Below are 144,179 nucleotides of genomic sequence, written 5' to 3' on the forward strand. Positions count from 1 at the left end.
TCACTTCAGTATCTCTGCCTTACAATCAAAATCATTCGGTTACATCTGAAGTATTTTTTTCACAATATTTTAGCTGAGCTAAGATGTGGCAAGATCATGCTGGTGCCATAGTCAAGTACAAGCATTCTGGGGTGGGGAGAACGGGCTTGTCTGTGTGAAAATAATGCTTTTAAGTAAAATTATTTTTTTCTAAATAAAATGAAAATAAATATTGATGACTTTAAATGTGGATGGAAAGCATTCTTCACCTGGCAAGAATCTATGATAAATTACCATCATTTAAGTGTATCTTTGTTTTAAATAAAAAAAAAAAAATAGAACAAGCACAGAGAAGCAGCTTTCTTCCCTGCAGCTGTGAGCACCCACGCACATAAAGGGCAGATGTGAGCTAAGCCTCGAAGGCTCACGTGGAAATTACCACCCTGGGGAGCACAGGGATAAGACTGAAGGCCTGGAACAACGCCCGCAGCAGGGATACATTGCACAAATGCATTCTCAGTCGTTCCTGCTCTGGTACTGCACACAGCAAAATAAAAGCCACGAGACACAGAAGAGCAGAAACAGCACAAAAAATGAGCACAGACTGAAAGATTTCATTACAGAGTGTGGGGATTTTGTTAACTTTGGAACTATTTTTCCAATTGCACATACTTGTAAACAAACTCAACGCAGGAAAATCTTTTAGTGCTGTAATTATTGTTCTACCAAGCAAGGAATTCAATCTCTTCACTGTGCAGCGTATGGGTGAGGCTGGGTGCTCGGTGGAGCCAGGCAGGAGAAGTCAGATAATCTATTTTGTTCTGTGAAAATATCCCATTGGAGATGCTTCCCTCTCCAACCTGAATCAATACCATTTTAAAAATTTCTTATTAGACAGAGATTAAATTTGAGTACTGCGTGGAATAAAGATGTGGATATTAAATATAACCACTCTCAAGGTTTTAATCAGAAAAATGTGATCTCTTTACAGAATGATTTTAAATTGGAAATAGCATTTGAGTTTCAAGCACCCAGAGCCATGTTCTGCGCTCAGTTATTGCCCACGGTGCCTTCCCCATGTAACTTAGCATACAACTTCAGCTATTATGTTGTTTTGCATCCAGCTTGCTCAGAGACAGGAAATTAAAATAAAATCGTAAACACTATTTATGCACAATCCATAGAAACAACGTTTTGCCTGCCGCGTTAATAAAGCAGCACTGTTCCTGGAACTGCTGAGACTACCAACATCTATCTGACCTTTTGCAAATACCTACTGAATTAAATTATTTAGGGATTTAATTCATAGCAATGAAATGAAAATTTTACTCCACCTCAGGCTGCAGGATGAGACCCTCTGCAAACCCATCCTTCTGCTGACACTGAGGGAACAAGCTCGGCTGCTTCTGGATTGATGTGGAAGAGTGAGGGCAGAAAATGAGACTTTTTGAATAGTCTACAGCATTTGAAAGCCTGGCTTTATTATAGCTATTGCTTATATATTGCAAACCACATTTTAATGATACATTGGATTTGAATATTGCTAACTACACACTGAAACATAAGTTTTAGAATAAGTTTTAACATAGGTTTTATTCTAAAACATGCATTTTATTCTAAAGCATAAGAAGAACATCAGCTGTTTGGCCTAGCTCCTAGAGGAATGAACCTTAAACCCAATTCCAGCACAGAGCAGGAATTACATTTTTAAGATGAAATATTGCAATTCAGTCATTTTCATAAAATTGTTTGAGTTGTGGGGACCTTTAAAAGGCCATCCAGTCCAACTCCCCTTGTAATGAACAGGGACACCTACAGCTGGATCAGGTGCTCAGTGCCCCATGCAGCCTGACCCTGAAAGTCTCCAGGGATGGGGCAGCCACTGCCTCTGTGCAACCTTGCCAGTGCCCTCCTCTTTATATCCAATCTAAACCTCTTTTAGTTTGAATCCATTTCCCCTTGTCCTATCACCACAGACCCTGTCCAAGAGTCCGTCCCCTTCTTTCATACAGAATCATTTTGTCGTCTCTATTCCATTTACCAGCACTGGAAACTTCAGCCTTTCTGCAATGCTTTCTGCACCTCAGTGGAAAGTTCCCTGCTTCAGTATGGTGCCTTCCCCTCACTAGAGCTCTGGAATCCTCCCAACACGTTTAATTCAGATACCGCTCCCAGTGGAAATTTGTGTTCAACAGTAAGTATGAGCAGAACAGCTTGGTGACAAACTTTAGGAAACCTAAAGTTGCCTTATTTGAACATCATTTCTTTATAGGTGATTGAGGGAGAAATCCTATCCCACAAGCCTACTTTGACAACCTGCAGCAGGGGTACCAATGGCAAGCTACTTCCTAGATGGGGCAGACAAACAGCAAAGGACTCAAACACCACATTTCAGATATAAAGTGCCCATAAATCTCTTAAACTTTTCTCTCCTTCTTTCTCCCCACCTCCTGCCCATTCCCAGTGGCCCCACAGCTGCACAACCCTGCTTGTGCTCACACACTGTCTCCCTTGAATGCTGACTGATCACAGCCCTCCTCCACAGCTTGGAGCAGATGACTTCAGGCAGAAGCAGGCAAACAGGTGAAGGATTGCACACCCTTTATTTTCTCAGATATCCATTTCTCTCAAGCAACAGCTGATGATTCTCTGTACAGATCAAGGTATATATGGAGCATCACTAGATTCAAAGGATGTACTTACCTCTCTTCCACTTCTTGGGTCTTTTTTCTCCGTCTGAATTGAATGGATGGAGAGCTACATGTACGGTTCCTAGTGGTGAAAGTTGTCAGTTCTCAGAGAAGAGAAAAGAAAGATCAAAATTACTGGCTCCAAGCAACGATTATATGAAGGAGAGTCTATCATTTTCTTATTGCAGCATCACATAACATAGATCAATTGAAGTCACACCCCTCCTGTGCCTATAGGACAACCATGTCTTCATCCTCTGACCATTTTCCTATCCAGTTTTCTTTGTGCATTATTCATCTCTGTTACACATCTCCAGCACAGCCATTCCTTGGCTCTTCTCTCATCAGCAGCCTCCATGTCATATTAGTGTGTGCCTAAAAAATCCCAGAATTTCTGCCTAAGTTGCCTATAAAAGCCCCATTTCTGGCACTATGGTTTTACCTTTTCTCTTGCAACGCTTGGTAGGTTTACAAGGCAGCCTAACACAGAAGGAAAATGCAAAGGAAACGTTCTTGAATGGTAATGCTTCTGCTTTCTTTGCCTAATGGCAAACTGTCCCTGCTTGGAGTCATTATCTACATCTTCAGAGATAATTATGGCACAAAGAGTTTTCTTTGGTGCCACTCCCAGTTGTGTAACAAAGGCACTCATTCCAAGCTAGCAAGATGCTGTTTATCCGCTGTGCTGCGAGATGAGAGAATGCCTTCATTACCACCAGCAGGAAGCAAGTGCCAAGTAGGAACATCTTCTGCAGGCAAACACTATTTAATTTTAATAGACTTCCTCCTATTTCGGCAGTTTCTTATTTTCTTTCTTACCCAATTGACATCCAAGAGAAGGATGACATCCTGAGCTGAAGCCACGGGGCTTATTGTTATCTGGGAGCCGACAGTATCTGGGGGATAACTGCTCTGCTGCTAGGAATGTGCTCTTAGAGCACAGAACCACAGCATGGCTGAGGTGGAAGGGCCCTCTGGATCCCCCTGGTCCCTCCCCTGCTCCAGCATGGACACCAGAGCAGGGGGCTCAGGCCCACACCTGCATGGCTTCTGAATGTCTTCAAGAAGGGGTCCCACAGCTTCTGGGCAGCCTGTGCCAACATCTGCACAGCACAGGAATGCAAACCTCCTGCATTCCAGCTTGCACCCAGTGCTGCTTGTCCTGGCCCTCTGCTCCCTGCACTCTCCCTTTAGGCATTCATAGACATTGATGGGGTCTCCCTGAACCTCCCCTTCTTCAGACAGATGATAGCATTGTAGAATACCCTGAGTTGGAAGGGACCCACATGGATCATCTACTCAACTCCCGGCTTCACACAAGTACCCAGAAATCAAACTGTATGTCTGAGAGTATTGTCCTGATGCTTCTTGAATTCCAGTAGCTCCGTGCCGTGCCCACCACCCTCTGATGAACCTTCCCTAACACCCACCTGACCCTCCCCAGACACCCTCCAGACGCAGCCTCACCAGTGCTGAGCAGAGTGGGAGGATCACCCCTGCTAATTTGCAGGCAATACCATGCCTAGTGCAGCCAAGAATACCACGAGCTTCTGAGCAGCTTATAAGCCCACCATGGGACTTTTTCCATACCTGATTTCTTCAGCATTTCATTGCTGAGCAGAGGGAGATTGGCAGTGTCTGGAGCTGCTTCCTTGCTCTGAACCTGACTCAAAACTCAGTCATTACAGCAGAAAGTGAGGATAGTGATGTCCTCCCAGCATTCCACTCTAGGTTTCACACATGCCACACCCAACTCAGCACATCTCTGGTCCCTCATTTTGGAAGGCCACTGGGGTGCGGGGACCTGCAGTGGGCACAGCCCTGTGGGGACAAGTCAGGTCTGAAAGGGCATACAAGGAAAGCAGAAGCAAGTTTTTAGCTATAAAGCAGGACCATGATGCTGGATTTGTTAGGAGAAGAAAGCTCTGCTAGTTTCTAAGCCCTGGCCACACTGAGGTTGCAGTTCTAGGAAAAGGATCCAGAAAACATATCTCAGTGCCCTTGTGTTTATTAAATAAGGAACCTGTTTAAATAGTGTCAACCAGCTGAAGCAAAACAATACAGACCAGGGGAGACTGTGAGGCAGAGCTCTGCATTCCCTCCTATTTTTTTAAGCTTTTTTTTTTTTCTTTCCCCTCTCTTTTGTATGCATTTCCTTGCTTTTTGCAAAGTAGTGAATGTTCTTAGAATTTCTACTGAAAGCAGGGTTTTTCCATAAGACATCAAATGTTTACTGACATTCAACATAACTTCCCTGCTGCATCAGTTTGTCAAATATTTATTGAAGCAGAGACAGACTTCTCTGCTGCACGCAGAGCTGAGGGAGACAGGGCTCCAGGTCCGGTATGGAAAGAGAGAGAGAAAGCCACAGTGCTGCAGCTTTGTCCTGTATTGCTTTTGTGAGATTTGTAAGGGATCGATGGGAGCAGTGAATATTCAGAGATGCAGTGAATGAAGGTAAAACTGAGGGTGATGTTCCTGCAGCTGGAAAGGTGGTTCTGCAAAAAAGTGAATACAGGGCTGGGAGAGAAGTTGGAGGGCTGGGTGCGAATGATGAGAAGTTCAGTCTTGTAAAGCAGGTGAAAATAAATAAAATCACAATTATAGGAAGAAAGGGCAACGTGAGATGATCATTGCACCACTTCTTGGTTGTGAGCTGTTGCAGCCATGTTGTGGAGATGAGAGAAAAGGCAGCTGGGTGCTGTGCGTTCCCTCATTTGAGGAATCTGAACTGCATTGTGCAGTACTGCTCTGTTCTAGTCTAGCTGATGGGCTCAGAATTACAGACCTCCGAAGATCATCGGGACCAACAATTAACCTAGCACTGTTAAATCCCTTCCATGCAGAGCTGAGTGCTCGTGTTGACCGACAGCCCACTACCTGCCCCCTTCCCACTAGCTGGTTTCACTAACAGCAATTTGCGAATGGAGATTTGGTTAGACCACAGTGCCATGTACATTAAATTACTCTGCTACTCCACCCAGAGCAGCATGGTTTTAAATTAAGATAAACTTAACAAAATGCAATTTTATAACCGATTCATGTTGCGTCTGCGCTCCCTCCAAATTTAGTTTGAGCAATGTTTCCTAATCTAGTGCTCCATAAAACAAACCAAGGAACTTTGATATTTTCCCCATCTGCCTGGGAGCCCAAATGCAGCCATCTGCGCAACTTCAGGCACTGTTTTGGAGCCAGGAGCTGTTATCTGCTGACGTTGTCCTTGGTCCTCTCAGAGGAACACGTTTGTGCTCTGAGTGCCTCTCTGTGGCTGTGGGATCTCTCCATCTGTGTGAACGTTATCTTAGATAGCAGTTGGAAGGGCTTTGAAAAGAAACCGGACTGGTAAACGTTACATTTCTTCACCTGCCTGCTTAGAAACCTTTTTCTTTTTTTTAACTGTTACATTTCCTAGGTGGCTTGAGGTCCCTTTGCCAATTTCTCAGTGCTAACTCTCTCTCTCCAAACCTCTTATCCCTCCTACAACCAGCCTCTTCTTTTGGCGATTTTCCTTTTCCACACGCAGTACAACACAACCAGTGCTCTCACATCCAGCTTGCTCCAACAAATCGTCAGTATTTTGCCTGAGTATTTCCAGAAAACAAAAGCAATTGCTCCTGTTGCACTTTGGTGAGCCTTGAAAAGGGATAAAAGATTCCAAGTAGAAGTGCAAGAAAGATTCCAAGTAGAAGTGCAGAACACCTGAGGTGGCATTGGCCACTTGAAGACCTTGCATGCTCCAAGAGCCAGTTCTGCTCCAGACCCAGCTTGGGATCCCATCCAGTCCAGCTTGTTCTGTAGGTTCTGTTGTTAGCAAGAGTTTTGTCCGGGTAAGGATGGCAGAATAAAGCAAAGCTTGCTTTTTCCTGGGCATTCATATTAATTTCCAACTGTTTGCTCCCACTGGTCAGAGATGCATCAGCCCAGAATCCTGCTCAAGCACTTCCAGCAGGGACTGTTGACCACCAGCTCATTTACAAAGGGGATGGGGCTTGGGAAGCTGCAGAAACTGAAGTCTCCTACCTAGCTGGTAGGAGTGCAGTAGCCCAGTTTCCCTCATATACAAATCCATTCTTAGGCATTTCTGTCTCCAGATCATCACAGTGGGCCAAAAGCACTGCAGATGATGGTTCCTTAATACCAAATTATTCATACTTCTCCAATGCAGGGCTATAATCCACTCCTAGAACAATACAGTTCAACTGCAAAGTGAAATGAAAGTTTATGAAGAACTTTCCTATTAAAATACCTAATTAACAAGATTTTGAAGGAAATGAACCAATGACAGTGAACCTTCTTTGCATGAAAAAACGTATCTAGTCCAAGACAGAATTTGCGGTTTCAGAAGAGAGAGAAATTGGTTTTAGTTCTACGTGATCCTGTTTCAGAAAAACAACTTAAATCTCAGTTTTTACCATTCCAGAAACTTCCACTGAAGGGTTACCTGGAAAACAGACTTTAAACCTCACTGATCTGAGGCTTTACCAATGCCCACGAACTGGAAAAAGGCAGGGATACAGATGATGAAACCCTACAGCAATGATTACTGTACTTCAGTGTGATACAGGAGTGGAGCTTATGTCCATCCTTGCATTCAAAGCAAGTATCTCAATCAGACTTGCTTCTTTTCCAACCCTCTTCCACATCATTTTACTTTCTGTACGGGACCCAGTAAAACACGAAATTGATTTAGATCAGATAAGTTCAAGAGAATCTCACCTTGGATCTGAGTTCCTCCAGTAAATACCTTGTACATCATTTGGTATTTTATACCTGATCTTCTTAGCTCTTTACCCATTGTCAGAGAACAAGGTTGTCAGTTCTGCTCGAGTCCAACAGCTTATTGTTTTTATTATGATTTCTCTATTAAATTATTTTAATTTTCCCCATTTTTCACAATTAGATTTCAGAATTAAGTGTTTCATAAGTTTGGCCCATCACAGTGACTCCTTAACTAATATTTGGCAGAAGGGTTTCATGAGCAATCATTCTTCATTTTGAACCAAGATCATCATGGGTGAGTGGAAAAAAGCCAAAGGACTGCTGCCTATATAAGAGGTAACATCCAGACTTGAATGGCTGCACCCAATACTTGACTCAATTATCCGCCCTGAAATTTCCATCAACCTGGCTTAAAAGCCAGCATTCCCACCCTGCTGTTACCTCTTTCCTCCTGCCCTATGCAATGATTTGGTGCTACTTACATTTAACTGAAGGTCTGAACTCACTGTTTCAGCCTCGGCCTGGGACCCAGACAAATGGCCTTCGCTTCAGGATATCACTGTGCTGGGATTGTGAATTTTCTGCAGGCCATTGGAAAACATCTGATTTGCACTGAACTCATCATACTTTGACTAAGAGCACTTCACCAACTGACTAGCACTGAAGCATTTTAAAAAGGGATATTTTCATAGATACATAAATATGATGCATCACTTGAAAACAACAAGACAAACATCAATGTGGTTGGTGTTCACTCCAGTAAGACCAGCTGCAAAGACTGTGCTCGTCACAACTGGACAAAAAGGGTGAGGGAAGGAAAGAAGTTAGACTGTAACACAAGGGAAAAAAGGTTCACAAACTTCTGAAATACCAAGAAATGAAAGGCAAAGTGCTACCCACATTTCAGACATCTTCTCAAGACAGCTGGAGGAACCAGCTGCAAAGAGAATTTTCACAATACAATTTTTGGTAGTTTTGGCTGCACGAAATGTCCTTGCTGCAAAGATAATCACACACAGGTACAAACTCCACCTTATCTATTGCATTGCCAGCCTAACTCCTGTGAGACAGGGATATTTTTGTTTTCTAATTTAACACATTTATACTGGTAACTCCTGTTCTGCATCATTCTACTTACCAGCTGAGAGAAAAAACTGTGCACAAGTGGAACTTTATCAAAATGTATAATCCCAAGCTCTGAATCTCATAGGGCACGTGTATTTGGAAGCCTAAACACTCACCTAACTGGATTTTTGCTCACAAAATAACAAAAGAATAATCTTTATCAGCATTACCTGCAGGCTAAATAAAAAACAGACCATTTTCCTGGACCACACAATTAGATTCATATATCTATTAAATTTCCAAGCTAAAACTGCTTGTCAAAAATTGATTTAAAAATCTAAAGCATCTGAATGTGCAAAATTGGCAAGCTGACATCAACTTCAGACTCACACACTGAGCTCATCCCTTTGGGCAGATCCCAAACACCAGATGTCCCCTCAAACCAGAGCACACTGCAAAGAGAGGGATGGAGCAGCACAAGGATGCTCAGAGCACTTGCACACACCCAACACAAAGGCCAGCCCACATCAGGCCCTTCAGAAATAATTTAATTGGCTTGAAACACTACAATTTGTGGTCACTCGTGCACAGCACAGACTTGAAGACATTTTCACTTGGCAAAGATAAACCAACCTCCTCCTTCACTGACAAGCTTGCTGCTTCCTTTGTCAATACCGGATTTAATTCTTTTTCAAGAACTATTATTTGTTTCTTTTTAATGGTTTTGTACAACATCCTGGTTTGTATTACAGCAGACTGCTGGACTGTAACACCTCAACACCTGTACTTAATCACAGTTCGCTTTGTCACTCTTGCAAAGAGATTCCACAGAATTATGTTCAACTGTGAGAAATCCTTCTTGAAAGCTCTTGCTTTCAAAGACAAAACACAGAAACACTTAATTAGAACCAAAAGAAGTACAGTAAAAAACAATATTGCTGAATCTCTCTCACGTTTTTTGTTTTGCTTTTTGTTTCTTTGTTTGCAATTCCCAATTACTTTCTATGAGGCACCAAATTCAGCCACCATAAATCCTGTCTGCCCTCCCTCAGTTTCCATAATCAGTTTCCACAGTCAAATTGCTGGCAATGAGAGCTGAAATGGAACTGGAAGCGCACACAACTAAGAACAAACTGAAAAAGTACAAACACCAGAAAAGACAACCTAAGAAAGTATAAAAAGAAATTACTGGGGATTAAAGGTAACAGCGGAAGTTAACAAAACCATCTGTCTTTTGGGATTTTTGTGTATCTACATGGTGCTGCATGGGCACCCTTCTGCAAGTCAAGAAAGTACACTGAACTAAAGGCTACAAACACACACACACACACACACACACACACACACACACACACACACACAGTATCACACAAATTTACCTTGAACAGAGACCAACAACAGGTTTGCTGTGAGCATGCCAATGGCATTGTTTTAGCATATGCCAATTGCTATGCCATTTCACAGCACAGATACCTTGGCTGGATTAGCTCTGTACAGATACAATTATATCAAAATTATCAAAGTTAAAACAAGCTCTCTTATTGGAATAAATAAACAAACAAACCTTTGGGCTCCAGACAGAATTAAGTAGAGATTTTAAGAATAAATTACACCTCTGTGGCAGTCAGCTATTAAAAGACAGTTTCCAGGCAAAAAATGTAGGCTGTACACATCTGTGCTTCTCTCCCTAACACAGCTGTTAAGATTTTTCAAGTACAACTATGAAGGCATGATGTCAAATTCAGAGGACAATATCACCACTTCTTCAGAAAGCACAGTTTTCATCTACAGAGAATGAAGACTTCTTTTTATCAAGCATAATGAATTGCACAATTAATATTCAGTACAAACATATTTTAAAATTAAGCAATACACCATGTAGCTTCTCGTGCTACACCCAGAAGCACGTGCTTATCATAAATAAATATTCTTTGTCAGCACGCTAAATAAGCACAGTGCATTGAGAAGAGTGAGAGTTATAACCTGATTATATTGTCTCTGTTTCAAACAGAAGTAGTTCTACCAGTGCTGAATTTCTGGCTGTTTGATAGCAAAGAATTGCATTTACCTTTATATATGTTTCAAAAATACATCTGAAATATTTCTTTATAGACAAAAGAATATGCTTATGCCAGCAAAACTCTCCCTTTCTTGCTTCTCTCCACATCTTAACAACCACTCCAGGGCCCACTGTAGTCTTACAATTAAGCAAGTTTTGTACCACACCGGTAGTTCTTCTGCAGTGGCACATTTCTGCCACTCCAAATTCTGCTGCTGCGTCCATTTCTCTTCTCTAAGTCCCAGAAACTTTTCTTTAAACTCTCCAAGCTAAAATAAGGTATCAATTCTAGTTATTCCTCATAACCATTCCAAAGTATTACCTCAAAAAGAAGGAATAAATAATACCTTCCTAAATTTCTATGGCTCTTATGAACAAGGGAATGTCTGAAAGCCTGTAGGTAAGAAAAGGATGAAAATAACTCAGGTCAGTACTAATTGTAATAATAAAGTTGCTAAAGTTAAACAATTAAACACAGTTCTTTTTTTCTTATTTAATAAATAATATAAAAAAGTGAACTTTTGTTACATTATTGGAAAAAAAAACAGTTTATCTAACTCCAGCAATTATACAAGCCATAACGAAACAGACTCAGATTTGGAAGCCAGCTTTTTGGGTGGACATTCCATATCCCGCTTAAGTGGAGTCCAGTGTGCATAGCCTCACAACTACTGATGACTTTTCCACTCCTGGGCTTGGTCTTCTTTACGTCGTTCTGGTTCCACAGATGACCTCACTGTTCATTTGCAACAAGAAACCCCGAAACAAAGACACTCCTTAGTTAAAATTAAAAAAAAAAAGCCCACAAAAACGTGGCAAAGGTTCAACAGGTGATCAATCATAACTACTTTGACGGAATCATCATACAGATGTTCAATTAGGTTTGTCACATCAATAGTAACATGGCATTTTATCTTTAGCCTTGTAGAAAAAATGCAGCCTGGTATTATATGCACATATACACACACAGTACACTTGACAAAAAACACTTACGTGGTTTACATTTCACTTTTATTTAATCCTCAAAACTGCCCATATTGCAGGGTTTTTTTCTTGATGAAATATGGAACTGAGCAGTTAACTCTACAAAATTATGGTAAAAACTTGCTCATTTTTTCTACCTTATTGCTAAGAAACTTTACAGGTGCACAGTTTGTAAAAATAACCCTTTTAAGACTGAATGTATATACACATGCTACAGGATTATTATTATTATTTTTTAAATGGCATAGCACCTCCATACGGGGCAAATGCAATGTTGAACATAGAACATTTACAAAGTTAAAACAGCTCCTTTATAACCTCTAAAGGAAAGAAATAGTTCAGTCTTAAAAGGGTTAAGTAGAAACCCTAATATAATTCTTCTAACAAAGCTGCCACTCAATCCCACAGTACAGTGCTTGAAAACAAAGTCAAAAGTCTGGCACAGGCAAGTACACACATTTGTTCAGTACTCATAAACACAGCTGCTTTTGAAATAAAGTAAATAATATGGTTAATAATTGAAGAGCATCTAGTTTCAGGATGGACACCTCTATGGAGTCATTTAATCTACAAGTGGGTAGTTTACTTCCCATAGATATTTTGTTTCACTTGGCATTAATATTTTGTATATGGGAATTCACAGATTTACAACTTGAGTTCATGTCTTTTCAGGTAACCATTCTGATCTCACAAGTCTGTGCAATGAAAAGAAGAATATAATTACTAACACAATTGTGGGATGCCCTCAGGGCAAATAATTAGGAAAGAAAAACAGCAGCAGCAGGTTATTAAAAACTATGCTAGTGTTGAATTCTGAAATGCAGTTCCAAACAAAAGAAAACAAGAAAAGGCAGAGCTAAATCTGAGCACATAATTTGCTTTTTCATCCTACAGTTGGAACTATAACAACATTCTGAACACAGACTCAGTTTCTATGTATACAGAATTAACAGCAGACTTAACAGCTAGACTTGAACAATTATAATTGTTTCATACTGAAACATTCTAAAAGTAGTTGTATCAAAATGTTGAGATATCGTTAATATCATGAAGATTGGTTAACAGCTCACAAGGCCAATAAATGTAACAGTAACACCCCACAGGAAAAAGTTCAGGAGGATAATATATCTGAACAACAGGACATCTGAACAACAGTAAGGACTTGGAAGACCATTTCTGTACTACAAAGTAACTACTGGCAAAAACGGTGCCACAAGCCCACAGGAAAAACAGGGTTTTAAATGGTCTTGTAAGCACAACTTAGTAATCTGTTTTTCACCCAGACAGCTGTAGTGTGTAGAACAGCAGAAATAAGGCTAGGTCGTTAGGTTCTTTACAAGTCAAGGAATATACCTATTGGGCAAAATTATTGCAAATAAACTGAATATAAAAAGTATTGCATTTACATGTAAAAATTTTAAGATAATGAGTATAAAAGCAGGTGTCAAGTTCTGAAACGCTATTTAAAGTATTCTCTGAAGGACAAAAGACTCGTTATGGTTTGTTTACTGTGTGTATATCATGGTTTGTTCTTGAATATCCTTCTAAATGCAATATATGCACCACTTCAATTCTCAGTCTAATTAGCGATGAAAATCTGCGGCTTCTGAATTAAACAGTACTGTAAGATACTTATGTGCTTCAAACAAAAACACTGTGAAATGATTCTTGCCACAACAAGACTAACATGAAGTTTTATAGCATATGCACAAGTAAACAGATCTGCAAGTAAATGCCAGTAAACAGTTTAAAACAGAGATAAGGCCACAATGAATTCTGCCCTTGGTCACTGAAACAGAGATGAGGTGAGGCAGTATCCACTAGTGCTAAGGACCAGCATTGTGACTATGTCATGGGAGTCTGTTTCATAATATAGCAGAGCAAATATGAAGGCCTGTGGTAGGATACAAGCACGTTTCAGGACAGTGGCACTGATTTAAACTATTAGCTAAATGTGTTTTATAACCAATTTTCTCTTTTAACCACATTGTTCTCACATGTACAGTGGAGCACTAAAACAAACAAGTAAAATGGAGCGTCAGAGTACACAAATATGGTGCAGTGAAAATGCTTTAAAATGTTGGTGGGTGTTGGAACTGGAGTAAGTGGTCAGAAATAAAAACCCTATGAAAATGGTCAACAGGTAAGCTTGAAAGCAACGCAGTGTAGGAAGCCACAGGTTCACATTTACACAGCAGTTGTGGCTCATGCTTCAGGGAATAAAAAAGGCTGAACACACCATAAAATTTATATTTTGGCATTTCAAGATCACGCTATCAGAACTTGTCCTACGATTCTATGCCTAGTTCTGTGACTATGAATGAACTAGTGGGATATATTTTCAATTACAGATGAAGCAGGCAGGTCTGCAAGGAGAGCTAAAACACAGCAAAGTCAAAAAGAAAAACAAACACAACAACCAACAAAGTCAAAGTGCAAATGAGCCTTAAATTTATGATGGAGAGAAGACTTGAATGTTGCACAAGCTGTTGGCAGGGAAAGAGAAACCCATAGGAAATAAGGATGGGAGGAGTTGACATCTTCATAGTGCTTTTATGATTTTCTACTTGCCCATTCCTAAGTAATAAAATTTACTTTAGTTATTATGGTATGATCACTTCACAATGAAAGCACGTTCTCAGTACAAGTGTTACACTTAAGTTTGGCCTAATTTACCAAACGCTATGAAGAAAAACATGCTTGTTGTGATTCTTAGCCATGAAGGGCATCACCTACCAATCCTATTTGTAGCATATACTTCTCATGATATTTTAGTTACATGCCAACAAGACAGAAGACATGCTGCCAAATGAAGTTATTGGGAACATTCCACTTTTGAAATAAAACATTTAACTTACACTTAATACAAATTATGTACAAGAATAGAAAAACCTGAACAGATTCTGAAACATTTTCAGATGCAATATGACTGTGAAAGGAAGGGGGAGAGTAACCCAGTAACAACCCTTCAAAAACACCAACGTATGCCTGTGACATGAACAATCATTAATATGACTGCTTGAGATGTCACCTTTAAAAAAAACGAAACTCATGTAATGTTAGAACCTCATGAATTATCACTATAAATATATATTTAAAAAAAAGGAAAACAGAAATAACTATTAACAATGACTGAAAAACAGAGCACTAAAGTTAACATACATTGCATGTATTGCAGGCAAGGCAGAGGCATTTTTTAAAGCTTTTGCACAGACTTCATATAATCTTAAAAAAAATATGCTGGCCTTTACAAGGTTCTACTTGCTGAAATAAAAACAATTTCAGTTCATAAAAAGTCACAAGACTTCAGTTTAAAAAAAGGAACAGTTCCAGCCACAGACCAAAAATATATATACTTTTTTTTTTAAAACTGGAAGAGTATGGTAATTAGATTATACAAGCATGGTCAGGCTTGGAACCTGAATATACTTCGGAGCAAAAGCTCAGAGAACAAAAAATATAAACTATTTGGTAACAAAAGTGTACTATATGTTGTGATACAAAAAAGGTATGGTGAAAATGTACCTTTTATACTAAAGCTTATACAAGTTCCTTGGTCCATAAAAACTATGTTGTGTTCATGTTTTCTAGTTTGCTCAACATGTATCCCAGCCACATTTTTATTTCTTGCCCATTAAAAAAAACAGCTGAAAAATAGATTTTCAATAAAGTTCTTATGTTTTGGATGTTTTTTTTTTTTTATTGTGGCTTCTATATTTAAGATTAGCACTTGCAGGTAACCAGGTTCGAAATAATATCACCTAAAATGGAAAGGTGTTTTCCCATGAAACCACAAAAATTGTTCAGTTCTCTTGAACGTAGCACTTAAAAGTCAGTTAAAGTCCAAACAAACAACGGTAGTTAGGAAACTACAGTTGCTGTAGATGATGTGACGTTGGTTGGATTTGTGCTGACATTTGTGTAACTTCCCTCGCTGTTTGCATTTGTCTCACTGGAAGCCATGAGGCTTGAGTTGGCTCTGAGGATTGCTCCAGCAGCACTGCAGTGTGGTCGTGGCCCTGGTTCTGGTGTGTATGTAAAGGTAAGGCTGGTGGAGTAAATTATGCCATCGTTACGGACCAAAGTTACTGGAACTTGGACTGGTTGACGGACCCACCTCCAGCCCTCTCGAAATGCAGAAATATCTGGAACAACACATAGCATGCTCTCTGCACATCTGAAAAAACAGGAGAGTCAAGTCAACTTAGTAAACAAAACTTAACCTTAAAGAATGAGCATACACTATGAAAAACATCCCGTAAACATAACCACCATAAAAGTAGTAGGAAACACCATACCTGTACATAGTTTCAGCTTCCACATCCCCAAACCAGACACGTAAATTTGGAGTGAAATTCTGTCCTGTAAGTTCCAACATTGCTACATCCCCACCGCCATTCAACTGGATGAGGTGAGTATAAAAGAAGAAAACCCACAAAAAAACATATTAAGAAAAATACCCTAGAAAAATTCCTTTTAGTGCACATATGAACTGTAAACAATGCTACTGGTATCAGTTGGATGAAATAAAAATAAACAGACCTACACAAGTGAACTGTAAAAAAGTAAACTCAATAAGATACTACCAAACAAAGAACAACATCTTCCAGAGAACACTAGGAGAGCTTTAAGTTATTCAACAGCAGATAGCACATTTTCTTAACACACTTTCAGCCCTGTACTGTTTGATGAGTAAATGGCTATTTAAAGAGTCAAAATGCTTTTCTAAATAACCAGAAGAGAATTGAAAGTCCTAAAGATATCACCACCATAGTATTTTAAAAAATAAAATTCTTAATGTACAGAACAATATTGTTATTCACGTGACCAATATTAGTAGTATTCATGTGATAGATACACATTCTGAAACACAGCTGAGAAAAATTATTGCAATGTAATTACCTTATATAAAGCTGGTAGGAATCTTCTCCTACAACAGCCCACAAAATTACTATAACATTTAAATCAGTATAATAAGAATAATCTCATGTGAAAGAGTTTATGAAAATAAATACGTCACTTACTTGAAGACTTTCTACAACAGGCACAGGTGTCACTGGAGCATGGACAGGTCCCATCCCCTCATAAAATGTGTACTCTGCTTTATCTGTGCTAATGATTGTCCAAGAAGCTCCATCATTAATCATTTCTTTATTTGGTTCTTTTGGGCATGGAGTGGCCTTAAAAAGAAAATAAGTTTGAAGTCTGATCTGTAGAAATGTTTGACAGTAAGAGAGCTAAAAAGCACCTCAGTCAATAACAATATCTATTATTTTCATCATATGTTTCTCCATCCTTCATCTCCAACAGAAAGCACTGAATATTTTTCATTTTATGAATTATATCTGGCCAAGCACCATGATTTACTTATTTAAAACTTGTTCTTTATCTAGAAAAAGATGAAAAAACCAAGCTAACATTCTAATGTTTGTTTAAAGACATGGGAGAAGCCGAAATGAAAACCCTGCAAATAAGCTAGAAACCTACGCTATCCCTTTGTAAATCACGTATCATTAGTTTTATATCTTTGTGTACTGTTTCTTTATGGCAGCAAAAGCCCTCTCTGAACAATTCCATTATTTTGCATTCAATAAGGAAATTGTGCACAAGTTAATTACAGACAAAAAACCAGACTAGAAAACTTTTAATAGCTAAATTCTGCTTGCTTACATAAAGTTTTAGGGGCATCTTGACATACAACCATCCATCCAACCTGTTATATTACTTTACTCTCAAAAAAACATTAGACAAACTTCACAAATCTAACACAAATGGCAGCTCTTCTTCCACAAAGTGAGCACAGACTGGCTAGACTCCTACTTCAGAAACTAGATTCAGCAGTCAATATTCAGTGAAAGATGGCACACATGCTTTCTTCCCCAGTCTTGGTCTTCTGGTCCAAGGGAAGAAACAGAGAAAATGAGATGTCTTTCCTGACACTGGCAGAAAGATTTTATATTTTGTCATGATTCCAGTTACCAAAAAGTGATTACAGACTGATGTGCACATTAACAGATTTTATTCAACAAGTAGAATAAAAATTCAGAAGAGTGGGGTGTCCTTTCACCCTCCCATGTGGAAAGTTTGGATCTCTTTTCAGACTGGGCTCCGCAAGTATCATGATACTAAAGAGCGTTAGTCTGTGGAACTGCAGGGACATACATTTCTAGCAGCTGTCAGAGCAGCAGGAGTTCCTAGTTCATTCAGCCCTTCCCACAAAGTAGTTAGAAAAACATCAAACAACAGCAAGGCTGACTCTGAGACACTGCAATTCCTGTTTCATTGTTTTCTTTTCTTCCTGGCAAAGATCCATTCTGCTTTACAAGAAAATACATTGATAGATCTCTCTGCTATCTCCTAGTGGAAGAAGCGACAGACCTTGTCCACTCCTGACCTTTAGGTCATGAATGTTTCCTGAAATATGAACAAAGCTTCTCATATTCTTTCCACTATCACAGTGTAGGACAGAAGTCACCTGAGACTTTACCAATCTTCCTTGCCCCCTCCCTTAAAAACGCTAGCTTTCTACTTCCCTGCTTCTACCTTTTAAGAAAGTTCCGAGTCTTTACCAAGTTCGTTGCTTTACCTGGAATACAGTATTCTCTCTCAATACCCTTCACTATTTGAGCAGCCCTGGATTTTTAAAGAGATCTCTCAGTTGAGATTAAATCTGATTACCACTCTTCTACTGTCTGGAATTACCACAGTAGAAGTCTGCTAAAAGCACACTAACACACACAAAACTGAAGCAGCTTGCTGGCATATTATGAGATGTCAAAGCAAAATGCAAGCTATAATTATTTTTTTAGGCAGCTATTCCTTCAGGTTGATTCCCATTAAAGTAACTCACTGGGGATAATTTTCTCCACCTGCTGGAGAAAAATTATTGAAGACAGATGAGTACATTTTTACTGACAAACCAAATTTCCATGGTTTTACTCTACTATATACCCTTAGCCAAGAGGAAGACAATTCAACACTGCTAAGTGCATCACGAAAGGCTATAATGAACTGTACTTGCTGATTTTTCAAAAGAAATATTCTCATTCAAAACCAACTGCAAAACTGGCAATCATACATATTTGTAAATATTTGGGAAAAGTCTGCAACCAAGCTTTTCATTTATCAAAATAAGTTAACTCACTTGAAATTGGATTATTCTCTCCTGGGAAAGGCACAAATACATTCTCTCAGTGTCTTTAAGGTAAAATGCACATTTATGGAGCTGCGATACTGGATCATCTGCATCCAATAATGCTGTTTGCTTATCTACTTTTCGAATTATCTGTGAATGAAAGTTGTATGCACATTTAGGACAATTTCTATACTTCGTTACATTGAAGATTACACTGCAGATTATGTATGTAATGTTAAGTACAGGAAGTGAACAATCATAATTTTCAAGTTTCCAAGCCTCCTGTTTTAATAACGTCAGATTAATAATTTCTAATAATTTTTCAAAGACACAATATTCCAGTTACAATCAGTACTACTCCTTCAAAATACTGTATGCAAATACAAAATATACATTGTACCTTTTTCCTCATTCCAACAGCAAGAAAAAAAGTCTGAGCTTCAGCAAAATCTACGTTTGGTTTGTTTCTTGACAATGAAAGAACAGTAGGTCAACTATCAGTAGTTTTCTACAGAAGTACATGCTTCCAACACTGATAGTATCAGTTACACTCTATGGCAGACTGGCTGCTGAACTAAATCAGTTGAGAAATGAGGATCTACTCTAAAGGTATCGAGATGGCCTTAAGCATAATATTGCAAATACAACAATCACTGGTTATCTTAACAGTTACCTTTAAGTAATATTTAATTACCAACTGAAAAGAACAATTGTTACTGACAAACTGACAGCACAAAAAAATACATTGACTTAATTCAGAGTATTATTTTATTTTTAAAAATTAAATTATTCCCCTACAGGTAGTGGAAATAAGTTGGAATACTGGAATTTTATCTCAACTTCTAGAAAAAAAGTTTAATATTTCATGTTATGCAATATCAGCAGAAGCAGCAGCCATAGTGCTCAAAGATTTCTTAGCTAACTATCTTCTAGCTTCAAATCAGTAGAATACTTTTAAATGTAGGCTGAAGTCAAAAAACAAAACTGTCCTACTGGTTGCAAAGCCTTTAAGTATTCATATTGAATAATGAATAAAGTATTTTGCTACAGTGGGACCTACATCACTGTTTTTAAAAAAGACCTTTTTTTTAATGACAGCTTGCAGACTAACCTACTTCGGTAGGTTTGAATTTTGAAAAGTTCCTTGTGCTTAATTTGTAAGTTGTTCTTTACTTATAGCATTAATCTGCAGATATAAAAACGAGTGTCATTTGCATATAAATTGTGTATTACTAAAACTAAACGTATAAAGCCAAAACTGTAAGGAGTGAAAATGCAATTATATAATTACACTAAGCAGCCACATACAATTTAACTATAACAGCGGAGAAATTAAACATTACCAGTCTTGGGAGTGCCATGCCAGTAACGGAGCACACAAGTTTGACAGTCTGCCCATAATGAATGTAGCCATCTCTCACTGTGAATTCTTCTCCTTCCGATTCATCATCATCCACTGCATGAAAAAGGAAATTCCACGTTATTTGTTTAAATAAGCGTTTTTCTCAGTATGAGGAACACTTAATACCACACTACTACATCAAATATACACTCGGTAACAAATCTGTGCTTGGGCAATTAATAAGGAAGAAAAACAAAGGACTTTTTTGTGGGGATGGAGGGAGGGAAGTTAAAAATATATATTCCTTCATTTTTTACTTACAGAGGTGAATGTAAAATGCTCCCCACTGTTGTGAACTGGCATGGAAATTACCGCCTTCTACGTGCAAATATCTGGTGCTAACTGTTTGGGATCGAAGTCTATTAAATAGTGCCACTTTTGTCCCTGATGCAATACATACTGCAAGGAATACATAAAGACTTCAGATTATAAAATTACTTCATTATTATTACAAAAAAAAGTAAGTCACAAATACAATAAAATAAGCCGATGAATATTGGAAATGAATAAATAATTCTCAATTATTTACTGGATTATATAATACTTATATTTGTGACAGACCAAAAATAGTTACAAAATTATAAGAGGAAAACATATAGAGGCTGTTCTCCAAAGGCATGCTACTTCACTAAATTCTGCCACTTGGCCAAATGGGCCAGTGCTTGCCAGCTGAAAATTCTCCATTTACAGCTTTCAAATAACTGATTATTTGAACAGAAGCATTAGCTTACCCTCGAGAAATATTTAAGATTACTCTCAGTGCTCACTGCATTTAAAGTATAAAGAAAAATTATCCTTACAAATCACAACCAATTGAAATGAAAACAGACAAATATATAAAACTGTAACCATGCAACTTGAAATTTTCTCCGATCTGAACTTTCTCATGACCTGAGTACGAAAGGCTAAGTCTGCTCCCCTAAAAAAATTCAGCTACTATCACTGTCATCAAAACAGGCATGTTTCTTCTACTGTTAATATTTACTAATGAAAACGCCTAGTTCATATTTGTTGTCCATCAAAACTATCTGTCTGAATACAAAGTCAACAGTGCATACTCTGAGCCCACGGGCGTAAACTGCACAGCAACAGACCGCCTTTATTCATGTGGCAAGCTAGCAGCCCCGAGATCCACATTCCATAGGTGAATGGGTTCCAGCCCAACACAGATGGAAGAGCCCTTTAAAGCACTAGTGAAGAGAGAAAAACAAACAAAAAAAAAATAACAGCATCTCTTGAGGTGCTCCAGTGGTAGCAGGCAAAAATTTTGGAGAAAAAGCAAAAATGCTCCCAATAGCACCAGAGATATCTTCAGTTAAAAAATAGGGCAAGCAAATAAATCTGGGTGAAATATCATCATACAGATTTCTTAGCAAATTATTTAAAAGTGACCATGCAAAATATATTAAAAATAAAAACACAAAAATGGCATGAGACAGAAAGAAGTTGACTGTGACGTGAAGAGGTACAGTCTGGGAAACATGGAAGTATTCCTACCACAGTCTGAAAGTTATCTCTTCACTACTGATCAAAACATGCTAAGCACCAGATCAAGGCAGCTTAAGGGATTCAACAGCTTAGAAAGCTGAGACAGAGCATTCTTTATGAATTTGTTTACAAGGATTTACTCCTCAGAATAAAGGTTTTGGGTGGATCTTTTGTATTCACTAAATAATTGTGACTGTATAAAACTAGACGGCATAATCAATATAGGAACATTTAAAAATATATTGCTGTGTGTAATTCTAAAATCATTTTTTTCATTGAAAACTTCATATTTTATACTGTAGTCACATCTTAATAGATTAAAAGCAAAATGGAGACAAAATTGCTTCAGAAAGAAAAGAATTGTAAAATACTTACAGTCTGCATTTTTCAGTGACTGCTTCTTTTTAGAAGGCTTGGAGATGACTTTGATTCGTTTACTGAGGAACACACCGATGTCATCACTATTGCCATAGAACATTTTTACTGATAGCATGAAGTGCTTTCTCTTGTCTGAATCTGATATGTATAACGTTTTGGCAGTGCAATAATTCTGTGGGTAAAAACATAATATTGTTCCCTTTTTCAAATTAGCTCAGTACAAGAAACTCCATATGTAACTGTGAATGAAAATGGTGTACCAGTTTTTCAAGCAGATCAAAAATTGCTTTCTCCTCTCTTCCCCACTAATAACAACACTTGACTTTTTTTTCCTAATATGTATGGAATCCTTCCACATGGAAATCATTTATAGACTACTTTTTAGCTTTGTGAAGTACAGCATCTTACTTCATTACTTCAACTCCTTACTAAGACTGGAAAGCAAGTGATTACAGACTATAGCTGTGTCAAAGCCACATTTGAGATGGTAAGAGCACCACTAAAAGTGGTGTACAGCTATAAAGTCAGTACAGCAGATATGCACAAGAAAGCTTGTGCAAAAAAAGAAAACCAACCAAAAAAACACAAATGAACCACCAGCAGCACCACCAAACATTAAACCAAGCTTTCCTTGAAAGCATTGGAGAGGATTTAGTTTTGAAATCAGTGGAAAGTTACGAAGAGCTAAATGCTTAAGCTAGGTGACAAGAAGAGATGAAAGACCTCCAGAAGAACTTCTTCTATCCTTCATTTTAAGAAACAAGTATATACAAGAGCAGTGTCCACCTTGGTATAATGAACATGTTTCTGAGAAGTTATACTAAAAAAATCTTTAAGCCTGCAGTAGGATTCTGTGAAACCACATGCTTAAGCTGTAAGGCACATACAGCATGTATTTTGTGAAAACTCCCGCAGTTAGTAATGGCTCATGGAAGTAAGAAGTCAGTTTTCAGAACCATTCAAAGAATCTGTTCAAATCCAAATAATCTGATCTGTGGTGACCTAGCTTGGTGACCTTGACCTTCCATGGCAGCAACATGAGGAGTAAACACAATATGGAATTTAGATGGATTCCATTGTATATTTGGAAGAAAAAAAACAACACACAAGCAGTAACACAAAACATTTCTAAGGGGATGGTGCTACAAATAAAATTGTAGTAATCAGCTGGATAACACTGCATAATTAGACAACCAAATAAGATGAGCTCTTACATGCCACCAGACTTACTCCAATTGTTTAAGTCACCACAAACGTGTTAAAAAAATCTGGTAGGAATTTATATTACTGTACAAAAAAACTGTACTACACATATAAAGAGGCACTTAAAATGTATTTTTGTGCAAAGGAATTTAATGACCACTTCAGCAGCAGATGTTGTTCAGATGCTTCCTTAATATTATCCATTTGCGCAAACCAGTGAGACAGACAAAGACTTTTGGCAAGCAACCTTACTTCAGTTAACCACCGAGGCCTACCAAATAATCTAACAGAACTGACCCTACAAATGAAAAGTTAGCACCATGCTGTAATTCCATGAATCACGTCCATTGACTCCACTGTCTTGTATATTTGAGGCTTTTTTTTTTTTAAACGACTCATGTAGTATCTGCTACAGAATAACTAAAATTACAATAAGCCAATGCATGCCCTGGAAGGCATTGCGTAGTTATAACATCCTTTGTGGAGATCTTAAGTGCATTATTACACTTCTACCTTTCCTTCCAAGTTCAACTGCTGCATTTCTTGGTCACTGTTTCCTATTCCAATGAAGGCGCAGGGTTGTGACTCTTGCTCAGTACAACCATCCCGTTCCATTTGCTCTTTTTTTTTCTTCCATCCACTGCCCATAAGATACACACACGGAGGGGGACAAAAGAACCTGAAAATGAAGAACATTATGAGATTACATCCAATTTTTAAGGAAAAAATAAAAACAAGCATTCAAAATGTTGTAGATCCAAAGCTTTCTCCATCAATTTGCATTTTCACTGCAGTTCATATATGTATGCTTTTCATTAGCCTTAGAGATTTTCTAAAACACAAATGGAAAAAAGAGAAAAAGCAAGGCAAAAAAGTATTAGATGCCCTGTCAACAAGCATGTCTCCATTGTAAATAGGAAACAAATTCCATCCCTATGAAATAAAAACATTTTCTTACCCTCACAAAAAGGAAATTCTCTTAAAGAAAGTAGAGAGGTCTTCCAAGTGATGACAATGTTTTGCTTTTGTAATCAACATGATTAAGACACATCAATACCAGCAAGTAATTTAATGAAAACCTAGCAACTGCAATTTTAAAATATTTAGGCTTTTATCATTAACAAAGGAAAAGGAGGGAGTCTATTCTGTTCAAACACAAATTTATTTTGTTTATAAATGAATCAGGTGCCTTCAGCAGTAATTGTAAGATGTGATTTATTCTTTAGCAGTCATTCTAGATGCTATTTTAAAGCAAAAACTTCAGAAGAAAAAGCCATGTATTGTAATGCCATGTATTGGTCTTAAAGTTTCTGCAAATTGTTAAAAGGACAGCCTTAAGTGCTTTTGGTTTTAGTTTAACCTAGAGGTGCAGTGTTTTTAACATCATTTAGTTAAAATCAAAGTTGAAAACGCAGAAGAACTATTAGCATACCATACTTATAAAAAAACTAAAGAGGCATGAAAGGAAAGGAGAACTGAAAAAGGTTCTTATTCCATTTATTTCACATTGAAGTGTAGTACTTAATTTGGCAATTCTGACATTCAGTAACATGTCCTGCTGTATTCCTGTAAGTAGGTACAACATTTTCAAAATGTGCTCTGGAACAACTGAATTCATAGACAAACTCTTTAAACGCTATGTAAGCTTTTATTAGCATACATCAGCTTTAGTTTGAAAATTAAATTTAATAAACTTCACCACTTCAGTCCATCAGCACAATTATCTTTCAAAGACATAAGATGCTTTTTTAAGTAACAAATTTCTAAAAAGAAGAAATCAAAATCCTGACTTAACAGTCATAATAAAAACACAAACAGTAAAAAACCATATAAGTAAATGCAAAGATTGGTAACCATTTCAGTTAGGGCACTAGTCAATATTTATTCCTTGTTCATAAAACAAAAATTAACTTTTAAAGATTTCACTGCAATTCAAAATTTCAGTGGTTATGATAACCAGCAAAAATAGACTCTTGCAGGCAAACGCCAAGCAATCTTGAAAAATTTTCACTGCTAATTTATTTGGCACTTCAACTTCTCACTCTTTTTAAAACGCATCCAAAATGATTATATAATAATATACCATATGGCTTAAATATCTAAGAAAAATCTTTCAAACCACAACACTTTCCATGGTTAAAAAAAAAAAGACTGCCTGCAAGTTGGAATTTGTAGAAAGTAGACCTCTATATGAGGTCAAAAAAATCTGCATGTTTGAAAAACCCATTAATTTCATTAGTGGAACTGCTCACACAGATTGCTTTTCAAACTTAATTCAGAACCAAATGCTGTATTTCCTCCATTATGATAATCCATTTCACCAGAGATGTACCATAACAATTATTTGTTCCTTTTATTGCCTTCACACTGTTGTCAAGGATATAAATGGAATATAAAATTAACTATGGAATTATGAGTTAATGGAAATCTGTTTGTAGAAGTGAACTACTCAAAGTTCACCAAACAATATTTTTTCATGTGCTTATTGCATCAGTGTTAACTATTTGCATTTGATTCTCTGGAGGTAACTATGGGCCAGATGAAGGCTCTGGGATTTTTTTTTCCTTCCAGTTGAACATGCAGAACACAGAACCAACACAACAGGTAGCAACTTGCCAATTTGCAAAACAGATGTTTCCTGACAACTCATGAACCTGAAAACCTACACAACAAAGTAGCTCAAAAATAAAATGTAACACTTCTCCAGCAGTCGCACAAGACAATAATTTCAGTAAACCAGTCGTGAAGTAAAATGCTGGAGTTTATAGTTATCTGACACCAGAATGCATTACTTTATTGCTGTAAGCACAGAAGTTGAAAACTACCTCAAACAGAAACAGTAAGTAATAAATACTTCCTATGAAACAGGATATAACATATACCACTTCCTTAGCTCATTTTATGTCTTTTCCTCATTTTTTGCTACCTGACATCTGTTCCAGCTTTCTTAGTGACAATGCTGACTGCTTCTGCAGGGCATACTTAATATCCTTATGGAAATCTCTTACACACTTAGCCAAGCATTTCCCTTCCTACTATAAAATTTTGATCACTGAATCGTAATGCATTCCCTACTTCTCACCTGCACTCACTTCATAAATTAGATCAGTACAGACTATGTAACCTAATTTCTCTCAAATGCTTATCTACCAAACAGAAAAGACAATCTTAAGATAATTTACATGTGCAAGGGAAAGTACACAATGACAATGGCTAAAGTAACAGTAAAGTATCATAGTGTGTTTACAGAAACATAATTTATATTACTTTTTTCAGCCCATACCTAGATGCAAATACCATAGCTGCTTCTAAAAACCTTTTCTGAAGATCAGCTACTGATGGCTGAAAGTTCTGGATTGTTGTAGGAAAACGGGGGAAAAAAAACAAAGCTAGCACAATGATTATGGCAATATTATTATACTCATCATGTCATGGGTAGGAGGCCTACTTTTTTCATTGAGAATCTGGAAGTAAGAGGTGCATCAGTTCAAGATAAAATCTTGTATTTATATTACTGGTTAGAAGACAAAAAAACCCCAAACTTTTTATCATACCGATTTTCATTTCGGCTATATTCTAAATCAAGACCTTTACATACTTACGACCACGAGGTGGCAGTAAAGACCCATAAGATACAAGTTTTTCCTCGTTATACATTAAAACAGAAAAACACTGGAAGACTCCATATTACCAAACAAAGACATAAACTCCCACTTAGACCATTTCATGACAGGCTAAACCTACAAAACAAGGAAAGAGCAAGTGATCACAGTCTGAACAAACTTTCTTCTCTGTCACTTCGTATTTACAACCACAAGCACTCATGTATGGAAAAGGTTAATTATACACTTTATTTCCAACAGTTTTCCAAGTTTGAATAAGAGCTGCAAGTATTTTATTTCTAATTATCAGAGGGTATTAAATAATGTGACTTACGTACATTTAAAATAACTACTAGAGAAAGTTTCTCATTAATAAAACACTTTCCATGTAAACAGGATTATAAACGTTCACATGAGAGGTTGGCTTTCAGATACCCATGAAGAGGGAAAAAAAAGAGAAAGAAAATCACCTCCCCAGAACACCCATGTAGGTTATTTCCAGCATTGGTGATGAGAAAAATGGTAGGACAATGTTTGGTGGAACAAATGAAACTATTCTTCCTTCAACTTTTGTTTTACAGAGCCTACCTCTTTTTTCTTTAACCACAAACTAAAATAAAACTGAGTGGGAGGCAAAAATTCTTCTGAAGTATTAATCTGACCTACAGTAAGAAGAAAATGATAGGTGCTATGGGAAAGGCAGCTGCCTCTGGTTGCTCTGAGTTTGGTCAGAATTTTTAGTACAAGTACTGATGGTGGAAAATCATTATGATTTATCAGGATTTATAACATCTTCTTACTAACTTTTCTCTATGCTACAAGTAGATTGATAAATATTTAATCAGCAGTAAAGCAAAAAAGTACATTTGTCCATGAGGTAAACGTTTAGCAACTTGATTTGAAAATCACAAATATCTATGAGAGATAAACTCTGTAAGCTCTTCCATTAATCAAGTATAGCAACCAGGAATATCTTTCATGGACAAAACTCGTTCTGTGTCTGTTAGTGTTTCTGGACAAGATGCCGAGTCAGTATCTCCTATTTGCTGATTTATAACACAATGGTTGACTGACTGAGCCAGGATAACACTTTGGGATACTGGGTCTCTGAGAATACTTCATGTATTTGGTGACAGCATGTACTTAGTGCTCTTGTGAACTCCTAGCTTACCTATGTATGATGCTTTCCCTATACAACTTCCAGTAATTTGTAACTGGTGTAATTAAAATGAAGAGTAGTTGATGTTGTCATCAATGGATAGTTGATGTTGTTATCAACTAAGCTAATGTTGTGACTGGCATTAGTCAGGAAGGATCAGGGGATCTACCTCGAAGGAGAAAAGGGCTTCCACAGAGTGCCCTCTTTCAAGGACCTAATTTCATAGATAACTTAGCAAAGAAAAGGCCACAGCTTTACCAACCTCATGTTAAGCCACTAAGCTTAGAAACTCAGTACAGGAAACAAAAGCAAGCTGGTACTCATTTTTTTCCTGACAGATCTGGTCCATCAGACCAGAAAGTGAATGTTTTTCCACGGCAAGAGCACCAAGCTGAGGTATCTAATGATGCTCTCTTTTATTCCAAATGACTTCAAGGGAAAAACAAAATAATCTCTAATGGTTTCCGAGCCTTAACTGTAACAAGCAAAAGTGGAATAGATTTGAGTCTTTGGCACCACCTGGAATATTGTTTTTAATTAGACAATCACCAAGGAGAGAAAAACATTCCCCCAGCCCCTTCAGTCAACTAAAGCCAATACAGAAAATATGATACATTAGTAGAGAAGCCACCCTTATTGAACTTATCAAGGCCTGAAGGGATAGCAAGAAAACGAAAATCAGCTCATGTCTTTGCTAACTACTTCTGATATATCCAGTTCTATTTTCAAACCACAGGATTCTGCTCATAAAGGTTAGCTTTTTCAAAATATCCAAGACCCTGCTAAGGGTCCAGAGGAAGGCCATGAAGATGACCAGAGGACTTGAGACCTCTCCTATGAAGACAAGCTGAAGAAGCTGGACTTGCTCAGCCTGGAAAAGAGAAGGTGGTAGGGAGACCTCACTGTGGACTTCCAATATTTACAAGGAAATTATAAACAGGAGGGAAATATATTTTATACAAGGGTAGGAACAGGGAATGGAGGTAGGACAGGGAATGGAGGGAATGGAGGAATGGTTTTAAACCCCCATCCCTGGAGGTGTTCAAAGCCAGGTTTGACAGGGGCAAGCTGATCTAATACTTGATCTAGTGGTTGGCAATCCTGCCCACAGTGAGGGGGTTGAAAACTTGATGATCCTTGAGGTCATCTTTCAGAAGACTGTGCCTACCACCTTGTCTCCTTTAACTTCACAGTGACAACAGCAGGGAAGATGGTTCTTTGTACCAGTCCATCAGCTTGGAGTCAGGCAAGGCAGAATTTGTTTTCCAATTACCCACATTATTTTGATCATGAAAACATTCAGTCTTCTTTCCTTTTTAGGAAAGCAAAATGAACTGACAACATCCATTAAAAAAAAAGAAACAAATGAAACATAACTAGGTGCTGGAATGCTAAGGATAAAGCAGTGGAGTCACAGGGTAAGCACTAGAAAAGGCTATGCTCTCAACAACACAGTGCAGGGAAGGAAAATATTTGAGCAGAAATTGCAGAAGCAGCTCCTTCACTAAGCAAGATGCAAATAGAACATTCTCAAGGCTAATCAGCACTGAGAATTTTTTTAATACTGAGTAGCACACAGCCCACAAGTACCAATCTGGCTCACAACCTTTCACAAACTACATCTTGGAATCCAAAACACTTCAGTCCTTCAAACTGTTGAATGTTCATGCTGTTCAAACTGTGACTCTTATACTAGTAGGATAACCACTGAGGAGAGAAATCTCAGCCAACAGTAAGTACACAAGTGAGAGAACATAAGCACACATCAAACACCTACACTCATTAGGACTAAAGGTGACCTGAGCGCCTCTATCAGTTGAATGCTGCTGAAAAATGACAGCCACCCCGCATGAAACATCAGACAAAAATTCTTAAATTCAGCTCAAGCCAGCACTGGGCTTTTTACCACTGAATTTCTTAATTCAACTGAACAACACTAACTTAGGAAAGAGCAAGGCTAACAAAGTGCACTCAAAGAAGAACCCTCCCTTCACTAGCACATCATTAATTAGGGACAAGTATCAGGAGCATTTTCAATCTAACACAGGAAGTCTTCACTTAAGTTTAAACCACACCATACTGTGCTAGATCTGTACAGGTTACAGAGAGTTTTCAGAGTAATTCATTTTATATTCATAAAAACAGAGGAAAACCATTACTGCGCTGGACTTTGAATTGTGCCATGCGAAGTTTAATACGATAAATATTTTTCATCATCTCCCAGTATGCAAAATTTAAAGAGTGGCACAGAAAGTGGATGGTAGTTTTAGACCCTGTATTTACTTAAAGGATACATTACTTGAGAAATAATGGCTTTTTTGACTTAATGCTTACTTACAAAGGTAGCGCAACGTAACTTACTCTTTATAGATCAAAACTTCACCAGATTATACACATGCAGTACTTTGGAAAACCTGGAATTCTGCTTGTTAAATGGGTAGGCTTGTCTATAGAGATGAATACAAAATAACTCACTTCAGAAAAGCCATTTTTAGCATAGAAAGGGTGAAAATCTGATGAATCAGTTGAATAAAGCAGCCTTAAAATTTTACTAATTCTTCTCAGTCCAGCAATTCAAAAAAAACAAAGGAACTTTCTGCTATGAATATAACAAGCAATAATAAAAAAAAAGCTAATCAATCAGTCGCACAAAGAGCATAATACCCTGGGGGCACACCAGGATGCAAACTGTAACTAGCATTCCTGTTTATGCTGAGCATCTCGACAACAACAGGATGCTAATACTCGTGCTAACAGTCAAGGAGCTATCAGAACTGTACCAGAGATAGTCTAAAAAGTGGTTTAGTAATATAGTGAAAATAAAAATGTTTTAATTGAAAAAAGAATTCTCAGCATGTATTCCAAACATCTATTCCATCTCTGTACCAGAATGGCATTCAGGTCATCATTATATTATAACAAACACCTGCTTTACTGACTTATTTTGCAAAGCTCTGAAAACCTCTAAATTTCACTGACGTGCTTCCTTTTCCAAGCAGTGAATCTGAGATACCTCTTGTGAACAAACACAGGGGTGCTCAGTTAGGCAACTGAACTGTGTTTCATGAAATTGGAGGCAATAAAAATACCTCATTTTAGTTTTCAAGCAATGAAAAGCTAGCTACTAATTTACAGTTACAATACCTGAAAATTTAGACAATATACATGTCAGAGTGACTACAGAAGCATCAAATGAGGTATATACATATATTCCAGGCAATGGGAATTTAAGGTAGCATTGACTATGAAATCTATATAGGAGTTTCCAGATAGCATTAGCAAATATTTTGAGGCTCTGCCCCATGTTCTTCAGAACATTTGAAGATTTTCAAACTCCAGTGAAACTTTCAATAACCAAAATTAAAAACGCGCTTTATGTTTTTATTTTATACCTTCTATTGATGCAATTTGATTTCTAGAATGATGAAAGACAGAGCAGGTTCGCAAAACATTCCTACTCTCATAAACTGCCCTGGACCCAGAAGAAACAGACTGAAGTTACAAACACATTGCTTGGAAATTTGTGCCAGCTGATAAAAAAAACACATCTCATTTTAGGTGAGTATATACTGAAATCATATACAGTGAGTCTTAACTATGCACATCTTTTTCATTCATTCATTCTCATGCCTTCCTGTAGTTTCTGATATTTACCTATTATGCAAATTGTAATGCAACAAAATTCAAACTCTGAAGTTACTTGGGGAAAAAAAATCCTCCACAAATAGCCACCAACACTCACCATATCTACTCCAGACTTAAAAAAGGAAATTTAAGAAATATACACATTAGGAGTTTCATTTTTTACTATAAAACAATGAGGAATGGTGAAATCATTTAGGCTTCCTTCTGCTTGTATTTCTTTTCCCTCCAATATTTGATTTAAAGTTAGACAAACTAGATCATCAAGCTAATCTGCAAAAAAAAAAAAAGCTCAATTATGCCTTCAATCATCACAACAGGTTCTTTCTGCTCTTCAAGATGATGCCTATAATTAAGAAAGCCAACCAGTGAAAGACTAGACAAGCAGCTGTACAGCATACAGTTCTACTACTGAGATGGGAGGTGGAGAAAGGACCCAGCTTAGGTCTTCAGTTATCCCTTCCGGTAAACAACAAAACAAGAAAGAACCTTCTTGAAAATCACATCACAGAATCAAAGAATTGCAGAGGGTGGAAGGGACCTCAAGAGACCAAGTCCAATCCCAATGCTAAGGCAATAGGTCACAAAGGTAGGCATCCAGACAGGTCTTGAATATCTCCATAGAAGGAGACTCCACAACCTCACTGGGCAACCTGTTCCAGTGCTCCATCACCCTTACCATAAAGAAGTTCTTCCACATGTTTGTATGGAATTTCCTGTGTTTAGGCCATTGCTCCTTGTCCTATTGCTACAGACTACCGAGAAGAGCCTGGCCTCATCCATTTGCCTCCCACCTCCCTTTAAGTATTTATAAACACTGATCAGATCCTGTGGTCTTTTCCCCAGACTGAAAAGACCCAGGTTACTCAGCCTTTCCTCACATGAGAGATAAATGAGAGATGCTCCAGGACCTTTACAATCTTTGCAGCCCTCTGCTGGACTCCTTCTAGGAATCTTTTTTTTCCTTTTTTTTTTTCTCCAACTGGAGAGGCAAGAACTGAAGACAGTATTCTAAATGTGGCCTTACAAGGGCAGAGTAGAGAGGGAGGATCACCTCCCTCGACCTGCTGGCCATGCTCTTTTCAATGCACCCAGATCCATCAAAGCACCATTAGAGCCATTTCAGTCCAATGGAAGAAAAAGCACCCACAGACAGAGAATCTGTAGGCAGAAACAGGCATAGCTAAGTTGAATGCCACAATTATGTACTGTGCTGCAAGCCTGTAGTATTTATCTGGACACCTTCCGTCTCATTTAATCTTCTTCTGACTACAGTACAGGCTGAGGAATTATGTAATGGACATCAGACCACACACTTCAGTTTCCCTAGCTTGGAATTGTGGATGGAAGTCAGAGAGGGACTTACCTTTTTTCATTTCCATATGATTTCTGAGCAACTTTTGCATGGAGTATTAGTACTGTTTGATCGCCTCGCTCCTTAAGGTAATTTCGCATTGCTTCCCTAAAAATTAAAAGACAAAATAAGCTTTGAAAGTTCTTTTGGTTTTATTTATAATTACAGTAACTCAAGGTCAGCTTTAGGACAAAACAAAAAAACAAAAAATTCACCTGGAATTTAAAAAAAAAGACAACTGTCAGTATATTAATAAGTTCAAGATAGATGTGGGGTTTTTTTTTTTCCTTTTGCTTCCTTTTGCTCTGCAATTATCATGTATCACGACAGCAGTGGTTTGTGGTCATTTATACTTACCAATACATTTTCCAGAAAGAAAAATTTGTGACATAAAATCATTTCAATGCCCTTCACTACACCAGTCTCAATGTCTGATTTTATAAAATGTCATGCTAGAAATACTTCATTATAATACACTTTCTATATTGGCTGAACAGAAAATATTGTGGGGTTTTTTGCCTTTTTTTTTTTTAAACATTATTAACTGAATTGTCATCCGTGTCAGTTCTTTCAGTTATGAAGATACTTAAGAGTTTAAACTCTTTGCTTGATCTAGATTTCTAGAGAAGGGTTTCAATTTCTTGCATACAATCAAGTAAAAAAAAAAAAGATTTTCTATCATTCATCATCACTGCAGTGACAGAAGTCATATAAAAGCTATAATTACATCAGACACACCAAAAGACATTCCTTGAGAGAAATAACAGAACAATACGCCCTATCATTCTTCCGTATATCAATCTAACTGTTCACAAAGTATCACGCCAAATTCAACACCCTGGGGTTTAGCTGTGTAAGAGTGCTGGCAGATTATTTTTAAGTCCCTGGAGGAGCTTTTTGCAGGTTGAATGCCCATCAGCGCGCTCATCTTCAAACTTACCAAACATAGAAACAAACTCTGAATTTAACAGGAAGTCATAAAGAGATTAAACCTAACAGAAGTGGAATTTTTTTTTAATAATTTTTTTTTTTTTTTCAAACTGCACCCAACTTTTGAATTCCCTTTAGACAGGTCAGAAACACCAAAATAAATTAATGTCTTGAAGTCTTTGTACCACTTTTCCAGTGAAAAAATTCAGTAGATAAAAACAAAATTTTTTTTCCTGAAGAAATCCCCCACATACAGTTTCACAGAGGAAAACAAGTAGATGTGCTCAATTTTGGGAGCCTCACTTCAAGAAAAACATCGATGTTCTGGAGCACGTCCAGAGAAGGGCAACTAAGCTGGTAAGGGGTCTGGAACACAAGCATTAAGAGGACTGAGGAAGCTGTGATCGTTCAGCCTGGAGAAGAGGAGGCTCAGGGGAGACCCTATTGCTCTCTATAACTACCTGAAGGGAGGTAGTAGTGAGCTGGGAGTCAGCCTCTTCTCTCATGTAACCAGTGATAGAGGGAATGGCCTCACATTGCAACAGGGTAGATTCAGGCTGGACATGAAGAAACACCACTTTTCCAAAAGAGTGGTCAGGCACTGGAATGGGCTGCCCAGGAAAGTGGTGGAGTCACCGACCCTGGAGGTGTTCAAGGAATGTTCAGGTGCTGTTAGTGGTTAGTGAGCCCTATTGATAATCAGTGGATGGTTGGACTGGATGATCTTGTAGGCCTTTTCCATCCTTGGTGGTTCTATGAGAGGACAATGGAGGAAATTACAGCTCAGGTTTGCTAATGATATTTTGTAAACTCTTGCATTGGCCATGTCTGCCTAAGACCTGGATCAGCTGCTAGATTCTTTGTGAGCAGGGGAATATAGGAGCAAAGATCCCAAAGTTGGATTAACTTGATCTATTTACACTTGAATTGGTAAAACTGATGTTTATCCATGACAGCGTAAATTACAACAACTGCCTTAAACTATACACACACTATTTACAATCATTGCATACAAATGTTCTAAGGCATAAAATGTATTTCATTGTGAAGTTATCCTTATTCAACATATTAGCTGCATTTAAGTAGGTTAGCAACTTTTCATCAGACAATTTGAAATTTTCTATGAATAACACAGTCATACTAAATTAATAACTGTCATATTAAAAACCTTTGGCTTGACTACCATTAAACAGCAGCTCAAAGCCAGCAATCCACTCACTAAAATGCTAGGTGCTACCTAATGTTTCTTTAGCACTACATTAGGAACAAATACTGCCTCTTCTACTAATGTGTTGCTACAGCATATCTGTACCATCTGAGCTCCTAGGAGAACCAGGAATGTTCCCCTCCAACTCCTCCCACTGATAAAAGAAAAACATCACAATTCTCACAAGGTTTCTTTTGTTATTAAATCACAAACCTCTCCACAAAGGTTCTACTATTGCAATTTACATCTTATTGCAAAAACAACTAGCTCAGTATGAACGGAAGTAGTATTTTTATTGTCAAGGAACTCGTACAACAAAACAAAAGTTTCAGCATTTTCTAAGAAGTACATGCCTGAAAATACATTCCATGTTACACTAGAGAGTTAGCATGAGGCTGAATACATTATTAGGCTAACAAGACTGCCTATACAAAGAAGCAGAATAATTTCACAATAAATGAACTAAATGCCTTTAAGGGTTTACACATTTTTTCAAAGCATTACAGAAAAATTGCACTCTTAAAAATGGGTGAGTCCTTCTATTTTTAGCATTTTTCTCTTCAAGAGAAAAAAAACTTAGGCTGCTTTTGCTTCTAGCTTCTCTTTATCAGTACAAATTTTAAAAAAAAGTTTTAAAAAAGTTTAAAAAATATTTTAAAAAGTTTATGTTACGGCTTTCAAGGATGGCACATAGCTCCTAGATGCACATCCTTTGACAGCAGGAAAATCTACCTGGCATATCTAATAGCTAAAGTCCTGCACGTAAAAGAGTCCCTACACTAACTAATCAAACTCATGACAATGTAAGTTAAATGATATGACTAGACAGTCGATTTTGTTATTGTTGTTAAATCATAGAAGGTAAATTTTATCATTAACTCTCAGGTAACACCAACAGCTGTTAATGCTCGAAATGAAAACTGATTCATGACTTAAACCAGTATGTTTAAATATCCCTGAAAATAGTTAGGTCAACAGGAAACAGTACTGTTTGTTCAATCGCTTTTAAGTCAGTACAGAACTGTTTTGTATTGAAATCAAGTTTAATAATCACACAAGCTAACCTGAAGCTTGAAAGGCAACGAGAAATATTCCCCACACAAGTGCATGCCACACTTTACATAAAATATCATAATTTGATAGGACAAGGAGAAATTGTTTCAAACTAAGAGAGAGTTGATTTAGAATTGATAAAAGGAAAAAGCTTTTTAGAATTAGGGTAATGTATTTCTGGTACAGGTTGCCCAGAGCAGTGGTGGATGTTCCATCCCCAGAGACATTGAAGATCAGGCTGGATGGGGCTCTGAGCAACCTGAAGACCAGGTTTTAGACCTGTAGGTGTCCCTGTTCGTTTGCAAGGACTTGAACCAGAAGACCTTTAAGGGTCCCTCGCAACTCAAATGACTCTGTGATTCTATAATTTCATTCAAAAAGACATAGGCCAGACAAACAATGGGCTTCCCTGTTTTTATACAGCAATACTATCACAAAAAACCTGCGAATCTTATACACTGCAGAGGATTTTAAACATAGTAGCTCCTTTTGATGGGCACAGTTCATGGCACAGAACAGTAAATGTTTGCACTGACTATATTATTACAGTTTGATAAATTCTGACAGCATGTAGTACAAATGCTTCTCAAACAGCTGAGGAGTGGTTGAGGCACACTACTCCACAGCCTCTTTGATCTGATGATGGTACTATTCAATGTTACTTCTATATAGACTTTATCAGAAACTGCTTAAGACAGCACTGAGTTAATTTTGCCCATACCTGGAGCATGACAGCACTGAGATAATAGCTGAATTTTGGCAGTAAAGAATGCCATTTTGTATGGCCCCACAGATTACTTTTATCCAGTAAAAGATATCCAGCTCATTCCTGGTTATTTAAAACTAAGCAGATTCACATCCAACAGAATAATCTACAATAACTGATTTCTGAAGTCAATACAATTTATAAAAAAGGCATTTTGATTATCATACAAAACTACTGACTGTTCAAGTTTTTAGTTCTGGCTGCTGACGATTACATTTTTTTTTTTTTAAAAGCTTTCACATTTTAAATTCTAGGTTAAACAATTCACTTTTTTTAAAAAAAAAAAAACTTGGAAATCTTCTGGGAGATAGAGAACTTGAGAATACTGTTCAAAAAATGAACTGCTTTAATGCTTACCTGGTGAGCCGTTTCGGTTGAGGTCGCTCTCCAAATTTCCTGAAAAAAGAAGAAGCTGTTAATTTAAAACCAAAATGTTTAGTCATAGTTTTTCAGTGAAATATTAGGCCAATTTTACAATCTCTGAAAATGTACTGGTGTATTTTCTCTGTAGTTTTCTAGCTAGACTATGCCTCCTTCCAACTGCTTTTCCCACAAAAGCAGAGGCACTTTTTAATTAGAACAGATAAATTTCCTTGCTGAATATCCACAAATAATAATAAAAAAAAGAATATTTCATTTACATTCGTTGTACACAAAGCAAGTCTTTCATTTATCTTAAAATTATTTTTAAAAATGTCTCCAGCATCTCACTCCTGACTTCTTATTACGCTTTCCGCAAGCTACTTTTTCTCTAAACTGCTTTCGCGAAGTTAAGATATCACAACTATGTAAATAACCAGAAGCTCTCTGCCACAGCATTGACCTGAACGGGCAAAAAGCAATTATCTACTAACAGAAATTAACAGGCCAAACTGACAAATCGTTGTGAATTCTCCTTATTAGGGTAAATTCTTAGAAATCTGCTGCTTCTTACGAAAAAGGATGGCAAAGTCTTTCATGCACGCTCATACAAAATTATACAGAAAAATCTCTCTTGTGAAACATAGCAAATTATAAGCAAGAAATATCCTGTTATATATTGAATGCTTTTTAGTCAAAAAATGTTTTCAGGCAGCTGTATTTCCTCTAGTGCTTTTATATTGCTCTTGAGAGAGGCTATATTCTTTATGCAAGCTTTCCAAAAGTTATCTTACGCTAGTTGAGACTGAGTTCCATCAGACAGACCCATTTTTACTAACAAAAACAGTTAGGTAGAAGACCTGCAAAAATAAAAAGTAAAGCTGTAGCAGCAATGTACATCTGCAATCTACATCTGCTCAACCTGCTAAGGAAGTACAACCACAAGCTAAAATGAGGACAAAGAAAAGGGGAAAAAAAAGGCACTTATCAGCTTTAAGACAAACATCTAACAGGCTTAGCTTAACACTTTTCTATCTAAAAATAAACCGGGGCATAAGAGAGTGCATCTGCTGCCAGTGCTCGTAAATATCGCCACAACTTGCCCAGCTTTTTGATATGCGGGCGTATCTTTCCCTTTGTGCTTCCTGGATAATGAAAAACCCACCTCTGATATTTCCCTACTCCAGCGCTGGAGGCTCCCCAGGACAACAGCGAGGATGGGGAACTTCTCCTTGCATCATTTAACCATTTGCACAGTCCATCTGCCCTGAATGACTCGATACATTCCAATTTCATTTCAGTAATTCTCCAGATGTGCAAAGTGTAAATACATAGCTCATGTAATTTACACTGGTAAGCAAAACAGTCTCTGCTAAAAGGCAGTGACAAGAACATTCAGTAGGGTGCAGGGTTCTAAATTATTTTTCACGTCTCAAGAAATCTGTATTGTGGTCTCTCTACACAGAGCTAAGTAGAGGATTAAGACAAATTAATGGTTTTTTTCTTTTCAGTTTAAACAACAAAATTAAATGCATCTGAACTGACTTAAGCTCCATTCACATTCTGTTGGTGTATTACTCACTTATTTACCTTATTTTAAGCTAAAAGAAAACAATGACAAATTCTTGCTGCACAACTTGTCCAGTAGATCTTGAAATTTAAAATACATAAAAACATGTAGTTCACATTTTTCTCTGTGGTATGCATCACTGCACTGTCACATTTGTTATGCAGAAAACTAACTAAAAATCCCTAACAGCTTTGGACTTTGGCAACATCATCAGTTACATACGCACACGCAGGTGCTACAATGAGAAAGTCAGGCTCCCAAACCTTAATCTCTCCTACCATCCATCTTCTGCAGGCACGCTGACCTCCACCTCCCAGGCACACCAAAGCCACTGACTCCTTCCCCTACCCCCCCCCAACTAACAGAAGGTGTGTGTCCCCACCCCTCCATGCCTCTGTGGTTCCGTCCCCTAATAATGTGGGAGCAGTACATATGGCAGAGGATTCATCTCTCTGTGACTCACCGACTAGACAACAGATTACCCTTAAGCTATTCTCTACAGACAAACAAAACCCCATAGATTAGCTGTCTCACTCTGAGTAGAATGACATTCAATCACTCTGCACCTTTTAATTCATAAAGAAAAAAGTTAAGAGGTGCCTACATGGAGCAAAGGAGGCAATATACACATGGTACTTGCACCACAGCCAACAGCTCCAATCCAATGAGGACACAGGGACACCTGAAACTGCGTGACACACAGAAACAACAGACAAGACTGCTCATTCTTTAAGAACATTTACTCATGCACAGCTCTGGGAGCAGTAGATCAATTCCCCTTGCAAGTACACTAATTGCAGCCTAAAAAAACTGTACAAACAACTAAACTACACAGAAACAGAACAGTTGCAATTATTGCAACATAATAAATCCCATCCTCTAAGTACCAACAGGCCCCTTCCTCAGAGACAGCATTGAGACATACCAGACATGCACAGGTCCCATTGCAGCCCACCAACAGGTCCAGAAACCGAGCTCCAGTCGCTGCATGCACCGCCATCAGCCATATGCCAGCTTCCCCCAGCCTGCTCATCCAAACTGAAGTTAATGGTTTCACTCTAATCACCTTGTGAACACAGGTGCTGCCTGTAGCAACATGAATCTTCTGAACAGATGCAAACAGTGAATCTTTTGCTACTCTTTCACTGTCCATATGGGGCAAGGTAGAACAGGAGGTAGTCACAAGTATTTACTGTGGTTCAATTTTTGACTGTGTAACTAAATTCAGCTTCTACCTCTTCAATAATGTCACCTTACAGAAAAACAGAATATCCCCAGTTGGAAGGAAACCACAAGGATTATTGAGTCCAACTCCTGACTACATGTAGAACCACACAAAATTCAAACTTTATGTCCAAGAGCAGTCCAAACACTTCTTGAACTCAGTCAGCTTGTTGCCCTGGGGAGTCTGTTTCAGTGGCAAACCACTTTGTGGTGAAGAATCTTTTCCCAATCCCGATCCTGACCCTCCCCTGACACAGCTCCACACCATTCCCTTGGGTCCTGTCACTGTCACCAGGGAGCAGAGATGTTGACCAATGACTGGTCATTGTGCATCCTACCCTTGATATTAATAACCAGCACATTCCTGTACCATCCCACATACTGACGTGAACACAATATATCCCATAGCAGACATTATATCCAGGATACCAACTTTTTAGTCACACTGCATAAGACAAGATAAATAAATAAGACATGAAACAAGACAGGAAGTAGCAGGTGAATTACACAGGTAGCTCTATAAGTAATGCCTCCTATTTATTTCCATGGAAATAACAACAGATATAATGTACATAGTAACACTACTTGATAGAACAAATTCTCAGGTATAGGATACTTTTTCAACACAGTCATCACCCTTAGCTATGTATTTTTGCCAGCAATGAACAAGAGCCAGCATGCCACGCTCAAAAATCCACACCAGGGGAGGTGACCCACTATTTCATAGCTGCTATGACAGCATTGTTACTAGGAGAACACTGCCCATGCAGTCTGTCTCTCATCAGCACAAAGAGACAGAATACTGAAGGAGTCAAATCCTGGACTGTACGGTGGGAGTGGTAGGGCAGTCCAGCCAAGACTGGCAATCTGCTCCATGGTCTTCTAACTGGTACACGGCCTGGCATTATCGTGTTGCAATAAAGGTTGTCTTTTCCTCTGCCCTTACTCTGGAAGTTCAAGTCTTCAGCTTAGTCAGCACTGTGATGCAGTCAAAGTTGACAGTTTGTTCAGCTACCAGGAAATACAAAAGAATCACCACTTTCCTATCCCAAAAGACAGTGCTTTACCTGATAGCTGAGGGCTGTCTTGAACTTTCTCTTCAATGGGGAATTCAAATGTCACACTCCGTGGACTGCTGTTTTGACTAAGGCTTGTAGTGGTAATAGTATGTCTCGTCACTCATAGTGACATGATCCAGGAAACTGGCTTAATAGGTCCAGACAAACTTGCATACGGTGTTTTCTCATTCCCGTCTAAGCATTCATGGGATCAGGAGCAAAGAGCTTGTGATATTTCAATGTTGCTACACTGTTTCAACAAACAGAAGCCAACACTCAGCTACATACACAGCTGCCTGGTCACACACCTCCTATACACATCCATGAGCTGACCAAGACACCCATCATTTTGCGGTGTGAATGACCATCAGGAACATGATTTGTTCTCTACATTGCTGTCACCACTGCTGAAACACACCACCCATCATCTCACTGTTCATCCGTTATTGGATCTGCACAAACATTCAGCAAGAACTGATGAATGTCAGTCGGTGCCAGTTTTTCCACACAGCAGAATTCAACGATACACCCTTGCTTCAAACACACCTCTGTGTCAGATGCCATAAGTCAGACTGCCCCCTGCTGCCATCTGTCACACAGCAACAAAATGTAATAGAATATTGGTGGGAAGGTTCAACCTCTAATGTCATAACACCAATGTCTGCCTCTGACATCATGAGCCAACATCACAAGATAGGAGGCATTATATTCAGACTGTCAGAGCAGCTCTCCTGCATTTAATTGTTCATCTAGTTTGTTCTTTCCATACATTTTCAATTTGCTATAGATATCTGTATTTACAATACAACCAGAAGTGAAAAGCACCACCATCAACTGCCATGCAGAAGGCTTTTTTGTTTTGTGATGCTAAGGATTTGCAAGCACAAGAAATACATTATCTGCAATTTGGTGCTACATGACAGACACTGTACAGCTATGAGTGCTGCTATTTCAACCTTTCATATGTGACTGGCATGTTAAAATACCAGTACAGTTACTTCAGTGGTACCTGACAAACTTGGCAGCGATTGCAATATTTTCCTCATTTCAGATTTTTCTTGGATTTCATTTTCTGGGGTTTCTTTTTAAATTCAGCATTACTCTTACTCCCCCTTGTCTACATCTTGAAAATATGCAGATTGATAGATAAAAAAACATGCAGGAAACTACAAACATATCTTTTTTTTCCTCTAGTGATCATTAAACAAGCAAAAAAATATGTAATGTGTAGATCTAAGTATAAGCTACATATAATGGAATGTTCACTTTTCTTTTCAACTTTCCTATCCATGACTGTTTCAGGTACAGTGTTCTGAAATGTCTGACATACAGTAAAGTTACCACTACAATTCACAGAACAAATTCAGTGCAAACTGTTTTCCCAACATACTGCATTGCAAACATGAGCACGAGCATTAGGCTCGCCATAATCTGCTGCTGCAGACAGCTGCACCTGTTCAAACTATTACTTTCCCAGTTCTGTATTTTCTCCAACCACCACTTTATATTCTATTACTTCATGTATTTTACTAATGATAGTTTACATGAATTTCATTTGTACATTCTGCACTACAAATAACTTTACTCATACATCAGGATACAAACCATTCCTCTTTTTAAATCTATCTTTTACATTTAGCAATTCCCAATTTCCCACTACTTAAACATCTCCATTGAGAAGTGCAAGCAATGGGAAACAAACTTACTCCCTTTACATGCTATATCTGCCTGCACCTCAAGTAACTGTGGAAATAAAGAAGTGCACTAATATTAACCTTGTTTTGTTCAAGCTTTAACATTCTCAGGTTAGGTAAAACAAGACAAAACACATGGTGCATTTCAAATGTTTTCAGAAAATATGAGAATGTCAACTCCTATTTGGAATCTCCCACTCAGATACACCAGATTATAGTTTTCTACCACTGAAAGAATGGGAAATCCTAGTGTTTCTAGCATCTACAAGAGCACAAACAAAGAAAATTTATCTGTTCCTCTATGACACAACTAACAGTACCCAACTTTCTTCTGTTGCAACCTTAAATATTCTGACCCCTCCCCCCACAACCAGTGACTGCATTTCAAGGCTTTGGAAGGAAAAATAATTTATTAAAATCAACTACTTTCTGCCATTTGGAAGAACAAAACTATGAAAAGATCCCATGCTGTTCCAATCTCAAGTGTGAAAACTGGTGGTCACTAAACTGCTAGAGCATCCTCATGCCTAGAATGTGAACTCTGCATTTTCCCATCACCAGCCTTTCACTAAGAACAAAGTTTTTACAAGCCTTGAGAAAGTCCATTCACCTTTATTCACTGAGCTGGTTAGCCTTCAAAAATATATACATATATATATATATACTTCCACAAGAACCAGACAGAGACAAACTTCAACAATTTGCCTTAAGAATTCTGTCTTCACTTAGCCTACAGTCTGACATGCTTTTTGGCATATAGCATGAATGTCATTGATCTTACAGTAAATAATGGTCTCCAGAGAGGGAAGAAGAAAAAGGGAGCTGTCATATTTGAATACAGTAGGAGTAACAGCTGAGCAAAGCGTGTTGGTGAGGCCAGTATGGGGGGAATACTGGGAAGAGAACTGAAATGGAAAGACGTGAGCAGCAAACTCAGACTTGCTAGGTGAGAATGGGCCTGAAAAGCACATTATGGAAAATTCTGATGCTTCCAAGGCACCCGAAAAGCCTTACTGAAAATAAAAGCAAAACACTTGACGTACCCTGAAGAACTCCATAACACATGATAGCAGATATCCCTGTGGTGACACTTGCATGAGCAACTCTATTTTTGCCTCATGCAAGAATCTTCACGGGTATTGTAAGTTAAGCCCAGCAGGGAGCTAAATGCCATACAGCTGCTTGCCCTCTTCTCCCAACTCCCAGTGGAACAAGGGAAGAGATAAAGAGGACTAAGAAGCAAGAAAACTCGTGGGCTGTGATAAATACTGTTTAATAAATGAAGGAAATGTAGAGGAAGATGAAAGAAAACAAGAGAAGCCATGCAAAGGCAATCACTTGCCACATCCCACAGGCTAATGGATGCCCAGCAAGCTCCAACACAAAAGATGTCTGAACTGCCTAAGTCCCCCTCTCCCTTCTACTGCTGAGCATGACATTAAGTAATAAGGAATATATCTTTGGTTAGTTCAAGTCATCTGCCTGCTCACATTCCCTCCCAGCCTCCTGCATACTCCCAGTCTGTGAGGTTGGGTAAGCAGCAGGAAGGCCTTGATGCTCTGCAAACACTGGTCAGCAACAGCTAAAGCACTGCTGCATTATCAGCATTGTCTTGGTCACAAATCCAAAACACAGCACCATACTAGCTGCTAGGATTAGGAAGAAAATTAACTCCAGCCAAGTCAGACCCAGTATAATGGGAAAACTAAAGGAAAACCACATGTTCTCTGCACAGGAACCAAGTGTGAGATTTCGAACAAGCACAAAGTGCCCTTTCTATTGGTGAAGTTTCATTCCCAAGTGTCCAGCTGCCAAACCATTTCCAACTGGACCTTCAAACTTGCTGGTGTTTTAGACTGGTAGAGCAAAGGTCTATCATTTTTCCTGAATAGCAAAACTGATTTTTTATTTTTCTGGCTCCATGACAGCATGTATCACAGCACTTGCAGAACATTTCATAGGAACTCTTTAATAAACTGTAGTAGATGGCTGTAATCCCTCAGTATGGATTCTGGCAACAATCCACAGACAAGGGTTCAGAAAGAAACCTACCCAAAGAGTTATCATCCCATGGCTGTTTAATACAACAGTTCCAGCTCCTGCTCCTGAAGCACAAACCTCTCATCACTGTAAGACATGTAATACAACAATCACTAATCCAGGACAGCATAAGGCCCAGAAACTGATTAAGTGGCAAGTCTCACTTGCCTTAAACAAAGCCATTAAATAATTGGCTTTGAGACATGTATAAGATACTTATTAGGGGATAGTGATGATTAAGAATACCAAATTAAATACATAAAGTTTTACTTCCTCAGAGGAGGTCTGGGGGAAAACAGGGCTTGAAATAGAAGGAACCTAATGAAAAGATCTTCAGATTTTTATAACATCTCTAGAGACGTTTCAGAATACACCAGGCTAGCCAGAAAGAACAAACGTAAGAAATTCCAACCTCTGCTCTCCAACAATGTGAAGTGACAATGAAGTCTGATGAGAGGTTAAAGTTAAGCACCAGCAACTCTAATTTCTATGGAACAGTTGGTACTCCAAAAGCCATTAAATGCAACAAGAGGGGGTAAGAAACCTTTCATAAAGGTTAAGCAGTATACTGCAATCCACATAGCAAGAGTCAACTATTCTGGGTCAGCCTCATTTTGTCTTTATATATTTCTAGCTTCTACACGTGCAAATTTCTACATTTACTACTAACAACTTAAGCTGCATCAACAATATAAGAAAAAAACACGGGTTTAAAAACACAGGATCTTTTTTTTCTTAGTGTAAATCTATTTTCCTGTGAACTTATTTCTGTGAAGACAATATGCAAATACTGAAAATATTTCTTTGCACTCACCTACACAACCATATTTTCTCACAGACGTTAGAATACAATTCCCTAGAGAAAAGATCATCTATCACTAGACAGCAATATTCCATCTGTTGGTTTCACAGACACAAAGAGAATTCCTGGTATTAAAGAAGGCCATTTGTGATCCTGCATAAGCTGGCATAGAGAAAAGAATACAACATTTCATACAGTGGTTTCTTCTATGATTGGTCTGTTAATTACACATTAAATATATCTATTGATTCACATCATTTTCCATGTTTGCTATTGGTGGTACTTGATACATATGATTTCTTAAGTCCACTTCATTTCTACTGATGATTATTATTGAGGTTGAAAATGCAGCATTGTTACAAATTGCCAACTCAAAGTGATGTTTTGGAGGATTGACACCAAAAAAAACCAACTACTCAATCACATTGAAGGACAGAGTTTAAGTGACTAACACAAAAGAAATCGGATATATAACACAGTTAAGCTGGGAAAAAACACAAACAGTTAATAATATTCATGTTCAAGAAGAACATTTCACACTTTTACATGGATGCAAACAGCAAATAAATGAACAATAAAAACACTCAAAAGAAAGATGTACAGAAGGAAAATCTCCAAAACAAAAACATGTTCACTATCCACAGGTCAGATCACAAAGTGATCTGGCTGTACTACCAGTAACATCCAGTGCTAAACAAACAACACACAAGAAGCATCAACTAAAAAGAAAGAATCAAAACAAAATTAGACTGGTAACAAATAGGACAGAAATAATTATTTTCTCAGTCACTCTATTCACTCAGCCCATGATTCCACACATCCTTATGATTCACACAGCTCCACACAGAGTCACTTTCCTCACTCCTCAATATCTCACATGCATTTTTCTTCTGTTCTCCACTGATCTTTGCAGTTTGTCATCACATAAAGCCATATAGCCTAGCACGACCTAACCTACACCATGGCTTTATCTACACAGCATTTTAGAGAAAGGAGTTTTTCATTCCTTAGAATACTCATATCTTAAACATGATATGGTCTTCTATTCTTATGGTCTTCTATTATTTCCTTCCATTTTGCAGGACCACAGATGATGTTGCTGTGCTACTTCCTCAACGAAAATATTGCCTTGGCCATTATTCAGTTCCATGAAAGATACACATTACTCTGCAGTAATGCATGCACCTAAAGAGCATACATTTCTTTCTTTTGCTAAGAACATACAGAGATTTATGTTAGAAGACATAAATACCTAAAACCAAAGATATATGATGCATTTCAGAAGCTCTAATTTCTTCAATCCGATCACACATATGAGGTACAGTAGCTACTGAAAAAGTGAAGTGTCTTCCCTGTTGCTCCCACCAAGTGCAACACTGTTCAGAAGCCCCATGCCTCAGAGCCACTGCAGCCATCAGCAGCAGGCTTCCCTCAGCCACGCAGCAGGCCCCAGGCCGGCACACCATTCAGGACAAACACAAGAACCAGCAGCATGGCACAGTCATCAGCAGGCTCACACTACCACCAGCAGCAGTACTTAAGCCCTGAACCCAGAGTGTCTCCTATAATAAATGCTGCTATAAAGACTTTGTTCTGAAGATCAGGAGTTTGATCTACTTTTAAAATCAGCCATGGTTTTCACATGCATACATAACATACAAACAGCCAACCTCAAAAAACTTGCTTTGAAATACTACTCATCCAATCTACTCTCTTTTCCTATCCACTTTACAAAAGGAGATAAAATTAATCAAAACCTCACCACTTGACAAAGTTTAAGGGCTGTGTACAACACTAGCGTTTCAGCTTCTCCTGAAATCCTCCCTTGCAAAGAGCACCCGAGGGATGGTTGAGCTGTGCTCTGGCACTCTGGCAGCAAGAAGCACAGCAGCCCTGAAGTCACAAAACCAGAAGGATTTTTGACTGATACACTAAGCATTCACTCTCTTGAAGGAAATGAAAAAAAACCCACCTGTTCCAGGGTGAATGCCACCAACCACACACTCTCACATCTCTGTACTGCATGATCCTCTACTGCTCTGTATCCTTACCAAGTCCTCAAGCACAGGGAACATGTTATATGCATGTAACAAATCCACTGTACACCACTATATACACTTCTGGCACTATATCAAATAATAGGACATAAATACAATAGAAAAAAAATGGTTCGTTTAGTCACGCCCTCTCACTGGAGGTCACTGGTTCAATTAGAAACTCCCTCTCCCTTTTCTGACCTCTTTCATCCTCCCACATTGCTTTCATTATTGTCCTCTCTCATTTCCAGTCCCCATAAAAAGAAAATCACAGAACTACAACTGCAACTTAAATACAGCTTGCACTGGCATCAGTGAAAAGGCTGACTTCTGAACAACTTAGAATAGTAAGCAAATTCACCAGTTTATACTAGTCTAGCTGCATTTGGAAAAACTTCATCTAGTAAATATCGTGATTTCATGATTCTAAAAATCAAAGTCAAGTCCAATTGAGAGAGAACTCACACAACTGTGCCACAATAAGGCAAGAAAACCTATAATGACAGCTTATTCAGGAGTAAGAAAGTGACTAAACCTATTTCAGTAGATATGTTTTCCCTGCTTTGACTTTTCCTGTAGGTACCTGTTGCAAGAACCTACAAGACCTCAAAAATCTCAAGTATACTAAAAAAGTTAGAAATAATCAACTTAAAGCATGTCATTAAAATGGTAGGATGGGGCAAAGTGTAAGAAACACCATCAAAAATGACTCCATTTATACAGATTCCATTAAATACACATGCTATTTCTTTTCAAGCATTTGAGCTAACATTCCCTGATGTTGGCTCAAATGCTCATGAAAAACAGCAATTTGCATAGGTTTAATTTAGCAGCTGAAATAGTTAACATGTTGAAAAAATCAGCAGAACAACAGAATCTCAGTCTCTAAAATACAATTTGGCTCAGCTACTGCAACTGTGTGAGGAATGTGCAATATAAGGCTAATTACTCCTATCTTCATCCACTCAAAAAAAAAAGACTTAAAAAAATAAAATTAGTGCATGTTGTTCACACAATTAGCCACTAAAATAATGGTAAACTGCTAATACAAAAATAGTCTGAAGCAGAGCTTCACATTCACAGCTTTCAGTGACAACTACTTTGCTGAGTGTACAGTGCTTAGGATTCCTCTTTTCCCTCCAGTCCTGTAAATTTCCCACTGTAACTCACCTTGCACATTATCTGCAAACAGATATTTCAACTGAGAGGTTGATTTTTATTTCTTAAGAAAGTGATTCTATGTCCCCTACTAAACCATAATTCAAGTTACCAGCTGGCCTTTAATAACAACAACAAAACCTATCAGCTCTCTTGTCTTTTTAATAAAGTAACTTTCTAAATACAGTCAGAACACAGCTATTGAGTAACAGAACAATGTTTTTTACTGCTACTAACTGACCATGATTACAAACAAATAAGATTTAGTCTGAAGCAGAACAGTTTTAGCTGCATGAGGAATCCATTTTTAAGAGCCTAATGACTGTTGCTTCTGATGCCTAACATTTGACAAAAGTCATAAATTAGAGTAAGAACAATACTTTTTAAAACCAGGCTCCTGACAATATAAGAACCTTTCTCTACATTATAGTACCCGAGGCTTTGCTCAACCTTGATTCAGACAGGGAGAGAAAGCAATGTCTGCAGCATCTAGAGAACAGCTTCCTTCCTCTAAAGAGACCTTCCAGCCCATTCCTAGCTGAGTGAGCAGCATTCATCATCTGTGCAGAAGGCAACTTATAAAAAAAATAAGAAACAAAAAGCGCAAAATAGGTTTATGGTTTTCTTTGAATTGCCACTTCAGAGTAATGCCAAAAGTACCTCGCAGAAGCAGAAATTGTGAATGACTTTACAAGGAAGTGGTAAAGAACCATACCAAACTTAAAAAGGAGGAAGATCCTCAAAAAGCCAGTCTAACCTCACTAACCATAAAGGCATGTACGTATTTCTTTTGAACAGTTCTTGATGAAATGAGTGGTTCTTGACAGGGAGAGTCATTGGTCAGCTCAACATTTCTAATTACTGTTCTATAAAATAATAGGTTAATAACCCTTCTGTGTGCTTTTTCTTACCCTTTACTACATAAGCTAAGGAGCTTCATTATTTCAGCAACTGCTTCCTATCAGTACAGGGCCAAGGAGAACACACTAATCTGTCCCTAAGGGGCTTACGGTGTCCCTGGCTGCCAGGACCACTCCAATCTCCTCAACCAGCTTCCATCACACTGCATGCAGAGCTCAGCTCTGCCCAGGGAGCCAGCTCAGCCCATCCATCTGTCACACCCTAATGCACTGGAAAGCAGAAGACAGAAGGCAAAACAGGAGTTTTGGTTGCATAAAGTTGTTTGCTCATCTCAACAAACTCGACTTTAACAGAAGCCAAAGATGACACTGCAAATCTCATAGAGAGGAACTGTGTGCAAAAAAATACATCACAGAATAATTAAGTTTCCCAGAAGTTACAAAAGTGAATAACCCGCAGTATTTTAATTCTTGAGTGACTCAAATCTGTTGTTAAAAATCAAAAAAGAAAGTTAACCCTTTTGAAAATGACTTCAAGAAGACAAGTCTTAAACATAATTAAGAGATTAGTGGACTAACACCCTTAGCTGAAGTTTAGCTTTGCACAGCGTGGGACTGTCACCCAACTGCAGCCAAACTGAATGCAAAGCAACAGTGAAGTGCACTAATACCTTTACAGTCTCAACAGGCCCATCAACAAGTTCTCCTGTGACAGCTGAGTCACTACCTATCAACTACCTCTGTCTGTATTAGGTCAGGACAAGCAGACATCTACACACATCTCAGCTGCCCCAAATCTCAGCTGGACCACAGCTTCGCAACAGCTGCGCTGCTCTGTCACCACCAAGCACAGGTCTCACCAGCCAGCTTCCTTGCAGCTACCCTTACCTTCCCACACACACCCAACACAGCACCTGGCAAAGCTTCCCACCCATCAATTCAAATCCAGCCCAAAAACTTTTGGTTGGGGGTTGGGGGAAAAGACAAGTGAGCTTTGTTGATTCAGCAAGAATGCACTAAGCAGTAGCACCAACCACAGTGCAGCCAACAGGAACAGTGAGAGGAGAACGTGACCTCCCATGAGAAAGTACAGACCATTTTATATGCAATTATATAATAGAAAAAAGAATTTGTATGTTGCATTTACTGATCTCACTTTAGGAACTGATACAATTCTCAGCCCACCAAAGCGAAAGTTTCAAAAGCCATTTATAAAAGTCTTTACTGTAATTTCATACTTCTGAAGAATACCTTTGAATATGCCCTATCACCCCCCTGCTCCAGCAATCAGTCAGCTACATCAACCTTCTATGTTTTAGAAGCTTCTATAAAAACTAAACAAACAAAGAACAAAAGAACACAACGTCATCATTTCTCTTTCCTCTCTTTTCATTTCTTTTCCTCCTCCAACTTCCATACTGCAATAATGCTTCCAAATGTAAAATGGAAGCAGCTCCTCCTAGTCATTAAAAGAAAATTACTGCAGTTATGTAAGCTTACATCTATGCAACTATCTCTCATCCACTGCTTCTAGATTTGTAGAACAATTCATAAATAATTATCAGTGTTAAATCAGAGGACAGGTATCAGCTCATAAGCAGGCTTTCATCACACAGTGTTCCAAACTGTCAAATAAAATTAGTCACTTCAATAGATGTGATGACACAAAACCTGTGAACACGCATACTTTTTAACAAAGCTGTATTTGGCACCAACCTGTTTTACAAAATTACAGGTTTTCCTAGATTTCAGACATTTTCTTCTTGCATCACTCAGGAATTATGTGGTTACGTTAACATTAACTGGGCGCAGTTGCAAAATGTGCTGTCAGTATCCTAGAATTAATCAATCTCAAGTATATTGTTTCGTAATTAAGCTTATGAATACTTCATCCCATGAATATAAAAACAGCAGCAATAAACACACATTCCAGAAAAGAGGAAGAATTAGAGGTTCTTTTTCACTTTCTAGGACAGCTAAGTCATGCAGAGGCCGTTCTTCGTCAATCCCTCTGTGCTTGTGCTAGCAGCCTACAGCCAGGGAGCATTTTATATAAACAGAGTATTCTTAAACCTTTAAAGTCACACAAGATGGCAAAATTAGGTGCTAGTCTGCCTGCAATTTATAAAACTGCATTTTAATAACAAACATGCAAAAAACATCTAAAAGCTTTGGTGGATTTTTTTTTGTTTGTTCAATTGACTCATGGGTAAATTAAGTCATCAATTTAGACTTCAACTACTGCCACAGCAATAATAAAGGAGTGTTCCCACACAGGAAAGAGACAGAAACTCATATTCCCATTATACAAATACTTGACTTTTAAAAGAAAAAAGAAAGTGGCTTTTATTTAAAAAAAAAAAAACAACAAAAAAATGCATTTCTGATCAAATAAGCTAGAAGTGACTTTCAATTACTGCTATTCTTAATTACATAACTCATTTTTTAAAACAAATTGCTAGAGAAATTTAACTTCCACAATGCCTGACATCAAATACAACAATATTTTTTATAACTGTTATTGTAAAATGGGTCAGGGATTACTGAACAGGGCAATTAAACTGACACTCCAAAGACCCAACTTCACTCCTTATCACAGCACATTTATAACAATCAAATGAAAAGTTTAGGTCATACGTCTGAGATATCAGCAGACTAACACCTTCTATTCCTTTGGTATTACAGTACTGCAGTTCTCTTACACAATTACACATTTCTCTTGTGCCAGAATAGCTTTCATAGGCTATTTTTCATAAGAAAAAGAATCTGCAGAGCACAGAATGCAGAACAGTTATTATTGTCCATTTTTTTTAATGGAAATTGCGTGAATCATACTTAATTCAAGTAGGCTTGCTTTTCAGGTTTGTCGAGTTTAAACTCCACACAGATGCAAATTACTGGTAAAACTTCTCCCTGAATCTTAATGAGGTACATTATAAACTATGAAGCCAACTTGAAAACAAGAATGTTTTTAACATGAACTTTACCAGACCGAGGTATTCTAAGCCATTTGTAGGACATTAGAAGGAAGCTTTCCCAACAATACTTAGGTTCTACACGATCTTGTGCCCCGGTCTGCCACAACACAGATTTCCCAGAAAAATGCTTGTGCTGGCACAGATTTGTGTGTGAGGATTTTACTGCATGATAAGCGTGCCTAAGCAGTACTGCGAAGGCTCCCAACTGCTGAGCTCTGAACCCAACCTCTTTTCAAAACATTGTCTCATCCTTTCAAGTACATTCAGGCCAGAAGGGAAAGTAAATTGTCAAAGCTGTTTTGAAGTACAAAACCATCAAATTTAAGAAGGCATTTTAGTTAGCAACTACCACTGCCTTACTTGTACCTTGACTGGTTCAAAAAATGACAGCCAGCAAGGGAATGCCAAGAGTGTAGTACATGGAACACACTGCTCGATGGCGAGATTTCCCTTCTGCCATTCCCACTTACTGCTGTTCCAAACAGGGCAGATTGAGCTCTTCAAGAAAATTGGGAATCATGGACAAACGCAATAATTAAGGGCCAGAAATCAGGCAGGGAAGCTGAATTCCTGGGTTAAAATGTACAGATGCCCACACAACCAAGATAAATGAACAGAAAAAGTTTCATTCTAAGCAAATTCTGGGCGTGACCTATATTAGAAACTGTGGCTTAAGAGTTCAGCACTACAGAGAGGCAGGCAGTGTCTTCTTCCAAGCCACTAATGCATTCTGGAAAATACAGACATGCTTATTAGCCTACTAACTGCAAAGAGTCCTTCATTGCTTTTGCTTCCCAGTTTATTAAAAAATTAATCTCATGTTAGAGAACTGATTATCCATCCTTGCTATAATTTTGGAACCCATAATTCAGCTCTGAGTTCTACAAAAATTAGGGTCTGGGCAGACATTTCCAAAATACTGATGTCAATGAAAAAGGCAGGCAGAACTTGAAAAGTGACCAGCTACGAAACAATTTGTCATTTCCACGTGCCATCCGGACAGAGTAAGCACATGTCTCTGTCATCTCACACCTAGACGTTGACTGTTAGGGATGAAGAAGCTCATGATATTGACCCATCAACTCTCCTCATCATACAGGAGGAAAGTTATGTTCGTTAGTCCCGCTGTTTGCATAACAACACGACAAAAAACTATTACTTGGCAATAAATATGCACAAAATACAATCTGAACAAAATTCAGGTCAGTTCTGAAGACTTTGCAAGAAACTGTACATACTATCAGAAAAGCTTTCATATGTACAGAATACTCTGTTTCATCATCTAAGTCCTAAATGTGTTATCTACATGCTGTTCACTCAGGCGTAAGAAACATAAAACCCTACTGTTAGCTCCACAGTAGGTTACAACAAGAGGGTCTCTAGAACACTAACAACAATAAACTCTGAAACATTACTTAAGTATTGAGTTGCACACAATTTTAGGGAACCAGCCTCAAGTGAATTTTTAAATTAAAAAAAAACACAACAACATGAGTTGAATACTAAATCTACTTATGACTGTAAACCTCCTGTAATAGGGATCAAATTATGTTATATTTACTAGCCCAAAGAAAGTCTAAATTCTGGCAATTTAAACACCAGAAAATTAATTCACTACGTAATTTTTTATTTTAATTTTTTAATTTCCCTAGTGGCTAACAGGTTGCTGCAATAATTTTGTGCATGTGTCGAGTTACCTGCCATATTAGCTATGGTGGTGAGTAACTCTTTACAGAGTTGGTATTACTGTGGAGACAGAGGAAGAACTGCAGAGCTGTTTCTAGGAGGAGGGTAGTGGGAGAAGTGAAATGCGAGCGGCAGGTTTGGAAGCCTGAGGTATCTTTCACTTCTGCTTTGTACTTTTTCCATATACACAGGAAACTCCCTTGGGGGAAGAGAAAGACCAACTTCCCTACAGCTAAATACATGAACACGTGTAAAAACAGTAAGGCCATAAGCCTTAAGTGTTTCCATAACTTTATTTTAAGTGAAAAATTAGACAAAAACTTAAAAACTGAGGTAGCAAAATGTATTTTTCCCACCTCCAAAATACCATCAGACAACAAAAGCCAGCTTTACAGAAGTAGGAAACTGAAGAGAAGCAAAAGGAAAGATCAGTACGCCTCCACACATAAGTATGCACATCAGGATCTACTTCGGTATTTACACATCTCAGCCCCCTCTCCAGCTCCAGTCCGTCCCTTCATTTTCAGCAGCCCTCTTTCTGATGTTGTAGAGCAAAAGCAGCACTAAGGAAGAAGAAGGGCAGAGCTTACAAAGTACACCTGAGACTCAAGGCCCTCTGCTCCCGCTGCTATGGAACATGTGGGTCATGTTGAGTCCAGCAGACCACTTGCTCATCTCCAACAGCAGGATTAATGGACAGCAGAAGAGTAAGAACCAGACAAGCCTAGTTGGTATTTCCTCTGAAACTCTCTCCTTGTCTATGACTATTTTCAGTTCAGGGGATTTCTGAGCCTAATGCTGATGCCAGGAATGAACACAGCCTTTATTAATAACTGTACCCTCACATGATCTAAGCACGCTGTAGACAGCAAATGACGTATACTATATGCTTCGGGGTGCAAAGGGCAGAGAAGAGACCAGGGGAGCACTCAACTATAACACAAGACTACCTTGAATGTACAGGAGAATCCCAATGCAACAAGGCACCATCAGCATGATCAGAGTTTAAAGATCATCCTGTCTCAGAACTTTTAACATGCCAGCAAAGGCAGTTCCACATTGAAGCAACACTTGAAAAGCCTGCAAATCACATGGCTCAGCAACTGCAGGCATTGACCTGAAGGCTGCAGCAGGATGCTACAGCGGATGGGAGGCAAGGCCCGACATCAGGTACAGGATGAGAATACAAAGCTTTCAATAACTGCAAGGAGCAACTAAAGAGTAAAGCACAACCAGGCTCAACTAGTCACATATTTGTTTTTCAAAAAATCAATTTGATGGAACTTCTGATGGTTCCATACAGTTCTGCTTTGTTTCCATGAAGACAGTTCCTTTACCAGATATGTCTAAGTTTTATGAACATAGTAAGACTTTTTTCCTTCAGTCTTCACAATACACAAGGAGCAGTGAGAGGGCCTGTGAGCTCCAGTTATCCCAACTGCTCTTGTAATGAAAACTGAACGTAGACCGTCAGCTCAGGTAAGTGAGCACCACTGCTCTGAACCTCTATGCCACCCAACAGATGAAGTTTTGAAGTTTGCAAATGAGTACAAGCTACTCACAGATATGATACCATGCCAGGACTGGGGGCACTTGAAACTCTCAGTCCTCAAGATGTTTTTAACAGCTACAATTAACTGTAGACACTGTACAACACATTTAGAATAAGGAATCATGAGGAATGAGACAAAGGCAAAAGCAGGTGGACAATGCAATAAACAGCCTCAGGCAGAAGAAAATTTAGTGGATTTCATTACATATATTTGGCAAAGGAGAAGTCAATAAATGACTCAACTCTTAGGAGAAAAGCATGAAGCTACTTTTGGCTTCCAAGACCGAAATTAAGAAAGCAGCTGAAAAAGGAAGAGATCAGAGTCACAAGGAGCAATGAAGATTTGGGACAAAGCTTTAAGTGCTTGCTTCCTGTTTCTACAAATGTAACCCAGTGTTGCAAGTTTGAATTTTCGAAGGTTCCTTTTATCAAAGGAGAAAGATTGCAGACATCAAGATTGGCTGACCAGAACCATTATTCAATTCTGAGATCTGCAGGCCATGCCTACTTAAGTTTTCTTGCAAAATGAAGAGGGAAGGAGTGCTTCAGCCAAAGAGCCACATTAGCTGCTTCATCAGAGAGTAAACTGAGGCAGCAGTTTTGTTGCTGGAAAAAAAAAACAAAAACCCAACAGCATCATTGCTGCACATCAACTTGAGCAACACCTTGATGTTAACCTTCAAAATGAGTGATGCAACAACAGCAGGAAAGTTCATGACAAGTGCATCACAAAATCTACAAACTAGTAAGGATTCCTTCTCTGACGAGAAAGACAGATGTTGGAGAGAAATAACACAATTGAACTTCAAGTTTTTAACCTACATCAAATCACCCCTGCATGAATATGTTTCTGAAAGGTGTTAGGAAAAGCACAACTAATGCTTGTATTCAACCACTGATCCAGGCAAAAAAGAAAAGCTACAGTTTTACTGATACTTACCCCTTTTAACCCATTCTATGGGTTAGGAGAAACTTTCTGTAGAGTAAATATCAATTCAAGCTGCGAAACAAAGCTGTACAACAAAGTATCTGAAGTTGATTCACACATTCGCACAAACATTTTGGACATTGCTTAGTTACAGAATTTAGCTCTCAAGAACTGCTCTCAGTTTTACTGTTTACTTTCAGCATTTCAAAAACAATCCTTTCTTCCATTTCTATTGCTTCTGAAATACATCAGAATACTAACACAGTTCTTACTAATACATCAGTAGGAACAAAATGTTCCCTTTCTTTCCTACTTTCAGTGCATTCCCTACAAAAGCACTAGCAACAGATTGCTAGACCACTCTCAGTCCATTTGAAGTTCTATTTTATCCATCCCTCTTGGAGTAGTAAAAAGATAACAAAACAGTAACAGCTTCCCAAACACTTCTAAAATCATGAGCAGGACTGCAACAAGACAAGAAAGAGAAGGGTAGAGAAAAGAAATAACAGAACTCCTCCAAAATAAAGTGATCCTCTACTGTTTCTATCTCTCCCAAAGTTCCTCCCTTCACATCATTAAAGATCATGATTTTTTTTTTTTTTCTTTTTGGCTTTCTCCATATAACTTAATTCTCTGCACCTCTCTGCATACATGTTTTGCTACAACAGATACTTGGGGTTCTTGAATCTATTTTCTCCCCAATCCTCACAAGTTCTTTAAGTTACGGCAGCGAGGCCTTCAGCTGGGAGACAACAGCACAGCAGTGAGAAATACTCTCTCAGGATCAAAGACACCAATCTGGCCAAGCTCTAAGTTCAAAAAGAAAGAAAAAGGGTTTGGACTTAACGAAACACGTAGCTGATACTTATTGTATTGGCTGAGTCATAACAGTGACTTCCTCGTTCCACAGATAGTGGTGGTGATGCTATAAGCACACCATGAGCCTCACAGCAATAGCAACAACTGACACAACAGATGAACTTGATGGATTTGGAGTAAGAAACAGCAGGGTTGGGAAGTCCTCTTGAAGTTCTGCTCTGAACAAATGCAACTGAATACAGAATGTCCAGAAACAGACTTCATAGAATAAAAAAGGGAGAGAAAAGAGATGTAAAAGCAAAATGAATTGACATCTGGCCACAAAAGTAAGGAAATAACTAAAACCAACAAATAACACATTATTTCAATACACTTTATACATATAACAAAAAAGCAGATTGGGTCTGAACTGGAGTTAGAGAAAAGGAATGTCAAGCAGTGGCTGTAAATGTCCTTCAACTAATTTTAAACAAAAGGATAGAGTATAAAGAAAATAATTTGGACACTGCAAGGATCACAGAATCGCTCAGGTTGGAAACGACCTTAATGGTGATCAAGTCCAACCACAACCTAACCATACTACCTTAACTCTAACAGCCCTCTGCTAAATCATGTCCCTGAGCACCACATCCAAGCGGTTTTAAAACACATCCAGGGATGTGGGGACTCCACCACCTCTCTGGGGAGCCTACTGCAGTGCTTAACAAAATAGTATAGTATAGAATAGTATCTTACATCTAAAGAAAAAAACAAGACTGATCATTTCTGAAAACACCTGAAGTCTGGATATTACATAGTAAAATACTGAAGGTAACAGAAATAGTGACCAAAATTGCAACCAGTAAAAACCTATGTTCAAAAAGTACCTTAGACAACAATATTCATAACTTGAATGCCATGCACCAGAAGCACCTAGGACAACTTCTGGTTGTCTTATCTCTGCAGATGTAATACTAATCACTGCCTAATAACTTCCGGCAAATGTTGGCCTGTTGCTTTTTTTTTTTTTTTAAAGAACTGTTCTAACTGAAAAAGATGAACTTCTAGATTTGAACTGATGCAATACAACCTTCATGACTACGCAAACTGACAAGCTGAGCGTTGAGTAGTCTGATAACTTCAAGTGACATACAGCAATAAGGTAAAGCAGTCGAGAAACAATCAGCTTTTCTGATTGTACACTAAGTAAACAGTATAAAAATGAATTTGTCCAAAAAATATCTGTATAAATTATTGGATATGTCCAGCATTTTCTTATACATCTTATTTCCATACACAAATCCAGCCTGGATTCAGTGAACACTCACACTGACTTCAGTTATCTTCCAGATCACCTTTCATCTACTGCTGTCTCAAAAGCTCCATGTAGATGCTGCAGCTTGTCAGAAAGAAAAGTGGTTTTACTCACAGCTCAAGGAATAATAATAATAAAAAAAGAGTTGCCTTAAACGTCCTCAGAAATGGCTGTAAGAACCTGGACTGTTCTTCCTTTGCTACCATTTGAAGTATGACTTATCACTTCAGCAAGTCAATTACGAGCAGAACTCCTCAATAAACCTTTCTCTAAACACTGTTTCATAACTGCCCTTTTGTTTTGCCCGTTAACTATTGTGAAACACAGGTATTCTGCCCACTGCAAATAAAAACACGAAAAGTTCTGACGTTTGTTTTAACACAGCTCAGTATTTCCAGTGCTACTATGCATAAGCGCTGCAAGCAATTTGTTGTATTATCAAAACCGAACACTAACTCGGCCAACATCTGTATTATTAAAACAGATATTTTAATAAGGTTTTATGCATTAAGATTCCTATTTCTGATGTCCTTAACAGTCAAAATATACTTCAGATCTGGAGAACTCATTATCTCCTTTATCTATACAACATATTTACCAATTATACAGACAAACGAGGAACCACATTCACCCCCATACTCGGCAGCCAAACAGTGCTAGAAGTGATGGCAACACTTGCAAGTACAACACTTAGGCAAAGATCTCACAAATACTTAAATTCTATACCATTAGGATTCACTTGGTATCACCTGTGCAGACTGAAACAGACTGTCACAATACACAGTGTGCCATAAGCCACTTTCAAAGAGGAAGCCTGGTCTTAATACTTCTTTTTCTTAACTGCTCAGCAAAGTTCATTACTGAGAGACTTGTAATGCATGTGTAAACAAAACAAAAATAACATCAATCATACAATATTAAATAAAATTTTGGAATGCAGAAAGGAAAACAAAAACAGTAAAAACAACACTCCAGGAATCAGTGCTAGCAAAGAAGTGTTGAACAGCAGAAGAAAAAAGTTTGGCCAGAAAAATACTTGGACAGAAAAGACACATCCAAAATAGTTTTTGCTATATCCCCCCACACTTCTGGAAGATATTACATTATGAAGGATTTTACTAGTCGTCACTGTGTATCTACTACAAAACCAAGAGAGCGTGAAAAGAAACACACACATGCAGAAGAATACCAGTCCTTCAATAAAACTTTTTTTTTCTGACTTCTTACTACTGAAGCCAGTGTTGGCTGGTTGAATCGGAAAGTAGTAAAGTATCCTGAATTTAAAAATAAATACTTACATAGAATGATTTCTTTTGTACTATAAAGACACGGCTCCAGCACACCATGGCACGCACCACTTTATCTTTTTTCAGGCCCCATTTATCCACCAGCCATGCTCTATCCATCCCTTATGCCTCAGTTACAGAAGAGTAGCATTTTTCTAGTGCTTACACTAACACCCTTCACCAAAACACATTAATTACAAATATAGTCACACTTCATCATGTTTTTTTCATCATGCAAACTAAACACCTCAGGAAGCTTGACACCTTCCGCCCATCTCTCACCCTGTAACACAACTGCAGCAGGGACAGAAGGTACGACACCACCTGGTGAAACCCCACAAGCACTGACCAAAGTCTGGCCTCCAACCACACAGAGCAACAAGAGCCAGGCAGGAGACAGCAGTTCTACTTGCACCTCTCCACGGACTCTACATCTGATCTTGGCAAGTCACTGTTTTTTTTCAACTTGTTTTCTCATGTTCAGGACATGAAGGACTTTTACACAGAAGGCGAGAACAACAACAACACAACCAACTTTAATTATTATTTATTTGATTATGCCAGCCTTAGAACCCCCCCGCTGTGGGATAAGCTCTGAGCGAGTGCCAAGCCCCCTCTGGTTGTCCAGACCTTCAGTCTGAAGGTCCCTTTATGCCACAACACTGGTGAAAGCAGTAAACAATTAATAGAGACTCCTCTTACTGCATCAAAATCTGATGAAAGCTTATTTTCGCTAATTGCTCTACTAAGCAAACAAGTTTAACCTTATTTTCTACACTGGCCATTCCTAATCTATGGCTTGCAAAACAAGCTCTGCCTGCAAGATTCACTGCTCCTAGCCAAAATTAAATTACTGAGTTAAAATAAGAGCTGCCAGGAAAAGAAACGCAGGATATTGCCTAGAGTGTATTTTTCACTCTTTTGCCAGACCGTAGTAACAGCACAATTAGGCACCAGTATTTTGCAACATTCGATTCCTTCTCTCAGGCTTCGAAAATTCTAAATTTCATGGCTGCCTGATCAAGTTTCCTTCTGATACCAGGTTTGCTGGTAATCTCCCAAAGCACCACACATTGGAAATATGCCACCAGTATAAATGAGGAAAAAAAAGCGCAGATTAAATGTTCTACAGACTAAGCAATCTTATCACAAATACCAGTAGAAAGATCGTTTTCTGGCACGTACAGAAAAATGTCTACACTTCTCTGTACTCACAATGGAAAAATTAAAAATATTTGTGTAGCTACTCACATAACTATAAATAATTAGATTAACACTGCCTAGGACCTGCTGCAATACAACTCTTGAATCTCACTAGAAAAATTAAATGAAGTAACAGGTGTAATCTCACACTGAGCAGTCAGAAACGACCACTTGCCAATGCCACTTGTTGCCTTTTACCACAAAAGCTGTGGCTTTTGAGCATGCTGATTAAATGTCACTTCATACAAATTAGTCATACCATTATAACAAAAAGGAGAAAAGATTTACTTCTGTACAAACACCTTCGTCTTCATGTTTTCCTAATGAGCAGCCTTTAATCACGAGATTACACTGTACACGGTGAAATCCTGCATTCTTTCTTTTCTTGGTGAAAGAGTTTATCACTGCAAATACACCATTTACACACTGACAAGCACAAGAGCATCAACGTCTATATCTCTATCTGGTTAATCACTCATCAAGTATTTTTTCAGCACAGAAGATTATTTTAAATTGTGTTCCACAAGCTGCCTCTGAGAAATGGTCTGTGACATCGCAAAGAAATAAGCAACGAAAAAGTCTCTTTAGGCTGGAAAGAGCACTTAACATTTCAAAAAATAGCAGCAACCACAAAATACAACAGGTAACTTACAAGTAAAGCACACCACAACCTAAGCAGAACCCCAGGAAATGAGATAATGTCAAAGTCTGAATTTAGGGCTTACTTTTCCACAACTCGATAAGAATATCATGATATGGAAATTACTGCTTCTACTAATAATTTTTGCTTAAATTCATCAGCTGTTTCTGAGGTTTTTATTCTAGAAAGGAATGACCATAAGTTCAGTCTGGAGAAAAGGCCACAGGGTGACCTGATTGCAGCCTTTCAGTACCTAAAGGGAGCCTACAAAAAGGAGGGGAATCAACTCTTTGAAAGGGTAGATAACAGCAGGACAAGGGGAAATGGTTTTAAGTTGAGGGAGAGGAGATTTAGGTTGGATGTCAGGGGGAAGTTCTTTACAGAGAGAGTGGTGAGGTGCTGGAACAGGCTGCCCAGAGAGGTTGTGGATGCCCCGTCCCTGTTGGTGTTCAAGGCCAGATTGGATGGGGCCCTGGGCAGCCTGGTCTAGTATGAAATGTGGAGGTTGGTGGCCCTGCATGTGGCGGGAGGTTGGAGATTCATGATCCTTGAGGTCCCTTCCAACCCTGGCCATTCTGTGACTCTGTGAAGACCATACTGTCTCCTCATCTCACACAATCCTAATCATTAATTTCTGCTATTACATTTGAGATGAATATGAAAAATGTGCAACACTGGATTACAAACATGTCACAAAGTGAAGTTCAGTAAGTTCAATAATACAATTTTACATCTACAATTGTAAGCTTAAAAAAAAACTAAATAGAGCAATAATAGGTTAAAAATAAAATACACTTAGAAGTACATCTCTGTTAACACGCTCGGGAGGCACTGATTCAACACACTGAGTGCCATACAGGTTAGTTAATGTGCTTGCAATTAACATCCAAAGCACTTCAGGTGATGAGTACTGCAGATACAGAAAACATGTCCCAAAACTTTTAAATCCCGCTGATGTGATTTCTCCAAACGTGAAGCTAATACACAGAATAAACTACATTCTTGATTCTTAATAGACAGTCACGTATTGCATAAAACACAATACTTCTTTGTGCTCAGTATGTATTTTATTGGTCTGAAATTACTCTGTTCAATTAAAATTTCTCTGTTCAATTTTATATAAAAACAGAACAAATGTAATACAGAGTAGCTACTTAATGCAACCTAACTGTACCCTCTACTAACAATGAGTTACCAACTACTAAGCTGGTTTTGCAGGCATTTACCCATGAAGACACTAGCAGGTCTTCCAGGAAGCCTTTCTAAGTCACTGCTGCTGCGGGCTACTGTAGCTTCTTTCTGTATTTTTTTTAAACATAGAAATTACTTCAGCTCATAATAATGATAAAAAAGATAGAATGAATTGCTACTGGAAAGTAGAATTTAGCAATTCAGAAGGAAGGAAGAGTATCCACCCCCACACACAAACCCGAGGCTCATTTATGTAATTCATGGCACGGAATCACAGCTTTCTCAACGCAAAAAGATACTGGTAATGGACACTGCCTTTTACATAGAAGACAAAAAACAAACCAAGCACATTCCCCAGATTATTTTTACAGAAATCTATCTTTTGAGCTCTGTATCAACCATAGTTAAGAAATGATAAAGAGCAACTTCAAACAACGAGTAAACAAGGAAAGCAAATAAAATCCAAATCAAGAGCTTAACTTCATAAAACTACTACTACTGAAACTGAGCTTCAAAAGACACTTGAAAACATGCTGCTCACAAATATTTCCCAATACCCAGAATTAAGACACTGACACGCTCCTTGATAATGATTTAAACGTTAGTCACACAAAACCATCTACCCATTTGGTTGTAAACGAGTTTTTCCCAACAACCTTTAACACTCATCATGTGTGCAGACACAGTATAATAGCTGCAGTCAGGCTATTACTCAAATCTTAATAAGCACTACGTGTAAACCTCCAGTGAGAGTAAAAACTGTAGCCTGAAGATCATATCCCTGAAGTGTCCTTCTGCAGGCTGTCTAACCCAATTTCCATTCCTTGATCTCCACCAACACCATTCTCAGTGAGAACCTGTGCAGCCAAACACTGTGACGAGGCTCAGAACTAAAGTGCAATTAACATCCTAGACATGCCAATCAGCCAGGACTATCAGCAGAGCTTCTTTTCCAGAAATGTTACCCCATTTCCTTGCCACCATTTCTGCTGATTCACCCTTTCCCATTCTCAATCTTTTCTGTGCACCTTTCTGAAGAAGCATTGTCATACACTTCTACTATTTTACTATACATTTAATAAGTTTGTCTTGCATTCCTTTCCATTCCCCTTCACTTGGCTTAGTACCAGGATTCACATGAAACTATTATCTTCCTGCTACCAAGTCAGAAACATACATTCAACTTCATATCTGCTGTGTTTCACCAAGTTAACACCTCAGCTTACATCTCCATTTTTTCATACAAACACCTTGCTATCACAGCCTGGTCTCAGCACAGACAAAACACAGGTCTCTACTTTCTATTACTGCTTCAGTCTCCTTTCTACCACTGCAAGTCATTACCTTTCAGGACTCTTACCTAAGCATCAGCTCTAAAACGAAAGTTCTCTGTAGAAGTTAAAAATAGCCAGCTTAGGGGATCCTGGCAGTATCTACCACGTCATGATTTTAATAGCTTGGATTTTATCTCGTGACCACATCAGCTCACATCAGAACTACTGAAGAACCTCTCTCCATCCTCCAAAATCCAGAATTGACCCTATTCCATTCCTTGTGAACATTCTTCTCTGGACAGTTTTTGCAAACTAACACCAGATCACAGAAACCTTCCTTCACATTGCTTTAGCAGCATCTGCCCCGCTCTCTGCTCCAAGCCCCTTACTGATCAATTTCACCCTAAAATTTCTAATCACATTGTCAAACGTGCAGGTTTAATGAGTTGCCAGTGACATTTGCATCTCTGAACTCCTATTCCGTTGCCCTTGTGGCTGGGAGGGCTGCATATAAACATCCACAAATCAGCACATTTTTATTCTAAAAGCTTGCTGTAAGTTTTTTCCACCATTCCCACCGAAAACAAAGCAGCTAGATGCTTGGCATGCCCAGACCACTGCCACTGCACTAAAATTCACCCCATTGGTGCAGATGTCTCTCCTGTGTCATCACCAATCTGATTCATCTTCCCTTCCCCTGAAGCTGGGTCAGGAAACACCTCTTAACCACACAACTTTGCAGTGACTAAATCAGGTGCACAACTTGGCCTGCTACTTTGAAAAGTGGTACTAAAACACTTTCCTATTTTATGGAGCCTCTGGTAAACATCATAGTGATAAGCTTGTTCCGTTATCGGCTTTTTCAGGGCTTCTCCAAAAGCTGTTTGAAAAATAATCCAAGTACTATCTTGCTTACTGCTATTATAAAGTTTTCACTGCTAATCAAGTACACAAAGTTATGTCTAGTATTCGGCACTTTTACCTACCCTTTCTAAACGTTTTTAGTTATTTGCTGCTACAGAAATCTCTGCAAAGGTTTTAGGCAATGACTTCTCGCGTTATTGTCTATTTAACAGATCACCTTATCCCAGACTCAAGAGAGAGACACAGAAAAGACAATTCCACATTTTAAGCCATTTTAAAGTGACAGGAAAATAAACTATTAAAAGCAGAAATTCTGCCATGCTTCTGTAGCACAGCAATTCTCAAAATAATACAAAGCAGTATCGCTACTTAAAACAAAACATTTTGAACTCAAAATGCCCATCTCTGGTTAAATAACATTTTTGTCTTTAATTGATGAGTTGTCTTTAAATGATGAGTTCACAAAGTATTCACAAGTAAAATAAAAAATACCTGACAAAAGCCCAAAAGACAATTCTCATATTGCGGTCACAAATTACCCATATCATTGGAAATTACAGTACAAATACAATTTCAGTTCTGTTCACGATTCACACTTTGTATACCTTATTACATCAAGCTCCGATACAGGGCAATTTAGGTTCAGCCATATTGTCCATACAAGTAGTTTTGATCAAAACATTCCTCATGCTACAAGTATACAACATACTGCAAATAATAAAACCATGATGTACCGACTCCCTCCAAAAATCACTATAGTAAATTCTTACTGTTCCATCCAGCGCTAAAGAAACCACAATTCAGGCTCAGGCATCCCGTTTTCACAGGAAGAACTGTGTTTTTACACTCAGCCTACACTAGCTACAGCAAAGCCATATGCTTTATCTCAAGTTCAGGCACCCGTAAGAATGGCAAGCCGCTCATTAAATTACAATGTGGTATTTGGGTACTACATTCTTCAGTTACAACTTCTTAATTTCAAGCACTTCTTTTTCCTGTTCAATAACACAGCTTTTACAGAACAATCTAGAAAGAAAATGTAGGTTATTTTGAAATAAAATTTGTTATTGGAGAATTATCAAATCTCAATGCTAATATAAACAAACATCTTGGCACCAGAGCTGTAAGCCAAAAACAGTTCATACATAAAAACCACATGCTCCTTAATGCAATCTAGCTATAATAATCATCGGTGTTAATATGCTTCTTTTTATCAGAGCTAAAAATACTTAACAATAAGAAGATGACAATACTTGTTCAGAGAATCACTTCACTTACAGTTTTTAAGCGATAACTTTGGGATTAAAATCCAAAGCCGTACACAACTGTTTGTGCTCCTGCTAAAGTGCCGGTATTCCTTCCTACCGTTTAAATTATTTGATCATTCATTTGAAAAAAAAAACCCACGTAGTTTGTTATTCTCAACATTTTAATGTATATCCAAGAAGGGTAATGTAACATCATGAACATGAGAGCGTCTGACAAACCTGTAATAATCAACAAACAAAAGGAAGCAAAGCCCAAATATTAGGATGAGTAAACTAATATAAATATGGAAAATTGCTAACTAGAGCACAGACTACTCCTCAAAGCAAACTTTAAAAGCATTTATTTCATTCTTTCAACTCTAACCTCTAAAATAGCACACTCCAAGAACCATAACAAATAAGACCAGTTTCCCCATAGAACACTTAATTGGGAAAACGTGTATGAGCCACAAGATGCCTTTATCAGGAGAAATCAAGCAAAAGCTACAATTTAGTTTTCAACAAACAAGAATGAGGAATTGGAAACACTGCTTCAGCCAAATAAAATACCTAAGTACCATAATGCTACCTTCTTCACAAGAACAAAAGCACCAACCACCAGCTCCACCCCACCCCCAAGCAGGCTGTTGCTCTCTCTAACCACATAGCCAATGCTGCAGACAATGTAATCCCCACAGGGAAGACAGAAGGTCAGGGACACACTGTGAAATCATAAAATAAGGTCCACGTTTCAGAAAGACACAGCAGTGTTTTCTCCAGTCAGGATTTCATTTGGAACAAGCAGGTGGAGCGTGGACACGGCCTGCTCTTCTCTGGACTGTCCCTTCCCTCAACACACAGAGGGAGGTTGCAAGTGTTCAGTACAGTCCAAAACTAAGGGCACAGCACTTAGAGCAAGCAGAGGTAGTAAGGGTGGCAATATTTAGCGTAACGCTGCAGGTGAGACTCTGTGCTGTACGGCAGCAGTGGGGCTGTTATTATTCACCAGCTGTAGGTGGCTACGAGGGTGTCACTTATTACAGTGACACACCACAGCAGGCTAGCCATGATTAAGTATTACCCAGTGCGGTTGGAAGAGACGGCAGCTATCATTCCTTGTGATCCACTGTGGCTTAGTGGGGTGGGAAGGCTACTGCCCTTCACTGCAACACCACGCAACACGAGCAGGAAGGCAACTAAGCAAGCTCCGCAAAGCCCAGAGAACGGGGAGCGGCACACGGTGCGGAGAACGGGGAGCACGGCGCCCTGCCCCGGGACAAGGGAGTCCGACCCGCAGCCTGCCAGCTCCGGCGGCCCGGGAGCGCTCCGCAGCGGCGCCCAACGAGGCTGGAGCCGGGGACCCGCAGCGGCTCCGGCAGGCGCTGAGGCAGAGTCGGAGCCCAGCGCTCAACTTCTCTCAGCCACGAGAGTCTTTGTCCGAGCGCTCCCGGCCAGGGCCGAGGGAACCCGGGGGTCCTCTCCCGCGACGGGGCGGGCCGGGCAGGCCGAGCAGGGATAACGGCCGTAGCGGCCGCGGTGCCTCTCCCCGCAGGGAGCGAGCCCTCCGACAGGCGCTGCCCCGGGCCGGCGGGGACGAGCACCGACCCGGCGCGGGGTCCCGACCGCTCCGGCAGCGCCGGCAGAAGGGGAGCGAAGGGAAAGCGCCCGTCCCGCGGGCACCCCGCGCCCGGACCCGGCCGAGCAGCCCGACCGCCGGCAGCCGCTGCCCCGGCCCAGGGGGGCCTCCTGCCGTGCGCCCACCCGGGGGGATGCCAGCCCCCCGGGGTTTGCGCCTCAGGGCCCGCCCGCGGGCCGTCCGGAGACGCGCTCTGAGTCCCCCAGGGCGGCGACGGGGAGGCCGAGGGGCGGGAGCCGGGCAGCCGGCGGCCCGGCGGCCCCCGAAGCCGAGCGCTCCCGGCGCGGCGCCGCGAACCCCCCACACTTACCCTGTCACAACAGGCGCCATCTTCCACAAACTCTCGCTAAAACTCCTACTCTCGCGAGAGCGCCCCCCTCCCCGCACCTGGAGCGCGCGTGCGCGAGCCCGTGAGACACGCGCGGGTCGGGGGGGCGGGGGGTGGCGCGCCCCGCCCACTCAGCGCCCGGGTTCTCCCCTCAGACACAACAGCCCGGGCGTGGGAACCGCGCTGCGCTCGCGAGAACAAGGCACGGCCAGACGGCGGGCAGAGGAGAGAGCGGGGAATTCTCGCGAGAGCTGAGAGTGGTGGGTGGGGCGGGGGATTCCCTCTGCCCGCTCGTACGTCTGGCTCCTGCGCGTCCCCCGGCCGGCGGGGCGGCCGGACCGACGGGGGGCGGGGGTGGGAAAGCAGCGTCGCCTGCCCGCAGGGAAGAAACCATCCCGGGCGAGGAGGGGAGGAGGTGGCCGGCAGCAGGCAAGCAAGGGGCGCCAGGTAGCGATGGCAGCTCGGCACCGTGCAGGAGAACCAGGGGCCGCCTTCTCCTCACCCCCCTCCCCCGCCCCTGGGCGGGAGGCGCGGGTTGGCCCGCCCACGTTGTGCTCCGGGCTGCGCCGCCACGTGCGAGGCGTCGGCGGGGGGAGCGGGCGGCTGAGCCTCGAGCTGCGCGTGCGGTGAGGAGCCGGCCCGGCTCGTGGGCCTCCTGCTGCTCCGCGCGGGCCTGGCCAGCAAGGACGGCGGGCTGCGTGCGAGGGCGGGTGGGGGAGCAGTGCGGTGTGCTGGGATGGCAAACGCTGCGCTCGGATAAGAAGGCATTCTCTGGAGTTCTGCTGGTAATGCCATACGGGTCTTCTCTGCTCGAGTGTGAAACCTGGGTTGGAAACAGTTGGGCAGCGTGGGCTTCCTGCTAAAGCTTACAGTGTTGTTATTCCCAGTAGCGCTGCCTGGGAGTGTGGGCCAAATACTCTGTCATTCCTGTTTGTTTCATACCAAGCACGCAAAACAGCTATGAAAACCAAAAGAAATCTTTTTGCAAACTGGGCATAAAAGCTGACTGCAGGAGCCTGGGGCCTCGAGGCACAGTTACTGGAAAAATCTGTCAGGTTTCCTACATCGTCGTGTTTGAAAAATCAGTTTTAAATGCCTGGTTTAATGATTCTGGTGTTTTCTACAATCAAAAACATAAGCTACAGTTTTGGTCCCTGCTTGCACTGACCAATAAATTGAGCCTTGTAATGATGACTCAGAAGTCTCAGCAGAGATGCTGTATCTGTACAAAGAAGCTGGCCTGGCTGCTCAAAAGTCTTGACTTAACAGGAGCCTGAATTTGGTCCATGTAACAATATGACCATTGCAAGGTGAGGGTCTGATTGTCCATGGGAGGACTGTGTGTGAAAATTAATCAAAGATTGTGTCCTGTGTCTTCCTTCACAGAATCACAGAAATCACAGAATCACCAAGGTTGGAAAAGACCTACTGGATCACCCAGTCCAACCATCCACTGATTACCACTCTCACTAAAACATGTCCCTCAACACAACATCCAAATATTACTTGAATGCTTCCAGGGTTGGTGACTCCACCACCTCCCTGGGCAGCCCATTCCAGTGCCTCACCACTCATTCAGAAAACTAGTATTCAAGCTCTTTATACGTTTAGTTTAACATATGTAACTTCAAAAGCAGATGCAACTTTAAAGATTCCCCAGGCTCCAAAAAGTGGGTCATTTTTATTACTTCACCTCCACACCTCTGCTGTCTCCCAAATTAGGAAAAAGTAATGTATTTTCAGTAACACCATTAACATGGTGCTTCTATATGTCTTCATGAAGTATACTGTCTTCTGCTAACACTAATCCAATGAATGTCTCAGATGGGTAAAACTGTGCTTTAAGAGGTTGCTTGGCCACATAGTTTGCTGTAATTCTATTAACTGTACAAACAGCTGTTGTCTGCTATCATTAAAACTGTTTTTTCCATTCTGATTTCTCTCTCCTCATTAATTATCAAAGGACATTGATTGGCTCTGTGAAGGAGCCACGAAGGCACAATTCTTGTTGAAAGCACGATACATACTGAAAATCCTCTGTGTTGTTTGTGAAGAGCAACTAATAATCCCTTTAGAAATCTCTTCCTAACATCTTTTTTTTTTTCTTTTTTTCCAAGGCTAAAGAATGATCTCAGTTCATGTTAGCTCCATTCCTTCAAGAATGGTTCCTGGACATGTGCCATGGCCTGTCTCTAGATGGTCATTTTCTGAGGCCCCTCTTTTAGTGTGTTTTAAATCAAAATGGAAAATCTAAAAATACTGCACACAATAACATGCCGTGTCTAGACTCTTTTGATATTTTACAAAGAAGGCATTTGTATTAATAATCAAATTAATTGGATACTGATGCAGATACATTATTTTGAAGAATTAATAATTAAAGAAACGGTCATAATTCTTTCCATTTCTGACAGCTATGATATAAAACAAATGACCATTGAAATTTTTTTTCCTTTCTTTTCAGTTATAAACAATCTACAGTGCGAAAGGCCAGGAATACTATTCATGTCAAAAACAATAGCCTCGAGTATCTCGAGGTGGAAAGACAGATAATAAAACCACAGAGGGTTTCTTAGGTATTGTTCATACATTGAATTTTACTCCTCATTGCTTAAAATTCTTATTTCACATAGCAGTACAAGCAATATCTATTGACGTGAGTGCAAACTGAAAGCATCTCATGCCTCAGGGTACTGGGCCCCACTCGCTTTCTGGTCTTTAATGAATTGTAAATACTTCCAGACCTGAGGCAGAGGGGCAAATGTGAAGACAAAGTTTTCACAATTAAAATTTTTGTATGTGCTATGCAATCAGCAGTTGAACCTTTCAATACTAGGTGATTTTAGCCCTGCTGAGGTCAGTGGAATAGTTTTGAGCCAGACACGGGGCTTCAGAAATGGAGAAACATGGCTCAGAAGTGCCACTGAAGGATGGGATTCATAAGGCATGGGGCCACACTCCTTCAGCTGGGTACCAGAACCACCAGCTGCCTTTAGAAAGGAAAGGAAATCTCTTCTGCTGACATTTTGTAAATTGTGGGGCAGGAATCCCTCCTGCTTTCTGGGCTCTCAGGCTCATACAGGTGTGGACAGAGCCAGGTCTATGGGTCTGTCTGTCTGCAGTCTGTTCAGATGCCTGCAGCTCCATCTGGGAAGTTATGGTTCCCTCATCTTCATGGCTATCATGAGGCTGAAGGAGCTGTCTGCTGGGCTGAGCACAGCCTGGCTCTGGCCTGGCAGGATTGGGGAGCACTGGCTGCTAGCAGTAATAAAAAGGCTTGAGATTGCAACAGCCTGCTTGACCAGTCCAGGCCAAACTTTATCCAGCTCGGCTGTAGCTCTGGCCTTCCCAGGCTCGTTCCTTTGGGCCTGACACAGTTCTGCCTGCCTGCTCATTTTGGCTACAGCTTCGAGTCTGGATGACTTGGAGAATGTTAGAAGACAAAAGATCTGCATCCGTGCCTGTAGGAGCACTCTGTGTCTCTGAACATCTGTTGCATGTTTAGAACAGTGAGTCCTCTTTCCCACCTGAATCTTGCTTCTGAGAAAAAGTAACTCATAGCACAACTTGTAAAATCCAAGCTATTTATAAAATATAGTGACCTTAAAAACCATCGTAGGTAGTAGAATCACACACTTATCTGAATCTTCAGTTCAGCGCAAGTAACAGGTTTCTCTAGATGCTGCTGTTTATATCTGGTGATGGAAATCACACATTCTAGTAGTACATACTATGATATAACTCTTCTGGAATTTTATAAGCACAGGATGTACAATGTGGTTTAACCGCGTGTCTAGGAAAGAAAATAAACAGGCAATTGCCCACAGACCATATCTTACATCTAAGCTTCTGTGCATATGCCAGCTAAAGTTACTGCCTTAACTTCTGGCCGGACAACTAGATGTTAGAAATGCCTCTGCTGCTCGAAATGGAAGATACTGTTCAGTGTAGCTCTGAGGATTTGTTACACTGTCCTGAGATGATAACAGTAATGGATAGTTAGCAGTTTTAAACAAGTGGTGCTGAATAGTTTTCACTTGTGTGTCATAATCTCCGTAGCACAAAAAAAAATCTGAAACTGCAACTTTATGCCAGTTAGGGCATAAGTGTGCCTTAGCACAGTATATCCCAAAAGCCACAGTCAGGCTTGTGCTTCACTCAAGAATGCTTTGCAAGCAAGCACAGCATCAAGCATTTTTAGAATCTAAAGGCAAAATGCAAGAAGTGAGAATAACAAACAATAGGAAGGAAGAGGGGGAGGGAAGATGAGGTTAACAGTAATAACATCATGTGGTTATGTAGGTTAACAGTGTGAACAGCTTGATGACTGACTTCTATACCCTTTTATTTTTAAACACTTTTCTAAAACATTCTGTTAAGAAACATTTAGTATTGAACTTTGCCCCTCACCCTATCCCTTCAGTTATTTTCCATTAGATGAAGTATATAGATGAATAGAATTCTCTATTTGCACTGTGTATATCTGTACTCCTTAGGTTCTTCAAAGAAACAGCCATCCATCTCTTAACTTCCTCTGCATAGTGCTTCTTTCCACTGCTGCATATATGGGGTGCCCAGCCCAGAGATTTTGTGGCACCTAGTGGTCCTCCTGCAGTGGTACTGCCTGCAGTGGTGCCTGGTGCCCTCAGCCTCCTGCTGTCGGTGTGCCCTGTACAGACTTGCTGCAAGTCTACTGCAGTGAATCCCTGAACCAGAGAGCATCCTGGCAGCACCTGCCCATCCTTCAGTGACCTCCAGCTCCTGTAGCCACAACCCCAAACTCCGGCCAAGGCAAGATTCACAGGGCCACACCTTGATGCTGCTGGGGCCTCGTGCCACAGGTAGCGTGTGAACCCACTGAACCAGTTCTTGGATTAAACCACATACATGGGATTACTCAAGGATTACTGAAGGGGAGTATGGCAGGATAAACTGTAAAAAATCTCTTCTGCTTTTCCAAGATATACGGGAAAACATGCTGTTCCTTTTTTTATATGGTCATTTAATGTTGCAGTAGAATGCAACAAAGGTGAATTAATTCCATCCCACTGAAATAGAGAGGACAGGGAAGACAGAATTTGTCAGTTGGACTATGAATTATTACAGATAAAGCAGAAAGGAAGATTTATAGGTTATGATACAGCTCCAGATGTTTTATCAACCTTATTTGTATATAAATTGAGTTTGCAATGTTATGCAATGTTATGGTTTTGAACCAGTGTGAAAACAGATATCTTGCAGAAAAAGTACTTAACCAGAGACACTGTCTCGTTTCTTTCGTTTTCATGATGTGTTGCTATACTTTCTATGCTAGCAGAGATGCTCACACTTAAACCTGCAATTCAGTGTCTGAGTGGATTTTTTCAGATAGTCTGCTCCCTCAGAGAAAGCCTATTCTGACATACTTCTTCTTTACCTGCAAGTAAAATGTGGTTTTGGGAAAGCCACCAAAGAATGAGAACTCATTTGACTCAACAAAACAAGAAGGAAACTCAGACTCTTGATTATATGTGTTTTTCTCTTGTATTTAGTGCTTAAGGGCATTTCAGACTAACTATAAAAAGGTATAAAAAAAGAGCTCAGCAGCCTACTCTAAAAGAAAACCACAAACTGCACATAACCCCTTGATAAAATTACCACTGAAAACCTATTTGAAATTATAATCCAACCCATTTTACTATAAATTAGGCAAGTCTAGGTCCCAGACGTAGCCACATGCTCTGCAGAATGGGAAAAAACTTAGACAGAAATCCTTAGCCTGTAATCCTCAATACAAATATGTGCACACACATTTACCTTGTAACGACTAGAGAGAGGAGCTAAGAAATTAATTGTTTCACAGAGAGCATAAAGCTAGGTTCCGCTATTTCGATTAGGCCTTATGCTAGTCTGGATGAAGAAGTTAAACTGATTTTGCATGTTTGGTGGCTTATAGAGATTGTAAGTGACCTCAAGCCAGGAATATAACACTAGTTTTCTTTGTCTGTTTCTTTATTTAAAACATTGAGGAAGTTATATAGTCCCGAAACATAAGATTTTTTTGAAGTATTCTAAACACATGGTCAAAGAACATGTAATCTTAAAAACTACTTATCTTACAGTACTGCCATCTTGATATCTGTTTGGGTTATTTTGGTTTTTTTTCAAGAACAGTCACAGATTTTAGTAGCTGTGGGCTTTATTTAATCTTCATACTCTCCCTCAGAATATCAGTTAGAACCTCTGTTGTGCTGTAGCCCTTTTTCCAAAATCCTCATCCCACCTCGCTCCCAAAGAAGGACCGACCATTTCTGGTAGCACTTGATGAAAATAAATTCCATACAAATTGCCTGAAAATATTTCATCGCTCAGTTCCAGGGTGGCTGACACTTTTGAATAAAATAACCATTTGATTTTTTTCCCTTGTAGTGGATTACAAGTGACCTTTTAATGCTAAAGTTCATTAGTGCTTGGATATCATATTGATGAGCTTTGCATAAATGATTAGATGAACAGATAAGGCATAACCAAGGTAATGAGCTTATAGCTGTTATGGAGGTAACTGAAGATATGTCACTGATGCTAATTAAAGAATTTCTGTATAACTTTATTTATTGTCAGTGTTGATTCAGAAGTCTCTATCACTGTCACTTCTTTTATCACAACCAATGGTGTTTCATGTTGTAGACAGCTGTATCTATTTCTAGAAATCTAGAAATAGCTAACCATTCTTATTATGTATGGCTTTGTCATTTGTTTGTTTTTCTGATCATTACTGGCACTGACCTTGCCAAGAGCTAAGCACATGCATAATTTTATTCATGCGATTAGACTCATTAAAGCTAATGGGATTAGTCAAGAAAGTAAAGCTACTTCTGCTTAAGTGTTTGCCATTTGGAGCTGTTTGACTAGAAACAAAATCAAGAATCTGGAAGGAATTTAGACTAAACAAGAATTTTCATTAAATGTCACATAAAGAGAAATTCAAACAATTTTTCCTTGACCCAAGCTTGGTAGATGATGAGCAATGGCTGCCACTGTTCCCAAGCAGCTTTCCAGGTACTTAGCGTTCAAGATTGTAGCTACAGATTCCCACAGAGGGGTTCTCACTTCTGAATTTCCTTCATCTTGTTTGCCTTCCATCTGTGTATTCCCCTTTCCCAGTTTTGACATGTGAAAAAGATTTTTTCTACTTAATTTGTCAGGCACTGCACAATTTGTCAATTAACACGAAGGTGGTTTCACATGGCAAGTAAACAAGGATTTTCTAACATTGATTTCCCTTCAGAAAAGGCTAGCTTGCCCAAACTGGAGCTAGTTTCAGCGAACTTTACCAGGTCTTTTAGGATGACATTTCTAACGAGAGATAATGAGAAATACAAATTCTGGCCAGGAGCCCAGCAAAGAAGGCTGCCTTTAACTGGAGAGATATGGCACAACGCTGCAAACCAGGAAAACCCAGAACAGGTTTTGCTCACACAGGATTAAGCAAAGTAAAAGTGCTTGTTATTTTAGAGGACTGGCCTGACAGCTAGGACAGGGGCTTGTAGGTTTAGTAGATCTTTTGTGTGAAATTAAGAGATGTCTATTTCAGTAGAGAGGGACCTGTAAAAGCCAGCTAGTCCAACTCCCCTGCAAAGAACACAGACATCTACAGCTAGCTCAGGCTGCTCAGAGCCCAGTCCAGCCCAACTTTGAATGTCTCCAGGGTCAAGAGACTGTCCTGCCTTTGTACTTCATTTCAGGCACTGTGAGGCTGCCTGTGTCCTGCCTGCTGAAAGCCTCACAAAAGCATTATAGCAGCCAGAAATACTGCATTTAGAGAGCAGATGTGTTTCAGCCCCTTTCTCTGATAGCTATCTTGGCTTGGGCTGAGAGAGGAGTGGCTGGGAGCAGTTACTCTACCTCCGTTCACTACCCCAAGGAAATTCCCTACTGGATCATCAGGACAGTTTTATGGCCATTAGTACCACAGATCAAATGTACAGTGAGTGATTAACTTCAATTTTGAATAAGCTGTTATTTGTTATTTTTGATCTCCGGTGAGATGTTGTGTATATAATAAATTATAAAAAATCTGGCCTCTCACTTATAAAAACAAATACCAACTGTCCTGCTATCATTGTGGAGCAATAAATCTCCCCTGGCCTTGGAAAAATACATCATTTGTGGACTTTCACCCACTTTATACCTTATTTGCGAAACAAACACTTATTTTGATTCCTCATAAGTACAAATGATGACAAAAACTGAATAAAGCTACAGTGGTGGCTATTTGTAGTCCAAAAGTTAAAAAAATGTATTGAAGATAGACTGCCTTCCTTTGGCTTTTTCTGGGTAGAGGTTAAAAAAACAGCAAATCCACCACTACCAAGTCTAGTGCTAGGGGTGGTGGATATTATTAACTCCTTTTTTTTTTTTTTTTTTCTAGGAAAGCCGCTGAACTATGCCCCAATGCACATGATTTTATGAACGTTAGAAAGAGCCATGTGGTGTTCATACAGTGTTTAATCTTGATGAAGTCTCAGCGCCCAAGGTTTTATGATTAATAGCAGAGGAGGAACATTCGAGTGACAGTTAGGGCTCTGCCAGTTTGTACTGTATATACAGCTGTTGCTGCACAGGGGAGGGAAATGTAGGGTCTGGCTGTCTGTTCCAAACAAAAAGAAATGGCACATGCTATTACTTCCAGATCATTGCAGTCCCTGCACCACCATCTGCTGGGGGTCAGAGCAGTTGTCCGGGTCGGCGTCAGTCATGCACAAACTCAATGCCTTCCACTGAGCTGCGCCCAGCAGTACATATTTACAAGAACAATAAAGCGAACCTGCTCCCTGGACACAGGCACCACAATGCTCCATCACATTTCCAACAAAGGGGCACAACGAAAGTTGATATGCATTACAAAAGGGGTTCTCAGAGATCACAGCTTTGTGATTTCAGGCCCTAACACAAATTGAAGGGAAGAAAAACTGTCACCAATAAGCTCAAACCTAGGGATCACTGTATTTGTAATTGATGTAGCATCTCTAGAAGGGTGCCTGGCTTTCCACATTTCCCCTATGTAAAGGATAGCTAAATGGGGAAAGCTCTGACAATAAATGCTAAACATTTTGATATATTATTCTGTAGTGGCGGCCAGCTGGGCTTCCACCAAGCCCAACTTGCCTCTGTCTGCATCTTCTTAGCAAACTATGCCGTGAGCTGGGGAGAGGGACAGAGAGCCCTGAGCTGATGTAAGCCAAACAGTTCCTGGAAACAGGACTGGCATGGCTGTGTCAGCATGATGTTGAAACTGAATGAGCAGTTTTAGCATCTCTTCAGCCCAAAGAACTAGTGAGTAATTCATTTCCTCTGCTAAGAATGGCTGCTTTGACAGTGATGGTGTGACAACCCCACGCAAGGGTGTGGGGTACAGCTAGCTGCTCATAGTGCTTTCCTGAACCCATGACTGACCACAGACAGGAGACCTTTGGTTTATGCAGTTGGAAGTGGGTCTGCTTGCTGTGCACTAGGGCACAGTGCAGAGGCATAGAGATAAAGCACAACTTCTCTCATCAACTTAGGCTAGCTTGCTGCTGGGCTAAGTCCCACGTTCTTGTATTTTATCCAAGGGGAAGCAGTGCAGCAGTGGAGCTCAGAGCAAAGACATCAACATGGCTTGTGACAAATTCAGCAGTATTCAGGTGAGCTTGTTCTTAGCCTCCATGCTGCTAAAGCAGGCAACGGTGCGAACACAGGGTAAGAAAAGTGGGCAGCAGCCCTGGAAACTGTGAAGAGAGCTAGTGGAGCTGGACCCAGAGCATTTTTAAGTGAGGCTCATGGCCAAATAACTGCAAACCGTGCTGTACAAGCAAAATCACAGTAAGGACTGCTGTACTCTCTGCCTCACATAGCTGCAGTGTCTGTCACAGCACTACCACATACATAATTTTTGATATTTCATCTGATAATTAGTGGCTTTAGCATGAGCAAACCCAATCTTCTTAGGTCCTATCCTTGGTTGTTTTCATATTTACAAAGCTCCACTCCAGGTATTTTTGCATTAAGCCTCTTGAGCCCATGCAGCATTTGATAGCATCTTGGATGCACACGCTTTACCTGAAACATAACATGGAGCAGGAGACCTCCAGGTAGCTGCACCTACACGCTTCCAAACTCCACCTCCTCAGCCTTCCTGGCACCAGGACACCCTGCTGCCAGAGCAGCAGAGCTGGTTCTGGAGCCTGCAAGGAATGTGGAACAGCACTGCTGTGCTCCTCTGCAAGATGTCATGGGACTAAACTGTGTATTTGTACTTGCAGAGCACTTACTCTGAGCTGTTCAGCACTGAGCTGAACTGCTCTGGTTCGTACTGCAATGAGGTAGTTTTTCAGTGTGGGATCAGAACCAAAGAAAGGATTGTTTTTAATGATCTAGTGCCACAGCCTGAGAATGAAGCAATAAGATGCAGAACAGCAGTCAAGGTACATTTTAGGTGTCATAGTGAATGCAAAGGGTAAATGACTTGATGCCTGTAGTTCTGAAGAGAGATTCTCTGAACAGTCTTTTAACCTGTAAAAATGGATATAAATCTGTCCTAAATGTGTAGGGACTGAAAAGTCATTCCCATCAGTAATCCCAGAGAAATATCTTTTTTTCTGTGCTTAGTCCACAATAGACAGGTGCTGCATGGTGGAAGTCATGTGTTTCAGCTCTTGCTTGCACCTCTGCTGGCAGCTTTATTCCAGCATCCACTGTCTACATTAGCACAGGCAGCAGCCTGGGTTTCTCAGCCTGCAAGTGATATTTCTGGACAGAGGTCAAACATATCCTTCTGACAATCCTGGAATAATTTAGAACTGGTTTTGTGTATTTTGCACATAAATAAAGGGCTTCAGCATTCAGAAGATATCTTACAACTCCTATGTTTAGTAGCAAATGAAAAACACAAGAACAGATATGTTCTGGCCTAGTGAAATACTTTTTTTCTTATAAAAACAAAGCTTTTACCAAATGAACAATGAAACTGGTACTCTTATGGCATGTTCCTGCTAAACCATGCTCTTTGATGAAGCTGGTGCAATAATCCTCCCTCCAGCATATTGTGGCATACTTAAAAAGAAATGGTGCTCTGGATGAACCCTATTCTCAACTTCTATTTCATAAATCTGTCATTCTGTGAACTAGAGAGCTGCCTAGATGAAAGGAACTAATGTCATGCCTGATCCTGAGGGTACCCACTTAGACACTACAGATTAAGAGGCAAATGCTGAAATCACACAGCATCCATTGGCTGCACTGGAAATTTTTTGTTTAGATACTTAGGAAATGAGCTGTTGAGAAAATCTTTGCTAAAATAACAGTGGGGTTTTTATGCTGTTTTTTTAAATTATTATTATTTATTATATTGCCTCTCTCATATATTGCCTCATCAACATCACCCTTCATCTCTGAGGCTGTACATAGTGTTTTTATAGAGAGTGGTTCTGTGAGTTACCAGACTGCAAGGCAATACAACTTCAGTCCAGATCAGGAAAATGAGATATCTGTTGAATTGGCCAGAACATAAAATACAGTGCTTATGCCAGCTTCATTCTGTCTCAATGACAGCTGTGGGAGAAATGGTAATATTTGATCAAACCAGAATTGCACAGGTGCAATTTTTTCCTTTTTGAACAAAAATAATCCAGTATCGCAATCTGTACCAGTTGAGGACATTGCACCAAGAGGTGGTGACATCTCTGGTCTGGGATTAACTGCTTTACTGCCTGGTAGAGCCTTGGCCTGACTTTTTACCCCCAAACCACTTAGATACCATTACTTACATATCTGTCTTGAACTCATTTATAAATTTAATAACCTATCTTCTTCCAAATCTTTTCTCTGAATTGTTTCCGCAATACTGTCTGCAAGAAGCTTCTAATGCCTAATGGCTAGATAAATGGCCATTAGGAAATAATGGATTCATTAAATATAATTATGTAGCTTTATGAAGCAATAGTTTAGTGATTTGCAGCAAGCCTAGGGGATACATGAGATTATTGTGGACTTCTGGTGCTTTTGTCCTGAGGCCCTTCTCACTGCCTGCTCTACCCACTTCCAGCATTGTATTTCAGCCCCTTGAATTTCCCTGATTGCAAATTGAGCAATAATTCCAAAGCACAGAATACAGGGAATTCCCCAAATATATTGAAGATGTTTAAAATTTCAGATGGGAGAAAAATATATTCAAAGTTTTTAATATTTAAGTACATTTCTCTCCATTGTTTGTAGTTATAGAAATCTTCTGAAAAAAATCGCTGAAAGGATTGTCCTGTTTTAATCAATTTAGTAAACTTTTGTTTTGCCCTTTATGTTAATTACAAAAGATGTTATTACATTTCCTTTGCACCTTTTAAGCCACTGTTAATGGTCATGTATGCCCTCACAAAGCTGCAGAGCTCTTCCTGCTCATCCGCTGCTTAAACAGGGCTAGTAAAGTAGCACAACAGAAAAACGTTGTCTTAAAGGTCCTGAAGCTGGAGTAGTGAACTGGAAAGAGACAGGGCAGAGAGAAATTGTAGATGGAATAAAGGGGGGGAAAAAGGGGGGGAGAGGAGGGTAGAAGGGGGGGAAGTGGAAAAGCAAAGGGAGTGATTGTTTGCTTCAATAAATAGAGAGGGATAGCTGAGCAGGCAGCATGGAACTGCTCCCGATCTCTGTTCTGGCACTTGTGGATCTTTTGAAAACAGGCCAGAAGGACATGCTGAATTTGTTGCTCCCGTGTGCCAGCCTTTTCTGCAGCAGCGAGAGAAACCAATCAGTGCTGCTTCTAAAGCAGCTGGAGACTGAGAGAACTGCGGTCCCCCGCTGCCTGGCAGGCTGCAGCACAGGGTCTTCTCGCTTTCCAGCCACTACAGAGGCTCCATTGACAAAATGTGTGCTGCATTTGAAGGAGCACAATGTGACGATGAAAGAACCTTAGAGAGACAAAACAAGGAAGGGGGAGAAAAGAGGGGAGGAGGGAGAATTAAATGGCTCTGTGGGAGCAAGCTAAAGGCAGGGCAACAGACTCAAAAGGAGAATGTGCTAATCTGCAGAAGTGGTGGTAAAAATAAATCATAATCGTCACATTCAACACCTCTTGACATGCTTTGTCAAAGCAGATGGTTGAGATAACAAGATCTGAGAAAACAAATACTTCATTAATGTTCACTCTCACTTATTTTCCAGGACACAGACAGGCTTGTTTTTGTCCCCCAGTTTCACAAATCATAGAATCATAGAATGGCATCATCTAGTTTCAACCCCCCTGGGGCATCCACAACCTCCATGGGCAACCTGTTCCAATGTGTCACCACCCTCTGTATGAAAGCCTTTCTCGAAGTCCCCAACAGATTTCTACAGGCATTGCAAACAGGAGAGCTCACATTCTCATCCTTAGTTTCAGAGAGGAGGAGGAAGAGTTTAGATCTCTGCAAGCCAGGAGCTTGTGTGCGTAACTGACAATCAGAATAACAAACTCAGAATGAGAACAAATGCTACCTGAAACAAAGCCATTTCCCCTTTCCTCTTTACTTCATTAAATCAGCAAACAGAAGGTATGGCAGAGTAAAAACTGGGGTACTGCTGACAGCTCAAATCACCATGGTGTGCCTGGCTGTGTTGTGGGGCATCTGAGAGGGGCACCCAAGAGCTCATAGGATGTGTCTCTAGTAGTGTTTTTGCAATCTCCCAGCTGCCTTTGTTTGCTGTTCTTATCCAGAAGGAAGGGCAGGCTGGGAGCACAGGAACTGAAATTTATAACCAAGCAACTGGACTGGAAGGAGCTCCCCTATATCCCCTCCTTACTCCTGGCCTTTCAGCCCATGGGTCCCGCTCTAGCTACGTCAAAGTATAATTTGTGAATCACAAACTGAGCACAGGGTCTTCAGCACCAGCAGTTCCACTCTAGATAGCTGCAGTAAGTTGGGAATAACTTGGTAATATAGACTTGCAAAAGAGAATATTGCTTGGGAGAGATCACTAACGTCTACATATTTTCTGGGAATTCTTGGTACTTTCTGAGATGAAGTACACCACAAAAATTGAGATGAAGAAATATGAATGTCATTGCTAATTTCAGCAGGCATGTCAAAAACCCAGTATAGGGAGAATCCTGTATTGCTTACAATGAAAGTGGCTAAGTTTGATTTATCTGCATGTTTGCCTGGTAAACATGCTTTGATCACCTTAAATGAATTTTTCTTTCTAACCCAAGGAAGTCTCCTGCCCTGAAGACAGGAGTTTCAGAGTTAATAAAACAGCTTTTAAAAATTCTCAGTTATCATTCAGGTTCAAAATAAATGGTTTCCCTTTGCTCTGTTAAGTTGGCATTTATTTTCAGTTTTGGGAAATTACTCCTGTAAAGTAGGTTACTGCACTGGCCAGTACAATAGTCTGTTTTTCCAAAGGAAATTTGATTTGAGCATTATTCATGGCATCTATACAATCTCCAGTTTTCAGATCAATGATCAAGTTGTCTTTGTAGGAATGATACATAGTATGGGATGAAACTGATTTTTTTTGGAGAAGCTTTTACTAGCAAGTTACAGTGCGTCATAATTTTGAAAGAACCTCCAGCTTCTTCAGCAGTTGTAAAATTAGACCACTAGCATGTGTCTATCCTCAGAAATCCCCCATTGCATACTAGTTTAAGAATGGGATAGTGTTTACAGCATTACTTCATCAGCTCAGTTCATGTATAGTAGATCTTTTTGAATTCAGCATTTCAGGATATTTCTAACTGAACTGTAAGTTTATTTAAAGATATCTTGCTTCAGCTGGAAAAACTTAGCCCTACCTTTTATACTGTAAGGGGAGGTGATAGCTGTGGCTGCAGAAGAACTATCAGCACAACAAAGAAATATAAACATAACTCTCAAAATACTGTGCAAAAGCCTGTTTTGTTATTCTCTGGATTTGTTTTCTCTTTTGCGTATGTCTCGTAGGCTTGCTATGTCTACGTTAATGAGTGATTTATCATAACAGAAATAGATCACCATATTGAAGTAGTCTGCACTAAGAATTCACATGTTCAGTACAAGTCCATTGGGGGTTTGAACTTCAGGCTGCCTTTGACTTGATCCCTTCAACTGACTGTTCTCACCACATGAGTGGTTTAAACCTCTCCAAAGGCCCACCTGCTGGTTTGGACTCTTACATCTCTTGGAGTTTGGAGTGCATTTTCTGTTCATTGGACGTTGCTGCTGGCCTGGCTTCCCTTGGAGAGAAGCTGAAACTGTTGTGCACCTAAGCTGCTCTCTGAACTGAACAAATGCCCTACAGATGGGGACTGTGAGGGTTTTCTTAGAAAACCACACCACTGCTCTGAACCAAAACATTAATGTATAAACCATATAAAACATAATGTATAAAACCATATATATTTTTGTGACTTTGGGAAGGTACTTATTATTTTTCTAATTAACCCAATAATTTTGCACAGCAATGCTTGTATACCTGCTTGTTATGATTTCCTAACCAACAAGCTTGAGTATGTTCTCTGTGTTTAATTGTGCAAAGACCAACAACAGCTACATTGAATCTCTATGTAAGCAGAGAAATCCTTACATATATACCTCACACACAACTTAACAAGCATAAGCAATATGAAAAATTGTTTTCCAAGCTGCATGATGAGATAACTGCAATGAAAGTTGAGAAACTGTTATTCCAAACCTTCTAAAAAGAGAAAGTTATGGGTTTGCCAGATCAGGAAAAGAGGCATACTGTATTGCCTGTGATCAAAGGCAGGACTTCATGAAGCTTGAAGAAAAAAAGATAGGAATCATGTAAACTTTGTTTAAAGCAACGTGCTTGAAAATTCATTCACTCAAATACTGGGTATCAAAATAGGTCAGTTCATTCTATGTTCTTAAATCAAAAATAACCACAGTACTCACTGCTTCCATCAGCAAACCACCTTTCACTGTTGGTGTACCTCAGGCAGGAGAAAAGACACAGATCCAGTAACAAGATGATGGTACTTGGAATATTTAAGCAGCTGATATTTTACACTTGATCCACATGAAAAGTTTGGTTTTGCCACGAATATCAACATTTCTGTTCCATCTTAGATTTTATCATAGACTTCTGTTTTTGCCTAAATTCTGAACAATAAGTACAGCACATAAGTATATTTCAGGGTCTGAACAAAAAACAGCATTTTCCTTTTGACTCACTTATTTTGATGTTTAACCTTGTAAAGCAAGCTGCACACCAGACTTTCATTAAAAGCAAAGTCTGCGATCTCCTTCCAAATTTGTCAAGGAAAAAGTTATCCCAAAGCATCAGTCAAAACCTGGAATGCATCTGATCTGAAGTCAGAAAAATTAGTTAACTTTTGTCTGTTCTTTCTTCTCTCTACCAGAGCTGATTACAGGTAATGTCAGAAATGCAGACACTATATACAACATCAATGTATTGATTGTGAGATCAGAAGTCCAAACTCCCAAATAGCGATTTTAATTTTGTCAATGATTTTTGGCTCTCAGCTCACACCTGAGAAAAGGAATATTAACGCTTCAAAAATCAGAAGGTAAAGTTTAACACAATAGTTTACCATTTGATTTTTAGTTTATTTGAAAATAAGCATTATTATAGCCACATTCATCTGTGTAATTTCTCTTCCCTATTTGGGTTGCCACAGCTCTGGCAATTTTCTAGTGCAGCTGCTTGTACAAGCACAAAATCCAGTCTCTGTTAATTCTTGCGTATGTGATCTTTGCATTTGCTCTCAACAAATGATCAGGTGCATGTTGAGTGAATACATTTCCAAAAAGCCAAGAAAGAGGAATGTGAAGTGAAGAGTGATTTGACTGAACTCCTAGAGTAATGTGCTGTGTTGGCTTAGCTCTAATATTCTTGAATTTCTTCCACAAGGGTCTGATCCGTAAACAGATTTGGCCACTTAAAACAGCAATTTGTCCTCACGTTCGAAGTAGGCATTGCTAGAACTCCATCTCAGCTTCTATTAATAGACAGCATCTACATTTACGCCACCAATTATACTCCCATCTTCTTATCTGCCTCCAAGGTTGCTTTGCTGACTGCAAAAGGGAACACCAGCACTTAGAATCACAGGCATTGGGGGAATTTCAGGCAAACACACTGAGCTGCCATGGAGGTGTCTAAGCTCACTGAGAGCTGCATCATTTTGACCTGGAAGCTCTTTTAGGACCTCTGTGAGTTTGCATTTGCTTTTCTTCAGCTGCACCTGTCAGCTTGCCACTCACTGCTGTTGAGGCCCAGCTGATGCCAGTTTCAGCACAGCCACACAGTTCATGAAGAGCTGGATTTGGCATGAGTGCCAGCAGCAGTAAATATATTTTTCTCTCTAAAAAGCAGAAGTTGGAATGTCTGCTATCCACTTCATACACTGGAATTTCCCTGTCCCCAGACCAGAGGCAAAATTTGGCTGGAGAGATGATAGATGTTGCTTCCTAGGGAGCAGGACATTGTTAGGCAGCTGTGGCTTCAAACTCCCAGCAGACCTCATGCTAATTAAAACCTGCTTCTGGCATGTTACTTTGTGTTTTGCCTTGAAATGTCATTGTGGTTTAGGAAACTTACAGAGACTGCCATGCTCATCTTCTGTCCAAGTCTAAGAGGACTTAAATTTACATTTTCCATCTCCTATACTTCCTCTGCCTCAATACTCCTCTCTCTTTTTCATTCTGGTCCTAGGAGAACAAAAGTATATTTGTTTATTGATTAGAAGAAATAATTGTATTCAGCACTTGATTTTTGCTGAACTAGAAGTTTCCTCATAGCCAGACACTACTGATAGCTTCAAGTTTGGTTTCAATCTGGACTGGCAACATCCAGATTTTGAATATTGAGTGTTTTCTGATTTTCTTCCTTCCTAAATCTTCTCTTCCATCTCTGGCCTGCAACAAATTTAAAGCTGCAGGACTTACAACAACTCTGTGTCTCAAACAGATGTCAGTCTTTTTTATTTCAGTCTCCATAGAACGCTTGCAGAATCCCTGAGCAATTGTTAATAGGTAACCTGATAAGTCATTGAAATCAATACTTCTTATCCTCAACCATTACATTCTCTACTACAAGTGAGTACACAGAGACAGATGGGGCAGGCTTTTACTGTAGCGTAGTCCATATAGATTAATTAGAAAACAAGCCCAGTGCAGCTGATGCCAAAATAAAAAGTCCAAAGCATGAAAAAAAAAACAGAATTACATCATTTCCTTGCATCTTCCCTGAGGACAAGGGATTGGAGCATATGAGTCAGTCTGAAAAAATGAAATGAAAACAGCCCAGCTTTTAGTGACTTTTCCTTGTTCTTACCTTATTGAGGAGAATAGGCCAGTGAAAACAAACAGCACAAGTCTTACCACATGCTAGGCTTTATAGTAAGAGTGAAGGTGTGTATGTGGATAGTTTGGCTATACCACTTGCAACAAAGGTAGAGTGGACAGGAAAAAGAGGAGTTGAATATGGGGAAGCATGAACTTGTGAGCATAGCATTTATATGGGCATATGCTGCCTGCTTCCAACTACAAAATAGGTAGGCTTTACAGCCATTGGGTGAAATATTTTCAAAGCTCTTCAGAAAGAATAACACATTCCACAGACCTTTCAGGTTCTCAAGCCTCTTCTTTATGCCCCTGCTTTCTGTGTACAGTACAGAAGTGTTGGGAGGATGAGGTAGTGGAGGACTTACACGCAACTTTCTTTGCATAGGGACAGTACCTTTTGTCCACTTGTTTTTAACTTTGCCATTTACTCACCTTACTGTCTGATTGACATCACAGTATCAAATATGCTGACAAATGACATTTAATAATGAAACCTATTTTTCTGAGAGTGAGAATTATCTGGATGTTAATTGTCAAAAATTAAGTGTCAGATAGCATCGTTCACTTCTCTTATAACAATGTCAAAGATAATGAAGCTTAGCTGCTTGAGTCAAGGGTTCATTTGATGGTTTCCCTATAATTCCTTTAATATCGAAGATATTCACTGGGTCAGTGTCTCTAAGAAAGTAGTTACATGTATGTCTTTTTTATTTTTATATGAATTCATTCTGAGTTGGAAGGGACCCACATGGTTCATCGACTCCAACTCCTGGCTCCACACATAACCACTCAAAAATCAGACGCTATGTGAAAGTGTTGTCCAAACACTTCTTCAACTCTGGCAACTTTGGACTATGGCACCCAAAACTGCACACAGCATTCTAGGTGTAGCCACATCAGCACAAAAAAAAACCTGTAATTTACTATTTTATTCCTTGTAAATTCCTAAGCTTATTTTGCCTATACTCTGCTTGTTCATGTCTTAATGTGATACATCTTTACTTTGTATCATTACTTTGCATGGTTTAGGGTAAAAACATCCTGAGGTTTATTTGATTGTATCACAGTCTTGGTTTTCATTTGAAAATAAATCTCTCTGTAGAAATATTTATGCCCATACTGATGACTGAGTGTGCAGTCTGGAGCAGTAGCTGTGAGTAATCATGATCTGCATCAAGAAGTGGAAGTAGAGATGTTGGAGCTCATTGACAGCTTTATGGAATGACTCTGTGCGCCAGGAGGAGAAAAATTGAGAAGACTCTATTAAATCACTAAAATATTGACTTCTGGAGTAATTTCTTGGGCCTCCTTGCCTCCACTAGCCTATGAGGGACAAATGGGAATGAACTGTAGGATGGCCATGAGAAACCAGAACCACGCAAGCTTCGTGTCATGCTGTGCCTCGGGCAGAGGTTTGCAGTAATCTGACCCTGTCCTCAGCATCTCTTTCCCCGAACTGCAAATCATTCCATTATTATCATGCTGTTTTACCATCATACAAATGCAAATTTGCCCTATAACACAGCAAGTCATATCTCTGATGGAATAGATTTCGCCATCCCATATCGTGTGTGTGCTTTATACTGCAGGTTCTACGTAAGCCCAAGAAAAACCCTCTGATGTGTACTACTGATTGTTTACATACGTTATCAGAGGAAAAAGAAAACACAACAGGAAAGGAAAGCTGGCAGCTCACGCTGCCAAGAAAGCTGGCAGAGGCTAGATTCACAGTCAGATCATTTCCAGTCAATAGGCTTTGTTTTCTTTTTAAAAACAAAACAAAACAGAACAGAACAGAACACCCATCCTAGAAAGTTTCTGCACTATTATTTTTTCTCCATTCGAGTCAGTCCAGAAGAATACTTGCAGTGACAACTATGTTTGGTACCAAGGGATGAAATGTTGGGAGATACTTCCAGGTGGAGTGTAGTGCGTGGCTTGCCAGTAGGCACAGTAAGATACTGTGGATTATACAAGTTCAACACAAGTAATGCTGCTTGGAGCTACGATCACATTTTCCTGTGATAAAGGCCTCTTAATGATAATGAAATAATGGATTTGCAATGCAAATAGAAATCAATGCCAAAATAAGAAGCTTAGGACCTAAGCGCATTTCTTGCCTCCAGGTCCGGTTCCACAATGGGATGAGAAGAGATGCATGCTGGAGGCCTACAACTCCAGCAGCCTCAGAATTGTAGCAAGGGGAGCATTCCCCTGGTCAGCAAAGGCAGCTCTCACAGCTCTTCTGAAACCAAAATGTTAGATGGAATAGAAAGTAACGCAAGCTTAATGACAGTCTAACTTGAACTGTGTCAGACAACACAAATGTTTAAATCTGTGCTGTATCAGCTCATCTTCTTATATCAGCCCCATTGTATGTATGGACAATACAGGAACCTTTTCCAGGATGAAATAAAAGTTGCAAGCTCATATTAGCACCTCAGGTACTACAATCCCTGCTAATCCATGCTCAATCTTCATAAATTCTTGGATTTTTGTTATAAAATTTTTCTATAAGGAACATTTTTGGACTCAAGACTGCTTTTTTTTTTTTTTTAAATGCTGACTCATTTTTGAAGAGAAAATATTAACTGTACTTGAAGAGATGCTACATAAGAAAAAATCAAATTCAAATTTTTGTATCAGCATAAGACATTTGTATTAGCAGCAGCCAGAGATGAAGAAAATAGAGACAGAAAAGAAGCCAAAATGCAATCACAGCTCTAACATGAATTCTGTGTGAGAAGATGCAGTATTATTAGCATCAGCATTTCTTTTGATCTGTTAGTCATCAGGAGCATGAGGATCATGCAGTGGAAGTAGAGCACTGATAAATTCACTTCATGTTCTGCTGTGGTGTCAGAAAACCAAAACAGAAGGATTATCTCCTGGCACTGTAATGTGTAAACAGTGACTTTCTATTCCATTTCCAGTTATGAGACATTTAAGGACAGGAGCACTTCAGGTTTTCTGTTAAATTCTACTCAGTCCTATCAAGTATAGATATTTTACTGAAAAAAAAAAAAAATTCTTTTGAAAAGACTACTTATTTTAAGGATATTTTCTAATTAGAAAAGGAAAAGAAAAATAGCAATAATCTTAGTTTTCTCAGAAATTGACGTGGAGGAGATCATGCTGTCTGCTTCTGACATTTAAATGAGATACATCCAGGAGACTAAATTTGGAATTCTTGTTTTACTGTGTCATCCCTGTATAAAGGAAGACCACAGATCACCTATTATACACTGAAGTTGCTCACAGGTTACAGCATATGCAACTTCCCTCTGCTCTCCAAGGTGACTGGAGGTGTGGTCATTTCAGAGGCACTAGCTGGTAGATCACTTGCTCAAATGTACCAAGACAAGACAGAAAGAGCTGTCAATGATACAGACAAAACAAAGTCATGCTTATAGGCCAAAATATCAAGGACATTATAAAAACTGTAGCTGAAAAGGGAACAAAGAAATGATGTTATTTGGTCAGAACTTGGTAGTAAACTGCCAGCTTCTGCCATATTTTTCTTGTGTTTTCTTGCCTTTCTCCTAAAGGCTGATGATTCTAGGACATTGTCATGCAGAAATGTCGTACCTGGAGGTACTCCTTACTAATGAAAGCGGAAAAGAAATAACCTTCAAATAAATAGATGTATATGCCCAAATCTTCATGAAGACCCAATCCCAATGTGAGCTACTTCAGATGACAACAATCATCTGTGCCTAACTCCCAAACTTACCCATGTCTATGAATTTCTTGTGTGCTCAGGAATAGGTGGAAAAGATTGGATGAGCTAACTTTGGCTGAGGAGATCCTGGTTCCCTATTGCAGGCTGACTAGGAATATTTTTGAATTTTGCTCTTATACAAGAACTGTCTGACTCCATTCCATGAGAAGAGCAGAAGTGGACCAACAGTAAATCATTTTACTGAAGAACCTTTGCCCACCTTCATTTCATGCTCATGACTCCTGCAGATGCTGGCTCATAGCCAGCACGTGGTAATGGCAACAGAACTCGTTTGCATTAGTTCCTTTAATTCACTGTTTCCCTTACAGACCTGAAAAGAAATGAATCTAAAATAATTGCTTGCTTATAGAGTAATACTGACTTGTTCATTAAACCTTGCTGGGGCACTGGATGCAGGCACTTGAATGATTTGGAAAATATGAGAAGAACTTGGCTAGGGAACAAAAGCAGAGCTGATATGTGATAATGGCAAAAACAGAAGTCAAAGCTATATAATACAGGCAAATTCCTATTGAATGCCTCTTTGTCTTGCTTTAAAGAAACACAGAGAAGCACTCAGGATGTGCAGATAAGTAGGCAGTGTTCCTTACAGCAAAGCTGAAGGAAAGAAGGAAATGCTTCAAGGGCCGGTGCCTGGTTGTATGGAATATTTCTGGGCTGAAAGCAGTCAGCTGGAGTTCATCGTGATAGTCCCTCAAACTACTTTATCGCATCAATATGCAGTAATCAGTAAGAAGCAGCCACAGTACTTTCCCATTGCTTTGTGCATGGTGAGATAGGAAGAGGGACTAATGTGGAGTTTGGATCAGTAAAGAGCACCGCATCGAATAGTAAGCTCAGCCCACATTTGAAAAATGTGGAAGGGGAACAAAAAAAGGGAACTATGATGGCATGTAAAATTCAGCTCTTCCTCTTGCCTACCAATTAGTCGTTCCAATAAGTAAAAGGGAAACGTTTTTCGAGTATTTGTTCACGTACGGGGTGAAAGAAATAAAGACAAGTCAATAAACTTATTAGTGTTACATTCTGAAATTTCTTTGCATCTGCCACCACTGCTTCAATACCAAGGGGGGAGGGCTTCCAACCTACTTCATAGGCTTATCAGCTAAGTTGGTGAAGGCAAAATGTCTCCCTCTCACAGAAAGAAGTAGCCAAGTACTTTACCTTAAGAGAAAATTATATTGGTTGCTTTCAGAGACAATAATATTGGATTAGCCTTCAACCAAGATCCACAAGAGTGCAGTTTCAGCATCTGATTTCTGTTTTTACGAATCTGTGTATCTGTGTCTTGAACTGAATCACTTTATTTCACTGTGATGTTTCATAATGTTTTTGATAGACAGCTTTTACCCTTTACAGTGTAAGGGAACTGCTATATCATCTTAAAAATGTGTCGTATGCCAACATAGTCTGCAGTTCAGATTCAATAGTGTGGTCTTTCTTCAGAATATACTCCACCCCCAGCTCAAGATAGTCCTTTGAACAGTGGAAACAAAATAAGGACTAGAGTGGTAGTACCATTAGTGGCAAAATGACACAGTGACATTTCTGATTCTGGCAAGTTCTTATACTAGTTCACTTCTATTAGTTCACTTTCAGGTGGCACAGGACACTTCATTAGCTGTTAACATGTTGTGACCCAGATATTAGAAAAAAAATCCCAGTATTGGCCTCAGTGAGATAATTAGGATCATTAGAAAAAATTCTCAGCCTATTTTGCTGAGTTAAAACCCATAGGATTATATCTCCTGCGCTTTACTTTCCTTTTACACTTCATGTCCTTATAGCCAGGATGGAAGCACTGCTTCAGAAGTCAGCTAGTTAAGTTCCAAAAAAAAGTTACAAAATTTTTCTACAGATTTGTCAAACCTGAAGAGTTCCCTCCTGTGATGCAGCCACATCACCATATAGTTTCTGTCTGGGAGACTGCAGCTCCAGAACATCCAGAGCTGGACTCCAGAGCAGTCCAGGTGCTTTGTATTATTTGGAATCCTACTTAAGACAAGAGCAAGGAAGCCATGAAAGCCCTGGCTTTAACTTCATTTTGGCCTACACCTCTATCGCAGTCAGCTTGCAATCCCAGTTTAAGCCAAAACCTGCCTGCCTGCCTGCCAGGCGCCCTGCCGTGGAGGAGGCTGCAGAGGTTTGCTGCTGATTCAGGCCAACTTGGGCTGAGGGTCGCAGGGCTTCCAGGATCTCAGTCCAGCTGGCTTGCTGGACCCCACAACCTGCCTGCAGACCAGAAGCCATGGCAGATGCTAATGTGAATCCTGTTGATTGAACTACTGCTTACCCCCAACTGGCAGAGACTTTCTTAAAACTGCTGCTGTGATCCCTGCAGATCACCTTTCAATTTGGAAATTTTGTATACATGCGTTTCCTTTTTTTCCCCACTCAACAATTTTCTGTTTCTCAACAGAAAATCTCATAGGATTTTCCTCCCACTCTTATTTGCACATAAACAAATTTTAAACTGCCAACATCTCACCTCTTCAGATATTCTGGTGTTTGTCCATTGTAGCATAAGTGTGGGTATTTAAACCCCAACAAAGATAAAATACATTCAGATGGAGAAATTCTTCCAAAATTCAGCAGACTGCTCGGGGTTACCCTAAGAGATGGAATGGTAGAGTTCTGCTGACATATTCCACCTTTTTCATACCAAAACTGTAGAAAGATCATCCTGTGAAGGGATTGTAGTCAGTTTCCTCCTCTTTTTTTTTTCCTTTCTTTCTCTTTTCCACAGTCTTTAATCTAAACAAAAACAGCAAACAATGCTGAACAAGAATTGGGAATTTACTGAGGTAATTTTTTTCTCCCTGTAACTCTGGTAATGTCACTGTAGGATTATCAATAATTTGGTAAGATGTAATTTTTAATGCTCTATGTGGGTTGTTTTGTAAAATATTTCCTTCTAAAGCAGGCAGGTAAGTGCCCAAAGCACATAAAAGAAAAGTCACAGTTGATGCATAAGGAAAAGTGTATGGTTTCCTAAGTTTCAAACTTCCTGTGCTCATGCAGCTAAACAATATGGAATTGTGTTGAGAAGGAAAGCGGGTTCCCAGTGGTACCTGGCTGAGTTTGGGATTACAACTGTCACTTAAGGATGTAACTAAATGTCACTGCAGAAAGCTCCAAAGCTGCCATTTGCCTGAGCATCTTGTACTGCATTAGCACTACTTTTATCTGCAGTTAAATATTTATATTTTTAGAAGCTTTACTTCTTGAGTACTGGGTTTTCCAAACTAGGAAGACCTTGTGGTCACTGTGTGGGGTCAGACAGATAGAAGAAAAGGAGCAAAGCATCACTGCTTTGTAACTACCCTACCTCTGTGCAGTGCTTCTGAAAAAAATTAAAAATAGTTTCCTGTTTTAGTAGAAAACTTCCTGTTATTCATATATCCTCTCTGTCACTTAATGTGAGGTGTCAAGTTTATAAACAAAATGCAATGCAACACACCAAGTTTTATACCTCCAAGAAGATGAATCAATTCCAATTTACATTGCTTCATTTGTAGGGGCTATGCAAGGAGTGGCCTGAAGAGAAAAGCAAAATGAGGAAGTTTCTGGATTACTATTTTCCACTAGAAGTTCTCATTATTTTTATATTAAAAGGCTTTTTGTGAGAGGTGAGAAGATTCTATCCTGTAATACAGCTTCAACATGCTGTATGCACTTTCAGTGTTGTTTTGCCCACAGCTGAGCATTCGAAGAGGGTCTTTAGTGCTGCAGGTATTTAAGGCTAAAGGCTACAAATAAGACCTGGTAGAATAGGATTTCTTTTGTGTTTGTTAAGGAGGGTAGTGATAGGAGAAGGGGGAGACAGGTTTAGGGAAGTTTAGGTTAGATATTAGGAGGAAGTTTTTCACACAGAGGTGGTGACGCACTGGAACAGGCTGCCCAAGGAGGCTGTGGATGCCCCATCCCTACAGGCATTGAAGGCCAGGCTGGATGTGGCTCTGGGCAGCCTGGTCTGCTGGTTGGCGACCCTGCACACAGCAGGGGGGTTGAAACTTGATGATTATTGTGGTCCTTTTCAACCCAGGCCATTCTATGATTCTATGAAGGTGGAACAGAGCAGTGTGCTACAGCAGAGTGCTGTGTGGCACTGTGAGATCACGGTGCTAAAAATTAGGAGACTGCATTATTTTTCTGCCTCTTTAATATTTTAATTTTCTTAGCAAGTGTGTCCTCATTACATACCGCTCTTTCCAATCCTGTATCATAGATGAGAAGCTTTTACAGGGTGTTTGTAGTCAGAGGGCAGAAAATATAATGTTGAATCCTCTTAACTGCACAGTTCTTTGTTACAGACTGCAGCTGAATTTCCAAAACAGAAAGCATGGAAACGGGGATCTGGCTCCACAGCACTGTGCTGTGTTACATACAGGTGCTGATCCCAGGAATCCAGAATCCTGAGTCAGCAGGTGTCTGCGTTGTGGCTTTTCTGTAGGGAATAAAGTTATAAACCCCAAAGAAGGTGTTTATCCTCAGTCTTCACTACAACTGTAAGAGGTTTTCTTCCGTCAGCAGCAGCTATGCACAGGTTAATAGCATTTTAAAGCATAAACAAGAGGGGCATAAAAAAGCCATGTAAGAAGCACACGCTTCCTGCAAAACTCTCTGTCCTCTTTCCCCTCTCCCGTGGCAGCAAAGTGGAACAAATCCTTCCTGCTTACAGAGGTACACAGGCTTCTCTGCAGGTCGTTTTCATTGCCTCTTCCCAAAGTCTTGGCTCTTGCAGTTACAGTAGTTTAATTTTTCAGATCTGCTAGGATTTGGGCTGCAGATATTCTTTTGCCTTTTCTATTTTATTGCAGACTTGTTGCATAGTTACTGATTAGCAGCCACTTTATGGTACTTTATTGATTTTTGTCATGGGTTTCTAGTTTTCTTAGGATTTTATTTTCATAGCTGTAAAAGGCATTGAAATGCCATTATTGAAACGAGTTTAAAAGTTTAGCATTCACAAGCATTGGTTTTGTTCACAATAACTTTCAATTTTCTCACTTTAAAACACAAACAACCAGAACTGTTGCAACAACAAGAGTGTCATAACAAGTCCCAGATCTCTTCATTGTTTTCCAGCCTGCTTTTAATTGTCTGAGTGTTATAAAAGTAAATTCAAAAGTTTTGAATTAGCAGCATTTAAAAATCTCAGAGTATCCGGAACTAATAAGGCTTCTACTGAATAGTAGTAATTCTACAAAGAAAGACTATTACAGAATATGTTAGTTTGTGACCATTGCATTATACATTAAGTTTTGGCCTGAGCTGACTGTGTTCAGAATTAAAGAAAATAAGGCATGACATTAAGAGAGAAAAAAAGAGTATGCTAGATGGGATCAGTGAAATAGAGGAGCCTGACAATGTAAGAGTGGCAAAGAAAGAAATTGCAATCGTATTGCTGTAGAGCAGAACATAAACAAAGGCACCAAACTGATGGAGTATGTACACTTCCAATAATGCGTATGAATGAAAGAATCAGTAATTCAAGATTGAAAAAGAGGTGAAAAAACCTCAATTTGAATTTGGGTAGCCACCTGGCATTAAATAACTTAAAATCAAGTGAAAGTTATTGTGTGGCTGGGCAGAGAGAAGGGAAGATTACAGCAAACGTTAAAATGAAACAGCTGAGCTTTCTTACTACAGCTACAGAATTAAGGCATAAAACGAAAGAATACTCAGGGAGAATTTGAACCTAGTAATCATTAGATCAATAAAAAAGAATTCATTTAGGACAACTGGGAACTTAAGAATGTGAAAGCAAGCACAAAAGTGATGTTTTGGCCAAGGACTTCTGGACAGGGAAAATCATTTTTTTTCTAATGTCAGCAGAAAGCTTTGTCTAAATGTCAGCAACAAGAAGAAAATGTGAAATCATCAGCAAAAAGAAACATTTATCATTCCTGAACTTCCATGTCACCTATGGCAACTTCTGGGAACAAGATTTTCCACAGGGAATATTATGAATAGTTACTGGCAATAGATTTCAAATATTTTTAAACATCTCCCTGAAAACAAAATATGTCATTGAACGTCCACTCCAGAATGGCTTTCTTTATCAGAGGAGGAAAATAAAAAAGAATAGTACACCTACTTTTGAGCAAGATCCAGGAAGATTAAAAAAAAAAAAATGGGTGACCAGGTAGGCTTGTCAGATTTTGCTATACAGAAGCAGTTCATCCTAAAATGCTGAACAAATGAACCCAACGTAGTCTTATAAATGATTGCTCATCACAGCAAAGCAGTTATTTAAGAGCCCCTTAGAGAATCCTGAATCAAATAAAAACAGGTAGACAGCTGAGGACAGGTTAACAGCAGTGACATAAGGAACTCCTCCCTTTGGTGTGTGTCCAATCCATCGCTGCTTCACGGGTCTTACAGGGTCCAACGGGATCATAGCACCTTGCTACCATAGGGGCTTAAAATGCTACCAATGTCTCCTCAGAGCTGCCCATGGGTGAAACTTTTAAGAAGAGGGCAACAGAATGAAAAACACTTCATCTACAGTGAAGCATTTTCCACCCTAGTGGAAGGCCAGGGTTGCCTCCTGCCAGCCAGGCCAGGCAAGGAGCAGCTCACCTGCTATTAAACACCCATCCTGACTCCTCAGGGTCTCATCCTTCTGGCTAATATTTCTTCATTTTATGGGATTGGTCAGAGTTCTGACATGGTATTGACTAAAAGTACCTGTGCTCTTGTTTGGAGAGCTGGCTATGGTGGAGTGGAGGAGAAGGCAACACTGACAAGTGCCCTTATCTACATTTGCCATCAAACCAGTGCAAGTTACTCTTAATAAGGAAAAGACATTTCACCTGCAGATCAGGGGTAAGTATCTTTCTGCCAATGAGTATCCAAGAAGGATGCATTTTTGAGCTAAAGTTAAAATGATCCTCATTATCAGATACTGGTTATTATACATACATACATACATACATACATACATACATATATATCTCACATTTATATAGCATCACATCTTTGAAGGGGAAGAAAACAAAAAGCTAACTTAAATTAATGCAATTGTATTCATTTCACTGTAATTGGAGACATTCCTGTTTACAGAAAAATACCTCTGAGTATTTATATATATATAAGAAGCATATATATATAAGAAGTATTTATATATATAAGACGACATTTAAAAAATGGCAGTCCCCTATCATATCCTGGGCTACGGATGTAACACTCTCAGAATTCAAGCCACTGCTGTGTGCTGTGTCACTGGACAGAAACTTTAAGTCCTGTGCATGTAGAGGCACAAAAGAGGATGTGCTATGTCTCTTTGGAGGCTCTCATGGGCCACTGAAACAGCAAAAGAGAGAAGGAAGTACTGTTGCTACTCAGCTCAGTAAATAACCAGGATTCTTAACAAATAGGCACACTGGGGCTTTCGTCAGAGTTAACATCCAATCACCTCACCCTCAAGATAGGAAAGCCAAAATCTTAAATCTAAGCAAAAAGCAGGAGTACCTCAAACAGTGTTCCACAGAAGTCTGTTGACCCACGTTAGGGTTCCAGGAATTTAAAGGTTATGAAAATAAACCCAATTTTACCATTCAGTGTCTAAACAGGACACTTCATCATTACCTAAATGGCCTGTTAAACTAGATGTAAAACTAATATTTGAAGAACGCCCTGATGGTGCTATCTAGAACACAGACTATCACTCCAACTTTTCAAAAGCTCATCTCCCACTTGTTGAGGATACTGAAGATTAGTTGAAAAGTTGGCTTTCTGCAGTACAGCCTACCTGAATACATGAATTTAAAGCTCCTGTAGTGTCTTTCATAAACGAAGCCCAGATTCACCCTAGACAGGAACTGTGAAAACCTCTTACAAAAAGATAAATGTTTGCTCTACTTATTCTGGGTTTGTTTAGTTCTGGACCTATTACTGCCATGGAAAATTCAGGAACATTTGACTGATTCTACTAAAAAGCATCTTAAGGAAAAGGTAAATAAATCTCATGTCTATGCAATGATTCAATGGATTTATGATTTTAAAACCTAAGCTCACGGAATTTTGAACGCAACACTCTTTTTATTTTGCTGGATTAGAAGGGCAGACATTTTATCAACACACAGGAGATTCTGCAAACTTCATTTGATCGTACTGCATAATTCTCTTTTCTTTGTGTCAGACTGAATTTCAGTGATTCAGAAAATCTGAAGTGCCATTTTTGGATTCAAAATTTGTAAAATACTTTTTTTATGTACACATCTATCTTACACATACCTATGTGCCTGCACCCATGTTCCTTTTGCTGTCATTTCACTGTTAGATTCCATATAAAAACCAAGGAGGTTTTTTTGGATACTTTTCTAATGGCTTAGAATACTCACTGAGGCTGAAAACAGTCCAGAGTTTCTGGAAATCTAAATCCTCTTATTTTAATAGTTTTTTAAATCCTTGGCATTTAGCTTTGAACTTTTACCAAGAAAAGTTATATCTTATAAACAATGGCATTTGTTGATTGGATGGAGGACTAGATCAATATTGGTTTTGGCAACTCTTTTTGGCTGTGTTTTTCTGAAGAAATATGCTGGTTGTGGTGTTAAAAAGTTATGTCAGTTCCTTAACATGTGCCTCTTTTTCTTGGAGCATTGCCTGAAATTTAGTTTCCAAAGTTACTTCCAGAAGTTAACCTAGAGGCTGGCCTCCTCTGCAAAGGAAGCTACACAAAGAAGTACTGGAATATAATCTACTGTTGCGAGCTATCACCATACATGAAGTAAAACGATTCAAGATTAAAGACATATCATAAAACAATGTATTTTTGTTTCACAGAAGCACTGAACCGTAGGCCCCAACTCTCATTTACACTGATTAAGTCTGATTTACGCTGTTCTTGCATTTTAAAAGGAGGTTGAATGTAAATAAGTAGAATGATAGCAATGAGGTTTTAGGCACTATGGGAGTAATCTGTCTGACACACAGCAAAATACAAGCCACATGATTTCCATGAATCTGTTCCTGATTCAAGCCCAGTACTGTGAATGAACAAAAAACCTATCTTTTAGGGAAAACATGCCATTTTGATTTCAAAGTTTCCACTGAGAGGAAATGCAAACTGACAAATTGCTACGATTACATTCAGAATTAACATTTTCATCTTATTTTGATTTGAATTTGTTTAGTTTCAGCTTCTGACTGTTTCAGCCTCTGATACAGCTGCTACAAGAAGGAGTCGCTTTGATTTAAAATGCCTGTCCTCAGAGCCAATGGCTCTTCTCAGTATGGGTTGAAGGATGAGCTAGCTGAACTCCAGAGCCAGGTAAAATAGTCCTGCAACTGGTACAAAGGTACCAGCATCAGCATAATCTCTCGTGTTTTTATCCTTCCCCTAGGTCTTGCTAAAATAGTTGCACTGATTTAAAACGGTTGCCTAATTACCAGTTTAAATTTAATAGTGGTCCCATATCTATCTATCAGTCTCCCATACGTGCCCTTAGTTCACCTGTCTTGGTGCTTAGCCCTCAGTTGTATTCCCAGAAAGCAATCACATTACATTCCAGACTTTCTTTTACTGTGATAAATAAGACAAGCTCCTTCATTACTCTCAAAAAGCAGTTTTCATAATTCACTCAGGTGCCTGTTGTACATGTATAAGTCTGAATTCTCAAATGTGAGCAAACAGATTTTCCACAGAGCATCTTACTAAGATTCTCAGTGAAGAACGTTAATATTTTCCGATTTTAAAAAAGAAATTCTCTCACCTGATTCAAGTTGAAATTACTAATGCCTACATTCAGCTCACTTTGTTGCTCTGCCTGACAAAAGCCTTTTCTTCTTTTGTTGTTGTTGTTGTTGTTGTTGTAGTCTGATGAAGAAGGCCACTTTACGATATAAATTCATGTTGCTTGACCCAGAGAATGGAATTCACCTCCTCCATCTTTAGGTACTTTCAGAAAGTAATTTAGTCTCTCCTGAGAAAGATGTCCTGAACAGGTGGGATAAATGAGCAGTAAAAGCTCCCATCCCTGTATGTTAATTACAGATGGCTTTTGATAATGCTGTAGTGGGAAGTACAGCATCAATTGATTATACAAATAGAGCACTGTATTTTCTCTCCCATGAAAAAACAAAACTACTTATTGAACATTGCTGTATATTCTGCATTATTTCTAATTTTCCTCTAATAATGTCTAAATGGGTTATTTGTGGTCTCTTCTGGTCATTATTTTTAAGAACTGATCTTATTTATAGAAATAGAAGAAACCATAGTTCATACATTTATGATGTCGAGGAATCTCCTCTTCCCCCATCCTCCTCAGAGTCAAGGATATTTTCTTCACTTTGAACTTAAAAATGATTATTTCTTAAGGCAATACAAAGCAGACAAAACAGCCCCATCCAATGATAGATGAGGTAACTTTTGATTATGTATTTAGTAATTTTTCCATTAAGCTGTGCTTTATTAAATGGCTTCCCTTTCACTTTAGTGTCAAATGTATGTTAAAAAAAAAAAAAAAAAAGTGCTGTATCAGGTTTTTTATTATTGTAAATTATTGCTAATGAAAAATAAGTTATGAATGTCAATCTATTATGATTTAAGGACAACTGTTAACTGTGCAACTTAAACTGTTGCACTTCTAATAACCTATGAAGTGACATATTCATTCCTTCTTTTACCCCACTATCACCACAGTTCTATGTGATTACTTGTGTCAAACAAAGTAGGCTTGGTGCACCATGTGGGTAGTTATCCCCATAATTATTCTGAATTACTTTTTCCATAAAGAATTCAAAACTATTTTACCAAAAAAAAAAAAAATATCAAAAAATATACATCAAAATTATTGTATTCAGTAAAGGAAGGCAGGTAGTATAGGTGTATGAAAAAGTTTGATAACATACGTCAGCTTAGGCAAGTAGTGGAATTCAGGTAGATTTAATTATATGTTGGCTTTGACCAGTTAAATGTTGCTTTGCCAAAAACTAACAGAGAAATTTAAGGGCAGTAAATATTCTGCAATTGATTTTTCTTAGTTTTCCTCGATGAAGATTATAATTTTGGAAGCCTGTTTTTCTCCCCATTAGGACAACAAGTATAAAGTGATCTATGAATCAAGCTGTTCATGGATTTATTAGTACCTGCTATAGAGTTTCCTTAAAGATTTTGGAATGACATCTTCCATTCTGCAGTTCTTTCATTATTCCAGAAAAACTTTCCAGTCTACATTCAGTTATAACTTTCATCACCAAATCTAATCATTTCCAGAAAAGGAAAAAAAAATGTTCTAAAAGTGGCCATTTTTCTCTACTTCGCAAGAAAATTTTCAGACACTTTTGTAAGCCAGGCCCTTCCTGCAGTCACTGGCAGTGTGCTGTCCGAGTTTTAATCAGCGCTTCTTTTGATGGCAGGGTCTACCATCATTTGAAGTGGTGTGTAGCAGATGCCAAATACTTGGCATTTTACACTAAGTTCAGTCAGAGATCTGAAATGCCCTCATTCTCTTTTACCTGAAATGCTGATTCTGAATTATGATGAGAGTGGAGACAGTTTCCTTATCTCTTGAGAATTTGTCTGACATTTGTGGGAGCAAACTGTATCCTGGCATGTTGGTGTCCCTGCCTATGACTCTAGATTGTCAAATTTGATCATTTGACCCAAAAAAAAAAATTAAAAAGTACTTTCTCCGAAGGCCAAAAAGAGATTTGTTACTCTTTTTAGTTGTTATTTCTTTTGCTCATTTGCTCAATCGTAATACATGATAAAAGGATTACTTTACCAAGGGTACTAAAATCAATCCATGCTTCTGGAGAAGCTCGCAGCAGTTCACACGTGTCCTGTCAATGGCACAGCCATTTCATTGCCGGGCTTCTTGTGTACCTCTCCAGTGCATCTCCACATTTAATGCAACAGCATGTCCTTGCCACTGCTGCTGTGCCACAGCCATGGCCACACCTCATCTTGCCAAGGCAGTGCCCTCACCTGACCCAGCAGCAGGAACAGTTCCCTCTGCTTTCATCTCTGTCAGACCAAAATGAAGCTGTTGGACTTTATATGAAGGCTTTTCTTTTCTGTTGGATTTTTAGGGGAGGCCTCAGATCTCATTTACTCAGTTATATATTTTTTCATTGGATAGCAAAGCCATTCAACACATTTTTTTCTTCTTCAAAGAGCATGATTTGCAGGCTTTCCCCCAACTTTGTCATCCACCCAATATACAGAGCTCCTCAAATCTTTCTCTGTACATTCTCCCATTGTTTACCCATTGTTATGGATCATCTTTGAGTTCACTCCAATTTTTTTTTTTTTTAAGATAACTCTTGAATGGTAAAAACAAAACTGCAGCATTCTAGAAGCTCTTTGAAGCAACAAGCAAGAGCAGAAACTCTTGCCAACTCGCTTGTCTTCTCAGGTTGATGTTATCCTTACTGATTCCCACCACTTAACTCCTCCCTGCTGCTCAGAGGTACAGAGCAATGAATAAGATTATCAATGATTCTCAAGATCCTTATCAAAGGCCTACGAACATGAAACATCGATTCCCCACCATGCAAAAGTTCTGTCAGCCTGCATACACACATGCCATGGAGGTTCAGATGCCTGCGATCTCCTCACCAGCTCTGAGGAAGGACTCACAGGCAAGAGGGACCAATGTACACGCTGGCTGTGTGCTTGAATCAGACACCTCAAGAGCAGCCACAGCACTTGTCCAGAGAAACATTTAGACTTTCCTCAAGGACCTAAAATTATAGCTATATGGTTCATACAGAGAAAATACAGCTTCAGAGCAGTCTCTTCATCTTCCAGTATGAGAACTCTCAATATTTTTTAGGAAGAACAGGCAAAATATAATTCAATTCAATAAAAACTGACATAGTTATGCTTTATGGCGCCAGACATAGATCATTTAATTAACTATTCAATTTTTGCATGAAGTTCTCTTCATGCAAAATATAAATATATCGTTAAAATATCTTAAATATATTGTTAAAAGAGCTAATATAAAGTCAGACGGAAGTAGAGTAACAGTGCAGAAAGGTTTAAGAGTGTGTTTAAATAGTACAATAAGCACTTACAAGACTTTCATTTGGCTTGGCTTACAGCATCAGCGTGCGACGTTCTTGCAGTGCCCTGAATCACTGAGCCACAGAACTGCCTTATCCCATCCCTCTGCAATTCCCAAGCAGAGAGGTTTCTGGGCCGAGCTATGGTATTTTCAGCTTGAAGTGGAAAAGGCAAGCTTTCCAGATCTTTCATGTGCAATATACTAACTCTACATAAAAGAGTAGACTTCCTCATTCATATATGGAGCAGGCTATATTCCTCTTTCACTATGACTGTCAGATCTGTGACACAACCTCACAAACCCACTGTAGAGAAATTTAGAAAGATTTTAGAGAAGTCATTTAACTTTTACTGAATACAAAATGCCAGAGACTTGCTTTTAATGACTGAAAGTTTTGTTTTATAAGTGATCTTAGTAAGAGAAGGAAAATGAGTCATGTGGAACATATATCGTGTATGAGGCATCTTACCCACAGAAAGGCAGAGGGAATGCAGAGAGATTTGCCTGGACTTCTAACAGCCTCGAAGAGCTTTTTTCTCCCTACCTTGCAGGACAGTGTATTTCTTTGTTTGTGTACAGAAGCAGTCATTATGTCCATCCAAACCTCAACCCGAGCAGGCGACTCAGCATATGACTCGTATGACTGTTTTGAATGGCATTGCCAGTGTGGCGTTTGAAGCCTGCAGCTCACACAGCCCCAGCAGCTGTGACAGTCTGTCCCTTCCTCACCACTCCTCCAGGATTCTGTGCTCTTCAAACATGGATGTGACAGAGAGGAGCAAGAGAGCATGAATGCAAGGCAATGAATAAAATTGTGAAATCACATGGCCACTTGACAAAATTCACAGAGTTGCAAGAAAGATAGTTCTGAGATGCCAGACAGGTCTAGTGTCCTTTACAAGAAACACCCACACGCCTGTCTGTCTTGTAATATTTTCCCCTTTACATATGTGTCGGGCAGGAGGAGGTTATCACTGCTCTCATTTTACATCCAAAGAACCCAGTGGTGTTAACAGAACAGCAGGCACTGGTACAACAACAGCCATGACAGTGCAGTTAGTCAGCCCTTCAGGAAGCAACCTCTGCCTTGCCAATGTGATGATCCTGTTTTCAAAGGCTGCTCGCTTGTGGACTTTCTTTTAGCGTCTGAAATTTGGCCTTAGAAATTAGCACGATGTGAAAAGGTCGAGAGTTGATGTGGTCACTGTGTGTAAAAGTATCCAATGGAACAAAGTGGATCATCCTAAAGTACCAAAGACTTGCAGAAGTCAGGACAGAGCAAGTGATTGTACCCACATTTTTTGCCAAACTACCTTGCTGACTCAACTGGCTGTTGAACCATGCTTAGTTCTGCTGGTGGTGATAGAGAGACTCACTCACATGAAAAAGCTCTAACTTGGGCTTCTGGGTATGTCAATGGTTCCACTGAAACTATACTGCTGATTTCATAAGCTATTTATTTCCTGTGAATACCTTGGAAAAATTCTTAGAAGAGACTTAAATGAAGATAGTATTGTAACTTGGCAACATCACTTCTAAATTCATTACTGCTCATTTTCTGTTTTCCTTTGTGGAGCTCTGGTGCCTGTCATCAGTAGTCAAGGGAAAACATGGGGCTGTTTTGTTTTATTCTGATTTTACAGAACAAAATCCTATTGGCTTCAGTGTTTGGCCCTAAAAAATTATTGAATTTCCCCTAGGAAGCTGCAACTTTAAAATATTCTGTGTTGATGCATTTTTAAGTCTGCCCAGATGTAATATGCTCACATGAATTAGCCTCACTTTTTGAGTACCTGGAACAGAAAGATTTCCTAATTAAAGAAGATATATTCTGTATTCATCTTTTCTATTGTGATTCAACCCATATGATCAGTTTATTTTTCTTAAATCACAGATTGCAGAGCTCATTTAGCCATGGTGATTTAACATAGTGCCATGCTGTGTTTGTACAGAAACATCGCAGAAGGGAGATTCCAATGGGATTTTAGCAACCCCTTTCCAACACAAGAATTTTGAATAAAATTACTTGGCCATAGGCAAAAGAATTTCCTTTTGGCAGTTTTTCTCTCCAAAGAAAACACAAAAAGTGGAAGTTAAATATTGTTGCAATAAGAGAGAAAGTGGTATTCTCAACAGCATAGATACAGCAGTATCTGACAGACAGCTTCTCTGATGAACCTTCCCTTTATTCAGCCCCTTTTCTGGATTCAGGTCTTCACAGAGCTAATCCCTTGCTTGGACCATGCCTGCCCATCCCATTTCCTTTTCTTAGAATCCTCTATATCAGATGAAGGAAGGCAGAGAGCAAGGAATGAGGTCAATGCTGAGATTTTACTATTTTAAGTGCTAGTTACTAAGGAAATGCTTGCAAATATTAGGGTTTGCTTTGTGTTAAGTTCTAATGGAAATAAAAAGATGAAGACTGAACAATTCTGTGAAAACGCCACAAGAAAAAATAACCCAAAACAACTACCCTTACTTCTACTTGGCTGCCATCTGAATGGTGTAGGAAGCACCAGAACACAGCAAGTCTGTCATACTTACTAGAGCCAGGGAAAAAAATGTTTTCTTAGAAAACATGTCAGAAAAATGCCCTATCTGCTACAGGTTTTCTGGTTTGCTTTCTTTTCCTGTATTCTCTTTCCATTTCGTCTTCCCTGGTGAAAGAGAAGAGCAGAAAGGAGGAAATATTTTTCACTCTTAAAAAGAAAACTGAAAGAATGATTATTTTTTCCCATGAGATGTACATTTTTCTACTGAAAAATAGTTCTTCATGAATAACACCAGTCAGTTCCTGCCACTATCCTCATTCATGACTACTGATGTGGCACTGATTATGACTTCACTGTCTACAGTCACATCATACCATACCACACCACGCCACACCATACCATACCAGTTAATAAACCCTCAGTCTCATGTGCTGGCTTGGGTTAAGTTTTCCTTGGAAGACAAACTTCCAGGTCTCCCTCTTCGTCTGCTGGCTTCAGTAGTTCCAGATGAGACAAGTCTCTGCCTGGGTCCCACCAGAGGAGATCCCTAGGCAGGACAGACTTTGGCCATCTTCCCTTTACTAATATTCCTAAGTCTTCATCGAAACATCCACATAAAATCAACTTTAATTGGACATCGGCCAACTCTGGGAAACTGATGAGAAATGAATCTTTGAAAAATCCAAATTAACTCTGGGAAAAAACTTGATTTCATCCTGTATTTTATGGATGTCTTCAAGATATTTAAATTGGTGAAGAGACATCTAAATGATTCAGGTGTCATTTTTTTCCTCTGACTGCAAAGTTATTATACCCTCGATACAAATATCAGATTGGAAGTCTGTTGTAACAGCATCCAGCACATCCTGCAAGAAATCCCACTGTAGAAAATCAATTTTTTCAAGGAAACTAAAAAACTGTATCAAATGGAATAAAATATAATTTTATACTTACATTTTTAGTTGATTGAAACTTTAATTATCTTTATGAAGAATATGTCTCAAATATATCTAATATGAACTGGACGTTCTGGATAACCTCTTTTTAGATTTTAAAATAGCAGACAACACAATCCCATCTCTCTTTGGAAATTTCCCAATTTTCCAAATTTCTGTAAATTTCTCAAATTTTCTCTAAATGTTTACTAAAATAATGGATCTAAGGGACATTGAGACTGTTCCTCTTTGCATCCCATTTCTTTCTGATTCCTCTTTCATTATCAGTTCTTAGTGTCTTATTTCTTTTACTACCACACAGGATGGCAACCTGTCACTTCTCACTTGCTAACACATGCATAATGTGTACATGAATAAACCGTCCCTTACTTTCAACTTATCTATACAATATAGTTAGGTTAAACTGAAGGGGGTCTTTTATCACCAATAACCTAATTGCTGTGCAATAGTTTGTTGCTTCCTTGGCTTGTGTGAGTGTAGGGTTAAAAAGTGAAGCTGGTCATAAAATGATCCAAGCACAAAACAACCTGACTGTATTGCAGTGCTGAGTGATCTAGCCAAGTAGACACATAGGTACACAGATACATTGCTGTGACAGGGCGATAAACCTACCTTTGTTTGTAGGTAATCTGTAAATATACAAGCCTGTTCATTTGGAATTCAGTATTTGAAGATTTCCTCCCATATGCCCACCATATGTCAGACTAATGTTCCAGCTCTAGAGAATGGCAAGGCACACTGAAGGCAGCCACGGAGTTCTGTGTCAGGCAGATAATGGTACAGTGCAGTGCTGTTTCCCATCCATCTGGGGCAATATGCATTCCTGCTCTGATGCAAATATGGAACAGAATTATCCCTAAATAATCCATTTATTCTTTTGACTTCCCTTTATCATCTCTGCACATTGACTTGTAACTGGGTCTTGTTTCCTTTTACTTCTCCTTTATGCTGCATGTGGAAAAAGCAGCAGTAGATTCTTAAACAGTAGTAATTTTAATTAACAATTCTCATGTTAATTTTCTGTTCCTAATTAACTATGCTTAGAACTGCTTTCAGCTTTGGAGAGCTGGCTTGCAATTTTTCTTGAATCATTTCATGCCCCATTCTAAAAGCATAAGGTAACAAAATCATTGAGCACTCTTCCTCTATTAGGTGGAACTCCTATTTTAAGTCATCCTCTCCTGGGTGCAAGACTTTCTGTATTTAAATTTGGCTCTTATTTTTAGAATCTCATTTAGAGTACTGCATTATATATCCAGCAAATACAAGTTGAAGGCATATAAGATGATTTCTTCTTCTTCTTAATGCTACCAAATTACATTCCCATGCATAGAAGGACTGATCAGTCTGCAAATGGTCATCACTAGCTTCTCTTTCAGAACCTGGCAGATGTGGGCCACACGTGTAGATGAGGCTCAGTGCTCACTGGTCCATGATGCACTGTTCTGTCTACAATGTACGGCAGCTCCTTGCCCTGCTCCATCTGCCTGGACCAACCTTCTCCCCACAGGGCTCATGCTCCAGCTGTGGGACTCATCTCATGGCACCGCAGCCATATTAGTGCTGTTCTCTTAGTGGTACACATGGCAGCACTCAGTAGAGCAAGAGAGCAGATTTGAAATGTGATTTAGTATGAGTAACTGAACCAGAGGACATCGCAGAGAAGTGGAGCTGGAAGGGAAGCCAACATATTTCAGAGAACACAGACATGACTCAGAGTCACAGGACCATGAATGCTCAAAGTTCAAGTATCTTAAACTAAATATGAAAGACTACCAGCTTTTCCATCCATCTCCTCATTTTGTGCTTCTTTGGTCCACTGTTTGTGGTAGTTTTTCCATCACTACAGGGAACACGAGATGAACTGGGAAAGAAAAAAGTGACTTGCAAAACACTACTTTTCTGCCTTTCAGACTGAAGTATTATTTGCAACAAAGTGATCCTTTGCACACTGAAGAAGTCACACAGCACACACTAGAGAGTGACCATTCCATTTCAGAGTTCATTGCATTACTGAGACGGTGCAATAAAATTCAGCATTAAACTTTGAAGAACTTGAGACAGCTTTGACAAGCATCACTTCTGATCAGAAGACTTCCTAGTCTGTGTTCCAACTACAATGTAAATGGCTAATTAAAATTTGAACTTAAGCCTTCTTCCCTCCTTCTACATTCCCCCTTCTCCTAGCACTGCAATTTACAGAAGCAAAAAGAGGAAATCTAATAATTACATTTTTCCAATTGTAGAACAATTTTTGCTTAGTGTTCGCAGTGTTCTTCACATAACGTTCTCATTTCTTATTCCATTTACACATGGCAGAAGGAAGAAATGAATGCTACATGACCTCAGTGTGCCCACGACATCTTTTACCCACACAGCAAATGAGGGCTGAGGACTCAGCTGAGTGGCTTTTTGCAGAGGCCCCAGGAGATGTCCAGTGCCCAGGCTGACCTCAGTGTCACCCCGCAATCACATGAATACTGGATAGCATCATATAACTGATCTTCCTGAGACTGCAGGATTCACTTACTTCTGATTGTTACAAATCCTTAAGGAGACAGGCACATAGTATAGTAATGCTTCCATTTTGATTTCCATCAAGTGATCTCAGTATACTTTTAAAGGCATTTTTGTGAGAGAAATGCACTCTTAGAAACTGCTAGTTACCCGTACCAGAAGCCCTAAGACTGTTAGCATACCAGTGTTCAGTGATCTAGCAGGTGGCAACACTGCCCATGGCAGTAGAGTTGGAACTAGATGACCTTTAAGGTCCCTTCCAGCTCAAGATGTTCTGTTACTCTATATTTCTATGAAGATCTATTGCTTGGACATATCACTGTCCAAATAACAAATGTCTCTTCTGCCTGTTGTGTAGAACAGTATATACCCAGAAAAGATCACAGTTAACAAGATTGAAGAGGATCAGAGAAAACAGGCTTAATGAATGAAGTGCTATGTGAGATTACATCTGAGAAATGGTCACAAACTGATGGGCAGGAAATCTCACCTACCTGGTGAACAACAACAAGAAATCTTATTGCCTCTGTTATGACCATAATTTTATATCACAGAGGCTAGAAGGAAGGAGATTCACCTTCATGGCCAAAAATGCCTACCTTCTGCTAGTACTTGAGAATCCTTTATGACACTGTAGTCCTTTAAGTCTCCTGATCCCAAAAGTTTACAAGGACAGTCAGGCTCAGTGGAAAGGATACAAAAGATAAGCCCATTTGTACTACCTCTTGTTAGCTTCTGAATGAAATCCAGCATGTAAGGCTCACACTCCTGTTCTCGGCCTCTGCATTGTATCTCTCTTTTCCCATCTGCACTTTAGTTAATCTTTCTCTATTTCTGCCATCTGTTTAGTCAGTCTGTCCTACACTTTCTTTTGCAACACTGCTGCATGCCTGCAACCAGAAAGATAACTGAGAGCACTGGCTTTGATAGCCCAACACTAGAGTAAGCTTGCCAGGTCTTAGAGTGGCTGATAAGACTTTCAACTACATTTTTCTTTCTGTTCTAACCCCAGGAAATGGTGAGTGTGACATGCACAGCTTCCAGTAGTCACAATGGACTTGGAAAGTTCATTCCCCACACTTGGGAGAAAGCCAAGGCTGTTCTCATATCTTGATTTCTCCATTCATTCTTCATCTGGAAAAGATATCCTGTCAATTTTTGGTGAATTGGCATTACAAAGTTTGATTGCAACAGCAAAGTGACACTTTCTAACAAGAAGATCTGCCAGAACACTCGTGATGTTTCATAGAAGAATGCCCAAATAAACTTATATACAATTTGAGATTGTATAATTTTTTTGAAAGAAGCAGCCCCCTGATTTTTCCCTCAATTCAGTTGCACTGAAGGAGGAACTTCAGTCTCTATGCTTAAGAATCGTGTCTTTTATCCTACAACTTTGAAGACAGAACAACTGTAAAACCAATTGACAACACAACATTTAAGAAACCTGAACTGCACAACAAAACAAGCACATAAATTAAAATTAGACTCAATTTTTTTTCTGAATCCTTGCATTTTTCTGCAGTATAACTTGCAGTGTCTTATAGGCATTACTTAGCATGGAAAAAAAGTATATTGCAAACAACTGAAAGTATAGATGAATTTTGAGCCGGAGACAATAAAACGAAGCCTTATTGTAGTTGACCTGAGAAAGTTGTGGACCTTCCTCTGATAACTGAAAACGTACTCTCAGCTCTACTGGGACATGCTTTAAACCAGTGTAAAATGGAACAGCCACTAAGAATATGGCTCAGCCCTTGATGCAGTTAATACTTCTCTTTCCCACCTTTGTACCTTGTCTGTACAGTCCTTTCCCACACAGACAAACAACAGGGTAGCTTTAGCTCAGTTTGCTCCTTGCAAACTTTGAGGCCTCCCAGGTGCATGTGACAGGAGCAAAGGATGCAGCAGATCTGGGAAAAGAGTAAGAAACCTGGTAGCTTCCCCAGTCACGGTCACCGGAAGCTGCAAATTTCCCCAGCAAAGTTGGTCTATGGGGAGGCCTATTTTTTATGTCAATTACCCCTCTGTGTATTCAGTACAACAGAAAGGAAGCATATTGGGACCATCCTGAGAAAACCTATTTTCCTGAGACGTAGCAGATGGCCATGAGCTCTGTAAGAGGTGCTTGGCATTGGACAGCCCCAGGCTGTGTTTTATCAAAGGTAACCTGTCTGGCACACACAACAGCAGTGTCTGATGCGCAGCACAACACTGCACTTCATTCTCCTAGCAGCATTTGGAAGATTCACTTAGCTATTATTTCTCCAGCTATTGTGAGTGGGAGTCACTCCTCAGTGGAGAAAAACAGACTTCTTTATTGACTAAACAGTACTGTTCCTCTGAAAAAACACACACACAAAATGCAGATGAACTGTTAAGTAATTTCCAATAGTTTGAAATATTTATATTCATGCTTGTATACATTTTTCATCAGAATACATTTTGCACTCATTAACAAAGATGCTATTTCATTTAAGTAAAATGAAGCTTCTCTGGTGTCTCTTAGCACAGATTTGAAGCCAAGATATGTATCTCACTCAGTTCATTAGACTCTCCTATATTGTAGATTAAATAAGCAAGTATGTCACTAAATCTGTTCAGCATTAAAATGATACAAAATGTATTTTTCTTCTTCCAACCAAATAGTTTTCTTCAAATCTGAAACAGATGGAAACACAGTGAGTTATCTATGATGAGTTCATCTGGACTTCTGAATGGAATGTCCGACATTTGGTCACACATCTTGAGATGTGAATTAGGGTCTGAATAGGGAAATTTTTATCATCTTATGTTTACTCTTGTGGATAGGCTCATTAGCTTCAGTGGACAACAAGTAAAACAAATGACACACAGCAAGAAAATGTGGGATAAGTTTCTGTATAAATTTTCTCAAGTGTAGTTCACACTCCCAAAGACAGTTGTACCCCAAAAGTCTGACAGAGTACATGGAAACTCAGTATGAAAGTTAGTTAAAAACCTGGGGCAGATCCTTATTCTATGTCTTCCATTAAATCCACTTTTCTTTTCTGGAAGATTAATATTTCTGGGGACACGCTCACAAGTCATTTATGGAACAAAACATACTGTTGTCATTTGACTAATTAAAAAAAAAAAAAAAAAGTAGGAATGCAAAATATTCCTTTTCATATTCATGGAAAAAATATGAAGGGATTTTACAAATGTAGAGATTAAATTTCTTTGTTTACAGGATTAAAAATACTTTCAATGAGAACTCACTCCCACATAGCAATGCTAACAGGATCAGCCGCAGAATCATATTCCATTGTCAGATACTCTGAATACTGCAATGAAACTGCTCTTGTGCTAAAAGAGTCTTTGTCCTCTATTAGCCTAATCAGGCTGATCTTGCCTTACTGAAGCTTAGGAGAGCTTAGCCACTGATTTCTCTGATGCTAGAATTTTACCTTTGGTCAAGAGCCTGAATATGAAATGTGCTGAGCTCCTGGGTCCTCTGTAACCTAAACAAGACCTGTAAGTACTTAGTAACTTCTCTATGGTACACCCATCTGTTTTTTAGACTGGTGAGGGCTGCTTCAGGCTAATTTTCCAGCATTCTTGATAAGATAAATTAGCATACTTGGAACTCCTCTCCATGAGAATTAAACTGCTTCTAATTCTTAGACTGAACAGGTTTGGTTCTCTACACTGCATTGAAGTAGGGCCAGAATACTTCTAATGTGCAACCTTCCTGATTCCCACGAGCAAGTTAGAAGAGTCTATTCTGTGGCAATGAAGAACAGAAAATCTGCGGAGGAACTTTTAGCACACATCTGACTGAAACTGTCCTCAAACTTTATTATATTGGTTTTTTTCTTGTTTGCTTTTAAACACTTTATCACAGTCCGAAAATTGGGATTCACTTTATTAACCAAACTTCACAGAAATTCCATCAAAAAGAATTCTAAACAGAATGAGTTGACTTTGTTGCTCCTATGATTCCACTGCATTTCACTAAGTATTTTGTGTTTATTCTTTCTTGCACTGGGAAGGAGGACAGTGAAAATAGCTGTGTTTAAACAATCTTCAGGTTCATAGGGCAACTTTCTTTCCTGGAGAACTCAGAATTTTTGTGGTTTGCATTTTAATCAAAATCAGAGACCCAAAATCTCATTTATATTGGCTAAATTTTACTTTATTCTTCTTGCCTAATAGTTCTTCCTGGCAAGCCCTGCACCTTCAGCCATGTGTAGCCAAGAGAAATTACCAGGAATGGAGATTGAAAAGGAATTTAAATGGTCTAAATCTGGGCCTTGGTGTCTTCATTATATGACTTTCTGGTTCAATATCCCTAAGTGTCAGAAAGTGACTTAAGGATTCATGGACCAAAATCTAGGTTATTACTTGAACAGCAGAAGATATTCTGAAACAATATTCTGAAACATAAATGAATTTGCACATGGATGCAAATGGGAATTTGTTCAGTGAAAATTTCTCTGTAGGTCTTAGCTGACATCAGAAAGGATGAAAAATAGCAGGATTTAAAAAAAAATGAGAAAAGGGGGAAAAAGAATTGTATTTACTGGAGCTGTGGGAGCTGTGGACATTCTCGGGATAATTAGTTACATATGTTTTAGTTGTGCTCTAGGGTAAAATAAGTTCTGGGATGAGGTAATAAATAAATTAAATGTGGTTTTGGAAATAGCTGTTCCTAACTACCCAAAATGTCCACTGCTAGAAAAAACTTGGATGCAGCCAGCTTTGGAAATCTGAAAGGACCACAGAAACAATTTTTTTATAAGAGCAACAATGCTGCAAAGAAAACACCACAAAAACTGAAGTCAGCACATCTTGAATGCTGCTGATTGATGTACTGAGCTAATCTAATTGATACATTTTGGTAAGATTTGTTTGAATAAGCTAGGTAATTTGGAAATGAGATATATAATAAAGCACCCCCATATGAAGTCATCGATTTTTGTTATACCAACTCAAATACCAGCTGCATCTTTTGTTCATATGGCTGAACTCAATAAACATGGAATTGCTTTCCTTCACCATCACTCTCTTTTATCCTTTCCACTTTTTAGGGTAGAAAATGAAAGTGCTATTTAGCTCCACCTATCATGCCATGTGCTAATTCACTGCTAGGTCCTGTTAATCATGTTTGCTTTGCAATACCTCTAGAGTAATCTTTTAAGTGTCGTGGAATAGATTCAGATTAGATTCTGTCCTGTCGCTGTGATGAAATGTAAAATCTGCCTGACCCAGTCATTAAGAGAAGACAGATTTTAAGACCTTTGCTATTCACTAGAGTTGTGCTTAGACCTAATTTCCATTTTCAGTGGATTTGTCAGCATGCTGGGACTTTGTCTTGTTGGGAAAAGAGCTAACAGTAAATTGACCCATGTTTCCCAAGGTTTTTATAAATTGTATAGTGATTTCCTTTCTCACAACACAGGTAATTAACCTTATAACATGTTGGTTTTGGGCCCCTTACTACAAGAAAGATATTGAGGCCCTGGAGTGTGTTCAAAGAAGAGCAACAAAGCTGGCGAGGGGTCTGGAGGGGTCTTAGGGGGACCGGCTGAGGGAGCTGGGATTGTTTAGTCTGGAGAAGAGGAGGCTCAGGGGAGACCTTATCAATCACTACAACTACCTGAGGTTGTGGTGAGGTGGGAGTCAACCTCTTCTCCCATGTAACTAGCAATAGGACTAGAGGGAATGGCCTCAAGTTGCGGCAGGAGTGATTCAGGTTGAACATTAGAAAATACTTCTTCTCCAAGGGAGTGGTCAGGCACTGGAATGGGCTGCCCAGGGAGGTGATGGAGTCACTGGCCCTGGCAGTGTTCAAGGAACATTTAGATCTTGTACTGAGGGACATGATGAGTGGGAAATATTGGTGATAGATGGACGGTTGGACTGGGTGATCTTACAGATTTTTTCCAACCTTGGTGATTCTATGATTCTATGATTCTAGGACTCTATGTTCAAGCTTTCCAGAGGATTTCATATGGATCCCACCACTTCAATAGCCTTAACACTTAACAGTGTTAATACTTATTCTACAGGATCATTTTCTACCTACCTTGTTCCTTAAGTGACTACCTAAAGAAGAATTTTTCAGATAGACGTTGCCCAGTTTCCCAGTTCCTGCCATTAATATAGTCACAGAGAAGAAGCTGTGAACATCTACCCCATGAAGTTAGCAGAAATGTACCCCTCTTCCCATATCTACATACACCTAAATAAGGCCAATAACAGAATCCAGCTGAAGCATTTTATTCCAGAGTCAGGTTCTCATTCATCGAGGTAACTCACATGAAAGATGGAACCTCTCTTTGAGATGTCTGAGAAATAAAGGAAGTAACCAAGCAACATAAGAAATTCGGTACTTAACTGAAATCTTGAAGGCAAGGAATATCTTTACAGACAAAAGATACCGTGGGACTGCTCAAAACAGAAATTCTGGATTGTCAATGTACAATAGTAAAGATGAATACTGCTGTACAAAACTAGCAGAGTTATACTTATCAGAGACAACAGACCTCACACAGAGCTTAATCAACCTTTGCCTGGCTACTTACATCATCTGAAAAGCGTTTTGGCTGTGGTGGGACTTTATTTCAAGCTGACTAACTCTAAACCACAGCATTTACTCTTCTCTTGTCATGAAATCAAATACTATGATTTTACCTAGCATTATTTAGCAAGGTTAGTCAAAGCTCATGAACACACACCCAATAGAAGAGAAAGAGAAGATGGGATTTATGGATAGCTGATAAGAATGTATTTCTGATGCTAATTGTCAACAGCTGATAGGAACACTCTCACATATTACTTGGTGCTGAATCATTTTATCAGCATGTTTTTCTAGAACCTCTTTAAGAATATAGTTTAGATCAGGGTGATAACTGCCCACTTCTTTATTATTACCAAAGCTTCCAATGCAAATCTGATAGTTTGCAAGTTCTAGTTTCATTTCCCCTGTGCCAGTGTAGCAAACCCTCCATTAGCCAGCACTCTATTAGAGCATGGAAGGATCAGGGACTCACGCAGCATTACCTCTGAGCAACAACATAGCATGAAATAGTTGCTCTAAGACCTAATTCTTTCTTCATCCTTGCTTAGTACACTGGTCAGACTAGTAATTATGCTGTTAGCTCTGATTCACTCATTTGAATTTTTTTCATGTACTTCATCACTACTTCACTAACAAGAACTCTTCGCTGATACTCTCACTTTTGAAGCCTCTGAGCTTCCATTCACTTTTTCCTTTTCTTCGCTAGTCACTTATGCCCAAATATCTAGGTATCCACCACAAGAAGATAAGTGAAGAACTAAAAAGGAAGAAACTGTCCACTTAATATCACTCATGGATGCCTCATTGCTGAGTTTCTCAGCATTTTTCCTTGATGTGAAATTATTTGGAGTGGCTAAAGAAGTTTGAAAATCTGTATGAATATTCACTTCGGGCATGAAAGCTAATACAGGAAGCTTGTGCAAGTGACCTTACAGCCAGTTAATGTGAACCATCATCTCACTGTACAGAATATCAGCTGAGTTTTTATTAAGGCACTCAGAACTTTAAAAAAAAAAAAAAAAAAAAAAAGTTGTGTTCATTTTCCATTAGAAAGGTTTGTTCCAGAAGATTTGCTGATGCTTTTGCCCAGAATCAGGCTTGCAGTAATACCCATACCCAAATCCACATCCTACACAATATCTCCAAATGACTTCTACCTGAAAGTAAAGCAAGTTTATCAAATTCAAAGGAGAACAGTGACCTACACATACATCAGAAAGACTACACATCAGTGGGTAGATATGAAGCAATCTGGAAACAATATGGGAAATACTGCTGGTTGTCTGCCCTGTTCTTACACTCCTCTGAGTGTGCCTGGAGTTGGTCACTGTTGCTAGTGGGTTTTCCTCCAGAAGTTACAGGCTTTAGCCAATCTCAAAGGAAGCTGAACACCCTCTACCCACAATCTCCAGGCAAAGAGTGGAGCAAAAGAAAAAGAAACTAGATATAAAACACTGATGAGGGGCAACAAATGAAAGAAAGGGATTGTGTTCATGGTCATAGGTTAGAAATGAAAAATCGTATTTGGACACCAAAAGAAAAACCCTTCCAAGGATCTCTGATATCAATCAAGGGACTGATGGATGTTGTGCAGCAGCTCTCTGCCCAGAGACATAACAGATGAGAGAACGAAAATAGGCTCCTGTGCCCGGGGTCCACAACAAGCATCCCACCAAGGCTGTGAGAGAGCAGATGGAGCACAGCAGAGGAAACAGGTGGGCAGGTCTCCTACAGCCTCACAGGACTTAGGTGGGAGCGTGTAAATAAAAAGGCAAGGGGTAAACTGAAACCAAAACCTGAACAAGAGGTTTTGGAGGAGCTGTAAGAGGGACTGTCATGTGGTGAATTCAACACGCTTGTACCTCATGGTCTTCCAGTTGCTACTGAGGGGACATGAGTCAAGGGACCAACAGAATGGCACAGTAACCCGTGCCCTTGTTATACAACACTACATAGATTACCAAAGAAACATAGTAAGTCTCAGAGGGTGTACAAGCAACTGTATTTCCACAGCTGAATTTATCTAAATATTCTATCCAAAGCTGTTGAAAATGATCTTATAATAGCAGCTAATGTCTATGTTCCACCAGCATATTTCTAAAACATTCAACGGTGTTATGGAAATACAAGATATTGTGAGTAAGGTAATTTGAATGCTGTACATAATGCACAAGCACACATCAACCACAGCTGGTAACTAGAGTCACAAGAAGTTGTTTCATTAAACAACTTTATTAAGCAGTTTTCTATAGAATTGCACTTTACATTAACAGGAGGGAAATATCTTTTTTACATAACAGCGATGAAAGTATTCATTCACTTCTTGCCAAAATGGTACGTCAACCATTGTAGATTTTCATCCAAAACCCTGTGTTCTGAGCAGCAGCAGTTTGGAGCAATGTGACCGATAGAATTTAAACTAGGATTCATGATTACTACATATAGGGCTATACATTTCATCGTTCTTAATATGTTAGAATTTAATAATCACCTTGGTTTTTTACAATAGCAGAGGTAAAACCTTTAGCACAACTCATTTTTTGGCAAGCAGATGGCTGCTGCTGTAGTTGCACCACCACACTGGCATTCAGGAGATGAGGGTTTAGCCATACATTTCCTGTGTGACTTTGTATACATTGCTTAACTTCTGTTTCTCAACCCTTATCCATTAAATAGAATTATTTCCTTGTGTGACAGGAATGTGTATTAAAACAGATGTATTAATGAGCAGGTACAATGTTGACACAAGCAATATATAATAGCAATTAGGCAAATGTCAATATTAATTGAAATTAACACAGAAAGGTCTCCATATTCATACCTGTCATTTACTCCTAACTTCAGCTACAATTCTGCAGACCTATGCCAATAACTCACCAGGAAATTTAAAAGTTTTCTGCGGAATTCCAAGTCACGCAAGAAAAGAATCCAACAAAATTTTGTCTTCTGCAATAATTTTTGCCAGTAGTAGAAAGATTGTTAAAAAAATTTCCAATATGAAATTCATATATGTTAGAAATGAAACTGTAGGTAATTGATAGGTAGAAAATATGCAAATAAATTATAGCAACGCCTACTGTATGGTCTTTGATTAAAACAATCTCTGGTTATGTCCTGAATATACTGGAGCAAGTCTTTTCATGGAGGATAAGAAGAACAGGGAGGAGAAGTGTGAGGGATGATGCAAGATTGCACAATTGCTCCACGTGGAGTGAATCTGCTCGAGCACCGAGGAACTGTTTGAGGAAGCTGGGAAAAGGAGAAGGGTGTGCCTGGTGAAACCGTGTTCCTGGCAGCCATAACCACATGTTTAAAATAGCACTGAAAATATAGACTGGACCATTTTTGTTGGTTTTCAATGCCGTAAGATTTCTATACAACTCTTTTAAAACAAGCATGTGTGCAGAAGGAAAAATAGGAGACATCAGTGACATCACTGTCCTTAATATCCACAATCCTATCCTAGTAAGAAGGAGCTCCCAAATCCAAAAATCTATATATTATCTAACTGGAGTATAATCTCTACTAATACACTGTGACATAAAATGTTTAATTTTGCTTCTATAGAGAATGAAAGCACAGAAATAAAAAGGGAAAATACAAATTCTTGTTCACAGTAAAAAGAAAGATGTGGGTATATGCATCATATGTAAAAATAGGCCATCGTCGAAAGCAACATATTATTCTGATAAAATGAGTTTCAGCTTTATGCATGAAAAAACAGTATTTAATCCTGGCAGAGAGGGAGAATTTTCAGTGCTAAAGAAATAACCAAGAAAGCCGTGCAATCAAAATCAGTTACTCTGCTAAGGGTCTCTTTCAAACCAGTTATTTAAAGAAAGAGGAAGTAAGCATGAGACTACCACAGTCACAGCTAGTGTTCGAATTCAGCAGTGCTTCAGGTAACAGTAAAATTACAGAATGCAAACAAAGGAGATCCTCAAAATGATCCATCTCAAAACAAGTCAAAAAAACACTGGGGCATTTCATCCTAGCCCCTCTTTTCTCTTTTCAGGGCTACAGTCCCACATCTAACAGATGCTGAGTCAGTTCTGAATAACCACACAAGAGATGTCATTTCTGCTTGCATAGCTTCTTTTGTTTTTTTCTTTTTTCCATCTGGACAAGCATGAGGAAAGGCACCTGCTTATAGTCACAGACCTGCAGCGACAGGCTGAGGACTGACTACTTCTCACATTGCCTAAGCCGGTTCACTGCTTGAATGGTCTTCTTACTAACTTAGAACTATTTTTGTTTTGATTTAAACTAAAGGGTGATATGAAGAAACGTATCCTAGTACAACATCAAGATTGGAGATTTTTATTTTATGCAGTTGGTGCAGTTGTTTGATCAATTACTAAGATAAATGGAGTCCTGAATAAACAAGTATAAGACAGCACATCAAACAACAGAAAATATTTTCATAGAATCACAGCAGAGCAGTTTGGCAGGGACCTCTGGGTCCATCTGATCCCATCCACTGCTCAAGCAGGGCCACCCAGAGCAATGTGTCCAGGCCCTTGTCCGAGCAGCTTCTGAGGATCTCCAAGGAGGAGACTCCATAGCCTTCCTATGCAAGCTGTGCTCAGACAGCCTCACAAAAAAGTTCTTCCTGATGTTCAAGGTTCTGGTTTGTGCCTGCTGTCTCTTGTTCTGGTACTGGGCACTGATGAAAAGAGCCTGGCTCCAACTTCTTTGCACTCACCCTTCAGATATTTATATATATAGAAAAGGCCTCCCCTGCACCTTCTCTTCTCCAGCTCTCTCAGCCTTTGTGCATACAGGAGATGTTCCAGTTCCTTCATCGTCTTCACAGCCCTTTGCTGGACTCTTGCCAGTAGAGATTTTACAATAAATCTCCTCTTGTAATTGGCCAAGTTGATGAATAATTGTATTTATTTTTTTGCTTTCCAAGAAAAAAGAGCATTGGCCATTACCAGTCTTCTCTAAGAAACTGACATAACTTTGTTTTTATAAGATACAACACACTCTCTGTCTTCTGCCTTCCAGCTTTGCACCCCAGGATCTTTGTAAGAGGCAAAGCGAGCTTATTTCTGAGCTGTGTGAACTTCATTGCGATCAACTAAGCTTTTTTGAAATTTCAAAGATTTTGGGGAATTAACTTGGCAAATTGATCTTGTTTTCATACAAGGCACAGCAACCCGTGCAGCAGCAGGGGTAGGCCACAGATTTGTCCTCCTTCTGTGTCACAATCCCCAGAGCAATTCCTCTGCATCTGTACACTGTTGGCTCTCAGTTATTAAGCACAGATTTCAGTTAGAGGTAGTAAAGACTGCAATAAGCTTTTGGGGAAAAAAAATGTAAAACTTCCTTCACACAAACACAGAACCATAGGAGTTGAATGGGACCTCTGGAGATCATCTAGTCCAACTTCCAGCTAAAGTAGGTTCTCCTATATCAGGTCACACACAAAAGCATCCAGGTGGGTTTTGATTATTTCCAGAGAAGGAAACTCCACAGCCTCTCTGGGCAGCCTGTTCCGGTGTTCTGTCACTCACACAGTAAAGATCTTCCTTGTGTTTTTTTGGAACTTCTTACATTCCAGTTTGTGTCCATTGTCCCTTGCTCTGCCGCTGAGCACCACTGTAAAGAGTCTGGCCCTATCATTACACATTACACATCTGATCATTACATATTTATAAGCATTGATAAGATCCCCCCTCAATCTTCTACAGGCTGAACAGTCCCAAGTCTCTCAGCCTTTCCTTGTACAAGAGATGCTTGAAGCCATCTTTGTGGCCTCTGCCCTTTCCAGCAGTTCCTTGTCTTTCTCGAACTGGGGAATACAAAACTGAAAACAGTAATCCAGATAATGACTAATGATAAGCTATCTGCCAGGAATGTATATGGATACCCTATCTCACGTCAGTATCGGGCAGTTTCATGTCCAAGTTTTCTCCACCCCACCATTTCTACAGTACCTGGCAGAGTTGCCTTTCTCTACTGTGTAGAAATTCTCCAGCCAAAGCTTCATTATTGCGCAGCCATGCACAGGCCAGTTGAACGTGAACAAAATAGCTTCCAGTTCTAGAGCTTACATCAAGACGGCATCATACCCCCAACCCCAAGCAACAACTCCAACCCACCACCACCTCAGTGATGCTTTTGAGCCCCTTATCTTTTAACACAGGCTGACCTTAGTGAAGACATTTCACCCCTCTTGCACCTGTTTCACATTTGCCTTGCTTTATCAATCACATATTGAACAACTGGAAGGAAGTATTTTCAGATGACTTTGCAGTTATGTCATCTTGTAAACATTGATATGTTATTATAGAAAACATTGTTGAGGAGCTCACAACAGTTCTGGTCTGGCAGATAGACTGACTGATAAGAATATTGCAGGAGAAACAATCTACCAGATGCTATAGAATGCTTCTGCAGATTGTCTGCAAGTTTTTTTTTAATTGTTGTTGGTTTTGTATTTTTTTTGTTGTCAAGTCAGCGTGAGCTGACTTGAGATTAATTAGAACTACTGTTAACGAGCAGTGGATGACTTTGTACTGAATGTTCATTTAACTATGCTCACAGCGAGTATTAAAAAAAAAAAGATACTAGGAGGCATTATTTTTGGAGAGACCTACGTATTTCAGAAGTTCTGGTGTGTATAATGATAGCAACATTTCTGATATGCAATACCAATTAACTAATATCAAGGCTTAAAGTAGTTACAGCATTTCCCAGTGCCTGCTGTCAAGGGCTCAAGTTGCAGTACAAAGATTCCTCTGTTCTCACACTCATGTCCACTCTGCATGAGCCTTCAAACATTTATGTCCTTCAATTTCTTCAAATGTGAAACAGTGACACCTTTTCAGACCTTCCTTACAGTATTTCTAAAAGCTTTGAAACACTGGGGTGGATGACAGTAGCAAAACCAGCTTTGTTTGTTTGATTGCATCTTATCTTGAATTTACCAGACCAGAAGGTCCAACTCTAAACAGCCTGATGAAAGAAAAACTTTGCAGACCATAGTCATGGTAAAAGACAAAAACCAAGTCTAAAGTAGGCTTGCCACCCAGCATCTTTCAGGTCAGAGTTTGGTCATGCTCATACAGCTCCAAGGACTCCAGCACAAACATATCTGGCCATACTTAATATATTCCCCATCTCCAGACATGTATGATTACTGCTAAATCTCACTTTGACATAATTTTGCATGCCACAAGTATTAGGCCCTTATCTACCTCTGTTCAGAAACTCAGATTGCCAGAGTCCTTGTTCTAGGAAAGGGAGTTACAGGTTACTGATCCAGAAGAGACTCAGATTCTCAACAAAGTAGGCAAAACTGCATTTTCATATCTGGGAGGAGAGGTCAGGTTATTTCTGACATTGGAAGGAAGGACAAAGGAATGAGGGAAGACAGAGAGGGGAGAAAGCCTGCTGTTGGAATTGGCCCTCAGCCCCACTGCGCCTGCCCTCAGCCCATCCCCATCTAATAGTGCAGTGGCAAACCAAGGTGCAGGGCTCTGACAGACACAGCAGGCTGCAGCACCTTGTGCTGCCTCTAAACTACTGTTGACAGTGTTCTGCCCTCTGCCTGTGCCAGCAGCTGGCCCAAGAAAAGTGTACCTCTACCAAAAGCTCTACCTGTCCCAGGGCACCAACAGCCAGGCCACGGGAGCAGAGGATTTGCTGTTGTCCTTGAAGCCTAAATCTTTGTTTCGGACAGTACTTAATGCCATGCTTCATCTGAGAAAAGCTTTAGAAAATCTGTGCAAGCAATTAGGGGATGAACTGCCTCCAAGGAAACTTTCTCTCTAACCCTTATTAGTAGTTAGAGGTTGGCCACAGAGCAAGCAGCTCTACATTCTCAGACTTGCAGACACCATTATGATGGACACAGGAGTCAATTCAAAACAGATCCACTGCACTTTGCTCAGTAGTTTGTTTGCCCTGGTTCACAGGATGTACCAGCACTACCATTCTGTGCTAGATTGGCATGGCTTTATGTTTTAAAGCATTGGTCTTTAAGACCTTTAAAAGATTGTTGTTTTTATTTTACCTAAAGCCAAAATAACTTAATTTTGTAAAGATTTCAAATTGCCTTGAAATCAAAAACAGTCTACAAACATTTAAAAATCATATCTGTTATGAAAAGCCATTTATTTGAGGGGATTTTAATAATATTCTTACTGACATCTCATGTAGTAGTGTCACAATACTGTCTCATACGGCATGTAAAGACTTACAGTACCTTTGATATTCTGTTATTTTGTTTTATATATGGACAGCTCTGTCTTAGAGAAGGAAGAAATTCTTATTTTATGGATTGGAATGTCTTCTGTTTGTACTGTGACACATTTTTACAGAATATTTCCTTTCCATGGGAAGTTTCAGACTGTTTTCATTCTGAAGGAAAGCAATTTGTGAAGTGACAATATTTTCCATGACATGGAAATCCTGTCTTTTAACTCATTCCTGTCCTAAAGCAATGTAGTGTCTGGTTGATTCCTTCCATCCCACTCCAGCTCCAATGCCAGTTCTGCAGCTTCCTGCATTACTGCTGCCTTTTGGCTCAGGGTTTATGTCTCCAAGGTTAGCAGGTATGATTCTACTTACAGAGCTGGAAATAAGAATGCGGGTTTATTGGAAGCATTTCTGTATATCATAATCATTCTCTAAAACCAAAGTCAGAGGCCCAAATGAAATTGTGCACGAGTGAGCCCTGTCTTTTCCATGTTACAAGGGCACGTCCTTGAATGGAGCTGGGTCCTGAGTTGTGCAACTGCTTTGCAGAGCCTTTTATTTGCATGTACAGCTTCATCTGTAATCATACAAGCGCCATATGCAAAATCCTGTTTGCAATTCACATCAATTATTAATTCACAGCTTAAGCTGCACATTTCCTTTATTAGTCACATTTCTTAGAAGCTCCTCATTACTGCAGCATATGGAATTCCTCCTTTACCATAGTGCTGTGCAGTGATTAATTGTGGGAATCAAAAGGTATGTAAAGACATAATTTAGGACCAAACTCAGTGCAGAAATTGCCCCAGCACAAGCCTGAAGCAAGCAGTAGAGTTACTGAATGTTTATATTGCTACAAGCTTTTCACTGGTTAAAGACAGTGTATTTTCAGCATGCCCTATTTCAAATGGACAACAGGAGTTTGTGAACTGTTTGTAGGGATTAATGACTAGCTGGGAGGAGCTGATGGCTCAAGTGCAGTTGAGGGCTATTAATCGTGGACAGTCATTAATTCTCAGGCAACACCCAGTGTCAGAGTTGTTACTCTTTTGAATCGATGTGTAAAATCATGTGTATGAATGTTTCTAGGGTTAGGCAGTTGTAGTCAGCACGTATGGGGCATTTCTAGAAAATTAATGTTTCTCATGTTAGGCAGATAGATTGCTTATGTGAGCTCTCACTGCGACTTTCACTTGCTAATAAAATTTATTTTGGTTGCTGGATTGTGGTTTATGTTCCTACGTACTCCCAAAACAGGACATTTAAATCACACACATTGATTTTTCACTAACTTCAGCATCCATTTGTCCCTATCTCACATCAAAGAAAGTATATTATATAAGACAAACTCCATGCTGATACATCTGACATGACTTTTTAAAAAGAAAATAATTAGGTAAATCACAAATGAAGGAAAAATCTTCACAGAATGTTGCAGGTTATGCAAGAAAAGGACAAAGGAAGGTAGAGCAAACTGCTGACAACAGCCATACCTGCATACCTGCAAGATATTAAGTCAACTGCAAACATGCAGACACATGACTGTCGGACATGCTGTAACCTTCTCTGAGACAATTTCCTGATTCTTCTTTAAGACAGGTAAAAATGTTTGAGTTAAAAAAATGATAGGAGCTCAGGAAAATTATGCTGGCATGTAAGCTAGTTTTCCAATTAAAATTTGGCAATGATAACCTACATCTATTTATAAAAGTTGTATGAAATTAAGATGTCTTCTCAGTTCCATTCTCATCATAGGTCCATTTGCATCACATAAGCCATCATCAGAGAGGATGTTAATATGACTTCCTTGTTGGGGAAGCCAAGACCTAAAGGACTATGGAAAATGAAGCTTCCTTTTTCTATTACAGCTGTTTTCTCCAGCCTGAGTTGAAAAAATGTTGGTAGCTAGATCTTTCTATTCTATGTATGTTGGTATCTCAGCATGCCTATTTAGCACCTTTCAGAAAGTTAGAATATTCATTTTTAATGATTATTTTAAGGAGTTTTTTTAAGTACAGTGACTAAAGTGAGCAAGCAGACACACAAAACAGAGAGCACGTGAGCAGCTGCAGATGTAATCCAGACATGCAAAAGCTTAGAGTGAGCATATTCTTCTAGACCTCAAACCCTGCCAGAGAACATCCATCCTGTCCTTCCCTCCCTTTCAAAACCCCCTTTTGCCATCCTGTGGATCTGTTTATTTTCCCTATAAATCCTCATGTTCCAAATAGTTTTCCCAAAACAAGAATATAAAACCCAAGTTATTGTGGCAGGACCTTGATGTCCTATTGAGATCAAGGTTCTGTATGAATATATCGGTCTTCACTATGAGCTTATTACTAGCCTTGCCTCACAATGTGATGTCTTTGAGGGCAAAGCATTTTGGAATTGTTGAATTGCCCTGCAGGGAGAACTTACAGTTTGTGTACAATGAAAACAGAAGGGTCAGGGAAAGAAGAAAGGAAAGAGTTTAATTCTCAGACAGAACCATGCACTTAATCCACCCTTATAAAACACAGAGACATCCATGCAAAATTCAGAGCTGTATATTTCCATGATAGGGAGAACTGCTTCGTCTGCAGATGCAGCAGTGTATTTTACGCACACCTGTTTGACTGCACAACAGCTTAGATTCTTGATCTTGCAATGAACTCTCCATGAGCAGGTCCCTATGCGTAGTTGCTTATTTTTTTTTGATAATGTAGCCTCTAAGTCTCTTTTCAGAATATTTTTAAGGTTTCCATGAACTTTGGTCAAAAATGTGCCAAAAGACTTCCAAGTAACAAACATGCTTTTGCAATTTACTGAAACTTTCCCCTTGTGTTCCAAAGAAGCAACCTCCCCATTACTCACCAGAGAGACACATGAGCCAAGAAGGAAGGAAAGAGAATCAGCTAGTAAAAACAGGCAATTCCCTTCTTTAGTGTCTACACTAAGTGAAATAAAAAATAGAAGTTAAATCCAAACTTTTTTTTTTTTTTTTTTTTCCAAATGGGTCATTGCCTTAGCAAAGATTGACTAGATCAGGATTACTTGTTGATTACCAAAACATCTTGGTTTTGATCAGAATTTTTTGCAACCAGTTGCTTTTTCAAAATAATACTGCTGCACTTCAAAATATAGCAGGGACTGTTGTGCCTTTGAGGTACTCTGCATCCTTCCAAGCCTCCCAAGTATACCTTTTTACATTTCTTTAAATGACTAATGAACTATATTACCCAATAAGCAAGGGGTTTAGGGTATTTTTGCCAGAGGCTAATTTTACTTGGAAAAAAAATTGAATTAAGGCCAAAGCACAAGATCCAAAAGTAATGCCCCTCTTTACTTCCATGGAAACAACAACAGATATAAAGAACACAACAACACTGTTTGATAGAGCAAATTCTCAGCTACAAAACAACTCCTCTTCAACATAGTCACCGCTATTATCTATGCATTCTCGCCAGCAATTAACAGGAGCCTGCATGCGGTGCTTGAAAATATCTGCACCAATGGAGGTGATCCACTCACACCACTACTGAAATGCACCACCCATCGCTTCACTGTGCTCACATCCACTCTTGGGTCATCTACAAACATCAGTGAATGCCAATCGGTACCATTTTTTCCACATGCAAGAATTCAATGACACACCTTTTCTTCACACACACTTCCTTGTCAGACAACATTTTGTCAGACTGACCCCTCTGCTACCATCTGTCACAGCAACATGTAAGGGAATATTGATGGGAAGATTCAATCTCTATTGCCATTCCACCAACATCTGTCTCTTACATAAAGGGCCAACATAATGAAATAGGAAGCATTACTTTCAGATCGGCCCTCATAGATCATATTCACTTGCCTCTAAAGTTAGAGTGTGTTGTAGCCCAAGGTTTTCAACCGTCTCTTCTTAAAAATGGTCTTTTTCAAAATTTCAGTGTTCACCTTCTTTACATCCTAGGCTTGTTTCAACCAAGAATTGTAAAATTAGGTTTTGCAAATTTTGTCATATAATGGGTCTAGACTGGTCATCATAATGTCCCTTCTAGCCTTAAAAAAAAATAAAATAAAATAAAATAAAATAAAATAAAATAAAATAAAATAAAATAAAATAAAATAAAATAAAATTAGGTAGAAGTTGAATTTCCAAAGGAAAATGTCATTTGATACATGGGTGAATGTTAATTCCTGTTCATTTCCCATTATAATAAAGCCAGGAGAGTGATTTTCAAACCTTACTTTGTGCAAGACAGCACCATATTTACTAATATACTGCATAGTGCGAGTTGTACACTTCAACTCAAGAATTTTCCTTGCAAGTTTTCAAGAGAAATCAATGTTAAGTAGCAAAAAGCAAGCACCTGAATCCTTTTTCTCAAGTTACTCTCTGACACCTTCCCCCACAAGATCACACTAGGAGAGTATCTCCTGTGTGCTTGCTACGTCAAAGTGACCTCCACATGGAAATCCATAAAATCATCAGCGTTACGTAGTCAGAGAAGTAATCTTTCCATGCATCTTTGCCAGAGCAAATTCAGAAAGATTTTCTGGTGCCAAAGCAGTTGAACTAAATTAAAAATTGGCTATATTTAGCTATCTCTCAAGATTTCAGTTTCTGACTATCATTTGGCTGTAGATGAAAGTGCAGAAGGACTCATAATCAAGGGTCAAGCTATCATTAATCAGCTGAGGCTGGATTCACACTTTCAATTTGTCCAAACACATGGTAGTATGTCTTATTGGCCATCTTTCTTTGCAGGCAAAGCTATGTTTTGTCTTACATTTTCCATGGGCTAAAGGCATTCACACTGGATTTACCACGTCATCTGACAGATGGTAATTTAATAAACATCAGTATGTTGATGAAGATTTTTGAGCCCATAGTATTTTTTTCAAAGCCTCAGAAATAATTTCTGAAGAATGCTATACAACTTCCACGTACACTGGATATACAACTTCCACGTACACATTTGCAAATACTTTGTGGGTATGAGGTGCCATATTTGCAAAGCCAAGCAGAAATGGCACTTCAACCCTTCTCTCTTCTCCCTCCTGCTCTTGTGAATTATCATCCCATCAAGTAGGCTGTTTGGCACAGTAATGAGGGTAGTTACATAACAAAGCCAAAAAAAAAAAACCAGCTCCCACAAATCCAAGCCACAAATTTAATCCAGTTTTAGAAGATCATATGTACAGTAGTGACAAAGAGATTTATGCTGTAAGAAGGAATAATTCTCCAACTCCACTGCTCACAATAATTACTTGTTTAAAAGGCTCATACATGAATATTCCAAAAGAGAATTAAAGTCAAGTCTAATAACCAAGATGGCATTTTCCATTCATATTTTTTTCCCACACCTACAAGGCTACAATGGAGGTAAGCAAACTAGTTTGTACCATAAGTTCCTTCACTAACATAAGAGATGTCTCTGGCAGCAGTACTATCAGCACTCTATGTTTACATGCTCAAGAAGATGACGGAAGAAAGAAAAGGAAGAGAGGACATAGCCTTAAGAACTAGCATGTCTTTTTCCTCCTTTGGAAGAGTCCAAGAAAGCACACTCACAGAGCCTTAAGAATTTCTTGCTGACCCAGAATACCATTTGAGGGGCAGATGCACAGCTACATTCCTCCACTTGTGGGTACTGAGTAACCAGTGCCTGGAGATTCCCAGTGGGTGAAGCATTCTTTTTCCTCACATAATTTGGGAAATGCTTCTTAATATATCTTTTCCAGTAGTTTAAAATGAGTCATAGAAGAACTGCTTGATTGTCAGATAAGCTGCCTTATCTTGGGCAGCTTTTGAAGCATGTATCCTGCAGTGGAACTTAAGGATTGGATAGAGGTTCTCTGTTGTTTAGATTTGCTTTGTAACTTTGTATTACCATTAATGAGGTTAAGAATGAAAAGTTGTACGTTCTGTTAATGGCAACAGTGTTAATTGGTGATAGGTAGACAGTTGGACTGGATGATCTTAGAGGTCTTTTCCAACCTTGGTGATCCTATAATTGTATGATAACTAGAACAAGAACAACATGGTTTTGACTAAACTTGAAAAACAAAAACAAAAAACAGTAGCTGAAGATACAGTAAGTGAAAAGAACAGGAACTTTCAGATGCTGTAAACTGCAGTAATCTCAGTTGTGACAAAGTTCTGGCCCTTTTATTTGTATTTATCTTTTAGTCCCACTGGTTGGCATAGGAAACAAAAATATACAAGTTTATAAAATATTTTATAAAACTGGAATTGATTACAAGCAACAAGAAACAAGTAAGTTTCAGACCTTCCAGAAATAGAGTCACAGTTCTCATTTAAAACAAAATAAAATGAACAACAACAAAAATCACAACATATACACTCACATACAAAAAGTAATTCCCCCCAACCCTGCCTCACCCTAAAGCTAAGTTGTAGCATATGAAGTACTAACAGTTTCTAAGATACGTTGGCATATTGAGCAAGGACTAGCCAGCCTTGTCCTGAACACCATTTCCCATGTTAATTAAGTCAATAGAACTCTCTCTGTGAGAACAAATCACAGAATGTGTAGACAGCAAATAAAAGATGGTAAGATTGCATCTGAATAGCCACTTGACATCAGAATCTTCTAATGACAGGGGACCAATAGGAAAATAACACCTATGAGGTTTTCACTGGAAGTGGTCAAACAGAGAAAGCACTGAACAAGGTACATGCCCTACACATCTTACACATCTGATTGAATGCTTAAGAGTGGCTGATGGACCAAAAACAACATACCACTTTTCTGGTTTGATCAGGACGTTATCAAGCCTATGTTCCTCCTTTCACCACTGCTTTCTCAGTGCTTCAAAGTTTTCTTACCGAACAGGTCTGGCTCCAAAAAGAACGCCCTCTCTGGAAACTTTACTCACCTTACAGGAACAGAATATTCATTAATGTCTTAACCAGCAACCCAACTACATGGTGTTAGTTGTCAATAACATGTAAAATCCAAACTGCCCACACTGATAGGAAATACATCATGGTTCAGAAATGGCTCATGACCAATGAATCAGACAGACAGAAATTACTTTCTAAAAAGTATAGCACAATTACAACCTGCATAGTTACTTCAGTACCTAAATTAGATCATCAAGCCAAAGAGTTCAACAATGATGTCAGACTGAGGACCTGGAAGCTGCAAAGAGTTGTCAATATTTGGTGAGATAAAATTCATGGGAAAAAAGGCTCCATTTTACAACTGATACTATTCACTTTTTTCATGACTTCCAAACGACACAATCCCATATACATGTGGCAAAGCTCAAGAAAAGTGAGCAAAAAAAAAACTAGCCATGAACTACAAAACTGTTGTATGGCTTTTAGTATTGGTAACAGAGAAGAAGAAGTTTGCCTGCCAAAGGTGGAAACAGCCAGTACTTCAGTCAGAGAGATTCACCTACCAATCTCCTTGGAAAATAAGTAGTTTTTCCACTCCTCAGGAAGGAAACACTATCCTCTGAAGATCTCTGCTATTACCATCTCATTCCTGGGCAAAACTATTTTAAAAAAAAAAGTAACCATAACGTGCCAACAGTATACAACTGCCAGTTTTCTGAAGACCTTGCAGTCAGGGTTCACATCAGGACACAGAATAGAGATTGTCTTTATTGCCGCTCAGCCCATTACTACCATAGAAAGAAGTCTGATACTCCCATACACAGTGGTTTAATAAGCCAAAAATACTGCATATAGAAAGTGGAGATCCTGCACAATGGTACTTGCAATGTCTTGTTTGAAGCAAAGCTCAGAATGGTAGATAACGGCATCTTCTGTCCAAGTCTTTGCTCATGGGGCCCCAGGTTATATCCTTTATCTTTTTTAATAGCTGCACAAGATCACTGCTGAATACTCCCAGGTGGCTGAGGTATAGCTGATAACAGTGCAAGAGATGCTTATTTTCAGCAGCTATATCTATTGCTATTTTTGAAAAGGCAGAACATCTACAGGAAATCAGTTCCTAGATGAAGTATGGTTCACGCTGAGCTTAGGCAAGACTGAGTCACTGTTATTCAGACTGGGGAAAAAGATTTTAAATGCCTGAAAATATACCAGAAGCCAGCTGAGACGTCAAGGTTATGTGGCACTGAGTGATATTCTGCTAAATGTGGATGCCCAAAGAGAATCAGTTTCCTCCTCTGATCTGCTGGGGAGCTTATTCCTCACTTCTTCATGAAGATCAATCTATTCCTTGGTAGAAAACAACATTAGGCAGCTTCCATTTTACAACTTCAGAATAATTCAGTAGCAAGAAATCCCATCTGTAGTGATCTGCTAGTGATAGAACAAGAGGAAGGGGCCTCAAGTTGCGCCAGGAGAGGTTCAAGGTGAATATTAGAAAAAACTCTCCAAAAGAGTGGTCAGGCACTGACTGGAACAGGCTGCCCGGGCAAGTGTTTGAGTCACTATCCCTGGAGGTGTTTAACAAAAATGAACATGTGGTACTAAGGAACATGGTTTAGTGGGCGGTATTGGTGGTAGGTGGACAGTTGGACTAGATGATCTTAGAGGTCTTTTCCAACCTTCATGATTCTATGATTCTATTATTTGCTGTAGATAAACAACCTCTAAGGCATAAGAAATTTCTTCTGTCCTCTTTCTCATCGACTCAGACCACTGTGAACATCCCCCTACAGAGGCTTTGGAAGATGGTTTGAAAATTTGCTCCTACTTTCTCAAGCATTCAGTGGGTTAAAACACATAAATGAAAATGAACACTTATCAACAAGCTTCTGCAGCTTATTCCCTGTGAAAATACAACCACAATGCAGCAAAGCCTTCCATCACATCATAGTCCTTGTCTTCAGCAAACCCCATGTATCTTCCTCATCTTCAACAAACTCTGCCTACGCATGATTTGTAAACAAGCAATGTACATGCAATGACATGAAATCTAGAAGACATTTAGCTAAGTTTTGAAGAAATTATTTGCACAGTGTAGAGATAGACAGCGATACCAATCGCATAAACAGGTAAATTCAATACTGAGGAGGAAAGAAGCCCAGGAACAGGAACCTAGGCAGTGAGACTAATAGTAACCAGAATAGGAAGATTTTTTTTAAAAAAGGAAAAGTTGAAGGAAAGCTTTTTTTTTTTTTTTAGATTACACAAATGATTATCTAAATAATCAGGGGTTTTTTTAGTGTAACAAGTAAAATGTAAAGTATTGGATAGTATTGGATCTCATCCTTTTTAAGATGGACCATCCTAAGAATAAAAATACAAAACTGACATACTGTGTATCTGGCCCAAATTAATGTGACAATTTTTTGCCATTCTAGTAGTATAGAAAAGCTAGAATGGACCTTGGATGTATGTTCATGTTTTTGACAACTTGGAATGCGAATTGGCTTCTCTCACTTCCTATGAAGAAAGGTCAAGAGAGCTGGGCTTGTTCAGTGTGGAAAAGGCTCTGGGGAGACCTCACTGAGGTCTTCCAGTATTTCAGGAGGCTTATAAAAAAGATTGAGACTGAATTTTTATACAGACAGTGATAGGAGAAGGGAGGATAGCTTTAAAATAAAAGAAAGGAGATTTAAATTAGATGTTGGGAGCAAATTCTTTACTTGGAGGGTGCTGAGGCACTGGCAAAAGCTGCTCAGAGAAGCTATGGGTGCTCCCATCCCTAGAGGCATTCAAGGCCAGGCTGGATAGGGCCCTGGGCAACTTGATCCCACAGCAGGAGGGTTGGAACTAGGTGGACTTTAAGGTCCCTTCTGAGCCAAACCATTCTATGATTCAGTGATTCTTTCCTTTATTTTTCTCTTTAAAATAGTCCCCCAGCAGTTCTGAAGAGATACTTCTCTTGCATACTGTATGCTAATCACTTTTTGGGTGCTGTTTGGAATTAAGCACTGACTTCATTGCATGGAAAGTCTTTAAAAAATTGTGGAGGTGTGTGTGGGGGAAGTCATTTCCAAGTGACATTCCAAGCCCCTCCTTCTCACTGGCTCCTAGGAGTAATTACTCAGCTGGAAAATGAAACAACACTGCTATTTTAGTAGGGCTTAGGAACTTGGGCCTGGTTTCATGTTTCAGATTAATGCTTTCTGTGCCTTCTGGAAATTCAGAAGAGCAAAAAAGAAACTCTTCAGATAAAGCAGCATCCTATAGATGCAAGGCATTCTGAAGACGTTTGTAACTTGCTGTCTCTCTCCTATTTTGCTGTGTTCAATTGAGATAGATATAACTATTTCCCCTCCTACTCAAATGAACTTCTAACCTGCATCTGTAAAGCCCCATCTGTTCTTCCTGACCCTCTGTCCCAGGTCTCTGGTCACTCTGTGATGAACACTCAGTACACTTTGTTGCACACATTAATAAAATAAAACATACTAAACTGTTTAAAAACAAAGCACCAACATAAGGCATTTAAAGTCAACCTGAAAAGTCTGGTCTTATGATACCTTATGAGCCTAGTCCTAGTAGAATAAGGCTGGCTAGAACCCCAGATCTTTAAAAAAGAAGTTGAAATATTTTCTGTAGCATATTCTTTAGAATTTCAATAGGCAAAGAGTAAGTCATTCAGTTACGATTTGTCCATTTCTTATATTCCAGTGTGCTTCTAGAAGATGGGCACACCGGGGTAGTGGTGAAATGCTGTGCGAGGGGAACTTAGGCATAACATATCAATCTGAAGAACAAATCAAAACAAGGTACCAGTTTACAGAAGCAAGACATTCTGAGACCACTTTGGAAACCAAGAACTACTTCCAGATTGTGAGAGTAAAGTAAATAATAAAAGCTTCCAAAATCAACCGATCAAGGAATAATCAACAGCTAAGGAAAAAATGACTAGAACACTGACTCAGTAACATGCCTTTGACATGTAATAACAAATCAGAATGAAATAAACTATGTATTCACTGAATATCTGTATCCCAAGGTCCACACTTTTAAAGGAGTATGAAAGGAAATGAATGTTGCTTTAATAGCAATCTGTTATCTGCTCTTTTATTTATATATTCTAAAAATGATTTAACATTTAACATAGGAATGGCCAGGTTTGCTCAGACACAAGGTCAATTTAGACCAGAATGCTTTCTTTTAAGCACTGGGCAGGAAATGTTCCAGCAAAGGGTGCAAGACACCTCACCAAAAAAGCCAGATGTGGTATGCTCCAATGCTTTAGTTTCCACCCCAGCTCTCCATACACTCTCTTCTCTGTCACTTAATAAAAGATGAGAGTCCTTTTCAGAAGTCTGCGTGCTCTTCAGTGTACCACCAATAACAACCCATACTGCTGTAAATTCTTTCAGCAAAAGGAAGACAGATTATTAATAAAGCATGAGAAGAATGAATTCCCAAAGCTATGGGTAGGCCATTCACCTATAAATCCCACATTCACCGTTGCCAGCAGTAACAGTTAATAGTGACAAGGCTGTGTAGCATCAGATCCCACTGTCTGCCCTCCACTGAGAATATTATCGACCCAGTGATTCTCTCTGTTTGTGAAATCTGGGAATGTGTTTAGTAGTGAAAAAGCAGACACACCTCAGATCTGCCATATGTGTAAAACAAGTACCTGGTTGACTCCATAAAGTTCAGCATTCCTAAATGTTCTGGCAATGTGTATTGCACTTATGTTTTACTAAGGTAAGTGTACATTTTATTGGGAAAGAATAGAAGTGAAATATCAGTACTCCAAAAGATTCCTTCATATTCAAGAATTCTAATAATTTTAAATGATTCATTGATCTCAAGTATGCTACCTAGACATTATCACAGAGATCATCTCTAGGTCAAAGCTTTGCATATTGGCACATTGTTTCTACCTGTGACAAGATACCCAGAGGTGGAAATTTTCACTCCCTCATTCCTTTCCTGACCAGGAATCAGACTCCCAAAAAACAAATAATCACTCTCTTTTCTATACAGAAAGCCATGATATGACTCATTCTGGCACAGCAACAGTAAGACTAGGTCCCCATGCAAGTACATAAACACCTGCTTGTTCTTTTTGATTTTTCACATCCAGGTTACTCTATCAAATGCCCACAGCAGGGCTGACAGCTATCATAAGAGGAAGCAAAAAAATCTGTTCTTCTTCAGGTGAGTTTTTATATTCTCCTACCACAGGTGCCACAAGTGTCTCTTAGTTCTTTGAACAGTGTAAGACATCATTACCAACAAAGCAGCAGCATTACTTCCTCCTATGTATTATTCTGCCTCCATACAAGAAAAAAATTCCTTTCAATTATAGCTATTTTGCAAGAGCTTCAATTGGAAACTTCAATGGGAAGCTCTTGCAAGAATGACTTCTGTGAACAATGAACGTTGATTTTAGCCTTTAATCAGGAAATGTTGTTATACTCTGTCTACCTCCAGAAAACGGTAGGACTTTGAACTTCATTCTATTTCCTGAAGTCATGCTGGAGATGCCATAAACTGCTGCAACAAGAAACTGTTCCAAGAACTACAAAGCAGATTTCTAGAGAACAATGCAACATAATGGGAAAATGACTGGTGCAGGACATAAAATGCAGGGACAGTTGAAGAATGATGCCTGCTGTTCGCTGCTGCTTCTTGTACTAGTATTATGAGCCTATTTCTCTAGTCCAAATCAAAGCAGTTAATTTATTTCTTTTTCAGCACAAGTAAGTTCACTTAGGAAGAGAATATATATTTTTTCTGTAAGGCACAGAATTTCTGGATTTATTCCAGAAAAAAAAAAAAAAAAAAAAAATCACTTCCTTCCTTGAAGCATGATAGATTTCTTGGGATTCTCCAATCCCATGCTCTAGGCTAGAAAAGTAAGAAACACACAAACACTCAGAACAAATTATGTCAGATCACATGATTATTAATAAAACATTTAAAAGCTGAGTCTGTCTGGAACAATTTCCTCATATATTTGGTCAGTTAACTATGGCTTTTGATTGAACAAAATTTTAGCATCCCACAACATGCCAACACAGTGATTTTTGTTCAAGATCACTGAAACTGGAGACAGTTTCTGCTGCAGTGTGTGAAAAATAAGGAAATAAATTCTGAATGATGGGGCAACATTACAAATACCTCTTTTAGGGAAACTACCCCTCATATCTGAACTGTTTATCTGGAATCTTGGCTGACATAGGTGAATGAGAGTTTGAGGAATCAAAGCCAGAATTTTTCTAACACCAACCAAACATCATACCTAGTAGAAGATCCGTGCTCTAAAAGTTTACCTTCATCCAAAAGAAATTAAGGAATTGAAAAAAAAACCCACCAAAATAGTGAATCTTTTCATGGAAACTTTCAAAAAAAAAAAATTTAACAGAAAAAAAAAGTCAAATTAAATTTCACATATCCTCCTCTCTTTGCCCTGCTTTGGAACATACAAAGTTCAGTAGAGTTCATAGAGTTCAGTAGAGGGGATTCTCCTGCCTTTATTATTTTCATAGCTGTTGTTTCATTTACTCAACAAACTTCCCTGCAATTGGAACTCTTCAGGAGCAACAAAGCATCGTGACTCATAATAGCCCTGAGGTTACAGAGCAGGACAAAAACTCATCTTTGTACATAAGGAAAGCAGAATATAATAAAATTTTGTGGTACTCTTTCGTAAAGTAGTAAAAAAATAGGATATAATAACAACTGTTCCCCCCCTACTTTTAAAAGCAAATGAATTCCACTTTAAGCTCCATGGCAGAATTGTGACAACATTCAAATACCTATATTTAAAGAGGTCTCTATTTTTTCACCTGCTGTATTCATTAGTCTCCAAAGTTTTTATGCCTGGGTTTTTATTGATAATCACAGCCCTTGGATACAATGGCAGAAGACATCTGAGGATCAGTACAGACATGACCTTTCAAAAGTGGAATCTGAGATAGGGTTTTTGACAGAGTAGGGCCCACTCACATGGCAGGCTGACACATTTTCAGTATGCTGGAATAATACCCCAATTAACTTTCTAGCATTTGCCCTGTCTGCTTTTCTCCCATATTTTTGTCACTCTTTTCTTGTCACCTGTATCTCCTTCCACTTTTTGCTTCCTTTGCTTTGTTTTTCCTCATGATCTCATAAACCTTTACTCTCAGATGGGTACAACCTTTTTCCTTACAGTGCCTTTTCTTCAATGTAAGGAGATTCACTGGTGTCAGCAATAGCTAATACATTTTAAACACCTACAAAAAGGCTAATAATTTCTCACTCTGTGCTTATTGTGAAATGTAAATATTCTTTCTTGTCCACACAGCCCATTGCCTGAGCACTACCATTTTTCATATCCATTTCAATTCTTTGATTCAGGAATTCTACCTAAAAATTTTATTAATCCCTTGTTTGCGTTTTCTTGTTTCACTCCAAAAAAGGAAACAGCCTATTTCAAAAGACCCAGGACTCCTCACCACCCAGGAGTCATGACAAATTCAGCCCTGAGGAGGAGTGGTGGCTCCACATTAGCTAAAGTATACACTGAAATGCTGTTCTGGTGCTTACGGTTTCCAAAGAAGTGTCATGTGGCAAAGATGTCACTTGGTACTTGATTGTTTAACCAAACCATCAGGGTTAGCAGACATTAATTATCTTGCAGTCCAAAAAGCATTAATCCCTTCCCAAAGTGACATCATTGAAGTATGACAAATGCATACCCTTTCACTCTTTTGACTGGAAAATTAATGTAAAATATCTCACCAACCATACAGTCTTTTCTATAGCAGCATTGGTGCTTGGGTGGAAAACACTGCGCAAATGAAGAATAACGCTATGAGCATGGAGGAAGAATTGTGCCTCTGAAATTGACTGAAGCCATTCCTTGTCATGTTATCTTTTCCCCAGTGGCTGTTAAGCAACAGGTTACCCTCAGTTCCTATTTGTCTTCCAGAAACTAACTTCCCTTTGAGATCATTTTGCTTGTTCATAGACGTTGGCTTCGCTGTGGAGTGAGTAATGTCACTCAGGGAGTGACTTTTCAGATGCTGAGTACTTGCAGTTCTCCTTGAGTTCATCTAGAGGCGTAACAGCTATAACCCGGCTGCAGGAAGACAGAGTGGCCACCACAAAAGTCCTGCAGCTCATCTAGCCACCATCACATGTTTTTTTGTCAAGAGCCACTTTAACTGTTTTTGCCTTACATGCTCTTAAGAAAAAAAAAATCCATTCAAAGGTACTCTGCTGATTTTTAAAGTTACTCTGGCTTATGGGAAGAATTTTATTTAAATGGGCATAAATACTTTTTATTATAGTCCAAGGTCCAAGCTGATGCTTAGGTTTTGTGCTCACCTTTAACAAATGGTTTTGTTTACTGTCTGGCCAGATGATGATTTTGTCTGGCTGCACTCAAGGGACATCACCATTTGTAAAGCATCTCTAGCTATCCAGGAAAAAGACCAGACTGCAGCAGTCACTCTCTTCTGGAACAAGCATTAAGATCTGGTATTCTATTAAGTTTCAGGTTTATGAACTGGAGAAGGCAGTCAGGGAAGGTCTCCATTTGGAGCAGGACCTGCATGAAGCAAGCAGGTGGGTTCAGCTGGAGGTCCATGGCCTGTGCATGCTACTGCTGTGAGATCCCGAGAGTCCTGCCAGCCCTGTCTCTGACAGCACCTGGAGCTTCCCCACCGTCTGTGGCTGCCAGGCCCTGGCCTGCTGCCTCATGGGGAGCCCCTTTGCACCAGCCCCAGGGACCTGCCAACCATCACTGCATCCTATAAGTATTAAGCAGCACCACCACCAAAAATACCCAGAAGGGGAGCTCTTGCCAACAGCCTGTCAGACAACAAAAGCATCCTGACATCACTTTAGCTGAGCAGAACAGCTCTTGGAGCTGCTCTAAAGCATTGACAGCTACTAGCACAGCTTTCATTTATTTCTGAGAATGACCTTATGTGAAGTAATTACTATGCAAGTGGTACATTTCATTGCAGCCAGCTGAGCTTTAGTCTTCACATGGAAACTGACTGGATAGGAAGAGTGTTTTCAGAACAGTTGCTTTGTCAGAAGTGGCCATATCAGAGGCCATGGTCCACTGCACATAGGCCAGCATGAGATCAGCAGTTATCATCTGACCCAGAGTAAAGGTCAAGTTTGGGAGCAACACTTCTTTCTATGGCTGACTCTATGACATGTAGTGAGGTTGTGAGAGCACAGCTAACTCCGAAGAGTAATGCAAAACTGTCAGACATGCTCCTCTAGAAAAAAAAAAAAAAAGAAGAAGAAGAAGAAGAAAAAAAAGGCCCTTTACAAATGTACAGATGTTAAAGTCAGATCCAGGAGCTGTATTCAGTGGAGTTTAGAGATGGCTGCTCTTAGAGTGGACAGGACAGAGAGAGACAAAAATGAGAACCAGCCTAGGACTGCTGGTTTCAACACTATCCCAGCCTCATCCACAGCATCCACTCCCAATGAGTATTGCAGCTTCTGGCAGCAGTTTAGAGATACTGCACAGCTCCTCGGTGGGATGTTTGGGAACAAGAAATTACGTGCAAAGCAGAGGAAGCAGGAGACAGAAAAAATAAAGAGAAACCCTTAGTCACACAGTTAGCAAGGGGTAAATGAAAGCAGGACAAAAAGTATGGATTTTTGTCTTGATGTCAGATCACAGGGATTTCCCCCCTTCCGCCTGGAAGTGAGAGCTCACCCATGCATTGCAGGAAATTGGCATAGAGCTTTATATCTCTCAGACTCACCTCCTCATACTATGTTTTGTACCACAAATTTGTCCTGCTCTCTAGAACATTGTCTTTTCTTTGCACGAGTGGCAGATAACATAATGCAACGGGTGCCACTTACTTTCATAGTATTTCAGCCCCCACCTCTACCTTTCAGATACAGATTCATGGGGAGAAGAAAGGGAAAATTCCATGAATCAAACCATTATCCAGCAGTTCTGCTGCGTACGTCAGTTCAGAGGGTCAGGACAGGATTTCCTCACCTGCACTGTGCCATTTTCTCCTCGTCTATATCTGAAGATTTGTCTCAAGTTGCAACCCTATGATTTCAGCCTGTAAGTTTACCTTCGCTTGTGCCTTATTCATTATTTCCAACATGATCTTTTTCACTTTGCCTGCATATATGGCTTACTGAGTTCATAGGTCATTTATCTCTACTGAGCTTCTAACTCAAGTCTCATTATCCATGACATAGACAGGTTTCTTCCATGTGCTTCTTAATTACATACTAATAGTTCTCTACCTAGGAAGCCACTACACAGACTCATGCAGGGTTTTTCACAAGGTACATTGCAGACAGATGTTTCAGTGCTGCAGGCTGAATGGAAGCTGTGTAGCCATGTTAGAGAAGTGTTGAGCCACAGCTGCATGTTTATTAGTTGGGCTCTGCACCCTGCTAACTGCAGTCACAGCTCAGAGCACAAGCAGTGGGAACTAATATCTGCTGGTGAACAACCGCATAACTATACGCATAGGAAGTGAATAATAATAATAAGAAAGCCCACATACCTAAATTTGCTGGAATGAAGACATCTGACAAATTTTACTTTGTTGAAGACTACAAAGTTCAAAGATGACAATTTTATGAAATCCAGGAATGAGGAAATAAACATGCATCACTGTAATAAAGTAGTTAATCATAGCTGAATCAAAGGTCCTGCTTCAAATAAACAGAATAAGGTAATAAAAATTGTCTGTGGAAAGTGAAACATCACAAAGAAGCAATCAGAGGAGCTATCAATATATGTGATTTTTGGATGAAAATCTAATTTGCATTAGTGGGGGGAAAAAGTGGTTTTATAGATAGTAGCAGCTGTAGGTCAAAACAGGCTGATGTTTATCCTCTGCTTTATGGGTCTGAGTCATATTATGTACAATAAGTCTCAGATACAGAGAAAAATCCAGTGTCAAAGGATACCAGGGAAAGGTATTTCCAAGTTTTCAGAGCCTTCCTGCTACTGCCATGCTAACATGCCCTCAGAGGATCACTGGTTGTTCATCTTCCTCCACCTCTCTTCCCTCTCAAGTTTCCCAGCATCTGGCACTGCCATTACTGATTATGATATGTTTACTGCTCAGGTGACCTGAACAGTACTCCTCCATGACTGGTAGCCATCTTCTCCTCATCCTAACTAAGATGCAACTTTCCAACAAACGAAAAATGTGCACATGTCATCCAAACTACTCAAAATCCTCCAATTCACCATTCCTAAAGAGGTGCTTCAAGGTAGGCAACTTTAGTTTGCCCTAAAGTAGGAAAAAAGCATGTGAGTAGATTTAAAAAAATATTTTATTCTGTCTTAAGTAAAAGAAAGAAGAGTAGAAGTTAAGATTAAGTTTAAGTTCTTCACTATGAGAGTGGTGAGGTGCTGGAACAGGCTGCCCAGAGAGGTTGTGGATGCCCCATCCCTAGAGGTGTTCAAGGTCAGATTGGATGGGGCCTTGGGCAGCCTGGTCTACTATTAAATGGGGAGGTTGGTGGCCCTGCATGTGGCAGGGGAGTTAGAGATTCATGATCCATGAGGTCCCTTCCAACCCTGGCCATTCTGTGATTCTGTGGAAGGATAAAATAACAGAAGACTAATGTGTGCACCACCTTATTTACACTTGGCACTGCCGTAGGATTTAACTGCTGCTGAACTTTTCCAGGTCACTCATCATCTGGGAAAAGAGTACTATCTGAATTCCTTTCATGTTCTGCCTCTGCCTTTTAGCTTTATGGTTGATGCTTTTAAACCTTAAAGTCCTTTTCTCCTAGCTTTCCTCCTCAGAGTCTCCTTCCCCTTGCAGGCTCACCTGTAATGCACATCAGGAAGTGGTGATCAGCCCACAAGTCTTGATATCTGAATTACTTGCCAGGCATCAGTGAGTATCTGCCTACACACAACTACACATCTGCAGGAAGGAAGGGGTAAAACCCATCTTAGATTGAAATCAACACCAGCCCAGCTCACTATGCGTTACAAGTAAGAAGGCCTAAGTATATATAGCATGCCAAGAAGCCTCTGTCTTATTGCTTAGCTGTACATGGCAACTTAGGAGCCAATCCATGGTAAAAAATCAGTCTAAAAGTGTTATAAATGATGGGGTTTCATTTTGACAGCCTTAGTTCTCCAAAGCAGGAGGGAGGGAAGCAAAGGATCATAGGCCTGGAATGAATTTCTAAGCACCGGCCGATCTATTTGCTCACCTTATGACTACTTTCAGTATTTAACAGGCTTGGAAATCTACGTTATTTCTCCTTTCTATATTGTATTTGAAAATTTACATCGCTTCTCAATTTGGTACATGTAAGAATATTTTGGGCTCCTATCCTCTAAAAAAAATAAAATAAAATACAAGAACAAATTGCATATCCTAAGCATTGTTCAATCCCTCCTGGGGTCAAAACAGTCTTGCAGAGCAAGCTATTGCAGAGAGGGCTACGTGATGTGCCGACTCCATCTGCCCTGGTGTGCAGCACTGGGCCAGCAGCGTGCTGAGCCGCGGCTCTGTTCCATGGAGACACTTTCCACGTTTATTGTTCTTGATTAGAAAAACATTCAGATTTTTTGAACTGACATTTAAGACTGAATAAAGTTCCAGTTTGGTTTTATCAAGGCAAACTTTAAAATAGATTGTCTATTAGCTTTTGTAATATATTTCTTTTATGAGCGTGAGTGGGAAGAGCATTAAAAAAAGCCATAAATCAGATGCATATTTCTGGTGAGTGCAGGAAAGCATTTAACCTTTATGTTTCATATAAATAGGAATAAATGCGGATTTGTTCATATTGTCTACATTTTCTGAAACACCACCAGAGGTGGAATTTCCAGAAGGAAAATGATCAGGAGAGGAAAACAAAAGGAAAATAAGGCAAAAAACCTCCCCCAGAATACAGTGATGCCTAAAGAACTAGTTGCAAATTACCACCTCCTGCCCATTTAGGACAGGAGAAGAGATGAGAAATTCCTTTATTTTTACCTTCTTTTTTT

At 39.3% G+C, this 144,179-nt stretch overlaps 1 protein-coding gene across 4 annotated transcripts; it reads right to left on the bottom strand.

The window, feature by feature from the left end:
- Positions 1-15,294: 15,294 nt before the first annotated feature.
- Positions 15,295-103,794, bottom strand: RBPJ (recombination signal binding protein for immunoglobulin kappa J region). Of its 4 annotated transcripts, none has more exons than XM_031588447.2 (11): positions 103,620-103,794; positions 37,173-37,211; positions 32,872-32,967; positions 23,616-23,781; positions 21,897-22,071; positions 20,295-20,432; positions 19,975-20,087; positions 18,641-18,781; positions 16,521-16,676; positions 15,795-15,898; positions 15,295-15,673 (listed from the first exon to the last, which is right to left on the bottom strand). In XM_031588447.2, exons 1-11 carry the CDS (start codon positions 103,628-103,630, stop codon positions 15,358-15,360), a joined length of 1,455 nt encoding a protein of 484 aa, XP_031444307.1. In that variant the 5' UTR covers positions 103,631-103,794; the 3' UTR covers positions 15,295-15,357. The 4 variants fall into 4 exon arrangements, with proteins under 4 accessions (XP_031444307.1, XP_031444305.1, XP_031444304.1 ...); XM_031588445.2 differs by lacking the exon at positions 103,620-103,794 and adding an exon at positions 68,526-68,632; XM_031588444.2 differs by lacking the exon at positions 103,620-103,794 and adding an exon at positions 67,661-68,113.
- Positions 103,795-144,179: the final 40,385 nt, after the last annotated feature.

Source organism: Phasianus colchicus, chromosome 4, assembly GCF_987193195.1.
Source record: "Phasianus colchicus chromosome 4, bPhaCol1.hap1.1, whole genome shotgun sequence".
Classification (NCBI taxonomy): Eukaryota; Metazoa; Chordata; class Aves; order Galliformes; family Phasianidae; genus Phasianus; species Phasianus colchicus.

Coding starts and splice junctions, on each gene's coding strand:
- RBPJ (XM_090139585.1), bottom strand. CDS start 38,570: ATGTTCTTGTCACTGCCTTTTAGCAGAGACTGTTTTGCTTACCAGTGT. Junction 32,968..37,172: donor CAACCGAAACGGCTCACCAG/GTAAGCATTAAA, acceptor TTTAATTTTTAG/GGAAGCAATGCGAAATTACC. Junction 18,782..19,974: donor GCATGGCACTCCCAAGACTG/GTAATGTTTAAT, acceptor TTTCATTCACAG/ATAATTCGAAAAGTAGATAA.